The 139,941-nt window shown below is 49.2% G+C and overlaps 4 protein-coding genes, 1 non-coding gene and 1 pseudogene across 10 annotated transcripts in view; 3 read left to right on the top strand and 3 right to left on the bottom strand.

Moving 5' to 3' along the window:
- Positions 1–18,809, top strand: part of NEK3 (NIMA related kinase 3) — a 22,735-nt gene extending 3,926 nt beyond the window's left edge. The window contains exons 3-16 of one of the 2 annotated variants that reach the window (XM_037057593.1): positions 1–85; positions 173–270; positions 1,671–1,754; positions 2,323–2,390; positions 2,483–2,569; positions 4,808–4,862; positions 6,319–6,519; positions 6,930–7,002; positions 8,905–8,951; positions 12,340–12,442; positions 12,901–13,050; positions 13,284–13,418; positions 16,008–16,134; positions 16,906–18,809. The exon at positions 1–85 is cut by the window's left edge and continues 9 nt beyond it. In XM_037057593.1, the coding sequence (XP_036913488.1) occupies positions 1–85; positions 173–270; positions 1,671–1,754; positions 2,323–2,390; positions 2,483–2,569; positions 4,808–4,862; positions 6,319–6,519; positions 6,930–7,002; positions 8,905–8,951; positions 12,340–12,442; positions 12,901–13,050; positions 13,284–13,418; positions 16,008–16,134; positions 16,906–16,987 (1,395 nt within the window). In that variant the 3' untranslated portion in view covers positions 16,988–18,809. Of the gene's footprint in view, positions 86–172; positions 271–1,670; positions 1,755–2,322; positions 2,391–2,482; positions 2,570–4,807; positions 4,863–6,318; positions 6,520–6,929; positions 7,003–8,901; positions 8,952–12,339; positions 12,443–12,900; positions 13,051–13,283; positions 13,419–16,007; positions 16,135–16,905 lie in introns of both variants that reach the window. The other variant, XM_037057592.1, reaches the window with a different exon arrangement.
- Positions 17,474–18,657, bottom strand: LOC118994819 (protein YIPF5-like; annotated as a pseudogene).
- A 540-nt stretch (positions 18,810–19,349) lies between the features above and the next one.
- On the top strand, positions 19,350–67,541 carry NEK5 (NIMA related kinase 5). 4 transcript variants are annotated; one of them, XM_037057587.1, is made up of 23 exons: positions 19,350–19,432; positions 20,862–21,000; positions 27,747–27,843; positions 32,028–32,125; positions 33,946–34,029; positions 34,118–34,188; positions 35,335–35,421; positions 39,232–39,286; positions 41,333–41,533; positions 41,609–41,690; positions 43,107–43,240; positions 46,650–46,816; positions 48,691–48,757; positions 49,591–49,707; positions 50,684–50,770; positions 52,298–52,405; positions 53,587–53,667; positions 53,881–53,949; positions 55,895–56,009; positions 59,350–59,475; positions 60,543–60,680; positions 61,972–62,086; positions 65,283–67,541. In XM_037057587.1, the coding sequence occupies exons 2-23, from the start codon at positions 20,884–20,886 to the stop codon at positions 65,545–65,547; spliced, it is 2,481 nt and encodes an 826-aa protein (XP_036913482.1). In that variant the 5' UTR covers positions 19,350–19,432; positions 20,862–20,883; the 3' UTR covers positions 65,548–67,541. The 4 variants fall into 4 exon arrangements, with proteins under 4 accessions (XP_036913482.1, XP_036913483.1, XP_036913485.1 ...); XM_037057588.1 differs by having other exon boundaries at positions 20,829–21,000; XM_037057589.1 differs by lacking the exon at positions 19,350–19,432 and adding an exon at positions 20,692–20,742.
- Positions 67,542–70,830: 3,289 nt separating this feature from the next.
- On the bottom strand, positions 70,831–82,187 carry ALG11 (ALG11 alpha-1,2-mannosyltransferase). Its single transcript, XM_037057591.1, has 4 exons — positions 82,113–82,187; positions 78,880–79,098; positions 73,931–74,862; positions 70,831–71,467 (listed from the first exon to the last, which is right to left on the bottom strand). Exons 1-4 carry the CDS (start codon positions 82,148–82,150, stop codon positions 71,199–71,201), a joined length of 1,458 nt encoding a protein of 485 aa, XP_036913486.1. The 5' UTR covers positions 82,151–82,187; the 3' UTR covers positions 70,831–71,198.
- Positions 82,188–82,433: 246 nt separating this feature from the next.
- ATP7B (ATPase copper transporting beta) lies at positions 82,434–134,799 on the top strand. 2 transcript variants are annotated; one of them, XM_037057586.1, is made up of 22 exons: positions 82,434–82,783; positions 83,116–83,221; positions 100,215–101,442; positions 109,755–110,015; positions 111,683–111,846; positions 114,140–114,301; positions 116,088–116,164; positions 117,642–117,816; positions 119,216–119,449; positions 120,108–120,199; positions 120,889–121,016; positions 121,120–121,274; positions 121,460–121,594; positions 123,551–123,745; positions 125,375–125,557; positions 125,768–125,933; positions 127,079–127,222; positions 128,373–128,515; positions 129,880–130,083; positions 130,188–130,305; positions 131,362–131,464; positions 132,568–132,841. In XM_037057586.1, the coding sequence occupies exons 2-22, from the start codon at positions 83,171–83,173 to the stop codon at positions 132,839–132,841; spliced, it is 4,392 nt and encodes a 1,463-aa protein (XP_036913481.1). In that variant the 5' UTR covers positions 82,434–82,783; positions 83,116–83,170. The 2 variants fall into 2 exon arrangements, with proteins under 2 accessions (XP_036913481.1, XP_036913480.1); XM_037057585.1 differs by lacking the exons at positions 82,434–82,783; positions 83,116–83,221 and adding an exon at positions 93,442–93,924 and having other exon boundaries at positions 132,568–134,799.
- Positions 104,320–104,447, bottom strand: LOC118994893 (small nucleolar RNA SNORA29). Its single transcript, XR_005068157.1, has one exon. It is a non-coding gene; the product is annotated as a small nucleolar RNA SNORA29 (small nucleolar RNA).
- Positions 134,800–139,941: the final 5,142 nt, after the last annotated feature.

Raw genomic sequence — 139,941 nt, 5'->3', positions numbered from 1 at the left:
GGTACACAGAATTCCCGGAAGGAGGCCGTCCTGTTAGCCAAAATGAAGCACCCCAATGTCGTTGCCTTTAAAGAATCATTCGAAGGTAACGAGGGATTCCCCCCGACACGTGTGGGTGGGCACTTGATCCGGGGCCACTACAATTTCCTAAGGAGTCTTACATGTCTCCCAGCTGAAGGACACCTGTATATCGTGATGGAATATTGTGATGGAGGAGACCTAATGCAAAGGATTAAACGTCAGAAAGGAAGGCTGTTTCCTGAAGATACGGTAAGAGGGTGACCGACATGGTTTTCCTCCAGATTTGGAAGCGGCGTCTGTCTCCTGAGGCCTGTGTGAGTTACAATGAAAGCCTGGACATCTGAGGACTGGACATGCCAGGCAGGAAGGCCTCGTTTCTTTGGTTACTGCCGTCAGGATGGGGCTGCCTAACAGGTTTTCAGGAAGCGAAATAGATAAAAGTCTATCAAATATCAAGGAATAAAACGTCCATGTTTAGAAGATTTTTTAATTGTATTACTCATATTTTGTGCTAGATATTTAAATTTTTAATTTTTGTTGTATTTCAAGTTTATTTTTTAAAGACTTTATTTATTGATGTTTAGAAAGCGGGGAAGGGAGGGGGAAAGAGTGGGGCGGGGAGAGAGAAACATTGATCACTTGCCTCGTGCACACCCCCGGTCTGGGACCTGACCTCGGCGTGTGCCCTGACTGGGAATCAAACTGGCATCTTTTCAGTTTAGGGGACAACGCCCAGTCCACTGAGCCACACCAGTCCGGGCTCAGTTGTATTTAAAGTTTAGAGGCAGATGAATTTATTTTTTATTTCCAGATCACGGAGAAAATGAAGCCCACATTTCTGTTCCTTGAGAGTACATCTATTCTCTGTCTTTTTCTTTTCCAAGTTTAGTGTATTTCCTTAAGTCTACTGCCTTTTGAATGGAAATTGCACACTGGTATTATTTGAACGAATCACTTAAGGAAACTAAATAAACAGCTTTCATGGGGTTTAGTTTGTTTAGGGTGTAAAATTGCATTGGTATAAATGTTTTTTATTTAGACGTTGTTTTGTTTAAAATATGGGTTCCGTAGAAGGAGGTCAGTGTGGGCTTCAACTAGATGAGCCTCCAGAGCAAAAAGGAAAAAAAAAATCAGTTTGACATTGAATCGTCAGTGCCTGGAAATTCTGGGGACTTGTAAGCAGAGTACTGACCTCAAAGGATTGTGGACAGTTGTAATTAAATCGTTTAATGTTAATAGAAGAATATTCTGAAAAAAGGAAGTGAAAATCTGATGTAATGATTGCTCAATAAAAGGATAACAAATTCGTTTTTCTAAGTGGCATACTATCTTTGTGTATTTAAGAAATACTTTGATTTGGTTGAATACAAGAAATATATAGTGGGAGTTTTTTATTAAAATAAATTGCTGTGCGGATCATACATAAAATGATGAAAGGATGAAACGTGGAATTCACAGTTTGTCTGACTTTCTGCAGGTGACACCAACTCTTACTTGAAGTGTGTCATTTTTAGGAGTTCTGGGTTTACTGCGTGTAACACCCAAGTCAGCTACGGCCTACAGACGATTCTGTGGAATTTAGGGTTAACACGAACCAGTTTTTGCACTCTTGTAGATTGGCATCTTTCTCTTTTTTTTTTTGTAAACAGATACTTAATTGGTTCACACAGATGTGCCTTGGAGTAAACCACATTCACAAGAGGCGTGTGTTGCACAGAGATATCAAATCCAAGGTCGGTGGAATACATTTTGGGACTGAGAAAAAGAAACAACCCCAAAACTATTTCATTTAGTCTTTTTCCCCCCTGATATTCTGTCGCTATTTCCTTTCGGGGCACTTTTATTTCATTTAGAAATACTTCTCCACCTACTGCTCACACTAGCCACATAAGGTACTACTACCTGAGAAAAAGTCATTCAGTCTCCGCAGTGTTACCTTGTACGTTTCCAGCTCCATTAGCAACGGCCTAAGTCCCTGTGTTCTAGAAGGAAAGTGGCTGAGCTCCGGCCTGCCCCCTGGAGTCCGGATGCTGACACCGGCGCTGGTTGGTGGCTCAGGGTCCACTGGTCTGCAGCGTGGTGGTTGGATTTCTGACCAGTTATCTGGAATTCCCTAGTGGGGTGCGGGGGGGGGGGTGCGGCTGGCGAGAGGACACCTTGTCCGTTTGTGGCACTCCGGGACTCCGCCCTGAGCATTGCCAGCACTGTGCCCTTCGTCTGTCGTGGCAGACGGCCTCTCTGGAGACCTCTGCCTCCGGGACCAGGGAGGACGTCGTCTGAGCTCTCCTCTTTTTAACGCAGAATATCTTCCTCACCCAAAGTGGAAAAGTGAAACTGGGGGACTTCGGATCCGCCCGTCTCCTCTCCAGGTGTGTGCGTCTATTCTGTAACAGTGGCAGTAGTCCCAACACCCATTACTAGGCACGTTCTGTACTCATTCTTTGCCTTTCTGTGGTTTTAGTCCCATGGCGCTTGCTTGTACCTACGTGGGAACGCCTTATTACGTGCCCCCGGAAATTTGGGAAAACATGCCTTACAACAATAAGAGGTAGGTGCCGTACTGGTCTGGTGCGAGGGTGACTGTTGGGTGACAGGCATCACAGCCTCCACGTGAAGTTTGTTTGGTTTTTAAACAATACCTGAAAGCAGTGTCAGATCTGGATTCCCAGGCTCCTGGGTGCAATCCTGGTTTCCCACCTGCTGGAACCGGAGTGGAGAGGAGCTTACGTGAGAAGGGTGAACGGCAGGCTACTCACTTCTAGCAACAGTGGGAAGTACATCACTGGTTCTTACAGTTTGCCGTCGCCCCTTTTGAATATCCCAGAGTGTAGGCTGCAGTCACACGGTTGAATCGGAATGTCGGGGTGGGAAGCAGGCGTCAGTGATTCTCCAGGATCTAGTCCAACGTGCAGCAACATTGAGGAGCCCCTGGATTATGGCGTTACTAATTACAGGAGCAGATAATCAGCACTTGAGTGGTGGGTTAATTGATTGCAAGAAGATATAGTATGAAGACTTTAGAATTTAAAAATTTTCTGAGTATAAGTACTGTGTCCGTTGGGTGGGTGGGCAGAGGATATTGAAAATATGGAGACATACAAGAAAGAAAATGGCAATCACCTACTTTTTCACAACTATTAGTAATATTTTGGAATTTTTTTATTCATTCATTTTCCCCATCCCCAAACCTAGTTTGTGTTCACTGTACCCAATTTGGTTTCTTGCTTTTTTTCACCTTATTGTATCACATTCATTTCATCCCTTATTTAAGCTCTTCCTAAAAATTGTTAATGATTGCATAATATTTCATTGTACGGCTCTTCCAAAATTTACTTAACATTCCTCTTTCATTGCCAGTTTTTGATGTCATAAACAGTGTTGTGGTTACTATACCTTTTGTGTATAAAGCGCCATTGTTCTGGGTCACATTCTTGACCTGAATTTCTAGAAGTAAAAACACCTAAAGGCTCTCGTTACTGTCTGTCAACTTGCTTTCTGGAAAGAGTATGATAGTTCATACTAAGTAGGTTCCATAAGAGTAAAGTTGAAGTCCTCATTGGGGAGCTCCATTGGTTAGAGCACCGTCCCAATATGCCAAGGTCATGGGTTCGATCCCCAGTCAGGGCGCATGCCAGAAGCAACTACTGAATATGTAAGTAAATAAGTGGAGCAACAAACCAATGTTTCTCTTTCCTTCTCTTTATCTCTCCCTCTTGCTCTCTCTGCCCTCCCTCTCTTCTTTCTTCATTCTCTCTAAATTAAATAAGTAAATATTTTTTAAAAATGGAATTGGTGACAAAATTGGCTCTAAAGGGACCAGTGGACTGTTGAGGAAATTTCAGTTTGGCAGAAATACTAGATTATATTCTCGAATTCAGCTTAGGTTTCTTGGGTGTGACCATGGCATCATGTTTATGAGGGAGCGTGTCCTTGCCCTTGGCAGACACATGTGCACACAGGTGGGGGTGGCGTGTCCCATGTCTGCAACTTTTTCTCAAGGGCCTGAGATACAGGTGGAGGAGCAGAGCAGCAGGCAAACCCGAGGATGTTAGTGACAGGGAACTCAGAAGGGGCATGTGGGCACTTACAACTTTTCCATAGGTTCCACGCTTTAAATGATTAAATTTAGGGGCAACCATTGCTAAAACCATTAGTTAAAGTACAAAGAGTATCATCTGTGAAGAGTCTGGGAGATGACACCTGGGAGGTGAGGATGATGGAGAGGGTGAGGGTACCCGGCAAAGAACAGGAGTCGTACCTGTTTGGGGAGCTGGGCCATGGGTGAACGAGCCATCTTCTTCTGTAGTTCGGAATGTAGCCCTAACACAGGGCGGGGAGACCCCAGAAGGCATGTTTTTGGCTTATGGTGAGGGAGGGCACTGTCCCTTCGAGCCATCCAGTGGCCACAAAACTGTGCTCCCGGTGGGTTGCTGGCCATGGGGAGGTGCGATCGAAGGCCTGGGCGTAGGCTGCACTGGATGGCTTCTACAGCCTTTCTTTCAACTGTGGCAGTCGGGGTCCACAGAGTCCCTCCTGCCCCAAACATACTGAAATGGCACCTGAGCCCCCCTGATGAGGAGGAGGGGAGGCGGGGGGCAGGGAGTTTATTGTATCACTGTTAGTTCCTAAGCATTAGACAAAAATTACCATATGCTTTATTTCAGTAGCTGGGAATTCCTTTCAATATCTGTGCTTATGAAAGGTCATTTTCCACTTGCTATTATTGGACAGTACAAACATTTTCATATGGTAACTCGTAACCCACATTGCTCCTCTCCATTTCCAGTGACATCTGGTCCCTGGGCTGCACGCTGTACGAACTCTGCACCCTGAAGCACCCTGTGAGTGTGGGGGCAAAGTGGGAGGGGCCAGTCACATCCGGCCAATCACACGCCGACCCGTGGGCAGCGCAGCGGGGTGTTTGCTTCCCTAGGGCGAATGCATAGTTCTGATGAGTTTCCATGGCTTTCCTCTTTGCCTTGAGTCACTTTTGTACCGTAAACTCATAGGAAATTTCCAGGGTTCAGTTTTTCATAGTTCTATATTTAGCTGCCTTGCCCTGCCCTGCCCTTCCTTTTTTTTTTTTTGCTAGTCCTAATTTTTTTATTTTGGCATAATATCTATAACCTAACATTTACCATTTGAATCATTTCCATTGGGAGGCTTTAAAAATGCTAGTGCCTAGGCCACACCAGACTAATTAAATTAACTGACATCCCCAAGGGGGTGCTGGGCATTAACATCTTTCATATGGTGATTCCAGTGTGCAGCCCAAGTGGAGAACCCCTGTTGTGTACAAATACAGTTACTTTTTAAATTCCAGTATCTGATTTATGCTTATAGTCTTCATTTCCCTGATTTTTATTTTTGATAAACTTTCCTATACATGTTCTTATTTTCTTTCCAGCAAGAATAAGTACTAATAAAAGGAGCAGAGTGCCCTGAATATTTGGCACACAGTTTGTTCTGTCCTCTGCTTTAAGACAAAAGTAGTTCTTAAGCCTTTAGGAAATATGGGGAAACCCAGTAAAATCATTAAAAAGGCCCCAGGGAAAGCAGGTTCAATCTTATTTTTGATTACCTGAATTTTTCCTATGTCATTTGTTGATTTTTCCTTTTTTTACTTCTGCACTTGTATATTGTATTACTAGGGTACTGCACTTCACGCCATGCTGTTCTTACAGAGGTGTCATCCAGGCCGAATCTGATGTTAATTCTAATATATTTATTATCCATTGAAAACTTTGAAAATGTTATTCTGGTATATCATTTTATATTTGTTGTCAAGTTTCAAAAATTAGAGGGAGGACATGACAGGTGAAAAGGATGTCACAGAAGGTGTGTAAAAGTAGAAAAGCCTAGGGTACATTTTGCCCAGAAGCAGGCCTGGAGATTTCTGGGGAGGAGCGAAGCCAATTAACATAGCTCTGTGTAAGCTCTGAGTGTCATCTGACTTTTAAAAAATCATATATATATATATGTATAAGTTTGTTTTTTTAAAGTGTATTAGAAATGCACACCCACAAAAACCTTGATGATAAGTAACCAAGTTCCCACAGCCAGCACTGATGGTAAGACTTTCTCTAGATGGGGCAGTTTTTCACTAGTACTGTTTAAGTTTTTCACTTTCTTCTGAACCACTGTAAGATTTTGAATAGTATCTTAAGAAAAATGACCAGGCAGCAGATCACATTTATAAAATTAAAAGTAATTCCTGTGAACTCAGTTCAGCTGGTATTTTCTTATTTCCATCCTCCTTCCTTGCATCTGCTTGTACAGTTCAATTTTGCTTTTTAGTTTCAGGCAAATAGTTGGAAAAGCCTTATCCTCAAAATATGTCAGGGGTCCGTGAGCCCGCTGCCGTCTCATTATTCCTACGAGCTTCAGCATCTCATCAAGCAGATGTTTAAGAGGAGCCCCACCCACCGCCCCTCGGCCACCACGCTCCTCTCCCGCGGAGCGGTGGCCCAGCGCATCCCGACATGCCTCACCCCAGAGGTAGGCTTGCTCCGTGCTGGGTAGCCTGGGCATAGGTTCCAGGTGTGTGGGAAAGCCGTTCATTCTCTTTTAAACACGATTACATTGATACGTGTTTGTAAAAACGCAAATGCAGAAGTGCATAAAAAACCCATAAAGGGGTAAAAGGTCCTTTCCCTCCTGCCTTCCACAGTGCCCTTCCTCGCATGTGATCGCAGGTACAGTTTTGCATACCCTTGCGGAGTTTTTCCTACACATACACATCAGTGTCTGTTGGTGTGTGTGTCCAAATTCTACAGTGCATATTTTAAATGGCGTTTTTACTCTTCAGCGGTGAAGACTATTGTGGGGAAGAATGTTGATAATTAAGTGTGACGTGTCTCAAGAAAAGGGTATCACACATCTTTAAATTCTCTGCCTTACATTTTTAGATCATCACAGAGTATGGTGAGCAGGTGCTAGAAGAAACCAAAAAATCTGAGCACAGCACATCACGAAAAAAGGGTAAGGATTTCGGAAAGCTTTTCCTTTTTTTTTTTTGATAAAGTGTTCTTTTGAAATGTAGTGGAACATAAAAGAAACATGTAATTTACATGTGATTAGAGACATTTTTCAGAAATACTCCTCAGATCAAAAACATTTTTTGTTACTGAGGACATAATTCTGTACTGAATCTTCCATATCGTGTTTGCCAGGGATCAGAAAGCTTAGTTTGGAGACTTCAGTGATGTAGAGATTGTTTTCTGTTTTATTATTAGTGCTGTGTTTACTCTGGTTTGTTATAGGTAGTTAGAAGGCTTCTGCGGGCTAGCCTAGGAATCTGGCCATGCAAATACAATGCCAATCTTACTGGAAATTCTATCCCCGAGTTTCCAGAGAACCATCTTGTGAACAAAGTTTTTAAAACAAGCTTTTGCAACAGTTGGAACTGGTGATGTGATAGCTGCTGCGAAGTTTTTATGCATCTCCAGTCCGTCCTGAGCCCATTCCTGGTGTAACGCTTCGTCTCTTTGGAAGTTGTCATCTCTCAGTTTTTTCAAAGCTCTTTTTGTCCTTCCTCACTTGTCATCAGCGACTCAGACCTTAAAAGACCCAGCAAAGGTCGTGGCTATGACCCGAATAAGAGAGAAGAGTTAAGAGGTACAGAAGGTCATCCACGGAAGGGGCACGCTGTGGAACACCCACTGTTTGGTGCCCGTGACCTTCATGCCATGCACGACAAGAGAATCGCTTTCACAGCTGTACTGTCTTCTTCAAGTTAAAATTTTAATGCTGTTTTTTGGAAGAGTGTTAGCCCTTCTAGGGGTGTAAGCCCTCAGTCTTGTAACTCCGCCCTATCTTCTTACTTGCCAGGTAGCCAGTTACCTTGGTTTCAGCAGCTTGTTTCAGGGTTAGTTTCTCTTTGGATGCTGTTTGGTAGCTTTTGTTCATGTCCCGGGTAGTGGGAAATTAGTTTCAAATGCAGGGCAACAGCCACAGCAAAAGCAGTCCAAGAAAAGTTTCAAGGTCATTTGAGAAAATGTAGTTTTATAATTCCTGAAAGAGAGAAATAAACCAGCGGAGGTGCCACCGCCTCTCGCATCGGGGCCCTATGTGTGGTGGCATCTCCCATCGGTTCTGTGGACAGACCAGAAGAGCGAAAGCCAAGTGAGAACGAGGACCACATCTCATTTGCTCACTGTCGGTCCTCATTGCCTGTCATCACAGGTGCTCAGTGGAAGTTTGTTAAAGTGTTGAGTGAATGAGGAACACAGACTGTGGGCCTCTGCCAGAGGAAAATGAGGCGGCAGCTGTCCCTCCCAAAGGGAGGGAGTGTGCCAGAGTGCTCTCTCCCTGCTGCCTGTCCCTTGTGAGGGACACCTATTGCCCCTGCTGTCACAGCTGACTCAGCAGGCCGCCACACCTAGCTTGGGCTGAAGGTGATAACGATCTTTCGAGTGTGCAGATGTCTTATCTCCCAGTGCCTAAACGGGTTGGCATAAGCGAATAGAGATGTCAGCTTTCAGACATTAATTTTCAGAATAAAACAGCAGAAAACGGGAGATGTTAATATTACCAGGTGGCCAGAGCTTGGTCATCACCAGTCAGGCTAATGCTTTGGGTCTTTGACTTGTTTTTTTTTTTATTTAAGATTTTATTTATTTAATTTTAGAGACAGGGAAAGAGAGGTAGGGAGAGAAACATCAAAGTGTGGTGGCCTCTCACACGCCCCGCACTGGGGACCTGGCCTGCAACCTGGCAACTCCCTGGTTCTCAGGCCCGCACCCAATCCACTGAGCCACACCAGCCAGGGCTGGCTCTTTGATTTTAAAAACTTCGCATGTCTCTCAAGCTTTATGCAAATCAGTTAGGACCTGGGAGCGTGAGCATTTATGTGTGTCCTCTCTCTTTTTTCTCTTTAAGCAGACTCCAGCAGAATCAGGATCGCTTTGGGAAAAGACGCAAACACAGTGGTAAGTGCTTTAAAATTGAATGTACGAAACCACCTGGAAACCTGGTACCGTTAGGTGTTGTGGGACATTTGGAAGATGTCCCTCCATTTAGTAGCTTGTCACCTTTTGGCACGTGAAGTAATCGGCAGCTGTTGTCCTGTTCTGCCACCAGAGATCCCCACGTTAGATCCCCACTTATTTTGTTTGTTTTTTCATTTTTAATCATCAATGACAAGTGCTTTCAGAATAGAAGTCAGAGAACTTTGTCCAACTTTTAGTCGTGACAGTCTTGTTTTATCCTGGCTTTTGGTGTGTTTTTTATTGTGGTAAAATATAGATAACATAAAATGTGTCCTTTTAGACATTTGCACACATACAGTTCAGTGGCATTAATTCTGTCACAAAACCATGGAACCATCACCACCGTTTCCAACACGTTTTCATCACCCCAGACAGACACTCTGGGCCCGTCAGACGAGAACCCCCCCATTCCTCCCTCACCCGCATTCCCAGCCTCCGTCTCTGGCGGCCTCTCCTTTACTGTCTCTCCGATGGTCATAACTTGTTGTTCTAGATATTTCGTGTAAGTGGAATCCTGCAATACTTGTCCTTGTATGTCTGGCTTCCTTCGCTTCACGTAATATTTTCAAGGGTCATCCATGTTATAGCATGTATCGGCATTTCTTCCCTTTCTGTCGAGATCACTCTTTTGATAGCGACATTTTCCTGTTCAGAAACCCGTAGTTGCCTCCGCACTGTCCCATGAATCAAGTGGGCATGTTTCGGCCTGCCAGTCAAGGGCGTGGTGGTCTCGTTTGGCCCCAGGCAGCCCTCTCAGAAAATCGTGTCCTGCTGATGATTGTCTTTCTTCGGCATTTTAATCAGTCTTTAATTCAAAAAGCAAAAGGCGAGGCCCTGGCTGGTGTAGCTCAGTGGATTGAGCGCGGGTCTGCGAACCAGAGGATCGAGGTCCGATTCCCAGTCAGGGCACATGCCTGGGTTGTAGTCCAGTTCCCTGCAGGCCAACTCCCAGCAGGAGACGCACAAAAGGCAACCATACATTGATGTTTCACTCCCTCTCTCCTTCCCCTCTAAAGATAAATAAATAAATAAAATCTTTTTAAAAAAAAGCAAAAGGCGTACTAACCATAAATTACTCTCTTTATGGAATCTACTAATAATTAAACTTGTAACTTTTTTTTTAATGGACCTTGGTTGTAAATAATAACAATATCCTACCATTGTGTTACTACAAATGGGGTACATCCCGCCTCTGTACTCCCCCCGCACCCCGTGGTGGTTATCTGTTTTTTTCTAGCTTTATTCAGGCATAATTTACATGCAGTAAAATTTACTCATTTTTTTTGGCATACAGTTGGATGAGTTTTGGGCATTTTATACAGACACATAACGACCGCCACAATCAGGGGGAAGAAATCCCATGTTCCCAAAAAGTTCTTTCGCGGCCCTTTGTGGAGGATCCTGGCTGTCTTCCCAGGCAGCCACCGCTGCGGTTTCAGTGCCGCCTAGAGTGCATGTCAGTCAGTGTGTTTTCACAGAAAGGAAAGGGCACACCCTGTGAACAGAATGGAGAAAGAGCCATGGAGGATGTCAGGTAACAGGAGAACCGAGGGAGGAACAGAGTCCCGGGCAGGCCCACAAGGTGCAGAGGGCAGAGGGCGTGTGGGCAGAGCCGAGCGGCGCTGGGCTGGGGGTGGTGTCGGTGGCTGCTTTCTGTTGGGCATGGACTCTCAGTGGTGATGGAAGATGGGAACTCCCCCTCCACGCCACCCTGGCAGCTTTTAAAAACTGCTCATTACAACCACCTCTCCAAGACTTTGACGCCTTTGGCTATGGGAGGGACCTCTGAAGTTACCGCCCCCCCCGCCCCAGATGTGTGGGGAGAGGAGTGTGAGACTCACTGGGGAGAAATAAGAAAACAGTGTGACTGCGCCAGCCTCCTGCTCAAGCGACTGACTCCTTCAGCAAATCACGGAGGTTTCTCGTGGGGCGGCCGGCCAGGCCCTGGGTACACGCTCCTTCTGAAAACACTCGCAGATTTAGAGTCGTGGTGGGGTGTTGCTCTACCTCATGAAATCAAGAGCTTGGAAAAATATTGAATTAAGTGGGAACATAGCAACTTTGTAAAAATACCTCATTTTGATGTTTCCAGCACGGAAAAGCCCAGTATAGCAAACCATATTGAATTTTTTTATTATTCATTTCCTCTACAAAGACCTCTCGAATACTTGTCATTTTTATAGATCTTCTTCATATTTGCAATGATTGATTTTAACAGCTAGCAATGTCTGACTATTAATATACATATGAGGTCTGTCTGGAAAAAGTCCAGCCACTGATGAGGTAATGAGAACAGTTTTTGTGACATCAGTGCCACCTGGCAGCCAAGGAAAGTGGACTGGGATGTGCACGTGTGAACAATGACGACCTCACTGTACTAGTCAGCAGGGGCGGTAGATGCCGTTGAGTGAGTGTGTGTACTATGCAGCAACCACACTACAAATGACTGACCAAGTAGAGTAATGAACCTGCTTCACATTTCATGTTAAGCTGGAACATTCCTCTATGGAAACCATTCAGATGATTCAGAAGGCCTCAGCCATGGGCATCTGGTGATTAGCAACTTCATCACAACAATGCACCCACTCATGCATCACGTCTCATGCAGTTTTTTTGCGAAATACCAAATCACCCAGGTGACTCAGCCCCTCTACAGCGCAGATTTGGTGCCCTGTGACTTCTGGCTTTTCCCAAAACTAAATCACCTTTGAAAGAGAAGAAATTCGTACTGTCAGTGAGATTCAGAAAAATACAAAGGGGCAGCTGATGGCTATTGGGAGAACTGTGTGAGGTCCTAAGGTGCTTTGAAGGGGATTGACACATCACTGTCCTATGTACAGTGTTTCTTGTATCTTCTTCAATAAATGTCTCTCTTTTTCATATTACATGGCTGGATACCTTCTGGACAAGCCTTATATATGAATAAGTATGATTTTAATATACATGTGTATAATGTATATGGCTTTCATTTTTGTTTTAAGATTTTTTATTGTTTTTTAAAGAGAGGGGAAGCAAGGGGGAGAAACATCAGTGTGTGGTTTCCTCCGATGTGTCCCCCACTGGGGACCTGGCCCGCAACCCAGGCATGTGCTCTGACTGGAACTCGAACCAGCAACCCTTTGGTTCACAGTCCAGGGCTCAGTCCACTGAGCCACACCTCCGGGACTGTATATGGCTTTTAATATACACTCCTACATAGGGATCTATAGTTATTAATGTTTAAAATTCATGAATCTTCATTTAAAACTAAAACAGCCAACTTTGTATAGTTTACCTTTTTGTAGCAATTCAAGCATTGTTTAATCCATACTTTTAATCTCTCTGAAAGCAAGGGGAAGAACAAGGTAGAGCGTGCGGCCACACTGACTTGGGGAGCATCAATAAAAGTTCAGTTGCAAGCGCATTGAGGAGAGTGAACAGAGAAGAGAGAGGTAAGTCATTCAGATCCTGATGGTTGTGTAAGTGAGGGGTTGGGAGATGCAGAGGGAATGAGCAGGTATGTATGTGCAGATTTCTGTGTGCTTCTCCAGTATTTTAGTTCAGCAATGTCTTATTTACCCCCCCTCCCCAAATAGAGAAGAGTATCGGTTAATAAGAGCCTTTAGAAAAACCAGTATTTGTTATGCACGTCACCATAAGAAGCATGGTGTTCAGCGTGGGTCTGAGTCTTCTCAGGGCTCCGTTCTCCTCCACTGTGGAATATGTAGAGATATACACGTTATTCTTAAAAAACTCACCTTAATGATTTGTTTTGCCTTTTCATCTGGATTTGCTGTTCATTTCCTTGTTGTTGTCAGGTCCGAGTTTGAAAGAGAAAAGCACTATTTCGCACGCGGACGAAGGTGAGTGAATGAAAGACCGTGCTCAGCAATCCCCTTTTGCATTTCAGAGCCGGAGAGTGAGCCAGTCGGGCCCAGGAAAGCCGGCTCCGAGAGCCCTCTCCGGCGGCAGTGGGAGAAGCACGCACCCCCCGCCACACTCGCCGCTTTGGAAGCTGCCTCCGTTCTGGCCTCCAGTTTCCCCGCAGAGGACGACAGAGGTGAGGGGTCCGACTGGGCACCGTTAGGGTGTTCATTTTCTAGTCGTTGTTTAATGGGCCAGGGATTTTTTTTTTTGGTATCACTCTGTGAAGGATACTTGGTGTCACACAGGTGAGTGAAGTAGGTTGTAGTAGAGAGTACAGTGTAATTAATTGTGCTTGAAAGATGATCTGGAAGGTATGTGCTGAAAATCTTTTTGAACCGTCTCTAATTTTTATCTTTTCCCAACCAGGTGGCTCTGTCGTAAAGTACGGTGGAAATAATAGCCGTAAGCAGTGGCTCAAAGAGACCCCCGAAACGTTGCTGAAGCTCCTTCAGAATGCCGACCTCAGCTCAGCCTTTCAAACATACACCATATACAGAGCAGGTGCCCCGTGTCTGTTACATAACTGTGCAAGCCCTTTGGAATGTTTAAGAAATTGTAAGATCTGCATCCTGTAAAATGTGCCATTTGGACCACTTTTAAGCATATAGTTCAGGGGCACTGGGGACACTCATAGTGTTGTGTGGCCATCTCTGCCATCCTTCTCCAGAACTGTTCCGTCTCCCAAATGAAACTCTACCCATCAGACAGTAACTGCCCACCCACCTCACAGAAGCCCTTTCACTTTCAAGTTATAATGTAACTCAGAGGGTTGTATTTTTAGGTTTTCTTGAATCTTTGCTAGCTAGGCATGAGCTATATAATTAGAATTTCCCGTAGAGCTATATTACTTCTTTTTGCTCATGTAGTGCCGTATTTCAATAAGCACGTGACTGCTTTCTTTGCAGATTTAGCTTAGTTTTTGTGTGCAGACACCCTGGTGGCTTTACAGTTCAGACTTCATCCCAGTAAGACATTGTCATCCAATTATCCGAAGTTAACTTTTATTTTTTTTAAATATATTTTATTGATTATACCATTACAGTTGTTCTATTCCCCCCCTTCATTCCCCTCCACCCGCACCCTCCCTCCCCCACCATTCTCCCCCCCCTTAGTTTATAGCCACATGTCTCAAGTTCTTTAGATTCTATATTTCCCCCACTATTCTCGCCCTCCCCCCTATCTATTTTCTACCTACCATCTATGCTATTTTCTGTGCCTTCTCCCCCCTTCTCCCCCTCCCACCCCCCTGTTTCTAACCCTCCATGTGTTCTTCATTTCTATGGTTCCACTCCTGATCTAGCTGTCCTCTTGGTTTGCTTTTGTTTTAGGTGTGGTTGTTAATAACTGTGTGTTTGCTGTCCTTTCACTGTTCATATTTTTCATCTTCTTTTTCTTATATAAGTCCCTTTAGCATTTCATATAATAAGGGCTTGGTAATGATGAACTCCTTGAGCTTGACCTTATCTGAGAAGCACTTTATCTGTCTTTCCATTCTAAATGAAAGTTTTGCTGGATAAAGCAATCTTGGCTGTAGGTCTTTGGATTTCATGACTTGGAATACTTCTTTCCAGCCCCTTCTTGCCTGTAAGGTCTCTTTTGAGAAATCCGCTGACAGTCTGATGGGTACTCCTTTGTAGGTGACTGTCCCCTTATCCCTTGCTGCTTCTAGGATTCTCTCCTTCATTTTGGTCTTGGCTAATGTAATTATGATGTGCCTTGGTGTGTTCCTTCTTGGGTCCAACTTCTTTGGCACTCTCTGAGCTTCCTGGATTTCCTGGAATTCTATTTCCTTTGCCAGACTGGGGAAGTTCTCCTTTATTATTTGTTCAAATAAGTGTTCCACTCGTGGCTGTTTCTTTCCCCCTTCTGGTACCCCTATAATCCGGACGTTGGAACGTTTAAAGATGTCCTGGAGGTTCCTAAGCCTCTCCTCATTGTTTTGAATTCTCATTTCTTCATTCCTTTCTGGTGGGATGTTTTGTTTTTCCTTCTGGTCCATTCCATTGATTTGAATCCCAGTTTCCTTTCCATCGCTATTGGTTTCCTGGACATCTCCCTTCATTTCAATTAGTTTAGCCTTCATAAGTTCCTCTAATTTGTGACTTTGTTCCTATAATTTGTGACTATAATCTACCAGTTCTGTGAGCATCCTGATAAATAGTGTCTTGAATTGTGCTTCTGAGAGGCTGGCAATTTCCCGGTCGCTTAGGGTTATTGGCTCTGGGACTTTGAGTTCCTCTTGCGCCATCTTTTGGGCTGTTTGGGCCTGTTAAGTAGCAGGATCAGAGCCCTAGGTTTTCACCGGAGCAGGGCAACTCAGTTGCTGGGTTGTGACGTTGTATGTGGGGGCGGGGTCAAAGAGGGACAATGGCTTCCCTCCGCCGCCTGCTGCCGCGACCCCCACCGGCACCTCAGCCACCACTGTCACTGGGCCCACGCGTTTCGTTCCACTGCACTCGAGTGTGCCACCGCTGTCGGCCCTCCACCACTGGGTTCGTCCCCTGGGGCCTGCGTGGTCCGTCTCACTGTGCGCGAATGTGCGACCTTGGTCAGTCTGCCCCGCACCCCGACTGGCTTTGGGCTGCCTGCGTGCCTAGCGCCTAGGTCGAGGGATCTGTCCTGCCCGACCCAGCTCCGTTGCTGGTTCCGCCTTCTTACCGTCCCCGTTGAACGGTTCGTAGCTGTCGGACTTCTGTATAACTCCGTGTTCTGGTCTTTGGGTGTGTTCTAGTTCTCCAAAACTTTTGTTGTAGTCAAACTTGGTTGTGGGAGAAGGCACAGTGTTTCCACCTATGCCTCCATCTTGGCGGAAGTCTGAAGTTAACTTTTAATGCTTTGATACAAGTTCTGACTTTCAAGGATTTTGATTGTACGCTGAATTCTCCCTTCTGAAGGAAGTAGTGTGTTTAAATGTAAAGCACACACCGGTGCCTACTGGACTGTGCTGGGAGCCCTGCTGGGTGACTCAGGGGACCCTACAGGAGACAGAGAACGGGGCGCCATCCTCTGGCAGCCAGCAAGCCTCGCAAGAACAGGAAATAAGTGAATACTGTTTAACTGCCCATATTTTCTGTCACTGTTCCTCCAAAGGCTCGGAAGGGTTCTTGAAGGGGCCCCTGTCTGAAGAAACAGAAACATCAGATCATGTCGACGGAGGCCACGATGCTGTTGTTTTGGATCCAGAGAGACTGGAGCCCAGGCTGGATGAGGAGGACACGTACGTTGTGACACACCTAGAAAGCTTTAGTGTGTGTGTGTGTGTGTGTGTGTGTGATTTAAATTATACCTTAATAATGTCAGGTGTAAGAGGAGCTCATTATGTTATTTTACATCATAAATGAATATTCATGTCCTGATCCTTTGTCAGGGATGGGTAACGCGTAACAGTTATTCAACTAAATTCCTGCTCGAGACCTGTATGTGTACTTGTTCAGCGTGGATTTACTACTTTTTTATGTATTAGATTTTTATGTTGAAAATATTATGGAAACAGTGGCCCTGGCTGGTGTAGCTCAGTGGGTTGAGCGCAGGCTGCAAACCAAAGGGTCACTGGTTCTATTCCCAGTCAGGGCACATGCCTGGGTTGCAGGCCAGTTCCAGACCTGGGTTGCAGGTCCCCCTCTAGGGGACCCATGAGAGGCAACCACACATTGATATTTCTCTCCCTCTCTTCCTCCCTCCTTTCTCCTCTCCCTAAAGAGAAATATAATAAAATCTTTAAAAAAGATAAAAGACTGATTCCTTTCTTCTTAAAGTATTTCAAGCCTGCTCTTTATTCCAAAGAGAAAGAAAGAAAATATTATAGAAACAGTGAAAGAAGTGATCTTTCAGAAGAAGTAACTCTTTATTTTCTCTGTTCAATTGCTTTGTGGAACTCATTTTTCAGGAATGTAAATATTGGTGTGGTGGTGTTCTGCTTTGAACCCATCAACAAATGCTGACCGTACCCCTGAGTTGGAGGCCTACTCTCCATGTTGTTTCTTCACAGGGACTTTGAGGAGGAAGACGACTTGGATTGGGTGTCGGAACTGAAGCAGCGAGCTGGCCGGCCGGGGGCGTCCGATGCCTAACACCCAAGTGAGGAATTAACGTCTGGATAATATTCGCTCCTGGAAGGTAGATTCCCGTGGAAACAGAATAAAGGAGGAGTGGGGAGGACTGTGAATATTTCGAACTGTTCCTGATTAGTATTAATGAGGTTTAAAAAATCTTCAGTAAGAAAAACTGTGAACATCTGTGTCGCTGAATTTTAGCAAAAATTCCGTGAGATGATGGAAAGGAATGTCAGGCGTTTGAAATGCAAACTCAAACTCTGCGTTGGGATCACCGTTTTGCTCGCAGTGACTCTCATTTGGGAACACAGGGGATTTTTTGTTCCTAATTCCTTGAGAAAATATTTCTGCAGTAAGTCTTGGGTCTTTAAGAAAGGTTATCAGCTCTGTGGTCAGTTTCCCACCGTTGATAAAAACCCATCCAAAATATCGCAATATAATGTACAAGGAAAAAGGGTGTTTTTCAAAAGGCTACAGGAACAGGAAAGAAAGAGCACTTTTGAGGGGGATAAGCACAGCCACTTAAAGCTAGTCAGATGGCAGGTAAACTCAATGCAGGGTTCAGAAGCTCTATAAAAACGAGCAGAAGCACATCTTCACTTCCGCTGTTGCACACACCAAGTGGGAGACCTGCCTGGGGCTGCGCTGTCGCAGTTTGCTGGTCCGATGTCAGAGTTCGAAGTCCTTTTTGTGTATTTGACCCAGTGATATCCACCTTCCAGATCATGTCAGTTCAAAAACACGGAAATTAGGACAAAGACTCCATATGAAAACACAAGTATACGCTCCTGGAAGTTGCTGCCCTTGCATGGCTCATTCAGAAATTTAAACATTTTTGAAAACATATACAGGGTTTTTTTCTTAAGATTTTTATTTTTTGATTTGAGAGAGAATATTGATTCGTTGTTCCACTTATTGAAGCGTTCACTAGTTGGTTCTTGGATGTGCCGTGACCGGGGACCAAATCTGCAAACTTGGCCTCTCAGGGTTCTCTAACCAACCGAGCTACCTGGCCAGGGCCAGAAATGGAAATTTCGGAAGCAGGAAAACTACACCATCCAAAGATTCCATCAGAGAGAATGATTCCTACCATTCCTTGCAAAGAAAAATATCACCACAAAGCTGGAAGGAGACAATATGTAAGGACTCTTGCCACGAGAGCAGATGAAACACCGGCCACACCTGTGAAAGTTGATAAAAAAAAGGATGTCCCTCCTGGACATGCAGTTGCACTGACCCCATACACACAGGCGAGCTGGATTTTGCTTGCCAGTGACAATGTGACTCCAGAGGCCTGGGTCCTGCCACATCAGCCTCATTCCTCTTGCTGCCATCTGCTGCTTTTCATGCATGTAACCCTGTTAGTGTTTTGTGCCAGATGTGGTCAAAATTGATTCCTAATTCTAGCGAAGGAGGCTCACCCTCAGAGTTGTTTCCTCAGACTGGCTGAGGCGTAGTGGAGTATGAATGCCCGAGCTGGTGAGAAATCTGCCCCATGTGTGGCGTTTGTGGCCACGGCTTCATCACGTTGGCAGGGACGAAGGGACATGCCGCGCATGGTCATAGCCAGCATGCAGTCTGCTGTGGGGTCCTCCACTCCCTCCGTAATCACAGGACCGCTGTGATGGACCATCAGCGCTGTCACTTGTCTGGTAGAAATCCATGTTTAAGTTCTCAAAGCTTGACATTGCAAATGACAGATATGGACAAAGAACCCCTGGACTCAGCTTAAGACACAACTGGCTCTGTTTCTCCATGTCACAGGCCAAAGAACTGCTAATCTTTTTCTTCTTTAAAAGTAACTGATGGTGAGTTTGAAATTAAAATGGTATTTAGATTCCGTTGGCTATGTTTTCTGTAATTTCTGTGTTTCCATATTTGTTTTCTGTGTCTGCAATTGCTGGAGATGATACCCTTTTCAACTACTAAACATGCGCTGAAACGTTTTAGCAGCTCGTCGCACCCTCTGCACTGGGGAATGTGGGGGAGGGGAGGCGCTTGCAGGCCGCTGGGGACAGCCAGTTTTAGGAGCCCAGGAGAGGCCACCCTCTGAGGTCTGAAGAGTAAGACTCCGTTCCAAGTCTCCATCTCCGGACATCTTTGAGACCTTGCCCAAGAGACTTCCTGTCTCAGTTCAGCTCATTTGTAAAACTGGGTGTCTGCTCCCTTGCTCGGTTTTTGCAACAGTAGAGATGATCTGTGCAAAGTCTCTGGTGCAGTAGAGGTGTGCTTGCTGCGTGTTAGGAGAGGAGATCCGAGCTAAAGCAACGGGAAGTGACACAGCTGGGTCTTCAAACTTCCTCGCCTCCCACCCCTCTTCCGGGTGGACGGTGTGGACCGGTCCTCCCAGGCTCGAGTCCTCTGCCCCGCCCAGGTTCCCTGGCACAGCTCCGCCCGGCTGTCGAGACCAGGCGCCCCGGGAACCCTGGTCCACCGGAACGCGCCTGTTGCCCCGTGGAGCAGGTAAGCAGCCGGCGGGCCACACCTGTCCCTACCCGACCTGCTCCTCCCCCTCCCACCCCAGTGCCCTCGGAGCCCCAGGGACAGGGATGGAGCCCACACTCTACGGAGAGGAGCGGTCTTCTGTGCGTCGGTCTCCATGGCAACACACCGCGCTCAATTCCCGGGCTCCAGTGAGAGCTCTGACAGCTTTCGGAATGTTCCTAAAGGAGAAAGGTTTTCCCAAACCTGGGGCTTTCACTCCCTGTTGCCACCTGTGCGGGAGCGGGCCGTCCGCCAGTTCCCGAGCTGCAGTCCCTGAGTTTTGGTCCCCTACTTGCCTGACTCAACAGCAGCCTCATGGGGTGCCCAGCTGGTGCCCAGGCCCTCCCTCCACAGTCGTCCCCGCTTCCTGCCCCTACACAAAGTGCTCAAACGCGTCACCTGCCTGCTCGCTCCATTTATAAAAGTCAGCGTTATACCCGAACGCTGGTGTAAGGGGAAATTTAAGGAAACAGTAGTTTATAATGAAGTCGCATTTCCATCTGCGAATGTTTGGTGCTGTGATAAGTAAGTACCGCTGATGTAGCAGGTGATGGTCTCGGCGACCGGGGGCAGCGAGGCCAGTGGCCGTTTGGACTTTCCCCAAACGGTGCACAGTTCTCGGTAAAGTTCCCAACAAAATGCAAAGCCCTGTCCAGGTGGCTCAGCCTCCCAATACGCCAAGATTCCGGGTCCCATTCCTGGTCAGGGCACAGGCAGGAATCAACCAATGGATGCATAAATAGGTGGAACTAAGCCATGACTCTCCTTAAAGTCAATAAGTAAAAAAAAAATTAAAAATTTAAGTGTAATCAAGCCTTGATTTACATGTAGTTGCATCCCTCTAAAATTCTTAATTACAGCCATGTAAAAAAAATACCTTGTATTTAGATGTAAAATAGAGTTGGGCCCTGGCTGCAGATAAACGGACATGAATATGTGGGGGACTTTCTAATGCTGTGGGACCGCGGGATAACCCTTTATGATGTGGACCATCCCCCTGTCACCCCGGAATCTTAGTTTCCCACCCCTCCAAATGCTTCTAAATGCCGCAGTGTCTCTCCATCTCTGCGAAGAGGGGGAAAAAACCCTCCCAAATTACCAAACGTCCGCTAGGGGGCAGTACTTCACCGCCGAGAAAGACTGGACTGTAGAACCACACCGGCAGAAGGGCCTTCCTGCTGTATGGAGGGGCGGTGCCAAAGCGGAGCTGCCCCCCAAGTCTGACCTCCAGCCGGCCGAGAAGCTCCGTTACCTGCGGCCCCCAGGAGAGTCATTTGACCGTGTACTGGGTGAGGTTGGAAGGAAAGTTTTAGCAAAATGGGTTCTTTTACTTTCGAGTGATCGATTTTCTGACTTTGTTAATGTTTGTGAAAAGTGCGCAAAAGCATTTCATTTCTCTAAATTTCAGGACCCCGCGTGCACTGGAGACCATGGATAAATACGACGTGATTAAAGTTGTCGGCGAAGGTGCCTTTGGGAAAGTGTACTTGGCCAAAGGGAGACTGGACAGCAAGCACTGTGTCATAAAAGAGATCAATTGTGCAAAGGTAGGATTAAGAAGGGCAAATTCCTGCTCACACTCAGGGGCATATTCAGCTGGCTGTTAATCCAGCATGAAAAGGAAACACAGCTTTTGTTGTTTTGTTGTAATTTTTTCATTGTTGTTTAATTACAGTTGTCCCTGTTTCCCCCCCATTACTCTCCCCTGCCCTGCCCACCTGCCACCTGCCACAATTTTTGTTGTTTTGTTTTTAAAAGTATGAAGGAGTTGACTCTTGTCCACTCAACCTCCTAAATCCATTATCCAAATGGCAACTGATGATCTTACTTTAGGGGAAAAAAAGATTAAAGTATAAAAAGAAAAGAGTTTCTGTAGCTGACTTTTCTGTTTTGCCCTAGGGTGGTGTACTTTCTGTCTTATCTCTTTTATTATTGTTGTTGTTATTATTATTATTATTGCTTTACTTTTATTGTTTACACTACCACAGATGTCCCCACCCCCCCTTTGCCCATTTCAGTGTCCCCTTCCCTGACCTTGGGTTATCATATGTTCTTTGGCTTAATTCCTTTACCTTCTTTCATCCATTCCCCCCTTCCCACCTTCCCACCTTCCCACCTTCCCACTCACAGTTGTCAGTCTGTTCCATGGGTCCAGGCCTCTGTTCTGTTTCGTTCGTCAGACCGAAAAAACTGTTTCCGTTTATATTGTTCATTAGATTCCACATATAAGTGAGATCATATGGTAGTTGTCTTTCACCAACTGGCTTATTTCACTTAGCATAATATTTTCCAGATCTGTCCATGCTGTCACTAAAGGTAAGATTTCCTGCTCTTTCATGGCCAGGTAGTAGTAGTCCACTCTGTAAACGTACCCCGGCTTTTTTATCCACTCATCTAGTGATGGGCACTTACAATGTTTCTAGACCTGGGCTATTGTAAATAACACTGCAATGAACATAAGGGTGCCTATATTCTTTCAAATTGGTGTTTGGGAGTTCTTAGGATGTAGTCGCAGAAGTGAGATGGCTGGGTCATAAGGCAGTTCCATTTTTAATATTTTGAGGAATCTCCATACTGCTTTCCCAGTCTGCATTGCCACCAACAGTGCACAAGGGTTCCCCTTTCTCCACGGCCTTGCCAGCACTTGTTGTTTGCTAATTTATTGATGATGGCCATTCTGACAGATGCAATGTGACATCTCCTTGCGGTTTTAATTTGCATCTCTCTGATGATTAGTGACATTGAGCATTTTCATGTCTATGGACCATTCGTATGCCTTCTTTGGAGAAATGTCTATCAGGCCCTTTGTCCATTTTTAATTGGATTATTTGTCTTCCTGGTGTTGAGTTATATAACTTCTTTGTATATTTTGGAAATGAATCCCTTGCCAGATGTATTATTGGCAGAGACGTTCTCCCACACAGTGGCTTCCATTTTCATTTTGCCAATGCTTTCTTTAGCCTTGCAGAAGCTTCTTATTTAGCATGATGTGGTCCCATTTGTTTATTTTTCCTTTGGGTTTGTTGCCCTGGAAGATGTATTGGCAAAAACGTTGCTACGAGAGATGGCTGAGATTTTACTGCTTGTGTTTTCTTCTAGGATTTTTATGGTTTTACAGTTTACATTTAAGTCCCTTATCCATTTTGAGCATATTCTTGCATATGGTATAAGTTGGTGGTATAGTTTCTTTCTTTCTTTCTTTCTTTCTTTCTTTCTTTCTTTCTTTCTTTCTTTCTTTTTCCTTCCTTCCTTCCTTCCTTCCTTCCTTCCTTCCTTCCTTCCTTTTCCTTCCTTCCTGTCCATCCTTCCTTCCTTTCTCTCTTTCATTCTTGTGCATGTACCTGTCCAGTTTTCCCAGCACCATTTATTGAAGAGATTGCCTTTACTCCATTGTATGTTCTTGCCTCCTTCGTCTGGCTGTCTCACGGTATTCAGGTCACCTCCACAAGGAGGTTTCCCCAAGACCAGCCTCAGTGACTCCTCATCACACCACCTACTTTTCTTGCGTTTCTTTTCTCTCTCTCTTTTTTTGCCTCCTTCCTTCCTTCCTTCCTTCCTTCCTTCCTTCCTTCCTTCCTTCCTTCCTTCCTTTGGTTCAAGAGGGAGCCACTAGCCACATGTAGCTTTGGGCGTACTTGAAATATGGTTAATGTGACTGGGGAACTGAATGTTTGCTGGTTCACTTTTTAATAACATTTATAATTACTTGGAATTACTTTGCTCACTTATTTCTTCACTTGTTTTTGTCTGTCTCCCTCAGCATGCCTGTAACAGAGTGAAATGCTAGCTCTGTCTTAATTCTAGCCTGTGTATCTCCCATGGCCTTCAGGCTAACAGCTCCTTCTGTAGATGTTAACTGGGGGAACCCTGCTGGAGGCTTGAGTTTTTGCAAAAACAACCCCTTGTCAGAAGGTGCCAAGGGCCCTCACCCACCTCTCACCTTGCCCCTCCTCTCTTGCCTTGACATAAAAGAAGCCTGAATTCTAGGCTCTCTGAAGATGGATTTGTAGAAGCCACAGGCAACCCCGTCTTCTCAATCTGGGCCTTCTCAATCAACAAACTTTTTCTTACTCCAAACTATGATGTTTTTTATATTGGCCTTTTTTTTGGTAGCATCAGGCACAGGAAACCTGTACCTGTAACACTCAGAGCACCTGGCACATAATAGGTGCTCGAAAATACTTATTGAATGCATTGAATAAGTGAAGGAACATGTATTCTTATTAGTCTAATGATTTTATAGAATAATTAAATACATTTAATTTAAAAGGAATCCTTTTTGCTAAATTCCCCGTGGTCCATGTTTATGTCACCCTCTCTAGCGATGTGTTCATCTCAAAATATATGGAGACAGCAATCTCCACTGCACGCGAGAATTAATTTCAAGGCTAGTCTTGTTGGTGGCCTCCTAGAAGACTTGTAAGTGAGAGCATCGGGGAAAAAACTTACACGTAATGTGTGCAAAATGGAGTGCTCAAGTTGCCTAATGCAAACATTGCCACTGAACCGCACACCTAAAAATAGTTAAATGTAAATTTTGTTATATTTATTCTGTTGCAATTTTTAAACTTGCCAAGAAGAAGGAGGAGGAGGAGGAGTGAGGAGAAGAGGGAAGGACTACCCAAACTCACGTTAAAGCTCAAAGTATAGATGGTCAGTGCCCAAGAGAATGCTCTGTTTACCAGCGTAGATCCCTTTTCATGGATCTGTGGCTTCTTCTCCTGAGGTCCTCTGATCCTGGTGTCCTGTCGTGGTTCCTTCTGTGACATTACTCCGCTCACTGTGTCTGGCTTCTGTGACAGCGCTTCCTCAGACCTGTCTGTCTGTCTCCTCACCCTCTGTGTGTCCTTCACCAGCTCTCCTTTCTGTTTGTACTCTGAGTGACCACCACACTTCAGTTTACCACTAAGCTGATCGCTCTGAAACTCTCCCCCCAGCCCTGTTCCCTTCCCGAGCCCTAGCCCTGCATTTCATCTGCCAGCCAGCTGTCAAGGAATGTCTCTCAGGGATCTGTTTTAGCGTAACACACTGCCTCAGTCCTGGTGGCTTACACAATAAACACCCCTTGTCTCGCGGTTTCTGGGCATCAACAGTCATGGGTGAGGCTCGTCGAGGGCCATCTTGGCAGGGATCGTGGTCGTGCTGCAGACAAAGCAGAAATTCTTCACCTTTCGAAGCCGGCCCGTGTCACCTGCTGTCTGCTGCACTGTGTTGAGGACACCAGTGTCCTCGTGCTGTCCAGGCTCAGGACCTGGGGGTCGCCTGTGAAATTTCTTGCTAAATACCATTGACCCTGTCTCTTCCTCAACTCTGCTTCCTTCCTGTGGCTCACGCCCTGGGTTACGTGGATTGCTTCTCCGGGCTCCTGCTTTTCTGCAGCGCAGTTTTGACGCCGCCGCAGCTGTGCCCCCGTCACTGGGGCGGAAATTATAAAGGAAAAGAGGGCTCAGCTTGACTACATAAAGACGTGGAACTTCTGTGAGGCAAAAACAAACAAACAAACAAAAAACCTACCATGTATAAATTGAAAGAAAATTCACAAAATGTCAAAAATATTTGCAAGTATTGACCCAAGGGTAATAGCTTTTTATAAATAAAAGAAAACCCATAACTGAAGAAGTCATTATATAGGAATTTCAAACTCATTAGTAAACTAATTAATATAAGTAAATCAGTCAGTATCACTTTTTGTTTATATTATTGGAAGGACTAAAAAGAATATCCCAGTAGGGGAGAGCAGGTGGGAAGGTAAATTGGTACCATCTGGAGGGGGATTTATCCAGATGTATCCAAGCCTTGGAAGGAACCATTCCCCATCTGCATTACTGACAAGGAGTAGCGTCCATACTGTGCTGTAAATCTTTCAAAAGATCGGGCCACACCACATTGTATGTGCATGGGGGGCAGGTGTCCTGTGAATACACACACACACACAACATTAGCAGAAGTCATTGCTGTCATTCTGCACAGTCAGAAATTCAATATGGAGCATATATTATATATTATGTTTTTAAAATTATGAGTTGTATTATTTGTATAAGCATAAAAAGCAATCTTCATGTTGAAAAAGAAAATGGACCCCCCCGCCACTCACACACACACACACACACACACACACACACATCCTAGGATCCAGTGGTTCTACTTTTGAGAGTTTATTCCAAAGAAATATCCAGAAACGTATAGACAGTTAGGAAATGCCCATATGACAAAAAGATTAAAAAATGCACTGTTTTTGCCTAGGTGGAATCTGAGATTGTTAGTCACTTTTTGCCAGGGACTTTTGTATTGTTTCACTCTTCTGATCAGTTTTTTTTTTTTAATCATCCAGTCCCACTTTAGTTCATAAGCAGGAACTGTAACATAGGAGAGGCTAGGCAGCTTGCTAAGGGCCACGCGGCCAGTTAGGCACGCAGCCCAGACTCCAGCCGTGAATTTACTCCAGGTCCTTTCCATCGTGCCTGGGAGATTCGTGCTTGTCTTTGCTGCTTTTGCTCCACCTCCTTCTTTGCTTTTTAACTGCTGTTCTGTTACAGTTGTCCCAGTCCCCCCACCCTGCCTTTGCCCTCTTCTGCCCAGCACACCCCGATTCCCACAGGCCATCCCCGTACCATCAGCCACGTCCACGGGCCATTCACACATGCTCTTCGACTAGTCCCTTCCCCTCCTTTCCAGCCTGGCCCCCTCCCCATCCCCAGATTAGTTCTGACACCCACTCTGACTTGTTCCAAATTCTGTTTCTAGCCTCCTCTCCATGTCCCCCTCTGTTTAGTTCACGTACAAATCCTTCTGACCCCAGCTCCTGCGCTTCTCTGTGGGGCTCCTCCTTCAGAGAAGGTGGAAGTTGGCCCACCCATCTCCAGCCATCAAGGTCCCACTTGGTCGAGGCTGAGCTCGAAGCACTGACCCGTCTTCCTCTGCAAACACCAGAGCTTTTTACCGGCACCGCTGCAGTGGCACCGATTGCTTTCTGCTTCGGCGGGCTTCAGCTGTTCACCCTGTGTCCCCTCCCCCTTCTTAAACGGTGTGTCCCGTGCAGGCAGAATCCGGATCTGCAGGCAGAATCCGGGTCTGTGTGTCCTGCTCTTCCACACAGCACCTAACAATGCTTCGCATCAGCAGGTGTTCAAGTAACTCTTGCTGCGTAAATGATTCGATCCACAGCTGCTTTTGGCTCTGCTGTTCAGCCGCTGCATCCTTAAGAAGTACAAGGCTGTTTTCTCCTGGTGCTGAACATTTCGTAGGTCATCAAATGAGAGTCGTTAGAGTTATCTAAATGTCGCTTATGCAAAATCAATATCCCACATTAGGTGATTCGGTAAAACAAAATCGCACATTGACAATAACCCTTACAGCCCAAGAATACCGCCCATCAATAGCACGAATAGCACACTGAAACAAGAGGGACATCGCTCAGACGTTCAGACCCAAGTCACTTTGGCCGGACTAACTTACGTTCTCTCATCAAGTACAGTAAATTTAGCACAGCCACTGACAACACGGTTTTAGGAGCAGCCTCCCAGGCTTCCACCAGCCTTCCGGTGCAGCGCCCGCGGTGAAGTGGTCTGGAGCTCCCCACCCCCGTTCACACATCGCACATGAAACAATTTTAGTTCATGATTACACTTGTTCACATATTTTTATTGGCCAAATGGGACGCCACTGGTGACAAAGGTTAACAATTCAAGCAAGTTTTTGAAGTGTATCCTCATTTGTTTAGTTGCATTTTTACTCACCCCCTTCCCATTTAAATTTTCTCATTGTTTTTGCCTCATGTGTGTGTGTTTGTGTGTATCTCTTAATTTACTCTTATAATTATACCTGCTCTTCCTACTTTTGTCTTTTAACCCTTATAGTGGTGTTAGTGTTGGTGAATCCACTGCTTTTATTGTGTGTTTGCCTTTGTCACTGGGGATTTTTTCCTTTGTGAATTTTTTTAAATCACAATTTCTTGTTCTTAAAAAAGATCCTTTAGCATTTATTGTAATACTGGCTTGGTGTTGAAGAACCCCGTCAGCTTTTTCTTGTCCAACTGAGCTTTCGATATAGCAAAACTTCACCAGAAATATTTATTTACTTATTTTTGTTTATGAGTTTCTGTGACACACCACTGATTAGATCCAGGGCCCTTTGCTAATTCTAGAAACTTCATTTCTGGAGGTTGAGAGATCCATTTCAGAAGTGCCGCCTGGAGCCAGTGAAACCCTGGAGAACTTTGGTAGGAGGGAGCAGGAGGTGTGTTGCGGAAAGCAAGTCATCTTCACGGACTATTTTGTCTCTTAATACAATTTAGATGCCCGTCCAAGAAAAAGAAGCTTCCAGGAAAGAAGTCATCCTTCTGGCGAGGATGAAACATCCTAACATTGTAACCTTCTTCAGTTCGTTTCAAGGTTTGACTTTCTAGCATTCTTAAAGTATTTTAATAAACTGTTGTCATACAGAATTCTATAAGATACGTTCCTGAGAACGGTGCATAGTCTTTGTGAATGGGCTCATTTTTCCATGTATTTAAATTGTCATCTGAGACATAATCGCTATTTCTGTTCCAGTGAACTTTCGTAGGCAGCTTTCCTAAGCATTTCTTTCCGTCTCCCCTTAATTCTTACTCCCTCCACTAGTTGATGGTGTATTAGCTTTGCCGCAGTGATGGCACCCACATTTCTACGGCTACAACAATGTGCATCTGTTTCTCATTCGTTCCATGCCAGCTGTGGGTGGTCTGGGGTCTTAAGTCTGGGGTCCAGGCTGGAGGGGCAGCCCAGACATGGGGCACACTGTTCTTTTGGGCAAGGGAAAAGGGCAAGACACCAGTGCCCACCACACTGCCAGCCTCTGTCTTGCCGGGGTGCGGCATGGCCCTCCTTTTCCCTCTGGGCTGACCTTCCTGTCACAAAGCAGCTGTGCAGGTAACCTTGATAATGGAGTTGTGGGGGAGTGGGTGCTGCCATGGGACTCCCCCAAGCCTGCAGCAACAGGTGGGGCTGTCCAGTCCTCTTACAGAGAGGCAGCTCACAGCCACGCACCGTGGTCAAGCAAGTGGTCAAAACAGAAGGGAAAACTGTAAGGAGGCAATCCCTTCAGCTGAGCACCTAGACACAAGGTCTACTCTGTCTCCACCCATCACCCTGCTCCAAAGGTAGGCACAAAACGAAGCAAGTGATCTGATGGACATGAGAAGAGCATCGCTCAGAGATCGTTCAGTCAGTCAACAAACGTTTATCCAGTGCTTACTGCATGCCAGGCATTGCTCTAGGTGTCAAGTGTAGAGCAGTGAGCAAACCAGGTGAACATGCCTGTCCTCGTAAAGCTTGTGTCCTAGTGGGAAGAGACAGATGAGAAACACACACAGTGCGTCAGGTGTTTATAGGCTGTGGATGCCCAAGTTCACTGGGGACGGGAGGGCGGTGCAGTCCCAACTCAGCCCTCAGCACAGAGGGAGCTCAAAGGCACAGGCTGTGAGAATTCCAGAGCAAGAGCGTCACCCAGATATCTTCAAGCGTCATCAGGGGCCGAGGATCAGTAAACCAATGAGCATACACTGTATTTTGCGCTGTTGCACTGTGCTGGGCACTGTGTTTCTTATCAGAGAAAACCACTGCGTTCAAAATGGCTCTCTGTGTGCATTCAACGGCTGGGCATTCGGAGGGTTTCTGAGAACCTTCTGGGGTCTCCCTGGGAGCCGAGTGGACACAGACTGTGAGGGGATTCACAGAGAGGAGAAAGTGTAGAGAGTCAAGTTTTTATTCGTCCTCCGAGAAAGGAGAGGAGCGTGGTGTGGGGGGTTACACCCGCATCCAAAGGGTGGGGGCTTTGAGTTTTTGTTGGATTAGGGTGGGATTGCAGAAGGGTGGAGGTTACCGGGGTGCGGCCCCTGGACAGTTGGGGCGTCGTTAACACAATGGTTTGTCCCGATGTTATCTTCCTGCTTTCCAGTCATTTCCAGTCCTGGGGACACAAGCTCAGAAAAGTCAAATGGCCGTCAAGTTTACCGAGGTCACCGGCCTGCTGGGCAAATGGTACCACGACAGGAAAGGGGGCTGGCTGTGTGCTTTCACCCAGGAGCAGGGGATCCCCTTGGGTCAGGAACTTTTAGGGGGCAGCCCCTAACTTGCGTGCCCGCATTCCCCCTCACCCCTAACACAGCCACCCTAAGACCATCTTTATTTTCCTCATTATTTCAACTGTTCCTGGGACTCCTCCACCTGGCCATGTGCCCCTCGTCCCAGGCATTCTCTGAGATCACAGTTCATGTGACAGCCCCTTTTCCTGATCCTGCCCAGCGCTTTGTGCTTGTATTGACTTGTCTGCATATAGCTGTTTGTGTAAGCACCTACGAGCTGGTGTAATAGTTGTCTCCCTTTTAGAGGACACTTAGTGGATTCTTTTGCTCACCACTTGGTCCTCAGCATCTAGCACATAGTAGGTGCTCACTACGTGTTTGCGGAATGACTCCATGGATGGGACCCCCCCCCTTAATAGACTGGAATATGTCTTTTTACCATGGAAAATGGATATTTGAGGACAGAAGTTCCCTGGATACTCTTATCAAGTTAGAGGTCATTATTACAGTGTCAGTAACCTCTGCTGAGTGTGCTTGTGTTATAAGCTGAAATTGTCTTACAACAGCTCTTTAATTTTTTAAGTTAGAGAACCTCTGTATTTGGAAAAACAAGAGCTATTGTGATGCCTTTGAGTTTCCTGGAAGCTTGTTGGGACTTGAAACACCAGTTGACCTGAAAGCCCGCAGCGTTCTCAGAGCACCTGTTACGGAGCTGAAGCCTCCGCTGCCCTCAGAGAGCATGGCTGGGACAGAACCCTGGCTCTGGTTCATTAAGTGTTTGTCTGCGGAGAGTATGGAAGGGTTACAGCTTTGAAGCAATGTACACAAAATAGGGAGGATGTGGGGAGATATTCCCAAGGCTGAACCAATTCCCCTTAAATTCCTCCAGTAAATATTTATCCAGCCTGTATCACAGACCAGACATGTTCTAGGTCTTGGGGATGCATCTCCGTGAACAAAGGAGGCAACAGTCCCTGCGGGTTGTTTTCGGCTGCTGTGCAACAATGACCTCCCATTTAGCGGCTCCCACCAGCTCCCACGAGTCGCGGCCCCACTTGCCTCCAGGTGAGAAGTCTGGGCTTGACGCAGCTGGAGTCCCTGCTTGGGGCCTCTCTCACAGAGTTGAAATCTGAGGCCCGGGGTTCTCTCCCAGGCTTGTTCAGGTTGTTGGCACAGTTCGTTTACTTGCCGTTGAGAGCTGAGGGGTCTGCGTTTTTGCTGGCTGTTGACTAGGGTGTGGCTCCGTGTCTAGAGGCCCAGTTCTCTCTCCTTCCCAGTGGCCCTGTAGGAGGCCCTCTCCTACTTGGACTCACACTTTCTGTGTCCCTGGCCTCTACACCCAGATAGAAATGGCTCCTGCGATTCAGTCAGCCCACCTGGATAATCTCCTTTCCTATTGACTCAAAATCAGCTCACTGGTAACTTGCATTAAATGAGCAAAACCCCCTTTGCTAGGCCTGGGAAGGCTCACGGAGTCGCTGTGAAAGCACGAGGCAAGGGCACACTGCGAGCCCTCTGATTGGAACACCGAGTATTCTTTCTCCCACGGCTACCCTCCTTCATTACTTCCAGCTTCCAGGAGTCGAGGGAGAATTTACGGAGAGTCTGCACGATCCTCTGAGAGCCTGCCCAGTGGTTCTCCCTCCCAACAGGGGAGTCAGTGACTTCCTGGCTCTTCACTTTTACCCACTCCTTTAAGGCCTTTGGTGTAGCTTTGGTGGAAATAATCACATCTTTCTTTTTCCATTCCTGTTTCATCGGTTGTGTGATAATTACGATAACAAGCATAATTGGCGTACACGGACTTGGGGACGGGCACAGTGATGTCGGTGAGAATCGGTGGGCGCTGAGGGACCCGGCTCACTGTGTCTGGCTCGCAGCCCCCAGTGGCCGGCTGCCGCGGGCCGGCTGCAGTGGGCCCCCGCGTTGGGGCGTGCCCCTTCCTCTAGTGAGTAGGCCGGGCAGAGGGTGGTTGGAACAGCGGTTATTCTCAACAACGAGGTTGAATGTGTCGTGTTAATAAAAGTTAATACCCAAGTTCAGAATGGGTCTGTTTGTCCTTCCGGGGGTGCTGGGAAAGACTCACAGCTGCTGTTCTGCTGCGGGCTTCTCATCTCTTGCTGGAATGTAGCCAAGGTTAACGGAACTGTCATAAGCTGTGAGCGCTGCTCTAAGCATCCAACGTGGCTTCACTCAGTTAAATCATTACAACAATCTTAAGAGGAGTTTCTATATCACTATATTCATTTCACAGATGAGGCACGAGGCACAGACACATTAAAATACGTTGCTTACAGTCACAGAGTTAAGAAATGTAGGTGGTGAAGCGAGATTAGAACCCATCTATCCTGAGTCTCTAGCCAGAGAATTTAAATATGGGTATGTATGAAATATATATGTATAGGCATATAGATGCTATATTTTCCTGTAATACTCTCCACCTTCTCGAAACACGAACGTTGAGTAAGCACGGGCAGTGCTTCTGGAACCCAACGGCAGTGCCTTCTCTTACAGAGAGCGACAGGCTGTTCATCGTGATGGAGTTCTGTGCCGGAGGGGACCTCATGGGGAGGATCCGCAGGCAGCGAGGGGTGTTGTTCAGTGAAGACCAGGTAAACAAACACTCCTAGTCGGCCTTTCCATTGCGTTCATCATGCCGGGCGTCATGGACTGTGTTTAGGTGAAGCATGGTGTCTGGTAAAGACTCCAAACCCACAAAACAGTGATCAGTGCTCTCGACAGATTTCGTCCACAACGTGTTTGCAATTACATGTCCGTTGAATCTTCTTTTGAGAGTAAAGTTTGCTTCCGAAAAGAGAATGTCTTGTTTTTAGACAGTCTCATGTAGGATGCCCCTGAGATCAGTTTTCATGGCTTAAAAAAAAAATCTGAGCATGGATGTTCCTTGGCAGTTTAAAATAGCTATAGGTGGGCTCTTCTTCCTCTGGGTGTTTGGTGACCTGCGTTGAGACAGCCGTCCTGCTTTGCTGGGCAGGATAGAAGCTCTTCTTAGCGGTGGCTCTTTAGTTTCATTGGTTATAAAGAGACCGGAGCCGAAAGGTGAGGAATAGGGGCCTCCATTCCCATTTTCTCTTTGCACAAATACTTTTTTTCCCCTGTACTCTGAGCTTCCTTCGGACACCCCTTGGAAGGAGACAGGTACATGTGTATGGAGAGGAATCGGAACCAGGCCTCATGTGGTTGGTGGGAAACACCACCTGCCTTGAGCAGTGCCCGGGAACGGCCCGGCGTCCTCTTCGGGCCGCTGGTTTCTTTGCTGTACCCTAGCCTTTGAGAGCAGCGTGCCCATGTGACTTCTTCCTAGAGTTAAAATGTCACATGTAGAATGTAGAAATGATTAAAGAATCAATATCTCTACCCTCTGCTAACTCAATCTAGCATTTTTCCTATGCTCATTCACATTGTATATTAAATGCCCTGTTTGTGGGAACCCTGCTTCCCATCTAGGTATTATTTTGCCATATTTTATTTTAAAATACTGTTCTCTATAAAATTTTGAATTACATTTCCCTTTGTTGGGTAAGAATGAAAATTACAGCTGAATCTTAGTATCTGGGATATAGCTTTTTTCCAATTGTTTTCCTCTTTCTGTATACTTTGGCAGACAGAACAAATGAAATTTTAGAGTAGTTTAAATAAATCTCTATAGGCATAGAATACATTTTACTAAAGTGGGTCATCTAAGTAGTACCATGACTAACAAAATTAAGCTTTAGCCCTGGCTGGTGTGGCTCGGTGGGCTGAGCACCAGCCTGGGAACCAAAGGGTTGCCAGTTTGATTCCCAGTCAGGGCACATGCCTGGGTTGCAGGCCAGGTCCCTGGTAAGGGGTGCACGAGAGGCAACCATATATTGATGTTTCTCTCCCTTTCTTTCTCTCTCCCTTCCTCTCTGTCTAAAAATAAATAAATAAAATAGTTTTTAAACGTTTTTTTAAAAGAAAAGAAAATTAAGCTTTAAAAAAATTACAAGTAACTTTTTGTGGTTATGTTATATACACCTATAGGTATTTCACTAAAAATTTAATAACCTCCCATACTGTCCTTTCCTTCTTTTTTCTTTCTCTGCCCTGGCATCCTTCCACTGAAAGAAAATCGGCGGCACCAGGGTTATCAGGAATCAGGGCTGCTTGTCCCCCGTCCTGCTGCCTGGTATCAGGAGAAAAGGAAATGGCGAGCTGCCCCCCTCTCTCTTCTGCTTTCATTTGTCTCTCATGTTTGTGGAGTTCCCTCTGATACCAACACGTGCGGCTTGCTTTTCATGCCTGCATTTTGCTGGGTGATACTTCGATTGGCTTCGTTCAGATAAATGCACAAACTTAAATACGGTGCTCCCTGCGTTTTGCACATTATCATGAAGATACTTCAGTGACACCAGATACTCACAGGTTTTGTCTTATGTTCCCTCGGCAGATTCTGAGCTGGTTCGTGCAGATTTCTCTGGGGCTAAAACACATTCATGACAGGAAGGTCTTACACCGGGACATAAAGACACAGGTAACAGCTCGGAGAGAGGACAGGGACAGGACTGACCTTTCGTTTTCTTGAAATCTCACAAACAACATGGCATTTTCTCCACTTATAGAACATCTTTCTTAGCAAGAATGGAATGGTCGCAAAGCTTGGGGACTTTGGTATAGCGAGAGTCCTGAACAAGTAAGTACTTTAAAAAATGATTTTTTCTTTTTTTAACAGCCATATATATATGGCTTTTAAAAGATATTAAAAGCTTGCTTTCCAAATATTTTTATGACTGTTTATATAAACCCATTAAATAATTCAGATGAAAAATAAATAAATCATTCAGATGGTACTTTATCTGAGATTAAAATTCCCAAGATAAATCTTGGCATAATGGAATGGTCATGGCAGTGTTTTATAGTGTGATCTAAACTTATCAAATGAGGGTGGGCGTGGCAGGGGAGAGCAACAGGGGGGAATTGGGACAATTGTATTGAACAACACTAAAAATTTTTTTTAAAGTATACTGATCAAATGAGCTGTGACTTTAATGTGAGAATTTAGTGAGAATTTAATGAGACAACCAAGTTTACGTGTGCTGCAGGCAATATATAGTTCTGACTGCTTTGAAAGACAATTTGGTGGTGATATGAACAGATTTTTAAATGTTGCATTTCTAGTATTTTGTCCTAAGGGGATAATGTAAAATTTGTAATAATTTAAATGCCTAATCATTGGGAAATTGTTAAATGTGATAAAGCTTGCTCTAGCCAGTACCCAAATGTTATATGGCCATTAACATTCATGATGTTGAAGACTTCTTAATGAAGTGAGGAAATATTTGTTACATCAGGTAAAAAAGAATGTAATTCTGAGTTTTAAATACACTATGATCACAGTATTGTGAAAAATATGCATGGAAAAAGGTAGGGAGGCAATATATCAGAATTTAAACAAAGGGACTCTGGATAATTATTTTTCTTCCATATTCTCTTTCGTATTTTCCAAATTTGAGTCACGAGAGTGCATTTCTCTGATCATTGGAAAGAGGGGACTCTCCCGGTGTCTGGGGAATTGTTGTGATATGACAAGTGTGCCTCTGTATGGGGGCTGTAGGCCCTAAAATTTTTTAATGTGTAGATTTTGAGGAGCTGAGTTGTAAGTTTAAAAGCCAGCTATTTTTATTACTCTATTATAAATGCACAATCTGTTTTCATTTATTTTAATATGTGCGTCAAATTTTGTTACCCGTTTTTACACTTTTTCTTGTGTGTTCATATCTTAAGCCGTTTTTCACTCGTAATAAACCACGTTATTTTACTATTTACTATAATTTACCAGTTCCATGGAACTTGCCCAGACTTGTGTTGGAACCCCTTACTACCTGTCTCCAGAGATCTGCCAGAATAAACCCTACAACAATAAAACGTGAGTGGCTGACTCTTGGTTTGAAAGTCTCAGAAAAATCTGATGGACTCTCTCTTATGGTACTTCTGTGATTTCATTTTCTTCACGTGTGAAATGAATGTCCCAGTGACTGTCTGCCACTTTGGTGTTCCCGGAAGCTTTTGAACTTACTTAGAAAAAGACAAACTCTCTTTATTTAAAGGAACCAGGGAGAGCCAGGACCGTGTTAAAAACTGCAGGCATTGTGACGTCCGTCTTTGTGTCTGACGTCCAGACTGTTGTGGAAGAACAGACTTCCCTCCACCCTCACAATCCTCTGGCTGGTCTAATAACCAAACAGACATTGAGACCGATTAGCAAGAGAAAATATCCAAATTTATTGCGTACATGTGTATGGGAACCCCACACACAAGAGTGTCAGGGACCCCACAGGCAGGAGAGGCTCAGGGACCGAAAGAGAACACCAAATGGTACACAAGCCATTCTGAGCTAGGGATGAGGTGAGGTGTCTGAGGGATAAGACAAGGGTGGGCCTTTAGTGAATAGGAGTTTGCATGGCCCTACAGATGGGCCAAAAGAAGTTATCTTTGGTAACAGGTTGTTATGAGCTGGGCCCCTAATTTAAGTTCTCCTAGGTACTTGGAGGGAGGGGCAGAAGTCTCTCTTGAGCCTGTAGCCAAAGTTGCCTTTAGCTCAAAGTAATCTGCATACCACTGAGTCGCATCTTGGGGTGGCTCATTTGGAACCCCCACAATACCTTCTAAGCACTGTTGACTTCATTGCAGAAAAGTGTCACAGGTGGGCACCATAGAGGGCCGTGTGGTCTGGTGACAGAGTACTGGATTAGGAGTGCAGAATCCTAGTTTTATGTAGGAGTTCAGAATGAGTCCCCCCAAGTGGCACTTCTGTGGTGTGTGCATTGGTTTTGAGCTAAAGGCAGCCAAGCCCCTGTGGGCTCAATAGAAACTTTTCTCCGCACAATTATGAGGAAGAATTTAAATTAGGGGCCTTGCCCATAACAAGTCACCAGAGATAACCTTTTTTGACCTGTCTATAGGGCAAGGCAAACTTCTTGATTTTGATTACTCGAAATCTGTTCTTATCATCCTGCAGTTGGCGCAGTGGCACACTCCGTGCCCCCTGGGCAAGATGGCAGCAGGAGGGAGCACTACGCTGAGTGTGGGCAAGGCCAGCAAAAGTAATTGGTTAAGGGAAAAGCCCTCCTGCCTGGCTTCCAGTCCCTGATTGGGGGTGGGGCCAGGGGAAGGCAGGCACAAGTGCCATAGAGGTCAAAACAGTGGCAGGGGGCGGTCCTGTGTCAGAGACCCATGCCAGTCTAGCCTGGGGGAAAGAAGGGATTGGTTGAGAGGCCAGACCCTCCTGGTTCACGCGGAGTTTGGGCTGAGAAAAAGCACCTGGCTCCGCCCACACGGGTAACATATAAACCCAGGGGAAGGACCAGACGCTCTCTTGGCCCACCTTGCAAAGTACTGGCTGATGCATTCGCAGGAACTTGCAGCCCTGCCAGCTGTGTGGCCAGTGGGGGCACCACCAACAAAGGCAGACTCCAGGAGGGAGCCTGGGGCTGGACAGCTGCCTGCTTAGCCGCCTTGGGCTCCAAAGGACAGAATTCTGGGAGTGGGAATTCTGGGAGTGGGAACTCTGGGCACTGCCTTGGGTTTTGGTCTTGCCGGAAATGGCGGGGATTTGCCTGTATTTTGTGGAAGAGATGAGCCTGCCATGCTCCTGAACTGTGCAGCGTTTGATAAAGACCTCTCCTTTCTCATCAACCGCTGCCTCTGGAATTCACCTGTGGGCGGTGACAGGCAGAGGAGTCCCCACTTTGGTTCAGTAACACAGTGGCTTTCCTTCCCTCTGAAACCCCAAGGTACCTTACCTCATGCATAGCTCAGAATGTCGTACACACCTCATTTTCTCTTTCTCTCTCTGAGCCCCCATATACTGGGGTTCCCATATGTACAGTTAAATTTGGTGATTTTCTCCTGTTCATCTGCCTCATGCAGATTTGATCATGAGACCAGCTGAAAGAACCTGGAGGGTACAGGAGAGTTCCTTCCCTCCCCACCCTTGGCTGTGTCACCCACTCGACCAAGTCAGTTGACCTGTGACAACGAGAGCTTTGGCTAGGTAATCACTGAAGTGTTCCCCACCTTTAAAACCCAACTAGTTTTCAGGGCCTAGTTCCCAGGAGTGATATTAATGCACACAGCGATGAAAGATGAAGATGAGGTTGTTTTTTTTTTTTAAGGGGAAGGAAAAAAAAATGTCCCTTCTCAAAGTGCGGCTGCCATTTAAGCCGGTTGGACCAGCACAAAACTGAATTCCTTTTGCGAGTTAATTGTCCATTCGTTGAGGGAAATACCCAAGGGCTATGTGGCTGTTTGACTTTGACAGATAGGTAGACAGCAAAGCCCAGCTGGTAGGGACTTACAAAAAGAATAGCAAACATTGCTCTGCCTAATAAGGGCGGAGGCCCTTTGGGGCGCAGTGCCCTGGTCGCACCAGGGGTCTGTGCCTGCAGCTCAACAGGGACGCTGCAAGCGGAGGGCTGGGTGGATGGTCGGACTGTCCAGAGCAGGTTAGTGCTGCTGCTGGTGGAGAGCCCTGGGTTAGCAGCACTGATTTGTTTCCTTGGGCTATTTTTTAAGAATTTAGGTCAACGTTCAGATATGTTGATCTGGTGCTTCTGAGAATTAGAAGATTTTAGCAGCTGTCGACTGCCCCCTGTGGACCAGGAAAACTGTTCCCAGGCTCACCACAGCTGCCACCACGCACAGGGAGGCACACGGCACGAAAAAGCTTCCCTCGAAGGCCCACGTGGCTTCTTCCTTCCCCATGGAGCCTCTGCAGGCTCGGGATTTACCACCCGGGCTACTGAGGGCACTCGGGGCACAGGAGGAGCTTGGGCCTGGGGAAGACGACGACGAAATTCTGGATGGCGGTGGAAAGTTGTTGTGAGTTTCTAGAAACTCTAGGAAAGGTCTAGAAACCAGTTAGAAGTGGTTTCTTATTTCCTATGCAAACCTTTGGCCTCTCTACCCCTGTGACACACGCTCAAAGGAAGTGTCGCCAAATAGCAGAGGCGTTTATCTCACTTGCCGGAATCCTTCCTGTTCTGACTTTAACTTCTCACTTTCTTGACTTCTCATCATATATTTTTTTGGTCTCTTAGATGAATACCTTTTGTTCTAGAAGGTACCTCCTTATTAAACCAATCACATAGAAATACATGGGCATGAGGAAATGCGGACAACTGTAATTGAACAACAATGAAAAAATGTTTTTAATAAAAAAATAAAAGATAAAGAAATACTAAGAGCGACTCTCGGATCGTATATTGTAAGCACATTTCCCAAGTTCATTGAGTGCCAGATGCCATGTCCATCACCTCATATGCTTTCGATCCTGTCAGTAGCCTTGAGTAGAGTGTGCCTTGCTCAATCAACCAAACTCTACCTCTCGAATCAGAACAAATTCATGTTTGAGCCCTGCCCCCCTCTGCCACAGGCTCAACATTTCATAAACGTTTTCTTTTGAGCATATGATGTCAAAGTAAGTGTTGGGCCTTCGGATGGTAGCAAGTTTGCATACTGTTTCTCTGCTAGGATTCTGACAAACTACAGATTGTTTTTATTTCACCTCTTATGTTAGTGAGAATAAGCATTGATAATGTACCTGAAAACATTTCTAAAAATTAGTCAGCCTGTGCAAAACGGTAAAAATACACTAATATAAAGCACTGCAAGGATACTAAAGGTTTTGTTAAAAACTGTGGATAATTTCTACAATGTAAACTCCTGTCTTCTCTAGGGATATTTGGTCTCTTGGCTGTGTTTTATATGAGCTCTGCACACTCAAGCATCCTGTAAGTATGTTAATCATTCGATTAGTGTTTAATTATTGAAACTATATAAAATAAACTCACTTCTGAAAGAAAAAGATTAATGTTTGGTTTTACTTGAGTGTTAAAAATTAGGTGGGCATGCCCTGGCTGGGTGGCTCAGTTAACTGGAGCATTGCCCTGTACCACAAAAGGCCGTGGGCTGGTCGGAGCATATACCTAGGTTTTGGGTTCCATCGTGGTAGGGGTGCGTGCAGGAGGCAACCAATGGATGTTTCTCTCTCTCTCTCTCTCACTGCCTTCTTCTCTCTCTCAAATTGATATGAGTAAACATCCTCTAATTTTTTTTTTAATTATGTGGACTGGCTATTAAGAAGAATGATAGGTCTATATAGGCTGACATGGAAAGATGTCCAAGTTGTATTATAAAGTTAAAATTCCAAGCAGGAGAATAGTATATGTAGCACATTTCCATCGAGAATAAACCATGGGGATATATATAATCAGCAAAGGAGAAGCATGGGGTGCGTGGGGTGAAGGCTGTGGGAAGGTGAGAACAAGCTTCTAAGAGCCTTGCCCCCCAGAGCCACACAGGATGCACCGATTCTTCCAGCAGCAAGTTGCGACAGCAGGTACGACATGTCAGGTACCAGGGAAGCCCATTGGAGACCCAGTGCCCAGGCGTTGGTTGCAGACTGGTCACGTAGGTGCCCTTTGCCTGGCCTGCACCACCCTTCCAGACGCCCGGGGAGAAAGCAGGGGTTCAACCTAAATAGCGTTTCCACGAACAGTGCAGGTGGAGAGAGCCACGCTGAGCGGGGACTGGTGGGGGCTCTCCGGAAACCTGAGTTCCCAGATGTCGGCCAAGAGCCAATATTGTAAATAGGCCGTTGTAAGGAGAGCGGTCTCAGGCCTGCTGTGTTAACTGTTTTCTACTCTGCCGTCACCAATGTCTTCATCGTTATTATCGGCCAAGGTCACATGGCTGGTAAGGGCCTTACCAAAACCTGCATCTTTAATGCCACTCCTTGCTGCTGAGCATTATAACTGACGTCGGCGATCCAGTCTGGGAAATGTGTCGGCAGGGGATTTTGTCGTTGTGTGAACATTACGGAGGGCGCTTACACAAGCCGAGGTGGCGCAGCCCCCTCCACACCTTGGCTCCATGGTGCAGCCTGTAGCTCCTACTGCAGGGAATGCTGTAGGCTGTTGTAACACGACGGTATTCGTGCACCTAAACAGCTAAACATAAAAAAGGTACAATGAAAGTAAGATGTAGAAGATGAAGTGTGTGTTGGCATGCGTGTGGGTGGGCGGGGGTGGGTTCCCGGGCTCCCCTCCTGTTCAGCCCGCACCCCTTGCTCATCACCAGCTCCAGGCCCCAGCCGTGGGTGGGCATGGGCAGGTGCACAGCACGCTGAGCCCCCTCATCTATTTAAACCACCCAGAGCTGGTGGTAAGTTCAGCACCGAAGTTGGGTCCAGCCTTTTCCCTCAACACTGCAAACAGACTGTTTGCTTGTCATCCGTTACATCCTGGTTGGGCCCCTGCTCTGTGTGTAGCCCGTGGTTGGGCGAGACACTCTCATGTGACACAAATAACCGACATTCCACACGATGGAAAGCATTCTGGTTTATGAAGAATTTTCATGGAAATGTTGATGTTATGTTAATTTAAAAAGCAAGCTGTAAAATTTTATATGATGGTGTCCTCAATTCTGTAAAATAAAGATTTTTAAAAGACCTAGGAGGAAATATACCTCTGGATGGTGAAATTATACACATTTTCTCTGCTTATTGTAATTCCTCGGACCTTCCAGTTTTCTGGGATCTGTAAATATTATTTTGATAAGAAAAATTAAAGCAAAAATATTATTTTAAATAACATGGCATCTCATCGACTAACTGCAGACAGTCTCTACTCGTGAAATGTCAGTTGGTAGAAACAACTTGCTTGCAACCGCGGTGCTTGCGACTGAACATTGAGACACCGGTTGGTGTCCCGACATTGACGGTGAGCACTCATTTTGAATTTTTCCCTGACGTAGTCTTACTGTGCCTGTCCTTCCAGTTCCAGGCTCACAACCTACACCAGCTGGTGCTGAGGATCTGTCAGGCGCACGTGGCCCCAATCTCGCCAGGGTTCTCCCCTGACCTCCAGGCCCTGATATCCCAGCTCTTCGAAGTGTCTCCCCGAGACCGGCCATCTATTAATTCCATTTTGAAAAGGCCCTTTTTAGAGAATGTCATTGCCAGATCCGCGACTCCCGAGGTGAGTTCTGAGGTGGCTCTGTTCGTTGGCCAAGGTCTCGGCGAGCTGACCTTTGACGGCTGCATTTGGTCCTAGGTCCTTCGGGGAGAGTTCGGTCACCCCCTCACACACCCAGCAAGACCATCAGCGTCTCACTCTGCCTGGGAGATGGGGCAAGGTGAGCAAGATTGGATGATGCAATCTAGCACATTCGTGACGTGTGTCTCAGGTACTGTTATAATACAGGGCTGACTGCGTTAGCAGGGAAACTTCACCAAATATATCGGATGTGGACATTTGAAAAAGTATGAGCAGTATACGCAGGAGAAATAGCAGCTTGTCCAGTGGAGACCGCGGGTGTGCCGGCACATCCAGCCCACGGACCACCTGGGGGAGTCATCTCCTCTCTTTCCATTCGTCAGGGACACTTCACGAAGCAGCGCATTTGCCAAGGAAGAGATGTTTGAAGCGGTGGGATCCAAACGTAACTTTGTGTAGGGAGGGTAGAGAGTAAGAGAGGGTTCACAGACGGACATGGGCGATGAGATGACGCTTATTGTTTTTTGAAGTAGGGAGGATGGACTGGCAATGAAGAATTCTCTTGGACATTCCCTTCGGAGCTGGAGTTAGAATCTCGGACCTCGCTAGCCACAGTGGCGGAACCATAACTATGTGACTCCCAAATAAAACAGGGGATACTTTATGGTAGTGATAAGTAGAGAAAAAATTAGTGCAGGAATCAGCTGATGATGTGATGAAGCTCTGTGTGTGTGTGTGTGTGTGAGAGAGAGAGAGAGAGAGAAAGGGGGAGAGAGAGAGAGAGAAAGGGGGAGAGAGAGAGAGAGAAAGGGGGAGAGAGAGAGAGAAGGGAAAAGCCGATGTTGTGAAAGAAAGAGCCAGGACTGAGCGACAACCACATGTCTGAACTTAAGAGACGAGCAGCCATAGAAAGTTTCTCTAAGGAGTCAGTGATAGGGCCACACTGTCCACTGTGGGAGAAAAATAAAACCAAGGACAGTTATAAAGGGCAAGTGAATGACTTAACCCCTTTGCCACGCGTCCTTTGGTTTGGCACGGTTCTGTGTCGGTTTGGGCTGAGAATGGTAGAAAGGAGGCAAGGAGGGGGTAAGAGAGAAAGTGCAGTGGCTGCATCTTTAGCGCAGAAAAGACAGGAAAACGAGAACCCATGTGAGGGTGACTCAGAAAACGTATCAGAAGACCTACGCGTCCCTTCCGAACGATAGTGTCATGTGAACGGCACGGCCCGATGACCCAGGCTCTGCTGTCTGTGTCCAGTTCCTTGTGCTGTTATCTGATGCACGGTGTTTCTGTAAATGTTAACATTAACGTCTCATGTTTGAAAACATGACATGTTACCAGAAATATGCACAGGGTCCCTCGAAAAAAATGGTTTTCTCCAGTCAAAGAAAATGCATCATACTTTTGTATCGGCGCTTTACTCACTAGGAATAAATATCTCCAGGTGACGTGAACTTACTACAGAACGTCCCGTACGTTGACTCTCTCACAAGCATCAGTATTAAAGATGTGAAAGTTTAGAAAAATTGAAGTTGTTTTCTTTTGCTTACATAAGATTCTAAAATCCAGCAAGTGAGATTCCAGGGGAAGTGCCCCCGGAGAGCAAGAATATCAGTGCCAAAGAGAAGGAAGGAGGCCGTCTGTGGACAGGAGTGGAGACCACCAGCCGGAGCCCCCAAGCCCCTATTTGTAAGTCATACCAAAGCCTTTCTCTGGGTTTTCAGGAGATGGCATATTCTACAGACCTCCTTACGCATGTTCATGTGCTACAAGCTCATGACTGTGGCATTCACTAGTTTTTTACTTAATAAAAAAACCTTTCTGTTTCGAGCATTTAGAGTGGTACTGAGTTGGACAATTTCTAGTTGTTAGGGTTTTTTTAAGATGCTGTATTTTCTTACAAGTGTTCTATACATCAGTTTTAGTTTTCATAAGTCAAATTCTTTTCATTTCTTTACATAAATAAGGTATTCTGTATAAGATAAATGAGTGTCATAGCATAGTGGAAGGAAATAGTATGCATTTCACATACTTAAATCTGACATGTTATGTAGCATTAAGAATTTTTTATTATGTAATCAATAATTTTTTCCTACAGATTGTTTATACATAGTTATTTGAATATCCCTCAGCAGAGTGTCGAACCTTTTAGTTCATGCTAGTGAAATGGCTCTGGTACATAAATAATGGACACTGTCATTTCATTGAAGAATTATATTTGTAAAGAAGGCTTACGTATAATTAGAGGGTCATTTAAAAGTACATTTACTAAGTGTTTACTTGATATATAGACACTTAGAAAATGTGTTGGTGTATAAATAGATTTTTGAAACTGTTAGTTAAGTTATTGCTCTTCATTGTGGTGGACTGTGGCCTAACTTTACTAAAGAAGCTGTAAAAGGTTGTAAGATACATTGTGTTGTGTGTTCGGCACCCCAAGTCAGGTCTCCTTTGGTCACCAATTAACCGCTTCACCTTCCCCCCCTCCTCCTACACCCCTTTCCCTCTCATAATCACCATGCTGCTGTCTGTGGATGGGTTTGCTCCTTTTTTTTTTTTGCTTAATTCTGTCAACTCTTTCACCCAGCCCCCCAAACCTCCTCCCCTCTGAGATCTGTCAGTCTGTTCTCTGTACCTGAGTCTGTTTCTATTTGTTACTTTATGTTATTAACTAGATTTGCTGTACAAAACATTTTTAGTTTGATGTAGTCCCTTTTTTATTTTTCCTTTTGTTTCCCTTTCCTGGGGAGATATTTCAAAAAAAAATATTGCTACAAGAAATGGGCTAGACTTTACTGCCTATGTTTTCTTCTAGGATTTTTGTGGTTTCAAGTCTAACATTTCAGTCTCTAATCCATTTTGAGTGTACTCTTGTGCACAGTGTACGAAAGTGGCCTAGTTTCATTTTTTTGGCATGTATCTCTGCAACTTTCCAACACCATTTATTGAATAAACTATTTTTATCCCCTTGTATGTTTTTGCTTTCTTTGTCAAATATTAATTGACCATAAAGGGGTAGATTTATTTCTGGGCTCTTCTCTTTTGTTCCATTGATCTGCATGTCTCTTTTTATGCCAGTACCATGCTCTTTTGATAACTATGGCCTTGAAATATAGTTTGATATCAGGTAGTATGATTCCTCCAACTCCATTCTTTTTTCTCAAGGTTGCTATGGCTATTCAGGGTCTTTTGTAGTTCCATATACATTTTTGGATATTTGTTCCAGTTCTGTGAAGTACTCCATTGGAATCTTGATAGGAATTGTGTTGACTCTATAGATTGCTTTGGGTAGTATGGATATTTCAGTGGTTTTCTTTGTATCTGAGAACATGGTAACATGGTATGTGCTTCCACTTGTTTGTATCTTCTTCAATTGTTTCTTCAGTGTCTTACAATTTTTCAGGTATAGGTCTTTTACTTCCTTGGTTAAATTTATTCCTAGGAACTTTTTTTTTTTTGCTGCAATACTAAATAGGATTGTTTTCCTACTTTACTTGCTAATAGTTCCGTATTGGTTTGTAGGAATGCAACTGATTTCTGGATATTTATTTTAATCCTGCTACTTTACTGAAATCATTTCAGTTTGAGTAGTTTTGGGTGAAATCTTTAGGCTTCTCTATATACAGTATCATGTCATCTGCAAATAATGACAGTTTTACTTCTTCCTTTCCTGTTTGGATGACTTTTATTTCTTCTTCTTGTCTGATTGCTATGGCTAGGACTTCCAGTACTATGTGGAGTAAGAGTGGTGAAAGCAGACATCCCTGTCTTCTTCCTGCTCTTAGGGGAAGCACTTGTAGTTTTTGCCCATCGAGTATGATGTTGGGGGTGGGTTTATTACATATGGCGTTTATTACATTGAGGTATGCTTCCTCTATTCTCACTTTTTTTAATAATAAAAAAGGTGCTAGATTTTATCAAATGCTTTTTCTGCATCTATGAATATGATCATATGGAAGTGATTTTTATCCTTTGTTTATGTGGTACATCACACTTATTGATTTCCCTATATTTTACCAACCTTGCATCCCCAGAATAAATCTCATTTGATCGTACCGTATGATCTTTTTAATGTATTGCTGGATTCAGTGTGCTAATATTTCATTGCGGATTTTAGCATCTATGTTCATCAGGGATACTGGCCTATAATTTGTTTGTAGTGTCTTATCTGGTTTTGGAATTAGGATAATGCTGGCCTTGTAAAATGAGCTTGGAAATTATCCCTCCTCTTAAATTTTTTGGAATAGTTGGAGGAGAGGTGTTGGTTCTTTTTAGAATGTTTGGTAAAATTCACCTATGAAGGCTTCCAGCCCAGGGCTTCTGTTTGTTGGGAGTTTTTTTTTTATCACTGCCTCAGTATCACTAGCTGTAACTGGTCTATTCAGATCCTCCGATTCTTCCTGATTTAGTTGTAGAGATTGTATGTTTCTAGGAATGTATCCATTTCTCCCAGATTGTCCAGTTTGTTGGCAGATAGTTTTTCATAGTATTTTCTTTGTGTCAATCGGTACTTCTCCTCTTTCGTTTCTTATTTATGTATTTAGGCCCTTTCTCTCTCTCTTTTTCTTGATGAGTCTGGTTAGTGGCTCGTCGATCTTGTTTATCTCTTCAAAGAACTGGCTCTTGGTTTTATTGATCTTTTGTACTTTTTAAAATTCTATTTCAGTTATTTCCACTCTGACTTTATTATTTTTTCCTTCGACTCACTTCCGGCTTTGTTTGTTGTTGTTTTTTAAGTCCTTAATGGTGCCACCAAGCGATCCTCAGTTTGAGGCTGCCTCTTTGGGGCCTGGGTGTGTGCAGCAGTGACCGAGCTGTGCACCAAGCCCGGCTTTTACCAGCTTCGGGTCTGGGGGCAGGTCAGCAAAAGCCCCAAGGAACCTCAAGATCTGCCTCCTGCCTCTACCTTGTGGCTAAATTCTCTTTTTAATTCTAGAATTGGGAGATTCTGAAAGTATTTTAATCTGAAAACAATTCTAGAGCCCAAACAACAAAAATATATTTTCAAAGCCTTGGCTTCGCTATGGTCACTATCAAACTGTCAATTATTATAGATTTGTATTTTTTTAAAAAGCTTTTCTTCTTATGAACCCTTTAGATAAAAATGGTAGACAGGCCCCAGCCTGCTGAAGTGTGCGGCCATTATGGTTATTACTATGCTCGACTTGACTTGCTGAGAAAGAGAGACCATGAGCCTCAGAAAGAGACTGGCATTAAGGGGAATTGTCACCGGGAAGAAAGCCACCAACCACCCCCAGGTCAATGGTACTGTCATTGTCTAATTTAAACTTGTCCTCTGAAAACATCGTGAAATAGCAACATTCCTGACTCTGCCATCTTTCTGAATTCTCCTCTTAAAAGGAATAATCTGAGAACTTCCAAACTATTTATTTCAAATACTTAATTCACAGTTCCCTTGACTTGTTTTATTTTTTCATTTTTACTAAACTTTTGTTGCAGTTGCCATACAATATTATATCAGTTTCAGGTGTACAGCACAGTGATTAGACATTTGTGACTACCTCAGTCATTTCTTGACCCTTATGTTTGATGTAGCTTCTTATTCATGCAGCCATTTAACTGTCAGCACAGATTCATGCTCTTGAACTTGTAATATTTTTCTTCTTTCTAGTGAACCCCATTGTCTAGGACTTATGAAGATAGTTGTATATGTTTCATGTTACTAAAGGCTATTAATATTCACCATTAACAATTGAATTATAATTAGATTATCATTTGAGACATATTGGAAAGTGAAATGTATTTCATTCAGCATTTACATTCATAGGTTTTCCAGAAGATGGCTGTATTAAAAAGAAAATAGCATAATTAAATGGCTCATAATTAGTCTTTCACAAAATTTACTCCATAACAAATTTTTGTCTATCTAGACTCTTTTCCATTTTTTTATCTCACACCAATATCAGTGTTCTTGTGTTCAGAGTAATTGCTACCTATCCACAGTCCTGAAGACCCACTCTGAGAGTCATTTTTGAAAAAGATTTTATTTATTTATTTTAGAGAGAGGGGAATGGAGGGAAAAAGAGAGGGAGAGAAACATTAATATGTGGTTGCCTCTCTCACACTCCTCACTGGGGACCTGGCCCACAACCCAGGCATGTGCCCTGACCAGGAATAAAACCTTTGGTTCGCAGGGCGGCACTGAGTCCACTGAGCCACACCAGCCAGGGCTCATTTTTTTTAAATGTTTTTACCATCCTGAACCGACCTATTTTACCCTCATCCCCATGTCAACCCCTGAGAGATAGTGGTGCTCCCGTTTTATCCACGGGGAACGAAGGCCCAGAGCCTGTCACTAGCCTGTCGTTTTGTCATCTTCCTAAATCACTGTGTTATCATCTTGATGTAAACGGGTCAACTCACCAAACGCTCCTGGAGGCATTATTTCTGGAGCGACACTCCTGTCTCTGGAGCCCTGGACTCCACTGGTATTCCAGAGAGCTTCATCGGACAGCTCAGACTATAATCTGAAATGTGGGTGTTTTTATTTGACAAGCAGGGGTTCCAGAAATTCTTAGCAAAAACTTTTACCATAAATTATAAATATATATATATATATGTATATGTACATGTACATGTATATGTATATAAATGTATATAGAACACAGACATAAAGCTGAAAATAGTTTGGCTGGAACTGTGCTGCCCAAATCCCTTAAGCATAGTGGGAGAGGCCATTTTCACTCACTAAGCGTCTGTATGAGTGGCAGAGGCAAGGTGACAGGACACTGCCCAGCCTCCCAGAGCTCCTGGTGTCCTGCAGGACACAGTTCAGTGGCCACCAGTCAGACCAGGGCTGACAGGCTCTGGGTTAGAGCCCTGGCCAGGGTATGAGGGGTCCTGACGTTATGGGCCGTGCATCTTCCCTGGGTCAGAATGTTTTTGTTTCATTCTCCAATATCCCCAGTTGTCACTATTCCCTCTACCTCCCTGTCTCCTGCATTCCAAAGCCCTTCTTTGCCAATGTATACATTCTGAAACCTTGAGCCCCTTCTTGAACTCAGACTGTCGACTCACAGGTGAATAGTGAATCTCATTATTAAGCAAAAAAACCAACTGTCAAATCAGTGATGAAGTTGAAACTGCTGTACTCAAGCTGACCATTTTTATCCCCGAAGGCCTGCTGAATTCCTTCAGAGGAAACGTGAAGCTCAGCAATATAAGTTGAAAGTAGAAAAGCAACTGGTGAGTAAAATACCGACTGTGAGAGACAGGTGGGGATGTCCTCATAGTGTCCCCGTTCACAAATATTTACGGGCCTCAAGTCAAAGTTCATTCCGTAGTTCCGTAGAGAAGATCAAAACTACCTTCCACCTTCCTCAGGTTTTAATGACAAAGAGAATCATGGGAATAGGCTTGACTCAGGGCCTGGGAATCCTGGCTTCTTTCCTGGCTCCACCTCTTGCTGTCTGACCTTAGGAGGTCATGCAACCTCAATTTCCTGTTCTGTAAATGGTAGTTTTGGAGTGGTAGATAGCCTTCAAGTTCCCCTTGCATGCTGTACGTCTTTGATTCTATTTTAGTTAGAATTTTACACATTTTTTAAATGACTATTGTGTTTTTTTATTTGAAATGGGAAGTTGACCTTTTACTGTTAAGTATAGCATCAAAATTTGGGGGCTGAGGAAGGCCTGCTGTGCATCCTATTGTATCGCTCTTATTCTGAACTGCTGAAAAGCTCCGGTCCTGGGCCCCAGCCCATGCTTCAGGGGCTGCTAAACTTTCGCTGAACTTTAACTGAACAATTATAATTTGCCAGTTCAAAACACGAGTCTAGGTGTCTTCTATGGCAGCATGAAATATGGATTGCTTTCGGTAAACACCACAAATGGTTTTATTAATTTTTAAAAATGTTTTAATGTTTTGCACTTCAGAAAATTCTAAAAAAAAAAAAACAACTCCCAAGCACTGAATGTAACTGGTAATATCATTCTTGCTGAAAGGATAAGATGAAGGTCAGATCAGAAGATGTTTCCGAATGCAAGTATGTTTTGCAAATTATTTCATCCAAATAATAGGGTTTGCGTCCATCGTCTGCCGAGCAAAATCACAACAGGAGACGAGAGCTGAGAAGCCCTGGAGAAGAGCCTGGACTCCGGCAGCCGCCATCCAGGAGAAACCAAGTGAAGGAGCAGGTGACAGCCAGGCTGGTTCCAGGGCCACCCTTTACTCTCTCATTGCCTTCGGACTGTAGTCGGGAGTTACTTTTAGTGTCTGCCGTACATGCCTGGGAGAGCCTGTTGCACAAATACGTGCCGGACACGCTTATGTGAGGCACCGTGCTGGGGGGTCTAGGGGACGCAGGGGCATACCTTCCCTCGGAAAGCAACATAGCTAAGTCCATAGGCTTCTTGCGTTGGTGCAGTAAGTGCCGTCATGAACGGTTCTGAAACCCGCATCAGTGACCCAGGTCCGCCTGAAAGTGCCGCCAGCAGGGTGGTCTCAAACAACGGGAATTTACTGTCTCACTGCGCCAGGAGCTGGAAGTCCAACACCAAGGTGTCTGTGGGCCCTGCTCCCTCAGGAACCCACAGGGGACCCCCCACTTTGCCTCGTCCTAGCTTCCGGTGGTCTGCCAGCCAACTTTGGCAATCTTTGGCTTATAGCTGTGTACCTCTTTCCTCCGCCATCGTCCCATGGCACTGTCCCCATGTGTCACTGTGTTCACATGGCCATCTTCTTGAAAGGACACTGGTCACACTGCATTAGGGGCCCACTCTACTCTAGCGTGACCACGTCTTTTCTTAGCTAGTTACGTCTGCAATGATGCTCCTCAAATAAGGTCACCGTCTGAGGCTCCGGGCATTAGGGCTCCGACATGTCTTTTCTCCCCATCACAGGACCGCACCTGAAAGTAGGATACAAAGGGTAATCTGGCAGGGACACTTTTGCGAGTACATGTAGGAGTGGCCGCACGCCCAAGCCACTGTGGGATGGGGAGTGACGTGCCGCAGCCACAGCACAAGGCGCAGCAGCAGTATCTTTGGAAGCAACAGGTTTTCCACGTCTGACCACACAGCACCCGCTTGACAGTGGCAGCTGTGTGGATGTTACTGTGTCGAGTTGTTCACAGACAGCTGTTGAACCTGTCGGGTTGGGACTGCTTTCCAGGAATACTGGATGCAGTTCGAGGACATACGCCGGCGGTACCACAACGACATGAAGGCAATCCGAAAGAAGATGGGGAGTGAGCTGGAGGTAGGTACAGAAGCTCCTTCTCCCATGGGCACCGCCTACTGCTGACTGAGAGCTAAGTGCAGGGAGCCGGTATTAGAAGCAGTGACGATCTCATAGGAAAGACCGTTCTTTATCACGCACACCCTGTTTTTAGTAGGAAAGCTGTTGGGTCTCTTGCTCTGTGGGGCGCACGGGAGGCCACACACATGGGGTGCGGGGCTGACGTTCTCAGTGAGGAGGGGAATTATGAAAAGAGCCTGTGGATGGTCTTCCTCTTGAATCCGTCAATGGCCATTGACTGAGCAGCCACCTGCCCCGGAACTGGATTAGATGCATTAACTAAGTTCATGCCCATACGGTGGGGGGAAAGATCAGCATTTGCTGAATTCCACCACTGGAATGGTGTCATATGCAAGGGTAAGGCTCTCAAATCCATCAGAGGCAACATTTGAATGCAGCTGAGATGGTTCTTGAAAATCCCTTCAAGGTATCACATAAAAAACGGGTTCTTCCATCTTTGACATCACAGCTTTCTCAGTAGAACTCCCAGCAAAGCGCTGGCCTGGGTTTGGAGACATGTGATTCAACTCCCTCTGTGCCCCAGAACGCTCCTTCTACAAGGGGCCCATGGGCACTGGGACTGGACAGGACCCAGCCGGGCCCCCATCAACCTGCACGTGAGCTGCCTGCTCACGGAGTAAACCATCCACACTGCTGAAGTTGGCCTTGCCCTCTCTCCCCATCTCCCCGACCCCTGCACACCTGTGGGTGAATTAATGCAGGTGAAATGGACACAGGGCCCAATGCAGTTGTAGGTCCCGGAGGGTCACATGCTTCAGCTCATTCACTCCCTGTACAGACAGGTGACCCATCCACACAGGGCAGACTAAATAAACACCTGATCCTAAAACCTCTGCTGTGGCCGGCACATGCTCTTCCCGCATAAATGGTTGGGGAGAGGAGACGTACGAGTATAAGGCAGTTTGCTTTGTATAAGACAGAATGTAGGTGGGCTCAGTAAGTGCCTGGGCCTACGGAGGAGCAGGTGGGGCGTTTTTTGTGAGGAAGAAAGGAGGGGCCTAAATTGGGTTCCCAGAAGGAGCAAAGTTCCCAGAGGCAGAGCCAAGGAGGAGGGCGTTCCGGAAGACCCACGCGGAGGGCCAGATGGAAGGCCGCATGGGCTGGGAGGGGCAGGCTGGAGGCAGTCTGCCTCAGAGCAGAGGTTTGGTTAATGGGGGAGCGTGGTACCATCAGCATCCTTATTTTTAAAGTAGGCCTGTGATGGGAAACCCAAGTCCATGGAAGATGGGGAGCCCGCGTGTGTACAGAGACCAGGAAATAAGCACCTGGGGAACGGGGGAGTGGCAAGGCGGACACAGGGAGAAGGAGCCGGGAAGGGGGCCCCATACGGCCACTGCCCGGCCGGCCGGTCCTGGGACAGCAGGTGGAATGCACTGCCTCTGTAGATCCCAGCCAAACCTGGCCGAGGTGCACATTCCAAAGGCCCTCAGAACCCCTCTAGCTGACTGTGTGTCCTTTGTGTTAAAGGGAGACTCGAAGATAAGTCATAAAACCTATGTGGTGGAGAGGAGTGGCCTGCCCATCCACCTTGGTGCACCTGAGGAAGACGCACCTGAGGAAGACACACCTGTGCAGGTGATGGGTGGTGTTAGACGCATTTATGCTCCCCAGTGAGTGTTCCCCGCCTGGTAGTGCTGGCCCCTCAGAGAGAGTGCAGTGTGACCCTGAGGGAAATGCTTGGAAACTCCAGCACTTGGTCTGGGGCAGGCCCACCTCCTGTTTGCAGAAGCTGGCTGGGCGACTGGGCAGCTGAGTTCGGGGACTGCCCTCGGGATCGTAAGGCCGTTCAGCTTCCCGGACAGTGTTTGGGGTGGTCAGGAAATCTGGTGGGTAATTTCTCTTCTGTTATGTTACATTTTTGGTCAGAGAGGGGAACTGCTCTGAGCTGAATTATCCAATGGCTCTTGAGAGGGCTTTTCCTGCCCTCTTGGGAGGTGTTTTGTCTCTACCATCAGGGTGTCTCAGGGCTTGAGGAAGGGCAGGTGAAGGGAACCAGCGCTGAGAGAAGGCTGAAAGGCCTCCTTGACTGTTTCCTCTGTGAGAGACCCTGGGACCCCCACGGGGTGCCAGCGTGACCCGAAGTGGCCTGAGGCTGCATCAGCACCCAGGAAGGTGCACGGGGCTGAGGGGTCTCAGATAGCTGTGTTTTAGGGGAAATAAAGCAACATCCTCCTTCCTGTACAATTGAGACTACCAGACCACATAATCAAATCAGACGACCAGCTTCAAAATCTAGGTAAGATACACAGTCCCAGGCCCGTTTCAAGTTCACGACATTTTCAAGGCAGAAAAGCGACCTCCCCAGGTTGCAGGGCAAACAACTAACAATGATCAGATGGACACATGTTTTGTGGGAAGTGTCTACAAAGGTGGTCTCTCTCCATTCTTTAATGAACAGTGCATTTTTTCTTTTTTTGCCTGATTAAGTTCACCAACCTCTTAAGGGAAGGATGCTGTGGTCGAAACTACATCTTTGAGTTGCATCAGGTTGTATTGGACTGGCCTGGAGAGAGGGGCGTTGTCACGTTACAGGACTGCGCCCTTTGCAGTGCCCGTGTCCGCTGAGTTCATGGACGCTGTCCCCAAGTTTTAGTGAATTATTATTAGGGGCGTGTTTTCATTGGAAAGCCAACCATCGAATTCAATCCAGAAATCGAATACTGTAACCAAACCATGCTGTGATTTCAGGGGGTGTGAGAATACAGTGATTTGGCCAATAGTAAATGCTATATTGTAATTTTTCTCTAAACTCTCAGGGTGCTGAGAGAGACTTGAAACAAATTAGACTTCAGAACATGAAGCAGAATGAACTTCCGGCACAAAACTATGAAGCGAAGGTAATGAACACTTGTCTTTGGGTTTCGTTCGTATTGAGAAGCTGGAGGGGTGGGTTACCTGCAGGACTTTCTCTCCTACTGTTTTGTGGAATCGCTTTGGTTTGAAACGTGAGACTCTTGGCTTTCGGTATCTACAATGTCAGACAGGGAGTTAGAATGTTAAGGTTTTTGTTGGATTGCCGAACTAAGTTTTTTTTTCTTGCTTTCTTCTAGAGAGGAGTAAAGTTTGAAATTAATTTAGACAAATGTATTTCAGATGCAAATACTCTCAAAGAGGAAGAGGTATGTTATTGAATATATATTCCCAGTAGTAGGCATGAGAAAGTGGGTGTCTTAGTAGAACATTTCATGAAATTTTTCCATAGGGGGTAAGGGGAATTTTCTTCAGTCTTTCTAGAAAGATCTCTGATGTTCAAATAAGTCTTCCAAAAAACTTTTTATTCTCCCATTCTTTTTAAAACTATGGTTATTCCCTTATATGGATTATTCCAGTTTAATTTATTTTTCATAAAGTATCTATTTTCCTATAATATTGACTTTTAATCATAGCCAAATTAAAATAGAAGACATAATACTTGGTCAACAGCTAATATCCTTACCTAAGAAGGCTGAGCAGGTACCCTGACACCATACACGTTTATCTGAGGTCTCCGTCCTTGTCTTTGGATAAGACTCAGTTACGAGTTTGGGTTCTCTTCAACAGAGCAATAAAGGCACAATTAAAGTCAAACCTCATTCTATTGCTTGAGTTCTATATCTTTTTTAATCCTACTTTTTACTAGGCCTACTAACAAATATCAAAATTAACTGATTTGTGTTTTCATTTCACCTTCTCTAAATTTGCCCCCCACCCCACTTTAAGGTTTTATTTATTTATTTTTAGAGGGAAGGGCGGGAGAAAGAGAGGGAGAAAAACATTAGTGTGTGGTTGCCTTTCAAGTGCCCCCTACTGGGGACCTGGCCTATAACCCAGACATGTGCCCTGACTGGGAATCAAGCCAGAGACCTTTTGGTCTGTAGGCTGGTGCTGAATGCACTGAGCCATACCAGCCAGGGAAAAATTTGCCTTTTAAATGATTAAAGGTTAAATATATGTATATGTGTTCTATCTCATACCTGACAGCCAGTTTCATTCTTTTATGTTCTTCATTAGCTTAAACCTTTGGAATGTTACTGTTTCTTTCAGATTCGTGTGGATGATGAAGGACCCATTTGTTTGTTTGTTTGTTTGTTTCATAGACTTTCCTGTTTTAGCGCAGTCAAGGCCACATGGAGTGGATGTTCAGAGATTTCCCGTGCACCCCTGACCCCACACATGCACAGCCTCCGCCACTGTCAGAGTCCCCCACCAGGGGGAGCAGTTGTGACAGTTCAGGAACCTACACAGACACGTCACAATCAGTACCATGCCGAGTGTTTTCACTGCCCTAACAGCCCTTCGGGCTCCACCCGTCTTTCAGGTCTTTGCTAGCGTTTTGCTACCCAAGACTTCCTTAGGCTGCTGAGGAAGACGTTCCTCAGCCCTCTGCTCCACCATGTGGCCTCTCAGTGTCCAGAGCTGGCAGGACCAGAGGGGGCAGAGACGGGGACTGGTTCCAGGCTGCAACCCGAGGGGGGACCCACCTCGGTGCGCCCATAAAGTGAGGCGCCAACACTGGCCTGCGAGCGTCAAAGAATAGGGTCCGAAAGGTCTTGTCCCCCAGTGAGTTCGTCCTTGATTACGCAGTGCTTCGACGGGCTTGAAACACAGGGGTCACTTGGGTGTGGACTGTGGAGTGTCAGGGGCAGTTCTAGGGACACAGTCTGTAAAACGGGGCACAGAGACAACAGCCACGAGGATTCTGTCCGAGGAACTGCAGCGGCATCTCACTGGCGGCATCTTACTCACTTGATATACAGGGTCTGGCAGAAGTAACGCCCACGAGAGTGTGGTTGGTAGGGCAGTAATAAAGGTGTCATAATTTATCGTTTGAATTGGAACATTTCACCTACAGTGTCCTATGGTGTGTTGAGTGTGATGGTGTTATGTTACAGAATCACCTGCTTATGATTTTATAATACAAGATTTTGTAGTAAAAAGGAGGGGTGTTATTTGCGCTAGGCCTGTAGCTCTGCTGAATATTTGCCCTGTACCTTGGTACATGTTATTACTGGAAACACAACGTTTTGTTTTGCTTTGTTTTCAAAACATGGCTTATTTCTCTCGAAACACTGCGGAATTGTTTAGGCCGTGGATGCACTGAGTGGAACTCTGACCTGCGAGGATGGCGTGAATTGGGGGGAAAACAAACGCACGTCGGAGCGAGAGGCGGCCTCTGAAACACCCTGCTGCCCAGACACAGGTGCGTGCCCCTTCGAAGCTGTGGGTGAGAAAGGGCTGTTTCACGAGCTGTCCACCCCCAGCTCTCCCCGGAAGCTCTACCGGCCCGTGTCGCCCTCACTCTTCCCAGCTGGCGGTGCTCCTTGCCTCTGCCCACCCCCGTGAGCCCCATGCTCACCGGGGGCCGCTCAGCCCTCCTCCCTTGCTCAGTCCGCACTCTCTGTGGGCAGTTTCACCTGCCCCTCAGCTTCGGGTCTCCCAGCCAGCTGCACCACGTGCATCCATTTTGCTCATTTTCTGCTGGAAATGCCTCCAGGCGAGTCCCGCTGGCATCTCCAACTCAGCACAGGTGCAACCGAACTTCAGAGCCCTTCCTTCTCAGTCATCCTTTACTTTGGGTGACACTGTCCCCAGGCGGACAGGATAGTGCCCGCTGCTCAGGGGGGTTTCCACGCCGTGACGCCTCTGGAGTCTCCTTCCTTGCCCCATTCTCTCTGCCGCTGGTTCGGGCCCGTCATCTCTGAGCCGGGTGGGGGTAGAAAATGCAGGGGCTTTGCACCCCTGTGGGAGCTGGAATCCCAGCTGGCACTGCCACTTTCTGCTCCTGTGGCCCCTCACGAGTCCCATAAACCCTCTGCATCTGGTGTCCTCCTAAGACCCGGGGGCGATGGATGGTACCTGCCACAGGCTTGGTGCGAGAACTGAAATGGAACCTGGTGTACAAAGGACCTGGCACGTCCTATGTGCTGGATACACACTAGTCTTTTGTTGTCCCTTTCTCTTCCCCTCATTGACTGGCCCCTGTGGCCTCCTCGTCTCTAGTATTTCCCTTTCATTCTCTAAGTGATTGCTAGCTATCTTATCCTGTTATTCCCCTGCTCAAAAAAAGTTCTCAGTTTTGATAATGCCTGGAGATCCAGTCCGTTCCATGCAGTGTCACGTTTGACGCTCAGTGGCCCGATCCTGTGGCGACCCACTCTTCCCACCGCAGCTCGCCCTGTCCCTTCGCACATGATGGGATCCATGCATAGCGGTGTGCGCATGTGCGCACCTGGCTTGGTTCACCTTCCGCTCCCTCTGGAAAAATCTTTATTCGATTCAGCAGGCCTCGTACTGATGCTCTCCCTTGGGCCACAGGCTGTGCTAGGTGGTAGGGACTCTCAAAGAGGAACGGGACCTCAGAGTCCCAGAGGTGTCATAAGCCAGAGGAAGGAGGCACAACGCCTGTGTCCTGAGTCCAAAATGTGAAAAAACCTCGCTGGAGGGTGAGCTGGCTGGAGACTCGGGAGGTGCCATTTTCATATAGCCTGGCGTGCCGAGGAACTTGGGCTTTGTCTTTTGTGATGACTTTCCGTTCAAGGGCATTAACCCCTGTTTGTGGGGGAGAAAGACCATGCTGGCCGCAGTGTACAGGATGAAGTGGAGGGGCGGGGCTGGGGGCCGGGGTCCAGGTGGGCAGGCCAGAGCAGGGCGGGAGAACAGACGGGGGTGTGAACTGCTGAGTGGGGACTTGAGGATGGGGGGAGGGCCCAGCATCTTCCCAGTTTCCTAGGTCAGATCAGTGAAGCCGTCACCAACCAAACAGGCGCACACAGAGACGTTGCTGGTTTGGTTCCTTACCGCCACCATCAACATTTCAGCAAAGCGACTCACAAGAACTTTTTGGTTTCTCGGTGAAGATAAAACTTATGTTTACACTCTAAGTGTAAACTTAAAATGGGATTTTTAAGTGTGCAATAGCATTATTCCTAAAAAAACAACAATGTACATACCTTAATTTCAAAATACTTTATGGCTGAAGGATGCTAACCACCGTCCGAGCCTTCAGCCAGTCGTGATCTTTTTGCTGGTAGAGGGTCTTGCATGAAGTTGTCGCTGCTGACGGATCACAGAGGTGGCTACTGACGGTTGGGGTAGCCGTGGCGATTTCTTAAAAATAAGAACAAGGAAATTGGCCACATCGGTTGACTCTTCTTTCACAAACCGTTTCTCTGTAACATGGGATGCTGTTTGGTAGCATTTTACCTGCAGTAGAACTTAGTTCAAAACTGGAGTCAGGCCCTCAGTCTCTGCCGCTGCTTCATCAGCTACGTAGAAAAACTGGAGGTAAGCCTTTTTTTCACCCCCCAGGACAGAGAAGAACTTGCTCTTCAAATATATATATATATGAAAATCACAGAATAAATTAGTAATAGATTCACCTGTAACAATGAACAGTTTGGGTAGAGCAAATAGTGCTAGTTACTACAACTGTCACTTTCGATGGTCTATCAGGGATAAATAATCATAAATGTCCACAAAAAAGTAGCTGCCAATGAGTTCATTATAGTGTTATTTATAATAGTGAAAAAGCTTTAGCAACCTAAAAATCCAGCAAAAAAATTAGTTAAGTCATTACATGTGAGAGAAAACTGTTTGCTTTCCAATGGTTGTATAGAAGAATATTTAAATAATCTGGATAAGATGTGTTGCTAATGGAAAAAGCAAGCTGTGAAAAGGTGTGGGGTAGGTGGCCCATTTTTTGTTTCAACACAGCAAGAACTACAGGCAGGGGGAAATTTTGAACTTCTAATAGTCTCCAAACAGTGGGATTATGGGTGATTTTAATTTTCTTCTAGGTATTTGACTTTTAAATTTCCCATAATCTAATATTTGGATAACAAGAAGATGGTTGACTCAAGATACCTTAGAAATGGAGATAATGGAACAGATGCATTTGCATGGAAACTGACTAAAGTAAAAGTTCTCAGAATTGCTTCAAGGAATTTGCCCCTTTGTTCACTAACATTTCTTTCACATTCAGACACATCGGCCAGTCAATCAACTGTTATTAATAAAAGCAAAGCCATTTTAAACCTGTTTATATAAGTTTTGTCTTAGAAGTAGGATCGGTGACTTCGTCCAAGCTGCTACAGCCAAACCCTATTACCTGGATGGCTGCTGGGCAACGTTTATTTCACGGTCCTGGAGGCGGAAGCCTAAGAGCGTGAGGCTGGTAGACTTGAGGATTGGTGAGGGCCCATTCTGTCTTTTTGCTGTGTCTACACACGGCATCATGGCTGAGGGAGCTCTCTGGGGTCTCTTTCACAAGGGCCCTGATTCTGTGCTTGAGGGCTCCACCCTCAAGACCCAATCGCCTCCCAAAGGCCCCACCTCCTGACTCCTGAGCATCAAGTTTCAACGTACAGATCTGGGGGGAGAGGTGGAAATACAAGTTTAGTTCCCGAGAGAGAGGCAGGGGTGGCTTCTCTGTTTCTGAAGGGCCAGCTGATGGACTGCCTCTGGGTTTCCTAAGAGCTCTCTGTTGCTATTAATCACACTGTGGCTGCTTCTCAATTAACGCGCTGGTTTCTTCCACCCAGAGGTGTTTGTGCCGGATACTGCTGCTGCAGGAAACAGGAGACGGTGGGAGGCTGGAGCCCCCCAGACTCTGCTGCAGAGGATGGCCCTGGCCGACCTCACCTCCCTCGGCTGCACCAGGCCTGAGGGTGAATGAATTTACATCAGTCCCCACACATCCTGGCAAGAGGAGACCCAGGCCCCACATGCAGCCAATGCTCACTCAGTACATCCCTATAGATTGGGCATCAACTACCTCCCAGAGGTGTTGTTTTGGCCCCTCCCCTACCCCTGGAGAAACCTGCCCACGGAGTACCCTAGACCACTGACCACCTGAGCTATGAGAACGCAAAGGAGGAAAGGTGCAGACTCCCTCCCTCCTCACAGTGAGAAAGAACGCACCGGGAAGAGCGGTCAACTGCATCTGCCTCCAAACGCAGCCCAGTAACTTTACCATTTCGTGGAGGGCTGGTTTTCTGAATCACTAAAATCGGAATTAAAATAATAGCTATCCCACAAAAGGTAGAGAGGTAACTGGGCCAAGACATTTAAAATTGCTCTGCAAGCCAGTGTGCTATTTAAAGGTTAGGAGTGTTCAGTGCGTGACGAAAGTTTCAGTCTGAATTCCTTTGTTCGCCCGTGAGCTCTGGCATCGTCTTTCCAGAGGAGAGGGTAGGAGCCGCACCCAGGTGTTCCCTTCACAGCTGGTGCAGATTTTCATTACTTATTTCCACGTTCCTCTTGATAGCACAGGCCCAGGGGAGACCTAAAATGTGTAACTGTGTTACAAGTTGAAGCATGTAGGTGTATCACTGAAATTAGTAAGTACAAATGTATGAACTGACATACTTACACCGCTACAAAATACTGGACTCACCAAACTGGTGAGAACCTTGCAAGTGTATCATAGTGCCACTTAATCCATTCTGAGTCCATGAGTCGGTAACAGAGGAAACCTAAGTCGGAGTCAGCAAATCGAATGGAAACGTTGACACACCCAAACGGCCAGTTAACAGCAGTTAACAGCCGGCGGAGGTTCTCCTGACCCACCCACTGTGTGACAACAGGTCACTAAGCTTTCTTCCCTGTCTGTTTGTCACTAATAAAAGGAGCGGTGGGACGAGGCAGTGTCCTCCGAGGTTCTAACATTCTGCAATTTTATAAAAACTCAAACGAAGAAGTGTTGTTATTTGCAATAACACCATCTCCTCCTCAGATGGCCAAGCGCGGGTGATCGAGGGCAGTCCAGAAAGTCGGAAGCAGTGGCGGCGAGAAGCTCCGGGGACTTTAATGAGTGTTTGGGCTGCAGCCCAGCTAACGAGTAGCTCGTTTTCTGCCAGTGAAGGAGAATCTGGTATGTAGTTCGTTTAAGGACGTAACGGGTCCCGGGGGAAGTCTGACGCACTGGAGGCAGCAAGGGGGCAGAGATACCAGCCAGACAGGGTGGCGACCGAGGGGTGCTTCCAGGTGAAAGGGCAGCCCGGAGCTGCAGACGACAGGTGCACGAAGCGTCATGCAGGGGTCACCTGACTGTTAAGGGAGAGTGGGTCTGCCAGCTCATGAAGCCCGAATCTCTGTGACAATCTCTGGGACACCCACGGGAAGGCCGAGTCCTAAACAGTGCTCGTGGTTTGGCTGAGACAAGAAGGACATTGCGGGTGGGCGATGCCTTGTGGGGATACACAGGCCAGTGCCAGAGACGGAGAAAACATTGTATAATACCATAACGTTAATTTAGAAATTAAAGGGGTAAATTTTGGTTTTTTACCATAATAAAAAAACACACAGGCATCAATGACAAGAAATAATTCAAAATTCTTTGTGTCATTGCGTTACTACAGTCTCTTTGAATCGGGATCTATCAAGGTTTAACTAGTATGTAAAAAATTAGTAATTCAGAGGAGCAAGACTCTGAAAATGAGGAATTTTAGTTCTCCCTTATCCAATTTGTTTCGCTTATATTTTCCTTTTTATGAGTGTACAAAAGTGATCTGAGATGAAAAAAATATAGGCCCAGGAAGGACTAAAAGAGTGGCTATAATTTACATTTGTAAAATGTAAGTTGTGAGGGGAAGGAAACACTGTGTCATTCTATTGGGAGCGTTTTCTTTGCTATCGGTGTATGAGATAAAAGTACATCTTACAACGAGTGGAGGCTTGGAGTTGTTGAGGGGAGGCTGCAGTGTCGTAAAGAAACAAAATATTTAAATAACAGCAATAAATCTACCCCCCCGCCACCAAAAAAAAAGAGAATTTTGTGTGTGTGTGTGCTTTGAGTTTTCCTCGCAGACATGAATAATTAAGATGAACAATGAACTGGATACTCATTTTATAGAAACGGTGTAGGATAGGGTGGTCCAATAATGTCAATTCTTCAGTTTTTACGACACAAGATTAAAATATATATAGTTTTTGTCTCTTTGTCACCGATTCTGATTCTGCTCACTCTTTCTTGTCTCGCGTTGCCTGCTAGGTTCAGTACGAAGCTTCAGATAGTTGGGGTGTCGGCTGTCATCTGTCTTACTTGTTTTCAGACCTTTCAGAGGTTCTGCCAGTTCGGATGACGTTCACAATAGGGCTTCTGGTACACAGCCCTCACCAGGGGTCTAGGTTGGGATGCTTTAGTCTCTCTCTCTGTCCTTTAGCCGTGGGAACATTGGAACAGCAGCTTCTTAAGGAAAACGCACAGAAGGTGGAAATGGCAACTGGCCTTGACATAGACGGGGACCAACTGGAGCCGAGATCTGATGATGATGATACGTGAGTAGGTCATGTCTAGACGCCTAAGTGACGGGAGAAAGTTCAAATGCTGTCTGAATGATAACCACGAAGACCTAAGGAGCTCAGGTATTACTATTACCATGTGTGTGGCCCTGTCCCTGGGCCGTCCATTGATTTCCGATGGTGTTGACCTCTATCTCCACAGCAAGGTTCTGTCTTCATTACTGTGGCCGTATCGGACCTTCCCATATCTGGCAGGGCCAGTCCCCCACCATCTTCTAGTCGCCAATCTTTCTCTTTAAACTTATCTCAGCTGTTGTTGCCTTTTACTCAACATACACATCTTGGCGTTCTCCTGCCAAGTGTCATGAAACACCGTGTTGGATTTTGATGACAGTGTCATTACATTTGATAATTTATGGGAATTGATATCTTTGTGATTATAAATCTTAACAGCCGTGAATACAGTATCGCTTGCTATCTGTTCTGTCTTTTTAAATATTCTTCAGTATTTTGGTAGTTTTTTCTTCATGGTGTAGGCGCTGCCTGATTGTTGCTGTTGCCGTGGCCGTCAGGAATCGGTCATTCTCCCCCTGCTGTGCTTCCAGTTTGGCTCCTGCCAGTGCGTGGGGCACTACTGGGGTTGTGTCCGGTGACCCCACTGAATTCTCTCGGAATTCAAAAATTTGGAGTCCTTTGAGTTTTTGCTGCTGGGTTATACTTTTAAAGTAGGTGAAATAGGCATGTAGCTGCAAATGCAGAAGCCATGCTCTTCCCGTCGCTTCATGCTGTCGCGACCTTGGCCGCACCCCTGCTCACCCCAGAGCCCCCACTCGAGTCTCCTGTGCACACGTCTCCTGAGGAAACCTGTTAAGGTGCAGGCAGCTCGTCCTACCTTGCACAGGTGTGCCTTCTTTTTCTTCTTCATTGAAGCAGTTTCATAGGGTACGTAATATTGTGAAACTTCCTTCTTTTCCCCAAGGAGTGAGTCTTGAATGCATATTTTCATATACAAATACTTATGTCCTTATAGATAGTTGAAATTCCCTGAACAGCAAAGTATCGGGTCAAGAGTATGTACTTTTGAGATTAGATGTTGTCCAACTGCCATTCACAGAGGCCACACAGACCAACTTCCTCTGACGGTGTATGGAAGTGCCTGTTCCTGTTCCCCACCCATGTTCTTGTTCTGTTACCAGACTTACAGCTCACAAGTAATAGGCCAAAGAAATGGCATTTCAGGTTAGTTTTAATCAGCTTTCCTTTTAGGAATGAGGTTATCTTCCCATATGCTTAATCTCCATCCCGAGTTCCTCCTGAGGGTGCCATTTATTACATGGCCTTGGCCACTTAAAAATTGTAGGCTATGAACATTGTATCGATTTTGGGAACATTTTTATTTTAGAGAAACTAGTCTTTTTTCTGTAATATGATTCAAAAATATTTCTCCAATTTTTTGTTTGCTTTTTGATTTTATTTACAGTGGCTTATGAAAGCAGGAGTCTATTTTTATTCTCGGACACCCCCAGGATGCAAGATGTGTACACCACGTTGTGTCCCCACCACTCAGAGTCAAGTCGTCCTCCATTACGCCCCCCCCCTCTAAAAACCACCACGCTGCTGTCTGTGTCCACGAGTTTCAGTTTTACAATGAACAGAGGAGTAAAATCATATGGTTCTCAGCCTCTGACTCATCTCACTTAGCATAATATTCTCAAGGTCCATCCATGTTGTCGCAAACAGCCACGTTGTGTCGTTTCTCATGGCTGAGTAGCATTCCACTGTGCACGTGCACCTCATCTTCTTTGCCCAGGCCTCTGTCAAAGGGCACTTGGGTTGTCTTGCCAACGTGAATAATGCCGCGGTGAAAACAGGGGTGCGTCATTGTTCAACTTGCAAAGGAACACGCAAAACGGGAAGATCTTGTGTAACCACACACCTCGGTAAAGACAGTTAGCAAATGGAGGCTGTCATGTGTGGCCCATCCCATATTTATGATCTCCAGTGTTAGTGGGGGCCTCTGAGCCCTGCGCATGCACCCCCACCCCCTCGCTGTTATCATGGGGCTGTGCCTCTGGTTTAACAGAGATCGTATGGGGGCTGCAAGTAGAATCTTCTCTAGTGCCTTGTTGCATTACTTCTCTGTGTCCACATGAGTCCTCATCTCCTTCTCTCTCCCTGTCTCCCTTCTTAGGAGAAAAACTGCCCCCCTTTCTGTCGGAAGCCCACCCTTGCACAGATGCTCAAAGCCTATTCTCTCTCTGTGAACGTCCCCCAAATGTTCAATGTTCTGTGGCCTATTTCTCTCAGCATATAAATATGCCCAAATCTCTCTCGTCTTGACAAACACCAAAGAACAATCACCCAACAACAACAGACCACTGCCCCCACCTCCTGGAGATGGCACTGTCCTTCAGAGCTAGCGCCCCTCCCCCGCGGGAGCCAAAGCTCACGGGGCCGCTGCCTTGCCTTTCTCCGGGGCTCCTGCTGCACAGCACTCCGTACTCTCACAAAAGGCCACTTACGGTCCTGGAATCGCCAGGTCTGACCACCGTGCAGTCCTCATCCCATTGGCGGCTCTCTCTTTGGCTCTTTCTGCACCATCCTGCTCCCTGGGCTTCCGCGATGAACCTTCTTGACTCTTACTGGCTCTTCCTCAGCCTCGTTCACTTGCCTCTTCAACATGAGTGGTCTTGGAGATGGTTTTCTCCGGCTCTTGCCTTCTTCCCTTCTAAAAGCATCGTGTTGCCGTGGTACCCACAATTCCAGTCCTACCCCGGCTCATCAGTAGCTGCGAGACCCTGGGCAGATGTTTTCCTCTCTCCGAGCCCAGACTCTGTATCAGTTGATGATGATAACGTCCGCCTCCTTTGGTTGTGAGAGAAACAGTTTGTAAGAAGCGCTCTAGGTCAGTGACAGGCAGGTAGTGAGGGCTCACCCGGTGGCATGCTTTCTTCTTGCTTCTCTTCTCACTTCTTTTTACACATAAGAATAATGGGTATTAACAAATATATTGTAATGAAGGTGGTTGAACGCAAGACCAGCTATTCTCCGAACGTTGGTTGTCTTTCCTCCAAAAACCACACTGGTACGATCAGTAATTCGTTACCTGGGTGAGATTGTAACTTTCGTATTGCGCAGGTGCGGGTGGGGCATGAGAAGGGAAACTGATCCTCCTGTGTACTCGTCAGTGTTTTGGTGTGATGAAACTGGTTTTTACCGTCTACTGTTTCAGAAACTTTGAAGAATCTGAAGACGAGTTGAGAAACGAAATAGTGGAATCCCTGCAGAGACTCACTGCTTCTGAAGAGGAGCGACAGGAGGCGGCGTCCGGATTCTCTGCGGACGCCGACAACTCAGGGTGGAGGGGCAGCGCGTGCAGAAATGCGCAAGGACTACAGGAAGGTGTGGAGGCGGTTTCTGCTTTATCTAATGGGAAAATTCTTATGGTTGAGGAAGACCAAGGAACATCAACCACCAGTCAAAATACGCACGTGTGATTATTGGGTGTTTTGTTCCTGAAGCCACACATTAGTATCTTGCCAACGTACGAAACATTCAAACCTGTAGAGAATTTTTGTGAGTTTATTTGAACCAAACTGACAACAGTTGCCGGGAAGCAGTATCTCAACAAACTGAGAAATGCCCCGGGGGGAAATGGCAGCTTAGCACCTTATCTTATACTTTACAATCAAAACAAGAAGTGTAAAGGGGTTACAAGAAATCCATTGGTGGTAGATTAGGGGGGTGGGGAAAAAGCCAAGGCTTGGGTGTGGGGGTACCTCTGGGATTGGATAAAAAGTTAAATGATAGACAATTCTACCCAGGTGGGCACAGGAGAGTTAACAGTCAATAATTAACACGGTAACAGTATCAATGGGCAGATTTGTGGTCTCCCCCTGGTGCAGCGCCTGTGCTCAGAAGGGTCTGGAGAAAGGAAATCTGACATCCCAAAGGTATGTCATCATTGATGCAACAAGACAATAGATGGGCTCAGTTAATGTGAAGCCTGACCTTTGTCAGGGGAAACATACCAGCCGAGGAGGTGATTGCCTGCCACGGACTGCTTTTAGTTAGAAACTCTGAATTCAGACCATTCTGGGTGGTTACTTTAGGTCTCTGAGTTTGTAAGGACGCCACGCAGGCCTCCCCTGACTCGGCAGGTTTCGCATGCAGCTCCTTTTTGTCCACATACTATTTTTTGTCCATGTAGCGTCTGTTTGGGTACAAGTCATAAATACTTGTTTATTGTAAGGCTTTTCCAGTAATCCAAAGGACTTCCTAGTTTTCCTCTTTAAATGTAGACAATAGAACTAATGTTAGGCATTGAAAGTATTGCTTTCACCTTGAAATTTAAGAAACTTTTCGGATAATGTGTGTTAGGTAATGTGCCTCCCCTCTCCAAATGTGAACATGTGATGTTACATGCACAGGGGAACTCGTGTTGCAGATGGAATTCAGCTGACCTTCCAACAGGGCTTAGCCTGGATGATCCAGGTGGGCCCTGTGGAAGGGGGAGGAAGGCGGGAGAGAGAATCAGAGGGGGCAGCGTGGGAGGGAGTCGGCCTGATGCTGCTGGCTCTGGAGGCAGAGGAGAGGCCCCAAGTTCGCCAGAGAGAGCAGGCAGCGCCCAGAAGCTGGGAAAGGCAGGGAAAAGGGTTCCTCTCCCCGTCAAGCCCTGCTGACCCCTTGATCTTATCCTAGTGAGGCCCACTTTAGGCTTCAGACCTGCAGGTCTCTAAGATAATACATGTGTGTTGTTTTCACTTAGTTTGTGGAATTCCTTAAGACAGTGATAGAAAACTAATACAAACTCGTTGATTGAAAATAGTGGATCTGCCGTTTTATAAAACCACGATTTTGAAATTTCTGAAGTTATATCAAATACATTTTTTTTGAAGCTGAAGTTGACATGGGAGTAAGGCTTGAAGGAGAGGAATAAGGCATGTCGTTAATTATACACCAAGAAATCACTTTATTATGTTTTACTGGGTTATTTTGATAGTTTCAAATGTTAGCCCATACACTCTTATAATGGTCTTTTTATATATAGTGCCTAGCACAACGCCAGAAACGTTTCTTGAATGAGTAGATGCTGCTACAGTTTCCTCAGTGAGACTGTAAGCTCTCTGTCAGGAAACTAGACTGTTTTTGATGTCGATTGTACAGTAGCAACCGCAGCGCTGAACACTGTGCCTGCAGCTTAGTAAGTGTTGTTGATTTTTCTGCGGCCACGGAGGACAGGGCTGTTCTATTCCTAAGTGGTAGAATTCTGCCCCAAATATCCGCTAATAAAAACAAAACCAAAATTGCACATTGATACCTTGAGGAACTAAAACAAAGGTGAGGAGGGGTTGGTCTGATTATTTGTAGGGTCTACTTAGCATTTCCATGTGGTATAACTTTATTAACTGTGGGGAGTGCATGTATCAGGGGTGTGTCTAAGTCTTGGATATGTGCAGGGAAAATAAAAGGAATGAATGTTTACCCATAAGTGTATTAGGTTTCCTCCAATGACAAGATACTCAGCTTGAGTCTCCTGTAGGTCACAGCCCCACGCCTGGTTATCACACACTCCAAGATTTGAGTTCTGTGCTGTAAATTAGATAGTATTCGCTGTGATGTGTATACATACCTGCAAGGTCTTTCAACCCGCTTCAGCCCCTAACTCACCTTACCCACCTTGCACAATCATGTTCTCGAGACAGTTCTGATTAGTGTTCTCTACTTCTAGGTGTGACCGCATCTGCTAACTTGAAACTATTGAGCAGACCTGCATGGGCTTTTAGAATATATCTGATTAGAAAAATCAGGCATCTTTATGTATGTTAGCTATCGAATGGATCCTTCTTTAAACGGTACTAGGTGTGTCAAGCCTGAACCCCCCTTCTAAGTGTCTTGTAACATTTACACACAGTGCAAGTGAGCACAGACCGCTAGAGCATTAGAGGTGATGCTTCTCCACATGTAGGCGGGGAAAGAGGAAACGTGGGGAGCAGGGGGACAGTGGGTGAGGCGGGGCAAACTGCAGGGCTCTAACTGCTTCTAGTGTTCGCGTAACTTCTTGTGGCGTGACACACGTGTGGGGAGAAAGCAGCTTTCCTCTACCCTTCCAGGGTCTTCCAGATGGTCTAATAGTTAAATCTACATGAGACAGAGTACCAAGAAAACCAGGCGAATTTCATTCCAAACGTGTGCACGGGAAGCCCACACACTGGGGAGGCTCAAAGACGAAAGGGAGGATGGGGGGACGTGGCATTCGAGCCAAGGACGCCGTAAGGCACCCTGGGCTTCGGCGGGCAGGAGAGCCACTCGCTGGACATAAGGGCGCATGGTCAGCAACTGGAAGTCGGCCCTGCCTGCCCTATGGGAGACGCTGGAAAGCTATTTCTGGCAGTAACTCATACTGTGGGCAAGGCTCCACATTCAAATTCTTGAAGGGAGAGGTGAAAGTTTCTTGTGAGCCCCACAGAGTCTCAACTGCTTTCAGCTCAACTGACTCACACGCCGCCAGTGGCACGTTTGGGGGAGTCTGGCTCTCCGCTGCTTCAGGAGGAGTTTCTGTGCCCACTGACCGCTCCGGCACGGACAGGCTCTCGTTTACCCATTGGCATCGCAGCTCTGGGCTCGAGGGGACACGCACATATAATCAAACAATATTCTGAGAGCACTGGTGATCATACCGGCCCGTTTCATAAGTCTGCCTACAATTTTGTAAAGTACCTGGAAATTATTAAAATAAACCTCTGCTTCACAAAAATGTTTTGCATGTCTGAAATATTTATTTAAAAAAGATATTTAAGAAACCTGCCAACTTATTTGTCTTGGGTACAAGGGGCAAGATGGCTTTGTTGCCTTAAGGGTTTTTTTGCCCTTTCTTAAAAACAAATTTTCTTGGCATGTGAAGCCTGCTAATAAATAACTCAGCATTGGGAGATGACTCGAGGGGTAGAAACATACCACACTGGGAAAAGTGCCCAAGATAATGAAAATCACTTCGTTAGATCATAGCCAGATACAGACAGTGGTTCTGTACCTATTACAGCTGAGTGGCATCTAGATACAGATCCCTACACAAAGGTGCACAGAACTGGAGACAAGGACGTGAGTCACCACAGCTGCCGGGTCACAGCAATGCCTTCCGGAACAGACGCTCAGAATTTCTCCAGGTGGTAGCTGACGTGGCTTTGACACTTTTCATGGTTTCATCATTCAGGAAAAATACATATATATAATAATAGCTACCACATGAGGAACATCAAAGTAAACATACACAAATCATGTTTTTCAATTTGGTGATAAATAAAATTATTTTGGAGAAACAACTCTAAGAAATATTTCATGGGATCTCAGATCCCTTTCTTCTTTACGACATCCTCTGCTCCAGTTCGGTTTCAGTTTCTCTCTGCCCCCCGATTTCCTGTGGGTAGAGGGTTGGGCAGAATCCTGCCTCAAAGTCTGGGTGGGAGATGACAAGGTTCACTCAGCCCGATTGTTATTAAACAGCTTTGTGATGCCGAAGGAGCCGCGATTCTTTTGACTGTTATCTGTAAAGTTAAAGGTAAAACTGGACTTTGTAGCGTTTGTAGCATTCCCTCCAGCTCCAATCTGCATCAGTCTGTCTTTTCTAAACCAAGTAATCTCCAACACAAAGCTATGCTGCTGTGTCAGAATGCCCTGGGACTTGGTTTTCCTGCTTTTTAATCTGATGACAATAGACAGCCCGCAGACAAACTAACGGTGCGATTGGGTACAGAGAATAAATGTCTGGCCCAGGGAATGGAGAGAAGACCGAAAGGAAAACACACCTCTTTAACCTGCCCCTCACTCGAACAGGCTGCAGACAGAGAAGGAGGTCAGTTCACCAAACGAGAAGGAGGTGGACAGGGGTGCAGAAAATGCCAAGGGGTAGGCCCCCAGAGCCACACTGCACATGCATACATTCGTTTTTGTCACGCTCGTCCTCCAGGACAGAAGTCCTGCTAGTTATTCTGGTTCCCAGCTACTGGGGCAGTAACCTAGACTCTCCATGGGGTCCCAGTGCAGTGAAGACAGGATTACAGAAGACATGTACTATACGGCACCATTTATTAAACTAACTTTTACCATTTTCGAAGTACCTCTACCTCCTTTCCATGTGGCATCAGAACTTGAGAAGGCAGTGAGGACGGGCACTACCCTGTCCGGGCTACAGATGGGGCTCGGAAGACGAGGGGACAGCTTTAACGTCAGAGGACGGGAGGTTTGTGAAGATGAAGCTGGGGTCAGGCCGCGGTAGCCTAACTGCTGGTCCAGTGCCCTCTCCAAAATGCCACCTGGTCGTCCTGGGATGCGTGAGGCTGCACACAGGGGCCGTGCACTTGGATCTGTGCGTCATGTCGTCACCATCAGCAAAGCAGCTGCTTGTGATGCTCTTGCTCAGACTCCGGAGAGACACAAAGCTGACTCCCGGCCTCTGTGAGGCGGAAATGCTCAGGAATGACGAGGCCCAGACCGATGTGCCGACGCACCGACCCACACCCAGATACGGAAACGCTGGCCGGCAGCACCTCGGGCTCCAGACCCACCTGCACACCCACGGATCGGCCACAGTCGGCTCGCCTTTTCACCGAAATGTGACTGGGCCTGCTTAGAGTTTCCTCTTTCCTTTAAGAAACTCATTAGCTGTGTTGAAAGAGGTCATCTACAATACTGTTTAAAATTTAGATGTACCAGGATCTGTTTCAAAATGTCAGAACTCTAAAGTACTTAGCAGTGATCAGTCTTCCATTTTTCTTTCACCATTTCCTTTTTTCTAAAAGGAAATTCTCTTTCCTGGTTACTAGAGTACAGTGGTTTGACGTGTGAGATTTGAAAAATACGGATTCTACCAAAATTAAGAGTATTCATTTTTATCCCTTTAAGATCCGTATTTTTCAGATTTTGCGACCAAGAATGAATCTAAAACTTTTACACTTAAGCACATAAGGTTACCTTTTCCATTTAGGTAATTTTACCTTTTTTCCCTGAAATAAACACCTTGCCTATATACCTAAAGCGCATTATGCTCAGGCTGACTTTATCACAAGATGGAATGAATTTAGAAAAGTGTTAGCACGTGACAGTGTCTACTCACTGCACGCCGTATCTCACTTGCACAGACACGGTGTCATTAGAACAGCTTCTCCACAGACGACAGGAACGCCACTTCGAACTCCTGGTCGGAGAACCTGTTCACAGAGGCGCGGGCATTGCTCCTGATCCTGAGCCGCTTTTCCTCGGACATGGAGAGGATGTGAGCCATGGCCTCGGCATAGTCTTCCTCGCTGTCCGCCAGAAACCCAGTGACTTCCCCTCCGTGAGGAACGACAATGTCAAGCTTCGGGCCCCCCGAGTTGTGCGCAAGGATAATGGTGCCCGCTGCCATACACTCCACAATGCCTGAGGAGAGACAGAACCGCGCGGTCTTATAAGTTTTGGATGTGTTCAAAGGAAGAAAAATGAGCAGAAATCTCTAAAAATGTCAAGAAACTTACGAGAAATTTAATTAGCATTGTCTCTTCAACACTGGGGGAACCTCTGGGGAATGGACTTTTCTGCTGGTGTTGCACTGAGTTCTTATTTGGAAACTAGGGATTACACCATAAGAATCTGTTCAAGGCTGGACTCCATTCCTCCATTCCTCAATCCATCAGTCTCCTTGCCTCCCTCCAGGATTTTCCACCTCTCCCCCTAGTGGCCTCTTACAAGGTGATGATAACAAAATAAAAGTGTGTGTGCACTAACACCCTCACTCTCTCTCCAGGTTCTAAGTCCTCCCCTGCTACTGTCTCTTCTTTCATCTCCCTTGCACTTGAACTTACAAAAAGCATGGTCTGCACAAACCCCACCAGCTCACCTGCACCCAACGCCCAACCCACCACAGTCCAACCCTTGCTCCTATGCCCCCCACCAAACCGCCCTCGCCCAGGGCACCGGTGCCTTCTTCCTCTGGCCCAGCACCTCGGAAGCATGGGGACTCGCTGCCCTTCCCTGTCCTCCGCAGACTGTCTCTTCCCTTGGTGCCCAGGACACTGCACCATGCTGTGTTCCTCCTCCGTTTCCTCTTCTCCTCTGCGGCCCCCCTCCTCCGCCCACCTCTCAGCTGCTACCATTCTCAGCGGTTTGTGCTGTGGGCTGTAGGCAATCTTACCCACATCCATGGGGGCTGCAGTAACTACCTGGACGACAGCTACTCCTCAGTGTGCATTCCCAGATCAGGTCCCTCTCCCGTACTTCAGACTCAGAAATGAATGCCCACTGGACGCACACACGCACAGGCCCCTCAGCCAACGCACACCCTACGTGCTCAAACCCTGGTGCATCACCTGCCTCTCTCCGGGGCTCCCTCTCTAGGTGGATGCACCATTCACACAACTGTCCGAAGTAAGACCCGAGGCGGTTGTTTCCGACTGCTCTTTGTCCGTCATTTAAAACAGCCCATCAGGCACCAATCCTGTTCAATCCTTCTTCACCACTTCGCTGGCATGCTTGGAGGGCCGGTACCCGCCATCCAGGCTGCCTCAGCGGCCCCCCATTTTCCTGCCTTTCTCGCCTTGCTCTTCCCGCTCCTCACCAATCCATTCTCTGTATTGCAGCTGAAGTGCAGTTTAAGAAATGGAAAGCTTTCAAATCCAGCACTTAAAATCTCTGCATCCTGTCCCACTGGATTAACATGGCCAGGTAGGCTGCCTGCAGGTCACTTCTCCACCTTCTTACTGTTCCTCCGTCACGCTCCAGCCACACAGTGCTCTGGTCCTTGAACGTGCCTGCCCGTGCTCCTTTTCTGACGCCTGTCACTGTGGTGTGCCTGCCCTTTGCTGGCTGCCCTCCCCTCTTCTGCAAGGCTAACTTCTAACTGCTGCTGAAGTCCCAGGTTGGGTGTCATGTCATTTCCCGGACCACTGTTCCCCGACCCCACGAGTCTGTGTCAGGTGTTCCTGTGTGTGCTTCCATGTCGCCCTGCACAGCACTTGGCCACGGCACAGCCAGGGGCTGCCTCTGACTCGTGTGCACTGCTCACAGCTGTGAGCCCCTGACGCCAAGGGCACTTCCTACTCGTCAGGCATTCCCGGCACCCAGCCCAGGGCCTGGCACGGTACGTGCTCCACACACTCGGGAAGTCAGCCTCCGTGCAGACAGTCTGCGTCAAGTTCTCACAGTACGTCTGAGCATAGGGCTGTGCTACTGACTAGGGACGGAAAACAGTACAAGAGAAATGGGAGCCTCAGCGTAGGAGGCTTCACTTTTGTTCTTGTATTTCCCCCAACACCTCGCAGTATGAGGCACAAGTAGGCACTTGTGAGAAGCTGAACCAAATTAGACACAAAACAGTACTTGATTTTACACCAAAATGTGTGCACAACGGGAGGTCAGAGGAGAGAGCAATTAGTGCTGGGACAAACAAGGCCACATTAAAGGGCAGGGAGACTGAAGCTGAACACTCACAATGGGATCTGGCAGGAAGAAAAGGGGAGGGCATTCCCAAACTGAGAATGGAATTAATGAACACAACAAAGAAGTTCGGGGAGAAGGCCAGCTGAAGACAGTAGTTCTCAGCTTCTGATGCAAAGAGAATCACGGAAGCTGTACCAAGACACCCAGACCTGGGCCTCACTCCGAGTCCCTCAGTGGGTCCCACGGGCAGGGCCCAGGAGCCGTCCCGGCCGTAGGTGGGGGGAGGCGGGGGGAGGAGTGTGACGGCGAAGAGCAGGGGCCGCCTGCGTTGGAAGGTGGGCCTCTACCTCTCTACTGTGTGACTGAACTTGGGCACGCTCTAAACCTCTCTGTCTGAGTTTATTTGTGAAGTAGAAAAACCGCCAGAGTGTGGTCGTTTTATCCAAGCATGTTGAAGGACAGACTCACCAATCCCAAAATGCTCGTTCCACATGGTATGCAGACCGATCGTTGCTTCAGACAGGTAATTCTTCAGCTCATCAAACGGAATGTTTATTTTAAATTCCACATCTTCTTGAACGCCCAGCTGCTCACAAAGCCTTCTCAGCTGGTTTACCCTAAGTTCATCATCCTGGTTACGGCAACCTCCGATGAGCATGAGTTTGAGTGAAGGGAGGGACTCGGCCTTCTTCCTACTCAACAACTTAGCAAAGGCTCTGATCTGCAAAGGATGGTTCTTTTCCGGCCTGAACTGGCCAACGGACACCAGTAGATGCCCCGGGGTCGTCTTTTTCTCCTGCAAGGGAATGTCCAGAAATGCCTGCACGTCACAAGGTGGGTAAACAGTGTTGGTGCAATGCCCGGCCTTCCACAGCAGGAGGATGTGGTTTAGCGTCCAAGAAGAATTGACCATGACTGTGTCACTGCAAGAACCCACGAGTCCGTAAAGAAAAGCAAAGAAATAGTAGTACAGGAGCTTCCCGGTGCTGAGCACGGGGTTCCTGGTGATAAAGGCCGCGTTATTAAACCCAACGTTGCGACTCTTCACCACAGACAGCATATCAGTGCTGATCGTGGGGTAATGCACATAGCTTCCAACTCGGCAACCGCCTAGATACTTAAACAGAGGCAGCGTGAAAGCGTAGCCCATTGAATCGATGTAAACGTCGGGAACACAGCGCGTCAGCGCTTCCCAGCCGAGCACAATGGACCCCAGACTTTGGAGCAGCAGTGTGAAGTGGGGGTAGAGTGAGTCTTCCACCAGGTGGCGTTTCCTCAAGAAAACAAACGTCACCGGGTGAGTTAATCGGATGTTAAATCTTCTGAAAGCACCTTCTAGTATCTGCTCACCGCTGACGTTAACGTCACCGGTATAAACGACATAAACCGCTGTAGGGTACCTGAAACAGAAGGTTAAGAAGTTCACTAGTTTAGGTTAAAATCAAGCCCGAAATTGTAGACAGTTTTTTTCTCACAATCTTAGAAGCTTATTTTCAGACTAAAAAAAAATGCTTTCCACTGTTTCTCGTTCATTGCATTTGGACTACTGAGCACCGTCGTTCCAGCCTACACGTAGAATGTCAGTCTTTCAAGTGAGGTTTCTAGTTTTTTGCTGCCTCCTCCACTAAGTGTTTCCCAGAGAGCAGACACAAACAAAAACGGCTGATTTATAAATGAGACGTTTACATTTTCAAGAATTAAAAAAATACTTTGAGAACTTTCTCAGTATAAAATGGTAACAAAATATTAATAAAATACTCTAAACAAGAATCAAAATTCACTAAAGATAACTTTGCATGGGACTGCAGACGCTAAAGCACTTCCCAGGGTTATCTGAGAAATGCAAGGAGGTTTTCAAAGCTAGACCTTGTGCCTGCATTGCAGAAAGATATATAATTATAATAGGAATATGTAAAGCCTACTCTGGTGACTTTTTAATGCTTTGGCCTCCCTCTTATTGTGTTTATAATTATTTTTTAAGTCATAAAACATTAAATGTCTGGTGTGAGCTACTAGATTCTGGGGGTTCAAGGATGAGAGTCTTTATCCTCAAGGAGCTCAATCCAGTTGAGAAAAGATACATACACTGCACAACGGCGTGATCTGTGTTGATAAAGAGCCACACAATTCTGGGGAAGCCTAAAGGACGGGCATCTAACTGCTCCTCCCAGCCCCCTCCCAGAGTCCAGAACGACCCTTTTAAAATGTGAAAAGGAATGTCACTTCTGGTAGCTTAACGATGGCCACAAAGTGTTTGACACTATTCCCACTAGGAGGTGGGTTCTAGGTCCCCTCCTTTGGAGTGACAGTGGGCTCTGTGACTGCTTTTTACCAACAAAATATGGCCAAACCGCTCCGGTTTCTGGACCCAGGCTATGCAGCTTCTACTTCACTCCAGGGCAGTCAGCTGGCATACAAGAAGCCCAACTATCCTGAGACCACCACGGTGTGTGCGAGCCCAAGGTGGTCGCCCGGAGAGGCTGCCAGGCGACAGGGACGCCCGACTGCCCCCAGCCATTCCAGTCCTCTTGGCCCAGCTGCCATTTGTTGTGACGGTAACACAGGAGTACGAGGGATTCCAAATAGGGCCCATCAGCCCCCATCACTACGAGAAATACCAAAAAATTCTGAAGGCATTAAATGTTGGGGTGGTTTGTTACGCAGCAAGAGACAATCAGAATATCTCTTTGCTTAAAACCCTGGGGATGAAAAAGGTGATCTGATCCGATCATAAACTCCCAACTGAGCAGGTCATGGTGGGTTTTCAGTCCTGCCCCAGGCCTGCATCTTATTTACTAAAAGGCTTATCTTTGCCTAAGACAACTCCTGTCCACTGTGTCTGTATATCTAGGTCAATGCCTCTTTGAAACGCCTCTTTTCAGACATCACCTTCTAAAGGATGACTGTCCTCAAGAGAGCATATGACCTTTTATTTTTATTTTTTTTAATATATTTTGATTATACCATTACAGTTGTTCTATTCCCCCCTTTATTCCCCTCCACCCGCACACTCCCTCCCCGACCATTCTCCCCCACTTAGTTTATAACCACGTGTCTCAAGTTCTTTAGATTCTATATTTCCCCCACTATTCTCGCCCTCCCCCCATCTATTTTCTACCTACCATCTATGCTATTTTCTGTGCCTTCTCCCCCCTTCTCCTCCTCCCACCCCCCTGTTGCTGCCCTCCATGTGTTCTTCATTTCTATGGTTCCACTCCTGATCTAGCTGTCCTCTTGGTTTGCTTTTGTTTTAGGTGTGGTTGTTAATAACTGTGTGTTTGCTGTCCTTTCACTGTTCATATTTTTCATCTTCTTTTTCTTATATAAGTCCCTTTAGCATTTCATATAATAAGGGCTTGGTGATGATGAACTCCTTGAACTTGACCTTATCTGAGAAGCACTTTCTCTGTCCTTCCATTCTAAATGAAAGTTTTGCTGGATAAAGCAATCTTGGCTGTAGGTCTTTGGATTTCATGACTTGGAATACTTCTTTCCAGCCCCTTGTTGCCTGGAAGGTCTCTTTTGAGAAATCCGCTGACAGTCTGATGGGTACTCCTTTGTAGGTGACTGTCCCCTTATCCCTTGCTGCTTCTAGGATTCTCTCCTTCATTTTAGTCTTGGCTAATGTAATTATGGTGTGCCTTGGTGTGTTCCTTCTTGGGTCCAACTTCTTTGGCACTCTCTGAGCTTCCTGGATTTCCTGGAAGTCTATTTCCTTTGCCAGACTGGGGAAGTTCTCCTTTATTATTTGTTCAAATAAGTGTTCCACTCGTGGCTGTTTCTTTCCCCCTTCTGGTACCCCTATAATCCGGATGTTGGAACGTTTAAAGATGTCCTAGAGGTTCCTAAGCCTCTCCTCATTGTTTTGAATTCTCATTTCTTCATTCCTTTCTGGTGGGATGTTTCATTCTTCCTTCTGGTCCATTCCATTGATTTGAGTCCCAGTTTCCTTTCCATTACTATTGGTTTCCTGTGCAACTCCCTTCATTTTAATTAGTTTAACCTTCATATGTTCCTCTAATTTGTGACTATGTTCCTCTAATTTGTGACTGTAGTCTACCAATTCTGTGAGCATCCTGATAAATAGTGTCTTGAATTGTGCTTCTGAGAGGCTGGCAATTTCTCGGTCGCTTAGAGTTATTGGCTAGCATATGACCTTTTAAATATCCTTTAAAATATCCTCACCTGAGGATATTTTACTATTGTATTATCCTATTTCAATTTCTTACACAGCTCCCCTCACCATTTGATACTTTTCTCCTTTGCTTATTATCTTGTCTCTCTCAAATAAAACCCAAGGTCTGCGAGAGGGACTTGGTCTGTCTTGTCCCCATTTACTTTCAACTCCTTTTACGGTACCTGAAACTGAGGGGGCCCCCGAAATACTGCCAGGTCAAGTGAAAAGCATACTGTAGCTTATGGCGAGTCAGAAAAGACTTGTAGAAATTAACTGAAGAGAAAAAATTATTTGAAAAAAAAGGGGGAACACTTTATGAAAAGGCAAGGAATCTGGAGAACACGTGGTACTCTCAGTTCGCTTTGCTGGAGCAGAGTGCACGTGAAGGAGCGGAGAGGGCGAGAAACAAAATGTTGCACAAGCAAGATGAAAAAGCATCTTCTGGGTCATTCTCATTGTTTGGATTTCTTTTTCTTGTAGGTGAGTTAGGAATGACAGGGGTTGCTGGGGGAGAGCACGTGCAGATCTAAAGCGCTGCCACTGCCCTCAAGAGTCAGACAATCTCGTCAGTACTCCACAGAGTTACGAGAATAGTGCAGATTCAGGCAGGGAGGGCTTCAAGGAGGTGGAAATGAAGCTGGGATTTAAGAAAACTCTTTGGATTTAGGCACTTACAGAAGACGGAAGACAGGAGAGGAAGTACAGGGGTGGTGGCTGTAAGCCAAGATGACCCAACGACACAGAATTGTAGAGGTACCGGAATTACCAGTGGAGGTTTGGAACTAAACGAAGGGCACGTGCCTGGAAGCAGAATAGCCATGGATGGATGGACAGTAGTTTTTCTCATATGATAAAGCAATAATGGAACTTTCATTTTACTATGCCTTTTCTTTTCTAAAAGGGAATCTAAATTCTAAAAGGGAGAAGTATTTTCAGGATGGGTGTGAGGGAAAAAAGCCTAAAACATGAAATGATATGTATATAACACCCTATTCTAAGATGGCAATGTTCTGAAAACGATCCAATCAATAGTGCTGTCAGAACTAGAATCAAATAGACGCTTCATAAAGATTATTTCGGGTGTGCCACCACTGACCAAAGTCCTCCCCAGTACATTCTGTTTAGTTAAAAAGTGAATTCCTGGCCATGAATGTGGTATTAGAGGAAGATGATTCTGGGTAACGGTTTTTTAAAAGATGGTAACAATATGACAAATCAGCTAAGACAGATGCATACCTACTTTTTCTGCAGGGCCCTCAGCGCGCACCACAGGACTCTCTCTCCCCCTCCGCCAGCATTGCAGTACGGATGGAAGAAGGCGATCACCGCTTTTTGGCCAGTTGGTGCTGAGGTTTTCTTTCTCTGTAGCATGACTCTGACTCTCCAGAGTGCAAAGATCAAACACAAGCATAAAGTTCCACATACAATTAGCCCAGGGAAGAATAACGAATAAAAAAACCTGAAACAAGAGGGAAAAGATGAAACTTGATATAATGCCCATTAAACAAAAACAGGACTGCAAAGTACACATCCACTTTATGTATTATATATTAGTAACGGAGAAAATTTCTATAGCTTGCAAGTGTGCTAGCGAAACACTCAATTATTAAAATTCTAATGTGACAAAATATCCAGTGATAAAGTGCAAGTCCCCTTGAATTCCAATCTCCACAGTAGTCTTAGCAATTTGATGTATTTTCCTTCCTAATCAGCAGTGAAAATCAAGGCTGAGCTACCTTCCCCCTAATTCAGCATATGTGTTAAGGATTAAAACAAATTTTATTATTCATCTCAACAAGACACTAGTAATAGCACCTGAGCATCAAAGTGACAATAGGTAACCACCCAAAATGTCTTCTTGAATGATTAATAGTCCATTAGTTAAAAGTTTGGGGAAATAGTACATCAGTTTTATTCTCTCACTTCACAACAAGGGGAACAATTTCTGAGGTGAGGGGAATGGAATTTAAGTTTCTCCATTTCTGTTCTGAGGTCTGCATTTCATCTGTTTACACGACCCTAAAATCACTGCCTTCCCTCATCTGCCTCTGAATGAGTTGCCAAAAGCCCACTGCTGTCCCCCCATGCACGTCAGTAAACTCACTCCCACACTCCTACTGGAAGGGCCTCTATTACTGCCAGGCTGGCCGAGGCTCTGCAAAGCCAAGGACCCGGCTTGCGCAGCGCCACATCCCATAATCTGGGCACAAATATGTGTCGACTGAAGGCAAAATTTTATTACCTCTTCAGATTATGTCTCTTAAATTATGCTGAAATAATTTCTCATAATCTCTTTCTCGTAGGGTTGGTACCCAACTTAGTGTTTGTAATACCATGCCTACCCTTTACGAAGGATTTGAGGGGCTGAGTCACAAAAACAGTAAAATACTAAAACCTAAACAGTGAAAAGTCAGGGACCAGGGAAAGTACAGGGTCAGAGTGTGTTTCGGGGGAGAAGAGGCAGGCTGGTGGGGACCAGACGCGCAGGCTCTAAGTCTGTACGCAGTACCGGACGGGAGATCGGGCGCGGGCTGCTTAAGGACCCAAGCAAATGCGCGCATGTGTCGTGCAGTTCTGGAGTTTTCATTGTCGTATGTAGAGAACACACAACTTTTTTGGAAAAGAAGTATCTTACTGATATTCAGTTTTGAAATACATGGCTCATGTGGGATTTCCTTACTGTGATCAAGCCCTCTACTTGAAGAGGTATTTCATTGGTTAAAAGGATCTGGACTCAGGATACCTCTATACTCTTAAAAATTACCGAGGGCCCCATATAGCTCTTGTTTAACATCAGGTTTTCCCAGCTCTGATGCTGTCGAAACTCTGGACCAGATAATTCTTTGTTGTGGAGGCTGTCCTAAGCAGTAGGGGATGTTTAGCCGTATCCCAGGTCTTGATCCCCTGGAGGTGGGTGACACCCTGCCCATCAAAATCACCTTCCGACACTGGTAAATGACCCTCAGGGGCAAAAGCACCCCTACTGAAACCACAGTGATTATATCTAGCAATATTCAGCATATTAGGAATGAAAGCTGATAAATTACAAATACATATGAATTCATTTAAAAATGACAAATCCATTACTTGTTAACATTTTTACTTTAAAGAACCTTGTATTTTCCAAACCAAAAAAGAAAACTTAGTAAGGATGTCGCTGTTTAAGGTTCGCAAATCTCTTTGATGTCTAGCTTAACAGAAGACAGTGGCTTCTTGGATCTGCTTCTGCATTCAACCTTACACGTTGTTTTGTTAAAGTGTAGAAAGGAAACACAGTTTCAGGTATATAGGAAAGGGAGAATATTTCAACAGCCTTTTCAGAGAGTTGGGGGTATTTTTCTGTGATACTACACCAAATCAGAAAAGCGAGTCATTCCCTCAGCAAACATTTATTTAGCCATCACTGTGGCAAAGTATCAAGTTAGGGATATTGCAAATGACGGGGAAGAATATGAAGGCTCTGAAAACAGACTTTCCCGTCCAAAATGTTTTCAAAAATCATTACAGAATTTGAAGTTCAAGGGACGAAAATGAACAATACCTGAATTTTGGAAAGGACACGTAAATACTGCTATTTAGGATGCTATTCTGTGAATGATAAAATTTCATCTGGAACTAAAAGGGCGGGGCAAAAGTAGGTTTATAGGTGTGAGCAACGTAAAACAATTTCTTCTTCTGCTGTTAGGTAGTAATTACTGCATTATCTTTCATTTGCACAACCATAAACTTCCTTTTGCCCATCCCATATGGCAGGTGTTAAAAGGACTGGTTAGATAGAACAGACTAGGTCTTCCCGTTTTATTGGTGTACCGCAAGACAAGTAAAATACCGCACTAGTTCAACAACAAACGTGGGGAAAAAGTCTAGGAGTTTTCCAAATGTTAATAGTCATTATCTCCGAGGGCAGCATTCCTGGCAAATTTTCATTTCTGCTCATTTCCTAATTTTCCTGTAAGAAACCATGTATTACTTATGTAATAAAGATAAATGCAGTAATATTGTATATACCTACTCTTACATTAACCAGAAATAAAGATCAATGGGCGACCAAGAGGCAGGGGATTCAACAAAAACTTTGTATTTAAGTATTTAAGTGACTTACGTTAACGAGAAAGAGAAATTAAGTCGTGAGAAGATCGCTTTTCTTTACCAAAAAGACAGACACGACTGATTGGAAAATGAGGAACAAATAGGAATAATTTAACAGATAAATGGAGTGCAAACAAGAGAAGGAAAAAGTTGAAAAAGGGAGGGCAACTCAATCCCTCGGCCAGCAATGGGGCAGGCGAAGAAAAGGCAGTAAACTGAGTCTTTACCCAGCCGGCTCCAGTCTGCCACGAAGCGCTCACTGGCCTTAAGAAAATAAGGTACATTCATGACAAGGAAAGCGCTTCTCCGCAAACTTCAGTTGCGCAGACGGACAAGTACCCCCGCAAGACAGAAACCTGCGAGCCCACACCACCGACTGCTCACCTGAGTAAATCGCACCAACCCCTCTCGGCGGCCGCCATCTTTAGTCGACCCCAGGATTCAGGAAGCGTTTTGCTATTTCTCTTTCCTATTGGCTCCTGAGGAAGCGTGCGCTGTTTCCCCGCCTTCAAGGGGCTGATTCTACGTTTTAATTGGTTTACGATTGTAGCTTCCCACGGCCTTTCAGCCAGTAGAATCTCTAGGGGTGTGGCCAACTTTTTGGCGTGTCACACTTGGGTTGCTGGGACCGCAGGCGGGGCTGTAGTGGGAGGTGGGATGGAGGGGGCGTGGCCCGTGATGGAAGGCTGGTTCTCCCGCCCTCGGTCCTCCTCCCCCACTGGAACCCCTCGCTCCGGGGACCCGGCCCCTGGCTCGGAGCCTGCCACCAGTTGGAGACCAATGGGAGGTCCTTGCATGTCTCGCATCGATTTTCCAGGCGCTGAGTTCACACCCGAGGTGGCTGCAGCGTGTGAGGACCGCGGTTCCCCGGAGTCAGGCGCGGAGTGGGAGAGCGGACCCCGCGCAGGCGCCGGCTACACCGCCCTTCCTCGTGCCGTGGTGGGCGAGCCTTGGGATCGACAGCTCTGGCCCCGGTCCGCGAGGCTCGCCCGCCCCCCTTCCCTCCCCGGCACACGCCGGAGCTGAAGACTGAGTCCGACGCGCACCGGCTCGAGGTAGCGGAGACGCGGGAGGGAGGATGGGCTCCTGTAGGGGTCCCAGCTCGCCCGAGGCATCAGCGGGCCGGCCTCCCGGTGTGGGTGTGGGTGAGGGTCTGAGGCCCTCCCTCCGGTCTCGCTCTTTTACCTGCGTGCCCAACGGCCGGGGATGCGATGACACGCAACTTTGAATTAATCGGTAGCGAGAGGGCAGCCGATCCCCTTGTCCGAAATGCAAGGGCGGGTTCCCAGGCCCCACCTCGGGTTAGAGCCGAACCGAAAAGATGCCGTCCACACCCCGCACCTCTTCTCTCTGGGTTTTAACACCGCGCTGTCTTTTCACTAACCAGGTGACCTTTGGGCTGCTGACCGGATCACATAAGAAACTGGTTTCTCCAGGAGAAGATGCCTGAGCAGGAGCGACAGATGACATCTAGAGAAGGAGCCAGTAAAAAAGTAAGTTTCCTACCCCCGCGCGCTGTGGGCACACCACCCGAAGGGCTTCCCGCGTCCATCTGCTTACATGCGTCCTTACTCCGCTCCTGAGGGTTCTCTAGGAAGGCGGTGCACCACAGCCCTGCCCCCTGAAGAGTCAGGTCTGGAAGAAGAGCACCCTTTAGAAAGGGCATGGCTTGCCCTGAACTGGTTTTCAGGAACAATTTAAAACCGGGAACTTTCTCATTGGTCTTTAAACTGGGGAGGTTAAGTGAGCCTTGAGTTGCAGGGTCAGAGCCCTAACTGCTCAAGACGTTGAAATCAGTCACCTTCAGAAGATATTCAGAGTTAGTGTGTAGGCCCCTTTTTGGTCTCTCTAGGTCCTGCAGCTTTTTTTTTTAAAGAGCTATTTCCAATTCATTTTCCTTAGACAAGTAACATTATTATTAGTACAGTCTCTTAAAGTGCGAACAGTACAGGAATATTTAGCATGAGAAGCAGATCAGTTTTCTAATCCTTTTGTATTTATGTCCTTATGTCTTCATTCATTCAGCAAATACTGAATGCTTACCAAGTTTCAGGCGGTGTTGAGCTGAGAATGCATACATATCATATGTATTATATACATATCCAGAGAAATCTTTAGGTTTTGTGCAATTTTGAGCATTCATAATTTTTGCTTTATACGTATGAGATCACATATACTGTGTGATCTATGAGATCACATAGTGTGTGTTTTCCAACCTTTCCCCCCCCGTATAACAATTTATTTTGGAGATTGTCTCATGTTAGTACATAAGTGTCTGTCATGTTCATTTTAACCTCTGCATAGTATAGAGGCATCTTAATTGTGTTTACTGTTGACCAGTGGGTGGACATCCTGTTTGCTTCTTCCTCTCCCCACCTCCCCATAACAAGCCAGGATGTAGTAGACATCCTTGTGCACAAGTTATAATGCTGACACTTAAGCATTTCTTTACAACAGACACATAAGCCTGGTCTGAAGAGTAGACTGCCTTTTCTGTGGATTCCTGAAATTAATTCAACGTTATTGCATGTGCTGTTGTAGTAAGATTCGTCTAAGCTTTGGTGGTGTAGAAATGAAGTCTCGTGGATTGATGGGTGGGTGGTCTGGTCAACTGATGATTCTTAGTGTGATGACTCGGCATCTAGTGGAACTATGAGGAGCACACGGGTCGGGGAGGGCTGGCCTGCCCAGAAGGGGAGAGCCTTTCAATGCCTGTACTGACCCCACCTCTCCAACCATTAGAAAAATCTTCAGCCTTCCAGATCAAGCTTAAGACCTGCCTCTTCCCCGAAACTTTTAACGGCCTCTGCCCACGGTGGCCTCATCCTCTTCTGGATTCCTTTGATAACAGTAGTAGCCAACGTTACTGAGCTTACTCTGCACGGGGCTCCACTGTGCCTCCTTCCCAGCGGAGCTGTCTTCTCCGTAGAGCAAGTCGGCTCTCCGGCCTCCTCAGTGTCCAGTGTCAGAAGCCAGCGACAGTCCTAAGAGCAGCATGAGGCATAGTTGGTACACGAGTAACTGTCTGGGGCGGGGGTGTGGTGGGCAGCTAGATTTCAGACGCTTCTTTACCTGACATCCACTTTCTCCTCCATTGCAAAGACGGAGGCGGCCCTGCCACGTGTTCTGCGCTGATTCCATAGCATAGGAATCAAGGAAGTGTCCACATGCAGATGTGGGCAACATTAGTCCCATCTCTGGGATTGGCGGGATTGGCATTATTGCCGAGTGAAAACCTGCAATGTCTGTGGGTTTTTCTTTTTTCTTTTTTTTTTAACTAAGTTAAAGGAAAACGTCTGAACCGATCAAAGGTTGATGAGATAAAATAGAGGGCAAAGCAGAGAGTGACGTAACTAACACAGCAAATAAGACTTTAACAACAGCGGCCATTGTGCAATCTGCTTTTGGAATGTAAAAGGTTTTTCTGTTTGTTTTTTAAAAAACTCAGTTCCTCCAGAGACTAAAAACTACAATGCTTTGGGTATTAGAAATGTTTCCACTTGTTTTTAAAAATTGTTATTATAAAAGCAAGTTAACTCCATAACAAAAATTTGGAAATGAAGACCAAAGGGGGAAAATTTACTTTTCTTCCAACCAATCTCAGGATGGCTGTTGTCAGCATGCCTGTCAATGTCCGTCATTGTTTGCTTTTGATGCATCTAGTTATTAAGTCTCAGAAATAAAAAAGATATTCTTTCCATGCAAAGATAACCAAAATTAGCATCTTTGGTCCAGTCTCTCCTTTCCATGCAAGGGGATCCCTGAGTCCCCTGCCCCGTCCCGCTGGCCAGCAGCCTTCTCCACTCCTCCAGCAGGGGGAGACACTTGCTAGGGGAATTCAGGCGATCGAGTGGCTGGCTCTGCTAGCAGTTTCTGGTTGTCCCTGCAAATGCGTTTTACTTGTTCCTTGTTAACTTCCTGTGCTTCTTACAAACTGTCACTGCTTGCAGCCAGCCTTGGGCTCAATCCCTGCCTCCTCTTATTCTCAACAAATGAAACAACCCGAGTCTTACTACGAGAAAATTGACACCCTGTGTATGAGTTTCTTCAACATTCTGCCTATCTCTGCCCACCTGGTCCCCAGATTTTATTTGGAGGTGCAAACCCTGGTCCCAGGACAGGCCTGCCTTCTTTTAAAGAGCCTCCTCATGAGCCCTGACATGCAGCTGCTTCTCATGTTTCACTGGCCAGAACTTTGCAGAAGTTTTCAGCATTTTAAGCTTAGACGACTGTATATTGTATAAAACTCTAGCTTCATATGTTCTCTTAGAAGTGTCGATGTGAGAAATGTCCAAACCTGTAGGCAGTTTTTATGGGTTTATTTGAGCCAACCTGACAGCAAAACCTCAACGGATTGAGAAAATGCTCCAGAGAATGGCAGTTTGCTGTTCCCGTTATTCCTTACGGTCAGAGGAGGAGACGTCAAGAGAGTTACATGAAATTCTTTGGTGGCGGATTAGGGAGGTGGGAGAAGGCAAAGCAGGGAAGTCTCTGGGGTTAAATACAAAGTAAAATGAAGGAACAAGTACTTCTTTCGCACTGGTGGGTGCCGGGGAATTAACGATGAACACTGACAGCACGTGAGGGCCACAAGGTAACAGTGAGGGGCTCCTTGTGAAACCGAAAAGTCGGCCTTTGCGCTGCTGGGAGCAATAAACAGAGAGGGGGGTCGAGTCTTCGTGGGCGCTTTATTCAGAAGGCCCGCCATCTGAGAGGACGGCAGGTTTGTACCTGAACAGACCGTCTTAAATTCTATTTTAAACCGACCCTTTTAATAAGGAGAAGAAGAGTGTAGGTAAGGGGTTTGGAATTCAGGGGAAAAGTTAAACAGATGGAAAGCCGCGGCATTCACCTGTGCCCTGGGCGGTGGGCATCTCACCCTGGAGCACAACAGCTCGAATGCCGTCTTAAGGGCGTGCAGTCCTCCAGAGGCACAAAGGTGGAACCGCCTCCGGTCTCCTGGAGTCGGGGGTCGGTCCTACCTTCAGTTCCTGAAACAATAGCTTTTAACCTACATTGATTGCTAAGCTTATTAGCTATTAAGCTATTACCTGAAACTAAAATTTTCCCAACCTCTGAGTCCCCTGTCAGATTCAGATAATGATTTGCAAACCAGGAATTACCCCTGGCATGAACCGAGAACACGCTCCAAAATGGAGGAGATGGGCAAGGTTTTTAGAGACACAGGTTGTAAGGAAGGCGCTGATGATGTAAGAGGTGTACTCTGGGGGACAAGACCGCACGCATAAAGTGGGGTTTTGAGGCGAGAACAATGGGTAATATGTGACCCAGCATTTAGTAAAGTCCTGGTTTTAGCGCAGGCCTTTAGAACAAAAAGGGGTTGTTGGGGGTTTTTTTTCCCTCCATCACACGATGATAGTACGGGGATTGGTATTTCTCAGGGGTCGTGCAAGGAATACGATTTACCAGACAGGACAGTGAGCCCAGGCGAGCTGTGTGCTCTGCATATGGTTTCAGAGCCAAAAGGGCAAAGTCGTGTCTTGCAAGCAATTTCAGAGCTGAAGCTGCCAAAATCCAAACGTTGGGCCACAGGTTACTATGTTAAAGTTGTTGCGAAGTGCTCACCCGCTCCTTTAGGTCATCATGCCTGCTCTTGGCAGTATTTGAGTTTAGACTCCTGCCTCGGAGGGCAAGAGAAGGGTGAGTGAAGAAGGGGAGCCAGCGCTGCGTGGGGCATCTTCAGAATGGAATGTTGAGAATTCGTCTGAAAGTTTAGTGTCTTACAGTACTGATCACATTCTGATCTGTCTGTGTTTATAGCAGACAAATATGTTTTTGTTGGGCATTCTCTGCCATTGATTCATTCAATAAATATTTATTGAGAAACTTAAGTATAAGCACCATTTTAGTGCTGGGAATGCAGCTCTGAGGGAAGAAAATAGAGAATTGTTACACTTGTGAAACTTACCTCCTGATGGGGAGACAATAAACAAATAAGCGAAATATGTAGCTTGTATCAGATGGTAGTTGAGTGTTCTGGGGAAACTAATCAGGAAAGGACACAATAGTGAGCGGGGAATGTTTGAGATGTAAACAGGGTAATGAGGGGAAGCCACTGAGATCTGAGCAGACCTGGAGGAGCGGAGGAAGGGGGTGGTCTGGGTGTGGGGTGTTGGGGAAGGAACGTTTCTGAACCAGGAAGCAGACGGTATGGTAGGAAGGCCCTGAGGCAGGCGTGGGCCTTGCTTTGTTCCCGGAACCAAAAGATCAGAGTAGTTTTAGCAGACAGTGAGGATGAGGGGTGTGAGGATAGGTGTAAACCTAATGATGGGGCAGATTCTAGAAGGTTCTCTAGGTCCTTTGAAGGAATTTAGGTTTCACTCCAAGTATAAGGAACTGCCCCAGGGGGTTTAGAGAGTTGTCCTTATCTGACTTCCTTTTAAGGGCATTGCTCTGGTTTCGAGTTGGGAAGAGTGGAAGCCGGGGCTCCCTTTGGAGGTTATTTTAACAATGCAGGTGAGCTCTCCAGGTAGCTTGGACCGCTGTTGTAGTGGTGGAGGTTCGGTGGCCGAGGTGGTTAAGAAGGACAGGGAGCCAGAAAGTCCGATGAAGGGCTTTTACGGGAGGCGGGGCTCTGCGATCTGGGGGGCTGAGTCCCAGTAGACTGCAGGAGCAAGGGAAAGAGTAGGAGGGTTTTTACAGGTGTGTAGCAGACCCCCCTGCCTGCCCAGGGGGGGGTCACCCTGCTGATCTTCCCCAGTGGCCAGGGTATAGGTGTTTGCAAGACAATGTCCTCTGTCTGGGAGATGTGTGGACCTTATTTTGGGGAAAAGCTCAGGGAGAGGGGAGGGGCAGTGAGGGGTCCGTGGGTTTCCAGCAGGATGCTGGCAGCCCTGCATCAGCTGCTCCTGATAATAGGGAACCTGGTGGTCAGGTATTCAGCCAGTGACCATACCTTCCTTGTTCCAGTGTAGGTGGTGGCTCAGGTCCTCCGTGCGCCAGCACGTTCTAGCAGTGGGGACACAGAAAAGGGGTTAGGTGCTGGGTGCATTTTGAAGCTAGAACGGATGGGATTTGCTGTACATCTGCCTGTGGTTTGAAAGGAAATGATTCTTACGAACAGTGGATCCAAGGCTTTCCCTTGACACGTGAGAGGAGGAGTTGCCTTTACCGAAGAAACGGGGAGGGGGTAGAATATTGGGAGCCCAGCTGTTGCAGCCAAGTTAGTGTTGGAGATGTGTGATGCATACCCAACAGGAGGTGCTGTGTCAGCGTTTGGTCAGTAAGTGTGGAGTTGGGCAGTTGTTGGCTCTAGGTGGTAATTGTGCTAGTTAGATCCGAGGGCCGAATCAGAGCCACTCCTGAGGTTGGAGGACTAGGGGGGACACTGGCAGGGGTGGGCACCTGGAGGCCGGCTGGGGAGCAGGGACAGCTGCCTGGGCAGGGAGAGCCACTGGCCCAGGCGGTGGGGGAGGCGTCTGCAGGTCCTTTTCTTGCTGCTCCTGTTGTTTCGGTGCAGCAGGAGCAGGCTTATCAGAGCAGCGCAAAGGGCCGGGTGGGGAGGGTTGTGTCTGAGGATGCGGAGGTGTTGGGTCACCGTCCAGGAGAGCGGAGAGGGCTGGTCAGAGGTGGCTGCATTGCCGGCGGCACCAGAACCCCCTCCCGGTTCATCCTCACGACCCAGCGCGGCCGGCCGGACAGCCTTCGTGCGGTCTGCCGCATCCTTGCCGACAGCCGGGAGGCAGACTCGGGGTCTGTTGGCATGTGGGGGCACCAGGCGAAGACGGTGGCCAAGGAGGTCGAAGGTGCAGATGGTCACCGTGGAATCGAGCCCTGGCTTTTACACTTTGATGATCTCGGCCTCCGTGTCTCTAGGTGGCCCTGTCCAAATCTTGTTAACTCAGAACCACTGTATTCCTGCCACCACCACCCCCACCCCGCCCCTAGGGTGTTCAGCCAAGTGCAGTTTGGTTTACGAGCATTTGGGCTAGTGAGCTGCCTGGGTGTCTTTGTGTGTTTGTCTCTGGTCAGCATGCTGGTGTGGACATCACACGGGGCTAACCAGTTTAGTTCTGAAGCCACCAGGTCCTGGGGGAGCGGGGAGTGGCCACGCAGACCTCCTGGCCTACCAGTCCTGCCAGCCACTAGTCCTGGTGGGGGGGGGNGTCCTGCCAGCCACCAGTCCTGGGGGGGGGGGGCGCGGGGGCCTGCAGCAGCCCCTCCCGGACCCAGCACCTGACGGGTGGACCACTGTTCGGCACTGTAATATTGTCCTCTACAGTGCTTCTCTCCTAACTTGCTAATCAAGTCCTGAGGGCAGCAAGTGTCTTCTTTTGCGCTTAAATATTTGGCTCTCAGGCTCTAAATTGTATGTATTTGTTAATATTCTGCCCCTGTGGTGAAGCACAGGCTCTTCATTCTCCTCTTCCTCTCTGTAAGGGAGCGCTCTGGGCCCGGCAGGGGGCTTAGTGGCAGGCTCTCGGTCCGTCCTGTCCCAGGATCCGGGACTCCTGCTGTCTCAGGGCACTGGCCCGGGGTTCTTCTGAGCTCCGCCCCATGCTAGCCTCTGCCGGGTTGAGCAGGGCCGGTTTTTGTGAGTGTTGAAACACTTGAATCAGATGTCCTCCCTCCAAATAGGGCCCTCTGTCTGCCCATCTGCCTCAGGCCCAGGCTCGTCAGGTTGCAAAGGGACTTTCATTTTTACATAGAAAAGAGTCGCAGAAACTGGGAAGGTGGGTTGGAGATACACAAGGCAAATTTCACTTTGGGAAATAAGATCTGCACGTGTGCGAGGCAGAATTAACTCAGTGGAAGGAGGTGTGTGAAGATCTGCAGTTCCAGGAGGGATGTGTCAGGGGTGAGGGGGGTTGCCCTTGTATTGTGATAAGGGGCCTCCACGCGCCTGGAGGTTCCAGGCAGAAGACGCGTCTCATCTGCCCGCCGCAGTCCAGCTCAGCCAGCGTCTGTTTAGCAGCCGGTACTCGTTTGTCACGGCGTTCGGTCTGGGGGCAGAGAAGGCCGAGGAACCTCGGGGAGCTTGCAGGGTTTCTGGGTGCTGAGCACTCGCTCCACATCCAGGATGAGGATGACCCGACCAGAGCGGAGGAGGAGGCTTGTCCTCCAGGGTGCGGAGCTGAAGGCTGCCAGCCTGTGGCCTCGGCAGGACTGGCGCAGCAGGCCAGATTGGGAGGGAGCCCTAAGGGGAGGGGGGGCTTTGAGGAGAGGCGGGGCTTAAAGGATAAGGAGGATTAGGTGGGGCCCCCGGCCACCCAGGGGTCAGGTGTGAGGAAAGGGGAAGGAGCCAGAAAGAGGAGTCTGGACCTGATTCTCCGGTCTGGGAAAGTGGCTGCTTCTGTGGGAACAAAGGAGGATCCACCATCTCCCCCCAGACATGCTTCCTCTCCCTGCCCCCCCCCCATTTCTCCTCATCTCTGCCAAACTGGAAATGGCGTTCGCCACCCTCCGGACCCCCCTTTGAGTCACCGGCTGTCATCAGTGGGTGCCGAGCTTGGAGGCCCTCTCACGTGCTCATCCCCCTCCCCCATTAACTTCTTCGCTCCTTGTAACCCTCCCCCGAGTCTCCAGGCTCCTGCCCAAACTGTATTTCCGAGTCACAGGTGCAGTCACGTACGGAAGTTCTCTGCTTAAAAACCGACCATATTCCCCGGCCCACAGGACAGAGTCTTCATGAGTCTGAACTTCATGCTCTTTGTGACCGGGGCCCTGCCTCATTTTTCTGGCTGTGTTCTGGGTCCGAGTGCCCACTGAGGAGAAGGAAGTCTTGTACGGTACAGCATTTACATTGTTCCACAGCTCACAGTGCTGAGAGGACGGACTTTTCAAAAGCACTTGGGACGTGTGGTACCAACGAACTTTCCTTACACACGGTTCATTGCTACGGCACAGAAGAGGTTTCATGTATGATCTCACCTCACCAAGGAAAAGTTGAAAGAAGGGTAGTGACTCATATTTTAAGACAGTAGAGCTTTGGCCGGTGGCTCCACTGGTCAGAGTGTCGTCCTGCACACCAAAAGGTTGTGGGTTCGATCCCTGTTGGGGCACATATGTAGGTTGTGGGTCTAAACCCTGGGCAGGGTGTGTACCAGAAGCAAACAATCCATGTTTCTCTGCCTCTCCCCTGCCCCTCACCTTAGATCAATAAATGTATCCTTAGGCGAGGATTAAAGAAAAGGGCAGTAGAAAGATAAATGACACTTTGGGGAGGTTTCCACTCAAAACGACAAAAAGGTTTCTAGAAATCTGGTGCTGAAGGAGATCAGCCTCAGGTATCTGTCTGGAAGGCCTACTTACCGAACGCAGCAAGGGAGCCAGGAGGGTCAGCAGGCGTCCGCACCTGCCAACACAGCCCGTCGGGAAAGGGGAAGGCAGAGGTAAGCAAGCAGGAGTTGGGTGGTCCGGGGACGGAAACGGGCCAGCTCCAGGCCGGTCTCTGCTGGCCTCTTCGTGGGGCAGGGGCCTGAGGCCCTTGGCATCAAGCCTCCCTCTAGGTCACGGATTTGAGTGGCATTTCTTGGAGGCGGAGGCAGGTGGATTTTTGGCTGAGCACAAGGAAGATGGGACGCCGACCATCTGGAGTGGCTTGTTTCAGGAGTGGGGCCAGCGAGGGGCCACGTCCCCACAGAGAGCCTGGGGGCAGGAGAATCGGGAAGAGCCCATCTCTTGGTCAGGGGTCCTCGCGGAGGNTCTGCTGGCCTCTTCGTGGGGCAGGGGCCTGAGGCCCTTGGCATCAAGCCTCCCTCTAGGTCACGGATTTGAGTGGCATTTCTTGGAGGCGGAGGCAGGTGGATTTTTGGCTGAGCACAAGGAAGATGGGACGCCGACCATCTGGAGTGGCTTGTTTCAGGAGTGGGGCCAGCGAGGGGCCACGTCCCCACAGAGAGCCTGGGGGCAGGGGAATCGGGAAGAGCCCATCTCTTGGTCAGGGGTCCTCGAGGAGGAAGGGTCTCGTGGGCAGGCTCCCCAGTAGCCTTGAGCAGAAGGGATGTGTTCCAAATGTCCTCCATCACGACCCACCCCCAGCAGCACCTTGTTCCAGGGGGCAGGGGGCAAGTAATGCAGAAGGACACAGAGTGGCTGTCTCACCAACCAGCTCGATTCGGTCCTCAGTGAGGCGCTCCATGCGACTTTGCTCCCGGAGGTGTTGCCAGGATTAGTGGCTGGGGGAGCTGTGCCCCGTGCGGGGGAGGAGGCCGTCCCTTCCCCTTGTCTGTGAGGGGGTGGGTGTGGGAAAGGAGCCAGTGCTGCCCCTGGAGGAGGCGGCGGCCAGCCCTTTACCACGCGGTCCAGTGTCTCTCTTAATCCTCCTGTGGAACAAGGGGCACCTGAGAAGCCTGAATGGCGTGCCCGCGCCTGGCTGTTCTGCCGCATACAAGCCACGGAAAAGCCTTGCCACCCCGTGAGTTTCTGCACTCAGTTCTTACCGAGGTCAAGCCACTGGTCCGAGAGCAAACAGAGCTGCGGGAGACACAGAGCTTTCTTATGCCTTGAAAATTCAAGTCACGTTGCCTGGGAAATACTTCTCTCCCCTAGTGCTCTGCACACAGGCAGGCCTGGAGCTTCGGAGGAGGCGGCTGAAGGTATTCCAAGAAGGTGCTGGAAGTTTGGTAATCCAAAGCGGCCTTTCTCCCCTGCCTCTGGGCTGGGTTTTGGATGGGCACGTGGCCAGAAGGAAGCCTAACGTTGGTCTCCTGGCCCTGCCTCCAGGTGTCCCAGAAGCCCTGGGCGTGGGCACATGTGGGCCGTGTGCAGAGTCCCGGTGCCGAAAGCAGTGTGATGAGCGAGCAAGCAGGTACACACACAGGTGTGCGGCCTGCCCAACTCCGTGGCTCGCTGCCCGCCAGACTGCAGACATCGGCAGCCTTTCTGGGGCTGGCTCGGGAGCCCAGCAGGGTCCCGCAGGGCGGAGAAGGTGCCTTCCCCTTTGCTAGGGGACACTTTCGAAGCATTGCCTTGGAAGGTGACCAAGTAGTCTGGTGAAGGTGTGACCCCGGACACAGCGATGGAGAAGGCTGGGCCTGAGCTACCCCGGAGCCCTAAATGGTCCTTCCTGGCGACTCTGCGTGACTCCCAGGCGGTGCTGCTCTCTGTCCGCCAGCGGTGGTCCTTCAGGAGGAGCTCCTCAGCCAGGGGTGCCCCCAGACCTGGGTCCTTGGAGGAAGGCTCTTCTCCAGCAGAGGAGGGAGAATTTTCCCAGCAGGTTTTGAACGGGACTCAGGTCAGTGCCATTGCAGAAGGGCTGAAAGCTGGGGGCGGGTGGGGGTGGGGGGGGGTGTTGTGTGTGGTTCACAGATGGAGGTTTCTTCCACTGGAGGGTGGGGTCCGGGTCAGCCAGGGGAGGGGGCGTGCGCGTAAGAGGATGAATGCACCACTGAGGCCCGCAGTCAGGGTGAAGTCTCCAGAGGTGAAGTCCATGGTGGATGAATCTTGGGTTTTTATTGCTTCGTAGTTTCAGGATATTTCTATAAGCCTTTGGAGAGCCAATGTTTTCCAAAATGCAAATCAGACATAAATGTATCTCCTCTACCTTTATTGAAAAAAAGGGTACCTGCTTTTACTAACCTCCATATTTTGACTCAATAAACATATTGAAAATGTTGCTGCAAGATGAAGCTGCTCTTAAGCAAATTAAAGTTTGGTGGGGTTCAAAAGTAAGGCAGTGTAACATCTTGTGAAAATGGTGTGTTTTAGCGAGAGTTCCTGGTGGGGCTGGTGGCCTGGGGGGGCTCTTCCGTCACCTTGTGCCAGTGGGAGAAAGGGTGGTTAGATACCTAGGGAAGCTTTCATAAGTGCTGTGCCCCCTTAGGGGTTACTTTTGTTTTTTTTTTGTAGTGTTAGTTGTTTAAAAAGTCCCCAGAACTAAAGGACTAAAGGGGATTTTGTGAAAAGAGATTTTGAATTTGTGCTATGCAATGGATTTATGTAGAAAGAGGTGTATAAATGTGCATTTGTGCCGCTCACGGTCAGCTTTCATATTTTTGTCTCAGTGTCTAAGATAGCAAAATAGCAGATTTTCTTTGGAAAATGCTTGAGAGCACTTCTTTAAAACATCCAGACTTCTATGTCAGTTATTTGAATGGGAAACTCTGATGATTCTCGACGGTCAGTACTCAGCTTGCAGGACTGGGGGCCACTGTGGTCTCCCACTGGCCACGGCCCCGCTCAGGGCCCGGCCGCTGACCCTGGGACTCCTCACGCTTCATGTTCCTTGTTGTCAAGTGGAAGGATAGGATTGTGAAAACACTTTGTTGTGTACTGTATAAACAAGATATTGTTTTCTGCCAGAATTAGGATTTTCACTAGAATTCCCACCGCGGAGCCATGTTTGAATCTGTGTGTCTGGTCAAACCGTGTCAGCCAGTTAATGTCTGAGCTCAGCTGTGGCTGTCTTTTTAAAGCTCTGATTATAAAAGTAATGCATGTTTATTATGCAAAATAAATTTAAGGTGAGACATGAGAGATACAGAAAAGTATAAAGAAATAAAAGCAACCCAGTGCCCCAGCTATTTTCCCTTTATACTTATGAATATGTGCGTTTATATGTGAATTTGTGTGTGTGTACATACATGTATTTTTAGTCATACGTAGTATTTTTAACTTACTAGTTTGTGGACAGTTATGCACATACACATCTCTATCATCAGTTTTATTTATAACTCCACTTTCAAATTTAGGATTATTTTTAGAAAGCATTTAGATTACCCTGGGAGTGGGGGCTTTGTGGTGGCTGGTTTACAATGACGAACATAAAACTGGTCGCCAGTGACAGTTGAGTATGTTCACGGTTAACAATGGGTCGACTCAAAGTCTGTTAGGATCCAACTGCGGGTCTATTTGAGAGCCAGCTTACTTAGCACTTGGTATGTGGAAGGGACCTTGCTCATGTCACTTCATTTCATCATCACCCTCTTTAAATCACCGTTCCCTTTTCTCAGACCGTAAACTGAGATGGAGAGGTTAGGTAATTTGCCAGACATCGGATTTAATCCTGGACCTCCCTGAGGACACGCCCCTTGCTGGGCTATTGGGGTGTTGGAAGTAGTGTGTAATATCCCAGCTGAGACAGAGTTTTGAAAATATCTGTGAATGGGAGAGTGGCTGGCTTATTGTGAACAGGGCTTTCAGGAGCGCGGCTCACAGAGGTGCAGGTAGCCCCTATGAGTAATAAAACACTTCACAGCCCTGGCTGTGGTTAGTGGTTTTCTGTGCTTCTATTTTACATTTCTTACATGTACAGTTTAGATCGAGATCATGGTGTTGAGCAAGCTGCAAGTTTCTTCTATGTTTTGGACTGCCAGGAGGGGCATAGCTGGTGAAAACATGAAGCCTGGGGAAGGCACCTCCCCGCCCCACCATGCATTAGCAGGCTCAGCAGGGTGGTAGAATAATAAATATTGCTGTGAGCGGGTGTGGGAATAGGTACACTAATTTTTTGTAAATATTTTATTTATTTACTTTTAGAGAGAGGGGAAGGGAGGGAGAAGCAGGAAGAGAAACATTGATGTGTGAGACATATATCAGTTGGTTGCCTCTTGCATCCCCCAACTAGGGACCTGGCCCACAGCCAGGCATGTGCCCTGACTGGGAATCGATCCAGCAACCCCTTGGTTCAGAGGCGAGTGCTCAATCCACTGAGCCACACTAGCCAGGGCATTTTTTTTTTAATTTAAATTTTAATAATTGGAAAATGCAGGTGGGTAGGGCAAAGGTAGGTTTACAGTTGTGAGTACGTGAAAACACAACTTATTTCTTATTCGTATATTATTATTATCATTATTTTCCATACAAACAATTATAAACCTACTTTTGCCCCACCCTGTATAGAAAGAGAGTAAAAAATCAGAATGTCCTCACTCACCCATAAACAGCCTCAAACTTACGGACTATTACTTGCATGTATGTACCCCTGTGAGTCTGCACACATGCAGGGGTGACATGTGTCCTGCCTGCTCTGCTCACGGGGCTGCCGTGAGTGTGTTGGAGTCAGAGTACTGAAGAGGGCAGAGGGAGCGCGGGTTTCTGCTCTGCGTGTTCTGAAGTTCCAGAGATGGCCAGAGGCAGCAGACCCCAAGGGAGGCAGGCCAGGCTTGGTCAGGTCACAGGCGGCCGGGCTGCTGCACTCACTCTGGACGGGGCTGCTGTGGGGCTGCTTTTCTGGGCTTTTCTCTTGCTTTACCGCATGGTAGCCTCTTCCTGTAATTAGCATGACTAAAAAGATAAAATAACCTCCAAAGTTGTTGTTGTTCTTAAAGAGCATGCTAGACTTTGAGCAGGTGTAATTTAAATTCCAGCTATTGCTTAAATGGATGCATGGCCTTGGATAAGTCTGTGAGTCTGTTTCAGCAATAAAATGGTGATAAGAACACCTGCTGATGGAATCACGGTAACCGTTGGGGACGTGGGATATCTTCCTCATAAAATAGCAGGCACAACGTGTTTGGCTTGTAAGTGGTTGAGGGTGTCACCCTTCAGAGTGAAAGAAGTCTCACTGGGGAGGTGGCGTCCTATTTAAGGGGAGCCAGGTGGGACTGAGAGGTGGCAGAAGTGGCCGGGTCTCCACTGTGTGCGTGGTGGCATTGCTGTCTGACTTGTGGCCCCAGTTCTTTTCTGCAACACCTGCCATTTCTGGGCCTTAGAATTTCAGCCTGGCTTTGAAAACTTTCATCCAGACCTGCCACGCCACCCCCAGTTTCTTCATACCAGGTGGCCTGCCTGGATGTGAGTCTCCTTTCCCTGCCCTCTGTTGGTGAAGCAACAGCTTCTGTTCCTTTACCTGTCTTGTTTGTTAAACCCTGGCACTCTCAGCAAATTCCATGTGATCTGGGCGTCTGGAGTACAGCAAAGAATAGAAATTCATCTGGGGTTTTCCTCTAGAATCCCTCCCTCCTCTTGTGTTTCCAGTCCCTTCTAATCCTAGCGCCTATTATAATAATAGTTGGTTAAAAATTCTAAAGTGGGCAAAAGCTCTTCCACACCCTCGTATTGGGCCTGCAGAAGTCCCAGAGGTTTGTCCTCAAGGAGTATATATGACTTAGTGGGAATCGAGGACCACCAGGGCTTCCCCGAGGTTTTCCCTGGGCATAGAGTCTGTGTCCTGGGCCCACTCTCCTATACCTGTGACTGGGTGGCGAACCCTTAAATCCATGTGTGTTTGTTTGAACTCATTCTGTGAGAGCTTTTACCACCGACGGTTGTCTGAAGAGTGGAATGGAAGGCACACACACCGCCCCCACGTGTGTGCACACGAACTATCCAACAGCCAGCCACTGTCAGCAGATGGCCCACAACCTGCAGGCGTTCTTGCGGAACTTTGTCCTCCATAACTGCGTGTCGTCAGAAACCTGCCTGTCGGGAAGGGGGCCTCTGGGTATTGTTTGCTACAAACAAATAGCTCCCAGCACGTCTGCACACCCNTTGGGCCTGCAGAAGTCCCAGAGGTTTGTCCTCAAGGAGTATATATGACTTAGTGGGAATCGAGGACCACCAGGGCTTCCCTGAGGTTTTCCCTGGGCATAGAGTCTGTGTCCTGGGCCCACTCTCCTATACCTGTGACTGGGTGGCGAACCCTTAAATCCATGTGTGTTTGTTTGAACTCATTCTGTGAGAGCTTTTACCACCGACAGTTGTCTGAAGAGTGGAATGGAAGGCACACACACCCCCCCCCCCCACGTGTGTGCACACGAACTATCCAACAGCCAGCCACTGTCAGCAGATGGCCCACAACCTGCAGGCGTTCTTGCGGAACTTTGTCCTCCGTAACTGCGTGTCGTCAGAAACCTGCCTGTCGGGAAGGGGGCCTCTGGGTATTGTTTGCTACAAACAAATAGCTCCCAGCACGTCTGTACACCCTTTTGGCAGGAACATCGAATCAGTAATCCAGGGATTAAGAGCCAGTGTTGTGATTGGGGTTTGGTGAGTTGTAGCTAGACCCAAGACCAAGAGAAGTAAGTTGGGCAGAAATTTATTTTTCCAGCAGACTGGGTGAGAGAGGATTAGGTCTCATTATAAGGAGGCAATTTTTGCTTATTAAGGCACCATGTTAAAGAGAATGTCTTTGGATATTTTCTTGGTTTCTCCCTCATCTTTTCCAGTTAAACATGTATTTAGTTAATACCTATTACAATCAGGTCACTGATCTGTACCTCCTTTATGCTCATGTTATTTATTTTAAATTTTAAAGTAATGATTAGAACTTGGTAGCACATGCGTAACACACAGGAAGTTGCACAGCGAAAAGTAACTCTTCCTTCTCGCCCGTGACCCCAGGCACCTGCTCCCTCCAGCCCCCAACTCCCACCGCCCTGCTCCCCCGCCCTTACCCATTCCGCCAGAGGTCATCCAGGCATCTATGCCTTTTTCTTCCACACATAATGTCAGCCTTCTGCGGCAGACTTACTTTGGTGGTCTTCCCAATGAACTACACCTCCCTGTATTTAAGTCCTTGTGTAATCCCCCCCCCCCCCCATACTGACTGAGCTCGGGCCATGTGACTTGGCTTTGACCCACTGCGAACTAGGAAGTGTCATGCAGGGTCCGTCTCCCTGAGTGCTTGCCCTTTGGGGCCTGTCCTCTGGGCGTGCACTCTGGGACATGCCTTGTTAGAACCCACAGGCCACCAGCCGCGAGGTCCCCAACCCGCCGTTGGAAAGGCCCCATGCAAGAGGGCTGAGGTCTTTGCCAGCAGCTTCCAGACTGAAGCCAGCCTCGCCTGCCAGGCCTGGGACAGGAGAGCTGGCACAGAAGGGGAGCCTCTCACCCTGAGCCATCCGTGCCAGAACATGCCGCGTGGCACAGAGTGGGCTTTCCATACGGAGCCCTGTCCCAACCGAACAACTGTGCCCACTCGTTACGAGCCACTAAATTTGGTTTGTCGTGCACCCGCAGATAACTGAAATACTATACATCCTGTGCCTGGCGTTTTGTCACCGAGCGCTGTATTGGGTATCAGCCCATTTCAGTGTTTAGAGTCGCCGCCTTCTTTTTAAGAGCAGGGCAGTATCCCACCGTGTGGCTGTGCGGTAATTTAATCACCCTTACTCACAGACACGTAGGTTGTTTTTCGTCCTTCGTTGTGTGCTTCCTTTCGCACATGAACACATGTATGTTTACCCGCCAAAGTTTTCAATGCAGAGCCGCTGGGCCAAAGCGTCTGTGAATCTGCAGTTTTGACAGGCATTGCCGAGGTGCCTTCCAGGGAGCTGACCCTCCCACCAGCTCTGAGAATCGGGTCAGGGGCGCCGAGGTGCGTGGCAAACACGGCACCGCAGTGAGGTGGGAATGCCCCCTAACCCCCGTGACAGTGTTTTCGTGTGGTGAGAGGCCCTCTGCCTTTCGCTTTTAATGAACCGCGCTCCCTTTTCTTTCTCTGTGTTTTACGCTCTTGTGCTCTTCATGGGGCGTTTTGACACCGGTGGCATGGTTGTCCATTTCCTCAGGGTCAGACAAGCTGGGATATTTTAGAAAAACGTTAGCATTGAGGATAAAGTAAGTCATTTCTTCTTCTTTCAGATTCTGGCGAAACTGTCTGGGCCCTCGCGCGCCTGCGAACCGGTCATGAAGCAGAGCTTCGCCTTTGACAACGTTGGCTACGAAGGCAGCCTGGACGGTGCCAGCCCTTTGCAGACAGCCGCCGGCACCATCAGCCTTTCGGGCCTGACCGGCCCGTCATGTGTGGCATCTGTTGAGAGCAGGCTTGCCAGTTTGAAAGGCGTCGTGGGCATTCAGGTTTCCCTGGAACACAGCAGTGCGACTGTGCAATACGTGCCGTCAGTTGTAAGCCTGCCGCAGGTTTGCCATTGCATTGGGGACATGGGCTTCGGGGCCAGCATCGTGGAAGGGAGGGCCGACTCCTGGCCTCTCAGGTCCTCGCCAGCCCTGGAGGCCGTGGTCAAGCTCCGGGTGGAGGGCATGACCTGCCAGTCCTGTGTCAACTCCATAGAAGGCAAGATCGGGAAGCTGCAAGGGGTGGTGCGTGTCAGGGTGTCTCTCAGCAGCCAGGAGGCCGTCATCACCTACCAGCCTTACCTTATTGGGCCCCAAGACCTCAGGGACCATGTAAATGACCTTGGATTTGAGGCTGTCATCAAGAACAAAGTGGCACCTGTCAGCCTGGGGCGAATCGATATTGGGCGGTTGCAGGGCACCAGCCCGAAGGCACCCCCCCTTTCTAACCAGAACACCAGAAACTCCCATGCCCCGGAGCCCCCAGGGAGCCCGGTGGCCACCCTGCAGCTGCGGGTCCTCGGCATGCGCTGTAGGGCCTGTGTCCGCAACATCGAAGAGAACATCGGCCAGCTCCCAGGGGTTCAGCGCATTGGAGTGTCCCTGGAGGGCAGCACTGCCCAGGTCCAGTTCCACCCTTCCCGTGTCACCCCAGAGGCCCTGCAGAAGGCCATCGAGGCGCTTCCTCCCGGGAACTTTAAAGTTTCCCTCGCTGACGGAGCAGAAGGAAGTGGGGCGGATGACGGGTCCTCTGCAGATGGCTCCCCCGCCCCTGCCCAGAGAAGCCAGGCACCAGGCGCAGGCCAGACCCTGGGGCTCACCATCGCGGGCATGCGCTGTGCATCCTGTGTCCAGTCCATCGAGGGCCTGCTCTCCCAGAGGGAAGGGGTGCAGCGCGTATCCGTGTCTCTGGCAGAAGGGACCGCCACGATTCTCTATGACCCCTCCGTAACGAGCCCCGAGGAACTCCGTGCCGCCGTGGAAGACCTGGGCTTCGAGGCCTCGGTCGTTTCTGGTGCGTAGCTGACGCGTGGGCCTGCACTCACTTTCCCCCATGGAGACGGAGTTCTCAGCTGGCCCCCGTGTGCTGGCCTCCAGCACAGAGGAAGCAGCCTTCCCCTGTGCTTACATTTTGCCTCTCGTAGCTGGGACGCACACGCGGAGGCCCTTGGGTCCTTGTCTCCTGTTCTGAGCAGAACTCTGATTCGGGGGTGGGTTGTTCTTTTTACGGCAGGGACACCAGGCCCCTCTCTGACCGCGGGACTCACCATCCCTTTCTCTGAAGATTTCTCTGGTAAACTAGAAACTATAAAAATAATGTGGCCTTACTCTCCGCCCGCAGCCCATTCCTTTGAAAGTGGGAATTTAGGGGAGGGTTCAGTGATGATTTCCTTTGTCGTCCCCCCACCCCACCCCCTGTTGTTGGCTGTGAGAAGGCAGGTGTGGTGACCATCTCCACAAAGCCAGGTGTCTGCATATCTTGACCCACCTCACTCAACAGGGTTTCCGGGGTCATGGCCATCCCTGCTCCCCACTCCTCTCACTGACCCCTCACCCACCAATTTTCTTGCATTTTCCTCCCATGGGGGCCCAGCATGGGATGCAGCATCCTTTCTACCAAACGGCAGGACTGCAGGCCCCGCGGTGCCTCCCAGGAGCTTGGGATGCGGTAGAGGGTTCCCAGGGCAGGGCCTGGAGGGGCAGGTCCTGTGCAGGCCTGGGCGTGGGGCACATGAGCCAAGCTGCGGGGATCAAGAAGGGCTCCCCTAGAGGGCAGAGGCGGGTGGGTGGGGAAGGTGCCAGGCAGGCGTCTGAAGGCCCGAGAGGCTGTGTAGAGGCAGTGTGGCTGGGGAAGCCTCGGAGGGGACAGAGGGGCTGGGTGACGGTGGGGAACTCTGACCCACCCCACTGTCCTTCTGACGTTGTTTCTGTGAGTGCTGATGGACTGATACATAGTTTGTAGATAAGCAGCGTGTTCGTGTGGGAATCCTAGGAACCGACTTCAAAAGATGCAGACTCCAGCCTTCAGGCATCCCAGCTCCGGGACACGTGCTGACCTTCAGCCAAGGAGCCAGGGTGACGTAAATGTAGGGTAATGTGAAGCTTAATGTGAACCGGCCTGACCCACAACCAGATCGTCATCGACTTACCAGGATGGACTGTGCTCGTCCCCACGCAGAGCACTTCTCATCCCCTCCCGGTCTCTGTGTGCCGTTCCCCTCTCCCTCCTTAGAGAAGCCGCTGCCTCCTCTGAGAGGGGGAGACGGGCTTTGGGACTCGAGTCTCCCCTCCTCCCGGGAGATGGGCTCTGACACCCGAGCCCCCATCTTCCAGGTGGCCAGCACCTGCAAATGCAGCTTTCAGAGCTGCAGGCAGCCGGACTTCTTTTGGTTACAGCTTGAGTGAGGACTCAGTGGTGGGACAGTGCCTGGGCCACCTTACGGGGGGCCTGTGCATCACACTGCATGGGGGCTTTCCCGCAGAGGCCAGGGGAGTCAGCGGTGGGTGTCGAGCAGGGGAGCACAGCTCCGAGGGTGCTGCAGCGGACCCGTCGGGAGCAGTGTGGACGAGGCAGCGCGGCTGCATGCGGGGTGGGGTGAGGCACGCTATGTGGGGAGTGCAGAGCAAGGACGGATCTGGAGGACACTTGGGTCACAGCCACCAAGCTTGGGGTCAGATTAAGCATGGGGGTGTAGGCTAGGGAGGAGAGGGAGAGCCTGGGTGAGCCCCGGCTGAGGTAGATGCTGGAACGTGGCCGGGCTTACAAGTTCTGAGCTTTGGGGTGAGTGGGGCTGCAGTGCAGCTTTGAGTGGTGGGAGCCAACGGAGGTGACCGAAGACCCAGGAAGAGTGTGAAAAGGGAAGGGGCGGGGGAGGAACATGATGGCACTGTACGGGGAGGGCCACCTGTAGGAAGAAGATCTTGCAGACAAGTGGCCAAGAAGAGGGTCACTTGTCTGGAGATAAAGCCAGAGGGTCGGCGAGGCTAGGGGTTAGCTGGGAGGGGCTCAACACCTGCCTGTGGGGTGGTGAGGAGGTGCTGGCTTGCAGGGGCTGAGGCCCGGAGGGATGGAGGGGTGGACGAGAGGAAGGGGTGGCTGAGAGTGGCTGAAAATAAGGAAGGAGCATGGGACATTTTGTGAGGGACGGCAGGGCGGGTGGTAATGTTTTTACTGTTTTGATCCCAAGATACAGGCCCCGCGTGTCAGTGCAAATGCAGGCTGGACTAGGTCAGTGTCTCCAGCCTCTGGCTGGAGCTTCGAGCTGGAGGGGAGAGGCCGGCTTGGCACTGGGGAGAGCTGGTGGGCAGAGCCCGCGGGCCGCGGTCAGGGTGACTGCACCGCCCAATGTCCCACGTTGCTTTCCAAACACCAGGAGATGAAATGTTTCTCCTGGGGCAGTTTGCCTACTCCAGGCACTTTCCTGTCCCGTCCCCCCCCACCACATCCCCTTTTAAAGGGAGTGGGTAGGTCAGGTGGCCTTACACGGCTCTTCTTCGTCTTTGTGCCAGGTTTCCGGAGGGAGGTGTTTCTTCTTTCTTTCTGTTTTTTAAACAAAAATCAATGAGAAAAACAATGGGGCAGGAGATCTTGCACTCAAAGGAGAGTCATCATCTGCTGTATTTGCCTGAGGTTTGACACCTTTCAACAGTGGACTCAGGCTATTAGCAGTAAAAAGAAATTTGCATTGAACTACACAGTCCAGACTAATTAGATTTGATTAAACCTAAAAGAAAAAACTGATTTTTCTTGGCCAGAGTTATGAGAGTTAATGTTCATCCTAAGAGGTATTTAGGGTATCAGATTTACCAAATAAAAGTGTAGGACTCCTAGCTATCTTTGAATTTCATATAATAACAAATAATTTTTTTCTTTTTTCTTTTTAAATTTTCTTCCACTCTGTTCAGCCATTTCAAACGGGGAGGACAAGCCAACCCTCCTCAGATCATGGCTGCTTTAGTCTGTCCCTTAAGCATAGCCACGAAACCCATGCTGAGAAGATGTGGCAGTCAAACGGGAAATAATAACAAATAATTTTTTATGATAAGTATGTTCCAGATACTTATATTTAAAACACTGTTCATTGTTTATCAAAAATTCAACTTTAGCTGGACATTCTGTATTTTACCTGTCTGTCTTAGTTTCAGATAAACTGCAAGTGTGCTGGTGACTGCCCTTTATGGCCATTTAATGTTAAAAAGGCATCATTTGTATTCGATTGTTCCTTCTGGATTGAATAGGAAGTCCTGTGAGACAGTCTTCAAACCACGTGATTTGTTGTTTCTCCTTTGACGTAGCCCCCACTGCACGCGTAGGAATCTGGGAAGGAGATGCGAAAGGAAGTGAGGGGTCGGTACCAGTGGGACACAGGGTCGCCCAGCGGAGGGCTTTAACCCAGGGAACTGCCGTATTTTGCTGTGTATAATGCGCTCCCATATGTAATACGCACCCAAGTTTTTGGCCTAAACTTTCAGGGAAAAAATCTTCGTTTTAATTTTGTAACTCGGTTTTTTATTTGTATTATAGAACAAAACCGATGATCATATTCCAGGGTATTATTTTGCGTACAGATATTGTCATTGCCTTCTAGAGTTACACTTTAATGCATAAGCATTAAGAATTAAAAACACTTAGGTAGATACAGGATTAGTACTACCCACGTATAATGCACATCCTTACTTTTCCCTCAAAAATTTGGGCAAAAAAGTGTGCGTTGTACACAGCAAGATACGGTATTTACAGAGATTTGAAGAGCTGAAAACCAAACAATGGGAAGGAAACCCAACCCAAGAGATTAATAGGAGCAGAAGCCACCCCCCACCAGGGAGAGTCTGAGGAAGGGGCGTTCCAAGAGCCCAGGACAAAGTCTCCTGATGACAGCTGGTGACACTGCCACTACGAAGGGAAAGGCTGTGACCTGGGGGTGGAGTCCCAATGGCCAGATGGGTAACACTCATTTTTCCTGCCTTCTCTACTATCATTTCCCACCATTTTTAAAATGTTTTTACTTTTGTTGATTCCAGAGATAGGGGAAGGGAGGGAGAAAGAGAGGGAGAGCAACATCGATCGGTTGCCTCTTATACGTGCCCCAACTGGGGACTGAACTGACAACCCAGGCATGTGCCATGGCCAGGAATCGAACCCATGACCTCTGGGTTTGTGGATGATGCCCAACCCATTGAGTCACACTGGCCAGGGCTTTATTTCCCACTTTTTATCTCCTGCATGCCAAATTTAATCATAAACCAGTTGACCAGGGCGCCTGGCAAAAGTGGTTTGTGCAGACAGAACCCTTGGCGATGGAGCAGAGAGAGGGAAGGGAAGCGTCTGAGAGTGATAGGCAAGTACCAGACTTTGAATCTCAGTCAGCTCGTTTTGTTACCAGACCGAAGGGGTCTGTTTGCCCGTGCACACCAGAGCCCAATAAGACGTGAGCAGGAGTTCGCAGCCAAGAAAGTAAGGATGTATTAAGGAGATGGCGCCCTGCCCAGAGTCACAGGTAGCTCATGCTTGAAGACCTGGCTCTCTGATGGCTTCCAGGGGATGGATCGTATGGAGAAAAATTGTCAATCATGATGACAAAGGAAGCCAGGGTTGTCTCTGCTGATTGCTGGGTGCTAGGGTCGAGTAGTTAGTTGATCATTACACTTGGTCTTGACATCAGCCGTGGAGGTGATCTGTCCAACTTCGCGAGGATTCATTCTGCGGATTCTTCTGCTTTCCTGGGTTGGAAGCTGAAACACAACTGAGGCCACCATTCTGTCTTTCATTGGACTGGAAACTGTCTCTATAGTCAGTAGAGCAGGACCTGTCCTAAGACGCCAATGGGCAGACCGGAACCTTATCGTCACCAAGGCTCAGTGATTAAGCAAGGGAGAGGGAGGTGGGTGAGTCAGGGTGTTAGGTGAGGACAATTCCAGTCAAAGGGAAAAAAATCAAAATAAGAGGCCAGATGAAAGAAAAGAAGGTTTCTGCATGGTTACAGTTTGACAGCTAAAAATACAGTTAGCCCCCGGTTTCTGTGTAGAAAGCAGCCCTGCACCTGTTCACTGATTTTCATGGGAACCATTTTTTTTGAATGAACGACTAAGTGGATGGACAGGTGGATGGATGTATTACTGAGGTGCGAGGAAAAGCCATCTGTCCTGTGTCACGCGGTGCTCTCACTGCTCTACATGTGTGATGCCACCCTCGGCACTGCACATGTGAGGGTCTTCCCGGCCCAGCTCAGTGCTGGCTGCCAGGACGTGTTCAGAGGCAGCCCAACACCTCCCATCTGTGTTCTCATGGGGGTCTCAGGTCGCAGAGATGAGTAGCGGGTACTGTAGGTAAAGTGCTCTCGCGGTTTGGGAGGAAACCCAGCGTCCGATTGTGGGGCTCCCACAGACTTGCTGGTGGAGGTGGTGTGTGAGCATGGCCTGGCTGGGGTCTCAGAATGTCTGCAGTTTCATCGAGCACTATGGGCAGAGGGGACACAGCACAGGCCCACGGGCAGGCGTGCTGCGGGTGTGGCCGGAGAACAGTCAGGCATGGACGGTGCTTGGGTAGAAGTGGCGGGAGATAAGGTGCCACCGTCCGCTGTCTCCAGGGTCCCAGAAGAGGCTCTGCTTCCTGATTTTCAGCCTTGCAGTGTGTTCCCCGCCCGGCCTACAGCATTCACAGAGACATATGGTTCTGCTGATGCTCCAAAACCCCCCCATCTGGTCTGGTAACGTCTCACCTTGCGGTGGCCGCAAGCTCCCTCTCTCCCTTTCTGACCCTTTCGGATTCCTCAGATCAGGCATGTCCTCACCCAGGGGTCTTACTCGCTGCCCCCCCTGTCTGGAGCTCTCCTTTCCCAAAGTCCACGTGGTTTGCTTCAGCTCACAGCACCTATAATTTATATGTAGAAATATGTAGGTTTGTAGCATACGTGGCTTTGTGATCTCTTTTTCTCTGCAATTTATCATAATCATCCTTTTAAATTCCGTTCTTATGTCCACAGCACCACACGTTCTGTGGCCAAATAGCACTCACACGTGGAGGTGCCCTCACTTAGCTCCCTCTAACCCTGCTCCCATCCACTTTGTGTGCTGGTGATTGTAAATGATACTGACGGGCATCGCTGAGGCAAAATCTTCGTGCAGGTACTTCATTATTAAATACCTGAAAGTGTAAACGATGGGTCACAGGATATAAACGTTACTTAATTCCGCCACAAATATTTATTTTGCTTCTACTAAGTACCAGGTAGTTAGGGGCATTGTTTTTGATAAGACATGTTGCCAAGGAGACTTCCAGAAAGCCTAATCCATTTACATTGCCCACCATAATGTTAGCACAGATTAATAAAGGTCCCAGTAGCATAAGCTTGTTTGGGTCTTTGTTAATGTATTTTAACTTCCTTTCACAATCTTCCAAAGCCCAAGACTTAGTTGAGTCCTACCTTAATGTTGGAGAATAGCGGTTTGTAAATTACAGGTTTGTAAAGGTATCAGATTCTCTAATTAGCACCAATATTATTGGAGTTGTTGACCATACTATTCGGGTAGAAAGGCAGGTGAATCCAGGAAACAGGTGATGGACTGGGAAAATGGTGGGGGCGGGGGGGTGGACAGATGCGGGAGGGGGGATGGGTACGGGCGGTGGCGTGTTAAGAGGTGGCCATTAGAACAGATTTTGTGAGTTTGAGATTCCAGGCGTGGAGTCATTCTGAACAATGATAAAGTCCAGAAGGGTGACCCGTGTCCATGGGTGAGGTGCCGGTCTCTGTATCCACACGGTCAAGACCCTGGAAGGCCAGACTGGGGGGTCTTCCACAAACGGGCTGGAAGTATCGATCAGCTGGACTCTTAAAGTGAGCAGAAGTAGCTTTAGCGCATTTCAGAAAATGAGCAAAACACCCTGAGATGTGAGAGTTCTTCGGAAGGGAGACTTGAACATCGCAGTCTGTTGTCAATATAGGTTAATTGCGACTTGTATCTGCTGCTGCGGGTTTGCCAGTGGCGTTTCATCATTAAAGGGCGTGATCGTCTTTTCTACATCCTCTTATAGGTATTTTGTGTCGCCAAAATACTGTGACCTCCTGGAGTGCTGTAAACATTCTGTATCTTCATCTGTTTGGGAAAACTACTTACGCCCTGTACACATAGGGGAAAGGCAGAATAGAGGCCCCCAAACGCCTGCACCCCCATCCTCGGACTCAGTGGGGGGAGGATGCTCCTCTCTGTGTGTGCAGCCCGATCAGTAGGGTACCCAGTGGGAAGGGACTGCCCATGCCTGCCACCTCACACGCAGGAGTTCATTCGAAGTGGATCATAGGCCTGAATGGGGAAGTTTATTAAAATGACAAAGCCTTTAGCTCTGGCCGGGTGCTCAGCTGGTTGGAGCATCATCTCATACACCAAAAAGTTGTGCGTTCAATTCCCGGTCAGGGCACGTGCCTGGGTTGTGTGTGTGATCCCCGGTCAGGGCGCATACGGGAGGCAACCAATCAATATTTCTCTCTCTTTCCCCCTCCTTTTCTAAGATCGGTAAACGTATCCTTAGTTGAGGATTAAAAAATAATCATTAAAAATAATAAAGCTTTGAGAAGAAAACATCATGAATATTTTCACAGTGTTGGTATAGACAGATATATTGAAATAGCACAATGTGCTGACCACGGATGTTGTTTAGGTGATTGCCGAGTTGGGCTTCGTTAAATTAATGACTTCTTTCATCAAAAGAGACTTCGTTAGGTGAGAGTGAGAACCCAACCGCAGACCGGGAGCAGGTAATGTGCCGTTCACTCCACTGACAGAGGAGTCAAGTCCAGAATGTGTACAAGACTTCCGCAAAAAATGAGAAAAAGACACGCAACTCAGTAAAGTTGTTTGGGGACATTCTGGTTGTCATGGGGAGAGAGCGAACCTCTGCTGACTAGAAGGTGACTGCGGTTAAAGGGACAGATTCTGGAGCTAGACAGACCGGGCTCAAAGCTAGCTTCACTGCTTATGACCTGAGGAGTTTGGGTGAAATTATTTAAAATGGGGATGATCGCAGTTTTTACCACATAGCCACTTTAGGACTCAAGGAAGTCACGCTTGTGCTTTGCAGAGTGGCAGGTGAGTTCTCAGTGTTATCCTCATGTAATTAGAGCATTCATCTGGCCAGAACTGGCTGCGCTTGAAGTGTCCGCACATGCCACGTGTCTGTGAGCATACGTCTCTGTCGCTGGTGGTGGGGAGAGAGAGACAGGGATTGGAAACGCCTTCAGCCGCGTACTGTCGGGCTTGCACCTCCTGCGGTGAAGAAACCCCCGACTGTCTGTTGTTCTGCTCTGAACGGTTTCTGACCCTCTATTCCAGGCGTCTGCTCCGGCAGCCACGTTGGAGAGCTCAGGGTGGCAGACACCCCAGCGCAGACTGCGGCTGGCACGCCCGTGTCCGAGCAGGAGGTCGCTCTCCACGCCGGGATGGCCCCCACAGCGCACAGCCCTGGCCTCTCGGGGGAGTCCCCCCCACAAGCCTCTGCCTCGGTGGCTCCACAGAAATGCTTCTTACAGATCACGGGCATGACCTGTGCGTCCTGCGTGTCCACCATAGAGAGGAACCTGCAGAAGGAACCTGGTGAGAGGCCCGCACCGCGTTCCCCGGGGGGTGCGGCACTGCGCGCTGTCCCTTCCTGTCTCCACGGACTGCGTTTATCAGGGGCCCCCGGGGCCCGGCAGCACACGCCTCACGTCACAGGATCACTGTTGGTCTGATGTCCAGGGCCATTGGCATCTGTTCTTTGAGGGGTGTGTAGTTTGCCTGAGATAAAATGTGTCTCCCAGCGAGCGAGCCGCGGGAAAGCCAGGGTAGAGCTCACAGCATGTCCCGTGGGGAGGCAGTCTCCCTGGTTAGTGTCTGTACCTCCTCGTAGTGTCTGTATCTTTCTCCCCCGACCCTGTCGGCCTCTCACTATCAAGTGCACGAATAGCCTGCGTTTTGTGAAGTTCCGGTTTCTTCTTGTCTCTGTCAACTGCAGGGTGCGTGGAATTGGCAAAGCCTTGTGTTTCAAACCGCATTTTCAATATTCTCTTAAACCTGACAGGGCCACAAAAATCCTGTCTTGATGTTTTGTTCAGAAAATATTCTAACCATGCCCCTCGTCTGCCACCAGAGTTAGAGAACTTTTTTCTCACTCCAGTGAGTGGGATGACACTTTTTCCAGCCTCTCTTCTGCTTCCTGGAGCTTCAGGATGGTCATGCTCACGTAGAGGTGTCCCGGGACTCCCCTTCGTCACCCACGGAGTGGCCGCCCGGGAAATCGACCAACCAGTCTCCCAGTGCCCGTGCTCTGTCCCTGACTTGAAGCCTTCGTTTTCATCTCGTATGGCATTTTCCCAAAGCACATCATTGCTTTCATCCATTTGAATGAACTGTGCCCACCGCCCCCCGTCCCCCGCCCACAACCTAACAAAATGGTGTTGGCCAGATCGTCAGTGGCATTTCTTTTTTACTTCTGAAAGTGATCAAAGATGGAAAACAGGACAGAAAAACATGCTGAAAGTTATTTTTCTTTATCTGAAAGCGACTAAAGAAAAAGTATTGTACAGGGTCCGGCACAGATAATGACCCTTTTTGGTTACGAACTCTTTTATTACAAAATCATAAGCATGCAATTCTGTAACATAACAATATCACACTCAAGCACACCACATGGCATTTTAGGGGACATGTTCAAATTAAACCTATAAATCCTTACACACATATTACCCTACCGACCACACTCAAGCAGGCGTTAACTTCTGCTGGGCCCTGTGTATCTGTTACATAGTAGTGGTTGCTGGCTGCAGACTGGGTCCCTTGCTTTGAGGCCCATGCTCCCACCCGTGTCTTCTAGAGTCTGACCCAAAGCGGGTCCCCGGGCCAGCAGTGCCTGGGAGCTGGGCTGACCAGCAGAACCTCAGGCACCGCCCCAGACCCCTGGACCAGTCTGCTGTTCAGTAAGGTCCTCAGGGGGTTCGTGTGCCCACTAAAGCATGAGATGCGTTGTTCTAGAACAGTGGTTTACACACTTGGCTGTACATTAGACTCACCTGCAGAGCTTCAGAGAGAGACACCTGGTACTCACTGGACCTTCTGACTCGGGTCTGGGTCAGGGGCTAGCGCCTCAAGCCACCCTCATATGTAGCCAAGTTTGAGAGCCACTGTTTGGAAGACCTGTGGGGCACATGTGGGGTTGTTGCTGGGTTATGTTGACCACCTGGGGACCTTACGAGAGGGCCACAGCTGTAGCTTGGTGGTTTCAGGTATTCTCTCCGTGCTGGTTGCCTTGATGGCTGGAAAGGCAGAGGTCAAATACAACCCAGAGGTCATCCAGCCACTGGAGATAGCTGGGCTCATTGAGGACTTGGGCTTCGAAGCGGCCGTGCTGGAGGATTACAGAGGCTCCGACGGCGACGTTGAGCTCCTCGTGAGTGTGCCGATGGCCTGGGGCTGTGGCCAGGGCCGGTGGGGTGGGGGGCGGGCAGGGGCCAGGGGCTGGGTTGGGGCTGTGCCCTGTCAGCGGCCCTGCTCTGTCTGTCCTTCAAGCTGTCACTTTTGGGTGTTCTTGTTGGTGGTGAAGCCCACAAGGGCTGGTTCGTTTTGCAAAGGAATGTCCATTATGTCAGAGGATCACAGGGGTGGACCCCACTGGGCACGTTCAGGTTCAAGGAGGCGGAGATGGCAGGAGCATGGGAGGAAGATGAGCCTCGTTGAAGTGGTGACTGTCCTGAGTTGGCGGTTCGAGGGAGTGGGGTATGAACACACCCTACAAAGTCTTTGTGGAGGGAAGCTGAAATGTCCATAGTGTCTCAGGGTGGGGGGGGGGGGAGGTGGTGAGTCAATACGTTGGCCAGCACAGATGGAGAGGGCTTGTACAGAGGCAGGGGATGTCTGGAAGGTGACAGGATTGCCTCGCGGTCTGCGGTGAGCACCAAGGGTAGTCGCTGCTCCCAGTGTGGGCAGGGTGGCCTGTCTGTCCCTTGTCACCAGCTGCATGTGAATGAATCGCTGAAAACGGACAGCAGGCATGTCCAGTATTTAGAATATGCTATGTTTACAAGCACTTACGTACACAAAGCTCGTTTTGTGTAAATGCAGCAGATGTAGGAGAAACACACAGAAGTCAGAGGAATGTTGTTTTACTTAGGTGAAGGGTCTTTTACTTCCTTTCTGTGTCTAGTCCCTGCCACCGCGCTCAGTCCACTGAGCCGCACCAGCCAGGGCTGTGTTCTCTTTTTTAATTAAGCAGTATCAATAAGTTGCAGTATCAATGAGTTGTATTATCATGTTTTCAGACACTTAATGTCTGCATTTAACTGTATTCTGGGGAGCATTGACTGTGGACACTTGGAAGAGTGGGTTGTCTGGTTTGCCGCCCCATTTTACAGGGATGGAATGTCCCACTCCTGTTTCTTGAGTAGGGACACACAGCATGGTGTGACAGAGTGGCACAGGTCCCACTGGGCTTGACATCGGGCTCCCATGCTGCAGGGACACGCCCTCCCCTGCTCTGTGACGGTCCCCTCAGGATGCTCTCTGCAGCAGTTTGGGAGAGCAGACCCAGAGCCCAGCTCTGCCGCTCCCTGGCGTGTGCCCGTGGACAAGTTCCCAAACCTCTCAGGGCTGGGGGTACCGAGGCCTGCTTTGCAGGGTTGGTGTGAGCAGGATGGTGCCCGGCATGTTGCAAGTGTGTAAAGAGTGGTACCTGTCATCACCGTAGAAGTAAAAGGAGAGCTTACAGGCACCGTTGAAATAGTTGGAGGAGACCTTGTAAAGTTCTGCCGCGTGCCCCTGCCCAGCCTGTTCTTGGGCCCCCTGCCAGGGCGCATGCACTCCGATCGCAGGTGAGCTCGCCTCTCCTTTCCCCTAGTTCCACACTGGACTCTCTCCTCTCTTCTAGTACTTGATGCTGGGGTCACTGGTGCAGACTTCCAAGGGCAGCTCTAGTCTTGTTCTGGTGCTCATGACCCTCCTGACTGCCCATCAGGTGCTGGCTTAGCCACCCTCTCCATTCGGGTGCCCAGGGACCTTCGTGGGCACCCAGCCAGTGGGACGCACTTCCTGTGCCCTGCCACGGTTGGCTGTTGCTGGTTGCCTGGACACGCCCTGCCCCTTGTCTTTTCCTGTTTTTCTCCTTACTTTCACCTGGAAGTACCCTGTCCACGCTTTGAGACTGCCTCAAATCCCATCAGCTCGATCACTCAATTCCTAAATTCTTCCCTCCGGTCCATAAGGAGCTGTTGACACTCTTGCCCTTGGAGTATGCAGAGCCCTGTAGTGGTGGGGCCTGGGCAGCAGCCGCAGAGAGGAGGCCAGCAGCCCTGGGGACCACAGAGAGTGTTTCGAGACCCTAGGGGGGCTGGAGAGCTGTGCATCCTGACCCTTTTGAGGCAGGAAAGGTGCATGCATTGTTAATTTTGGAGCTACTGGTGAGGCGACTGAGATGGAGTGTGGGTGGCTGTGAGAACTCATCACTATGAGAGCTGAAGTCAGGCCTCTGTCCCTGCCGTCTGCTTAGTCGAGTGGCTGTGTCTTGTGTACCAGAGTTGGCAGGGACTCATTGCTTATCTGCTTGAAGCCCCTGGGGGAAGGTTCAGGGTTTGGAGGTGGAATGAGGGGTCTCAGGGGGTGCTGTGGAAGGCGGGCAGGGTCAGAGGCTATGGCAGCCTATGTGCTCCTGGGTCCCGGGCCAGTGGAGTTTCTCTCCTCTTGTGCTGCAGGTCACCGGCATGACCTGTGCTTCCTGCGTTCACAACATAGAGTCCAAACTCACCAGGACCAACGGCATCACCCACGCCTCCGTGGCCCTCGCCACCAGCAAGGCCCAAGTGAAGTTCAATCCTGAAATTATTGGTCCGCGGGATATCGTCAGAATTATTGAGGTCAGTCAGTCATTTGACAAATTGTACCCACCTTTAAAACAAAGTCACCTAAAATCCTTTGACTTTTCCAGTGGAAGGAAGGGGAGTCGTTTTAAAATAACCTAAAGTTAAGCGAATAACAGATATTCCAAGGGGCAAATTCAGTGGATGGGTGAGAAAACGTTAGGGAAAAGAGACGTTATTGTCTTAGCTTCAGGTATTCCTGGGAGACATAAGTATCACCCAAACTCCTGGTGCAGTACAGGGGTCAAATTGCCTGACTATACTTTTTAGGTATGATTCGTGTCTGTACCAGGTGTCTACAGAGCAAAGAAATGTTGTTGAATTATACTGCATGTTGCTGCTTTGCTAGGTCTGCTTTATAACGGGACAGTTGGGTCATTTCTTCCTTGGAGAATCAGTTGGAGAAGCTTGCACATGCTCCTTCCACTCTGTTCCCCCTTGGCTTGCCCACAGACGTGCTGTTTCCTTGTTAAGGTCTGTGTGATACCACATCTTGAGTGGGAGAGCATGAGTGGGTGTTCTGGATGGGCTAGGACAGTCAAAACCAAAAAAGATTAACTCGCCTTGACTAACAGTAAGAGTAAGTGAAGCTGAGTGGACTTATGAAGTGGAGCATCTTGTAGCAGGTTTAATCTTCAGTGTTCTCTTCATGGTGTGTGGGTGCAAGCGCACACTGCATGTGTGACAGAGACATCTGTTGCATGGCCTAGCAGAGCTTTTTGGCGTGCAAATAACACCACCACTGTGCACTGCTAGCCAGTGCCTCACACTCAGAGGCAGATAGCCAGCTTCTTTATCAGGCGAGGAGAGATCCCAAGTGGGGTTGAGTATTTTGCTCACTGATGCCCAGCTAAATGCTGCCGGGTTGGCTTTCAAACCCAGCTCTTCCCTTGCCACACTCGATGGCCTTTCTGCCCCACCCCGAAGGTCTGTGCTGTGGCTTTGGTGGGGTTCAGCCGCCAGACCACTGCTCAGAGTAGTGGGCGGAGTCAGGGGTGCTCTGCGTGTGGCCCGGTGCCCTTCCCATGCCCAATGTCCGTGCTGGCCCCCGCCGAGTGACTGTAATTTTTGCATAAAATCCCAACACCAGAGTTCTGAGGCCCCTCTTCATATTGTGCTTGCTGACAGGACATTTGCTGGCAGCTTTTTCTGTGTATACTGGTAAAGGAGGTGAATATGCACAGGGATCAGATCAAGTAAGGCAGAGAGGGCGACGGAGAGAGGCAGTGAAGGAAAAGCTTGAGTGAGTCCCTGAAAACAGCACCACCTCCAGACCAACTAGAGGCGAGGTCTCTGTCTGGTCCCAGTGGAAGCCGGGGCGGGCTGGAGGGGGGCCCACTGGTTCTAGGTCTCCTGATAAGGCTGTGCCTCGGGGCAGGGTGCTCAGCCTCTCTGATGAGGCTGTGCCTCTGCATGCCCAGTGAAAGCAGCGGACCATGCTATTTCTGGGAGTCCTTGACTCTAATGTTCTGAGCTTGCAACTTAGCCCTGATCAGCTTTGGGGCACACTGCCGCTGCTTCCCGGAACGGCCACCTGTGTTGACGGGAGGAGCAGGAATTGCGGTTGGAAGCCACCTCCTCGCAGACTGTGCAGCCTCTCGGCGTAGACGGTGCTGAGCCTCCTCGAGGGGTTTGAATGGAGTTGTGGGGGAAACCAGTGCACTCCTCCGAGGCAGTTTTAGGTCAACGTTCTAATTTCAAAGGAGGTACCACCCTTTCTACCAATGCACACTTTAACCGAGCCCCTCCCCCTTGTTTCCCACCCTCTCTCTTCCACAACCAGGGACTCGGCTACGGTGCTTCGCTGGCCCAGAGGAGCCCCAGCGCCCATCACCTGGACCACAAGGTGGAAATAAAGCAGTAGGTAGAACAGAAGAGGTCCGCTGACGCTCCTGTCTCCCTCTCCCTGGGTCTGACTCTGCCTCATTCCGTGCTTTTGGGGCCCCTGCTGCCCTGGCTCCCCACGGTGCCATCCACTCAGATTGGCTGCCTTTACCCTTGTGACGTTAATCCTCCAGTGCCGCCCGCAAGGGCTGCTGTGAGGGAAATGCTCTGTGTCCACGCCACCCAGTGGGGTGGCCACTAGCTGATTGATGAGTGCTTGAAATGCAGCCCGTGTGACTGAGGAACTCAGTTTTTAATTGCATTTCATTTTATTTGATTTTAATTTAAACAGCCACCTATGGCTGGTGGCTACCAGATGGGGCAGCCCTTAAGCTGGAAGGAAGGAGTGTGGATTTTTTTTCTTGTACAGTATTTTACGAATCTAATTGACTGGGCTCTCGAACTAGGACCCAAGGGCAAGAATCATGGCCAAGTGGAAGGAAAATGGCCTGGGAAGTAGGAGGCCCGAGTGCATTTGTTATTTCAGATGTTCACATGGTTGTTCAGTAAATGTGCGGGCACCGCGCCAGGGGTAGGGGACGGAGAGAGAGGGTCCCTGTTTCTGCAGTGCCCCTGCCCCTGCCGGACAGAAGGGGGGGCACTGGCTCAGGTGAGGGCTGGGGGGCCAGTCCGGGAGGCCAACCTGCAGAGGACACTTGATCTGGTCCTCAGAGAATGAGTGGAAGTGTGTCCCGGGCTGAGGGAGTGGGGGCGTGGGGAGGAAGCAAGGGTCTTCCAGGGGCACAGGGGCAGGACAGCTCTGGGGACTCCTCGGTGGTGTGCTGTGGTCGGTGTGCCGGCCGCGTAGGAGGGACAGGCAGGGGAAGCAGATGAAAACTAGTGAGGGGCTCGTTCTTCGGACCTGGGTGGGAGGGCGTCGGACCCTAATCCCACAGGCAGTGGTTTTCAGACCACGGCCAGGGTGTGTGTCTTTCCTCAGCTACTTGGTTGGCGTTTCATGGCTGCTGAAGCCAGTGTGGGGCCACAGCTGTCACCTGATGGCCACCCCCTGCCCCCTCCTGTCCACCTCTGGTATTCAACGAGACAGCTTCCCTATTCTTTCTGACTCCATTAGAAGTGCAGTCTAAAGAGCAAGCACACAACTAAGTTAATACTAACAAAAGGTTGTTTTTATCTCTTTTTTGGGGGGAGCTTGTATAAGATTGAGTCTTGAAAACAGATCACCACACCTGTAGGTTGAAGGTAACACATGAGCCGTAGGCAGGCATGGGCTGGTTCTGGACATCTCAGGAATGTCCTTGCCGAGAAGTGTAGACCTTTAGAGGCTCCCGCAGGTGGCCCGTGTCAGGGAGAGAGCCTGCCTTGCGTTATGGCCCTCGGCGGTCTGTCCCACCCTCGTGACAAAGGCAAGTCTTAGGCCAAGTCCTCAGGAGGGGCCCGACCGTAACCCCAGCAGTGGGCGGCACGTAACCATGTTGCCCGTGGCTTCCAGGTGGAGGAATTCTTTCCTGTGCAGCCTGCTGTTTGGCGTCCCCGTGATGGGCTTGATGGTCTACATGATGGTGACCAGCAGGGAGCCCCACCCGTCGACAGCCCTGCACCACAACATTGTTCCGGGACTGTCCGTCCTCAATCTCGTCTTCTTTATCCTGTGCACCTTTGTCCAGGTGCGTATCGGGCTAGGAAAGGGGTCCCGCCTCCACCCCACGTGCCCGAGTGTGGCCAGCGCTTTGTTGCCTCTTTCCTCACCCACCCCGGCCAGCTGCGGCCTTTTTCCATCCTGTGACCTGCAGCCGGTGACCTCCAACTCAGAGGATGTGAAAGACCTGTTGGTCACAGGTGGCTGACGTCTGCCTGGCACAGCAGCCACCGTGCTGTAGGGGCTGCTGCCCGGTCCCTCCGGCCTGCTTGTTGTCTACCCGAACTTGCCTTTGTTGTTAGCAGTGGCCGTTGTAGCCCGTGGAGCCCATGCTTCTCTTTAACTTCTGCAGTGGCCAAGGTGTGGCCCTGAGGAAATCATAATGTAAGAGAGACAGGCCTCGTGGGACTTCTGGTCCGGGGGCAGCATTAAGGAAGTAGCATTAAGGAACTAGCTGTTGGGAAGTGTGGCCTCCGTATATTTTGGAATATAAAACAAAACTCCTGATTTAATAATGAAAAGTTTAAGCTATCTAGAGGCAAGTCTTTGTAGGCCAGATTTGTGTTTTGTTCTCTATTTTCTTTTTTTTTTTTTAAAGATCTTATTTACTTATTTTTAGAGAGGGGAAGGAGATAGAGAGGGAGAGAAACATCAGTGTGTAGTTGCCTCTCGTGCACCCCGAGCTCTCTGTGCCCCTGGCACGTGCCCTGACTGGGAATCGAACCAGCAACCCTGCGGTTCACAGGCCGGCACTCAATCCACTGAGCCACACCAACCAGGGCTGTATTTTCTCTTTACTTTGAAATGTAATGTACATTGATTGTAAACAATCTGAGCCTTGCTGAAGTGGAAATAGAAAAGAGGGAAGTACTCTTTGACTGCTCGCACCCCGCCTCCAGCCCGATGCCATTCCCCAGGGTCACCTTGTCATCACTCGTTGGGTGTGTGCCTTTCGTCTGCATCGGTGGTGCTTACATGGGAATGTACGTGTGTCTACAGGTTCACATAAAGCGGCCACGGCGCCTTAGATGCACTGATTTGTAACTGGCTTTCCCACTTAGTCGAGTGACACAGGCGTCTCTCACTCCAGGGCTTTGTAGATCCCGCACATTCTCGTTAGGGCCACCGTATGAATGAGGTGTGATGTGGGTCACCGTTGTCACCATCCTCCTATTGAGGGATGTGTAGCTGGTGTACTCAGAGTTTTCAAGGTCTCTCGTGCCCTCGATTATCTGTTCCTGTGGCCACCAGTAGCCTGAGTCAGGAAATACAGCTCAAAAACGTTGATCACAGAGGAAAAAAATAACGTCAAAAGTGGGGGTGAGCCCGGGGTATTCGCCAGCTCCCGGGGTATTCGCCAGCTCCGTTTGCTCCCTGGACAGCAGGCCCTGCTTGTCCCTGCTCACTGCCCGCCCTCTGCCTTTCAGTGCCTCGGCGGGTGGTACTTCTACGTTCAGGCCTACAAGTCCCTGAGACACAGGACAGCCAACATGGACGTGCTCGTCGTGCTGGGCACCAGCGTCGCCTATGTCTACTCGCTGGTCATCCTGGTGGTGGCCCTGGCCGAGGAGGCCGAGCAGAGCCCCGTGACGTTCTTTGACACGCCGCCCATGCTCTTCGTGTTCATTGCCCTGGGGCGGTGGCTAGAACACTTGGCCAAGGTAACTGCAGCCTCGGGCGGAAAGCGCCGCTGGGGCAGCACCGCAGATCTTAGTTCATCCGAACACCGTTTAGATTTACTAATTACACACAATCTGGAGAGAGACTTAAGGAAATGTGAGACCTGCCTGTAATTAGGTGCCTCGATCTCTAAGCTGCAAGTCGGTCGCTACTTCTGAAATCCCAGCTAATCTGGTAAATTATTCAACTTTTGTTCAAGTGCATTGGTCTTGGCAAGCGCCCTGGATTTCGGGTCAGAGGTCACGCCGTCTCTTAGTACCTACGTCGTGTATGGCCTCTCTGCCCAGACATGCACACTGCCACTGTCGGGCCATGCCACTTGGAGCAGCCCGCACGGCACTCAGCTCTTTACCTTGTCTGTGAACGGGGGGGCTCTGGCCTGGAAGAAATGGGATTGGACCTGAAATAATCTCTCGGTGGGTAGATTGGTATTGTTTTTTTCTCCTTTCGGTCTGAAGTGTAGTTCACTGAACCACGTGGCATTGGCGCACGCAGCGTGGCGAGAACCTGACTGCGTGCAGACACGGGCAGAGTGGCACAGCTTAGGGACGTGCCCTGCGGTGTGCTATGTTGGGGGCGGCGTTTCCTGCAGGCGTCAATTTACAGTAGCTCTTATTTTATGTTCTGGTTGTTTCTTAGAGCAAAACCTCAGAAGCCCTGGCCAAACTCATGTCTCTCCAAGCCACAGAAGCCACCGTGGTGACCCTCGGTGAGGACAACCTAATCCTCAGGTGGGTTGCCTTCGCCCGGAGTCCTCGGTCAGTGTCTGTTGATCTGGGTGACACGCATCGAACACCCGGCATATACGTGACACTGCACGAGGCCTTGTGAAGGCAGGTGAAGGCACACATGGCGAGGTCCCTCCTTCAGTCCAGTGATGCGCACCAGGCATTTAAGTACCAAGAGACAAGGCCAAGTTCACAGTGGTGTGTGTGTGCCGGGTGTGGGTGAGGGGCACTGGGCTTCAGGAGAGGAGGCCTGTGCTGGCAGGGACAGTTTCGCAGGGGGCGCGGGGTGAGAGCCCAGCGGGATGGAGGGCGCAGACAGGCTGAGAGAGACAGGTTTCAACTCTCCCAAAAAAGGGCGAAAAAGGAAGTGCCAGTATTCTTCTTCGTCACAAAGTTGGCCGATATTAAAAATAATGGTTATTTTTATTATTGCTGGGACTTATTTACTGTTTGCCATCTCTTTGTACTTGATCCCCTCCCCCCCCCCCCCCAATAACTTGTGAGGAAGGGACTACTGTTAGTGCCCTTATTTTAAAGGTGAGGAAAACGAAGTTTCCGTGCTGCCGCTCCTGGACGAGGGGTGTGAGGTCAGGGCCACATCTGCCTTGCTCACGCTGCATCCCACACCTGGTGGTCGCCAGGTCGAGCCCCGGTGAGCGGCTGTGCGTGTGACTGGGGGCCGTTTGTTGCAGAGAGGAGCAGGTGCCCGTGGAGCTGGTGCAGCGGGGCGATGTCGTCAAGGTCGTCCCTGGGGGGAAGTTCCCAGTGGACGGGAAGGTCCTGGAAGGCAGCACCATGGCTGACGAGTCCCTCATCACAGGTCAGCAGCCTGTTTTGCGCTCCCTTCGGTCCGGTGCTGGTGCTGTTGCTGGGTCTCCCGAACGGGGCTCAGTGCCGACAGCGGCCTCGCTCTCCTCCTGCAGGCGAGGCTATGCCTGTCACGAAGAAGCCGGGGAGCACGGTGATCGCGGGGTCCATAAATGCGCACGGCTCTGTGCTCGTCAGCGCCACGCACGTGGGCAGCAACACCACCTTGGCTCAGATTGTGAAGCTGGTGGAAGAGGCTCAGATGTCGAAGGTACAGGAAAAATATAAGAAATAGAACCACTTCTGCTTCCTCACTGTGGAAACCACCCCAGGAGCTCCGCCGAAGCAGGCAGACACCGGGCGGAGAGTTGATGAGGGAGCGGAGGGCCCCAGGCCTGGTCCGTTCCCTCGGTGCAGGCTGTCCTTGACCGTGGTCTCGGTGTTTTATGTTCACAGGCGCCCATTCAGCAGCTGGCTGACCGGTTCAGTGGCTATTTTGTCCCATTCATCATCATCATTTCAACATTGACGTTGGTGGTATGGATTATAATCGGTTTTGTCGATTTTGGTGTCATTCAGAAATACTTTCCCGTAAGTGGAGCGCTGTGGGCTGTGTGGTTATTGGGTGTCAGATGGTCTATTGCCATTAACTCTGTCCTTTCATGCCTTCGACTCATTGGGCTTTAATTACACATTACGTTTCCTGAGCTTGCTTGACGTACTGGCGGCAAATTCCTTAGCCGGGGCAGGACTGTCATTTCACTTCTGGAGGCTTTCGTTGAAGATGGCCTCTGTGTCCTTGTTAGATAATTTCACAGACTTGGCTCTCAGTTGCAATGATTAAAGTGTCTGCCTCGGGCAGTACCGTCCGTTGGGGACTTCCGAAGCACACACCCAATGTGACTTGCCATCACATTGGGTTTTGATGGCATGATAGTATCGTTTAACCCGTTTTAGGACAACTATTATATCTTTGCTGCCTATGTTTATAAGTATCATTTTTAACCTTGCAGCTTCCCAAGCAAATGCTGATAGCTTTTTAGTGAATATTTATTTATTACACATTATACATGAGGCCAATGGAAGATGCATTGTTGAGTTTCAAAAGTGGATGAAGACTACTATCTTAAGGAATGTCATTTTATCCAAATTATAAAAAGGTGGAAAATACAAAAAAAAACCCACTTTTCTGCTTCAGAATGTGGAATCACATCCATAAACATCAGTGACCACCACAGGGTGGGTTTGTCGCCCCAGGGGCACTTGGCCACATTTGGAGACACGACCGTTGTTGTGACTGAGGAGGTGGGGGGCCCTGGCACCCAGTGGGTGCAGGGGACGCTGCTCATACCCTGCCGTGCACCATGCAGACCCCACAGCAAAGAACGACCGGCCCCAAGTATCAGTAGTGCCGAGGTGGGAAACCTTGGTACATGGAAAAGCCGATGGCCCACTTAGGGTAGATTTGCCTAGTGAGTAGAACAGTGTTTACCTTATTTTTGAAAATACCTCACATTTAGCTCAGTGTAATGTGTATATTACCCTAGAGCCCTAGAATAAGAAACTGTAACTATAGAATGGATAATGTTTTTAAAAATTATTTTTACCTGTAATTAAAGACATCATATTCTTGGGGTACATGCCATTCACAGAGATGTCATTTTCTCCCTCAAATTTCCTATCTTGAAATGAGAAGTGCCCAAGCTGGACACGTTCTGACATTTGAGGAGAAGTCAGTGCCGTTAGGGGTAACCTCTGACTGTATTCCTAGAATTTGCCCTTGGCTGCCCAAAGCTTCTCTCTTGTGGGAGCGCCGCGCGTCGGCCTGTGGCGGTGGGGAGACCCAGTCCTGACCAGGCTGGGACTTGTGGCTTCCTGCTGTTGCCTGCCTTTCCGTCTTACTCTGGCTTCTTTTGTTTTATCTGCATTGTCAGGGAGGACGCTGGCAAACGAGGTACTGCATGTTCCTGTAAGATAACTGTCATTGCCTTGCTCCCTGAAAGTCCTTGTAGGGACAAGACTCGGGTCACTTCTGGAAGTCCACCCAGGCCCCTCAGAATGACAGCTGTCGTTCTGATAAGAATTACCATTTGAAAACACACACACATCGTTTTTCCCTCTAAGAATTGCATTATGTCTTAAGACAGCTTGTTCATCTACCTCAATCCAACTGTTCCTGTGAAAATTAAATGGCCCTTTAGTAATATGTCTTATTTCAGAATCCTGCCTTTCACAGTCAACGAGCAAAGGGTAGATGGAAGCTAAGGAAGTTGTGTTCTGTGTCCTTCATTTAGAAAACATGCTTTTTATTGTAATTAAGTAAATACAGTGTCTCCTGATTATATTCCAGAGACACTAGCCATTTAAAAAAATACACCAGGATGACTCAAAGTGTCAGAATGCAAATAATAATACTAGTATGTGCCACGGTGCTTGGAAAGGAGATGCTTATTTTGTTTGGGGGGATTTGCAAAGAAAACAGCAACGATTTAGGCCTCTGCATGGTTTTGCATTTTACTCTCCTTTGCCTCTCCCTCCTCTCCGAAGACGCCCAGCAGGCACACCTCCCGGGCCGAGATGGCCATCCGCTTTGCCTTCCAGACGTCCATCACCGTGCTGTGCATCGCCTGCCCCTGCTCTCTGGGCTTGGCCACGCCCACGGCGGTCATGGTGGGCACTGGCGTGGCCGCCCAGAACGGCATCCTCATTAAGGGCGGCCAGCCTCTGGAGACAGCCCACAAGGTGGGTCCCCCGCACCAGGGCTCCTGGCCAGCCTTGGGGGCTGTGGCTGGCTGATCCTGTATCTGTTTCCTACATGATTTAATTTTTTTAATTTAGAGGACTGGTGACAATAGTATCTGTGTGAATTTCACGGGAAGAGAGACACCAGAGAGAGGCCCAGAGGCTAGCACTGTTCGTGGAGTTGAACAGGAAGCCAGGGCTGATGGACTATAGCCCCGCTGCAGCTGCTAACCAGGGCAGAAGTGATACTTTGTAATCGGCAGTTGATTTAATCTGACCGACAGCTCTGAGGGGGTGTGCTCATTGTGCCCATTTTCCAGATGAGGAAAGTGCAGCGGGAGGGCCAGGCACCCTGCCCAGAGGCCCGCACTGTAAGCTGCAGAGCTGGGATCCACACCCGCAGGGCGGTGCTGGCTCGGCATCTCTGTGGTCGGCAAGGGGACCCTGTGACTATGGGGAGTGGAGTGATGGGCAGTGGTCTATAGCAACCTTTGGCCACGGGGACCAGTTCTTAGCCTTCTGTTGATGTGTTCAGTATTAGCTGAGCATTTACTGTGTGCGGGTCATGTGCTTGGCCCCGATCACAGTTTTTAACCATCAGGGGTGCAGAAAACTAGGTGCTCAGTGAGCCGAAGGCAGGGTGCGAGGCTGGCAGGTCACTTGGACAGGGGCTACAGTTATTTGCTGAATAGTAAACAAGGGACCGAGGGAAAATCACTGGGAGACCCTGGTAGGGGATCAGGCTGCCGAGGGGAGAAGGGAGGCAGAGGGGGCCGCGGAGGGCCTGGGGGTTTATTAAAGGACTGGGAACTTAACGGGAAGAACGGCAGGGAGCCGTGGAGGGGTGCGTGTCACGTGGCTGGAGTACCTGGTGGGAAGATCTGGCTGCAGACGAAGTGTGGGCCCTTGGGAGGCGTGACCTGTCGGAGGAAGACCAGGCGGTAGTGTTGCAGGGGCCAGCACTCCACAGCAGAACCAAGTGGGGCCGCTGTTTACTGAATGAGGAGAACCATGCTGGGGGGTCGCAGTCTGAACGCAGCCAGCAGACGGCCTTCCCTGGGGTCACCTGAGTCCAGGGGTCGTTGCCGTTGACCGAGCTGCCGTTGACCGAGTGGGACAGGCCTGAAGACTGGCTCCAGCCTTACTGGTTTCCAAGGCCCGGGGAACGCTCCCCTCCTTGAACTTGGAGTGCAGGAGCTTTATTCTCTGCAGGCTGGTGCACTGACTTGGGCCAGAGAGAGCCCGGCTGTCCCTGCAGAGGAGGCAGGGAGATAGGCCTACACCCAGAGCCCTGGCTCCCGACCTGACCCAAGGACAAAGCGGCCCGTGTTTCCATTTCTGTCCGGGAGACGGTGACATGCTGTCTTCTGTGGGCGCATCCGCGGGCGCTTCTGGCTCAGCGTGGTTATAGTCGAGCCACGATGTGGGCTTTTTGACCAGACAGAGAGGGGGCCTACTTCCGCAGGGGGTGGTCGAACCTTGGGGCCGACCGCAGACTGCCATGTGAGGGAGAAGGAAGGAGTGCTGCCTGTGTACGGGCATTTGAGCGAAGTTGTGTCTCCAGGTCGCACGCACCCCGAGTCCCTTCCACCTGTACTTGTGGCAACCGGCCTGTGCTTGTCCCGGCAGATAAAGATGGTGATGTTCGACAAAACCGGCACCATCACCCACGGGGCCCCCAGGGTCATGCGGGTCCTGCTGCTGGTGGACCCGGCCACACTGCCACTCAGGAAGCTCCTCGCCGTGGTGGGGACCGCAGAGGCCTGCAGCGAGCACCCCTTGGGCGTGGCCGTCACCAAGTACTGCAAAGAGGTGCGTAGACCTGGCGTAGTTCCTCCCGCGCTCCTCCCCCAGCGTCTCTCCCCACAGCTCCTCCCTCCTCACAGGCTTTTGTCCCAGCTGCCTGCGGGGAGGCCTTGGCTCTGGGCTCTGGGACACCTGGTCTTGGGTCCCCGGCCTGTCTCCCTCTCACCTCCCCTCTCCCTGTTTTCTGGCCCCTCGCCCTGCCCCCTCCCTTCACAGGAACTCAAAACAGAGGCCTTGGGATACTGCACAGACTTCCAGGCTGTGCCAGGCTGTGGCATTGGCTGCAAAGTCAGCAATGTGGAAGGCATCCTGGCCCACAGCAAGCACCTGAACGAACGGGCCCCTCACCCGAATGGGGTTGGCGGTGTCCCCATGGAAACAGGTATCCCTGGCTTTTGTCTCTGCCGCCCAGCCTGGCAGCTAGGCGAGGTGGCAGCGTGCCAAACCACAGAGAGCACCATGCCAGGCACGCCACCTGCTTCCCCTCCGCACCTGCGTGCCTCCCTCCCCGGGAAAGCACACAGCTCCTCCTGTGTTCTCTGTCTCGTCTGACTCTGGGGGCCAACACGTGGCAGACGAAGGTAGCCCACTGGGTAAATCTACAGGGTACCGCGCATAACTCGAGTCTCTTCTCCTTCATCCTGAGTCAGCCTTGCTGCTCGAGAGCTACCAAGCAGACGTGGGGATTCTAGTCTGCTCTTCCCAGGCAGGAAACTGGCCCTAGGGTAGAACTCGGGTGGGAGGTTGCATTTCCAGAGCTGCCGAAGTCAGGGGAAGCCAGTGGGAACGGTCTGTCCGTGCGAAGAAGGGGGACTGTTTGGAGTGACGGCTGCTTTTGAATAGTGGCCTGTCCCATTCTAAGGGCAGCTGGGTAGCCCTGGGCATAGGGTGTGGGAACACCCCACCCCCAAACCAAAACCTGTGTCTAGGGTTTTTTCTTAAGGATGTCAGTAGTTGAATCTTGCTATAGACTTCACTGTTGGAAGCCATGTGCAACTTCAATAAAGCCCCAGGTGGACGTTTCTGCTTTGTCTCTAAGGACAGGTCCGCGCAGTGATGCCCAAGTTACTGGTACACGGGAGGTGGCAGGTGGAGGACTCTCCCAACCTGGGAGGAGGCGTAGCTCTGAAAGATCTCGTAGGAGTGGGCAGCCCGGGGGCTGGTTCAGCTGGGTCACCCCTGCCGAGCAGTGAGGGACCCAGGCGGCACTTGTCTTTGGTGCTTGAGAAACAGAAACGGCCTGGAAAGGAAGCAGCAGGTCCCCTAGAGGCAAACGAGGACACCACATGATGTTTGATGTGTTCCTGCCATTTTCACACGTGGGGCGTGTGCCCTTTAATGCCCGTTTTAATCACGCCCACGTGTCCTGTACGCGGTCCCTTCAGGGTGGTGTTGAGCGGTGCTCACTAGGCTCAGGGGTCTCAGAACAGGAAGCGCACTCGCGCTGTGAGCAGCGTTCTGTAGTTTCTGGTGCTCTCTCACAACAGACGTGTGCTCTCTGGGGTGACCACCAGCTCTTTCCACCAGATGCCGCCCCCCAGACCTTCTCCGTACTGATTGGGAACCGAGAATGGATGAGGCGCAACGGCTTAGCCATTTCCCGCGACGTCTGTGACTCGATGACGGACCACGAGAACAAGGGCCACACGGCCATCCTGGTGGCCATCGACGGTATCGCCGCTCCCGCCTTCCTCCTGCGCGGAAATGAAGTGGCCTGAGGATGACAGGCAAAGATGGATTCTGGCCTTTTTAAAAAAAAAAATAGCCCTTCCTCTCTGTCGATTCTAGTCCTGCTTTGGCAAAGGCCTAGAATCCTTTGGAGGGCCTTGCTGCCCTCCTCCCGACACCCTCACCCGAGGCCTTTCCTGTGCCCTTTCCCCGTCCTCACCCCGGAGCCACTCCACCTGGGCAGCGGCTCCTTGCTCCTGGAAGTCGGTGTTCCCCATCAGTGTGGCTCCCGGCCAGGCCGGCCTGGCTGTGGGTGGGCCAGATCGGTCAGGGTGCAGGAGGTCTGCCTGCCTCAAATCACCAGGTCCGGCACCTGGCCCCCGAGCCACTTGAAATCACGTGTAGACTCAGTACCCAGTCGTGTCTTGGGCTGTAGGTCGCAGAGAGATTTTGGCCTGCTTTCCTTGGTGTTAGTTTCTGTTCATGGAAGTAAAACTGTTGCAAATAGGAAATAACTTATGTTGCCATCTTTTGACTGCTCCAGCCAAATTTGTCCTCTTCCCATTCTCCTTTTTTCCCCTCCTCCCACTCCCAGCCCGCCTCCTAGGCCCTCGTGAACCCACAGTGCCCTCGGTTCACCAGAGCAGAGCTGGCCCCGCTCAAGGGGCCAGCCCCCCACAGTATCCCAGTCGCCCTTACTCAGCTCCCACCACACCTGCTCAGCATCTAAAAGATTCACTCAGGAAAAAAAAATTCTATGCAAGTGTTTTTTGTCATAAGAGAAAAAAAGAAAGTATTATTCGTTTTCTCGCTGCTCAGATATTTCATTGCTTTCTAAGTAGCATTTGTTGTATTTTAATAGGTAACGTATATTGAGTTATGAGCCGCATACTCCGCAAAGTAATAGATGTACCTTGCAGAATACCTGGGAAATTCTGAGCGCTATAGAGAAAGAATTGGGGTCACCCGTTACCTTGCCCCTTAGAGAGTCCAGTTGACATTCTCACAGTCTTTCCAGGCTCCTGGATGCATTTGTCAATGTGTGTAGGTTTTACAGAACAGAATCAAACCACACTGCGTTCTGTAATGGCCTGTTTTGGTTTTTGTGTGTGACGTGGTATGCCACAGTGCCCTCACCGCGCTGTCCCCACAGGGCTGCTCTGTGGGATGATCGCCATCGCAGACACCGTCAAGCCAGAGGCCGCCCTGGCTGTGCACACCCTGAAGAGCATGGGTGTGGACGTGGCCCTGATCACGGGGGACAACCGCAAGACTGCCCGGGCCATTGCCGCCCAGGTACGGGCTGGGCCCTCTTCCCTCCCCGTCACTGAAGTGGTTCTAGGCTCATAGAAGCAGTTTGAGAGGAAAAGAAACATTCGTGAGCTGGTGCTCAGCTCTGTGTCTGTGCTCCCCTGGCCGGCTGCATCTCCCCCCAACCCCACCCTGGGGGTCACCGAGCTGCCACAGCCTGGGACTCCCCACTGTGGGCCTGGGAGCTGTCATTCATGAAGGAGCAAGTGCAGCCCTGGAGAAGCAGTTCCATCTTCCATTTCCCAGTCTTCCCCATGAACAAAAAGGAACCATGGCGTCAGGGGTGGCGTGAACAGACAACTCTGGAGTCCTTTTGTTGAAGGCATGTTTTGCCAGTTCCCACTTCCCAGCCGTGGGTGTCAGATACACAGTGGTTCCCCCGCAGCCCTGGGCTCTTGAGTGTGGGCCGTGAGGACAGTGCTGCCGTGTGCTGGCACAGCCTAGCGCATGGGGCTGGGGGGGGACTCCAGTGCAAGTTCCCGAGAAGCATCCACACCCCTCCTCCCAAAGCGTGCGTCGGCTAGTACGGAACAAGTTACTCCTTATGTGGGAGGCAGCAGCGCCCCTCTTCTCAGGGCACTCGTTGCTGACGAAGGATGTGCTGAGTTACTCCCCTTCCCGGTGAAAGCTCATTCACCCACCCAGCAAGCACTTAACTAAGTGCTCCCATGTGACGGCAGACTCCAGAGGGCCAGGAGGAGGGTGCCTGCCCTGAAGGAGCTCCTGTGGGGAGGGTGGTCGGTGACCAACTGCGCACTGAGCGTTTGGTGCTTCTGCAGAAGAGCCCATAGGGCACGTGGGAGCTGCCAGCTCACCGTCAGCATGAGGCCCGGTGGGGGGCCCTTCCCAGGGGAGGGCCTGCTTGATCAGGAGTGGTCTGAGGAGGAGGAAGGGGCAGGCTCGGGGGGAGGAAGCTGACCTTTCCAGGCAGTATGAGTCACGGTGTGTTGGAGAACACAGGGAGCCAAGAGGTGTGGAGCTCAGTGTGTGCCTGCCGGGGCCACGAGGCCGGGCACTGGAGATGGGCAGAGGTCTAAGGGGCCTTGGGAATAGGCCAAGGAGTGGAGATGTACCAAGGACACGGGTCCCCTGGAAGACTCGACGCAGGAGAGTAAATGACCAAAGGGTCATGGTTTGGGAGACGGGAGTTGGGAGGCCAGGGTGAGGGCCCCAAAGCACTGGTCTTGGGATGGGGTCTCGGCTAAACTTGCCACATGGCCTGGACCTTGAGGCTGGGGTTGGGGGCGAGCAGGATGGCTCTTGGGTTTCTCGATTGTCCCCGTCCTCTGCCAACACCAGCTGTGTTGTCACATACTGATTTTTGGACTGCTGATCTCCTTTCCTTTAAGGTCGGCATCAACAAAGTCTTTGCGGAGGTGCTCCCTTCTCACAAGGTGGCCAAGGTCCAGGAGCTCCAGAAGGAAGGGAAGAAAGTAGCCATGGTGGGGGACGGGATCAACGACTCCCCGGCCTTGGCCCAGGCGGACGTCGGCATCGCCATCGGGACAGGCACGGACGTCGCCATCGAGGCGGCCGACATCGTTCTCATCCGAGTGAGCTTACTCGCTGACCCCCCTCCTCCCCCGTGCGCAGGCCGAGGGTACACTCAGGGCCGTGGGGCACAGCCCGGGACTCAGCAGCAGTTTCCCTCCTGCAGAGCGACCTGCTGGACGTGGTGGCTGGCATTCGCCTGTCCAAGAGGACGGTCTGGAGGATACGGCTCAACCTGGTGCTGGCGCTGATCTACAACCTGGTGGGGGTCCCCATCGCGGCAGGTAAGGGGTCTCTGCCAGCCCGAGGCCTGCCACACTTGGTGGGCAGCTCACCTCACTGGCTGGCCGGCCAGCCAGAGGTTGCTGAGTCTCTGAAGGTCAATGAGGAGCTGCAGAGGCCGCCCAGACCTGCATTCACTCTGGTCCCCTCTGCAGAGCCGCCCAGGGGGCTGACTCTGTGCTCACTGTGGGCCTATTTTCCGAGCCATGGGTTACACAAACGGTCTGGAAAACAATCATCACTAACAGTGTGGGCACCCTGCTACACACTGGGCTCCCTGACTGGTGTTTTAGAGCCTTGCCCTGAAAATTCATCCCACCTTAGACTGAAACCTCTCTGAGACCTCTCTCAGAAACGATCATGGGAAAACCTGGGCTGCTTCTGCCTTACAGCTCCTCCCTTCCCCGTGGAATACCGAGTTACCAGATAGGAAGGAGTTCCAGACACTTCCGCAAGGAAAGGCGCCCGCCTGGGCTGAGCCTGAAGTGTTTAAACAGGACGCTGCCACCTCAGGTGCCCTGGTGCACCAGAGTGGTGGAAGCAGCCTCACCTGACCGGGCAGCATGTCCACCTGAGCCCCCTGCCCGGGGCTCAAGGCCCGGCCAATGTTGCTGCTGCCCCCAGGGCGGGCCCAGGCACCAGTTCCCACCCAAAAGGCTTTAGCCCTGTCCTGGGGCTTTTTGCTCCATGGAGCGGAGACCAGCTGTGCAGACCCATGTACAGCTCCGGAAGTGCAGGCTGAGTGCTCCCACAGTCCCTGCATGTCCCAGGGCAGCTGGGGGTTACCCCTGTGGTCCCCAAGAGCCCCTGCCCCCTGGAGCTTCCCTTGGAACTGGGGATGGCTCCCGCGGACGGGCCCAGGAAGTCTGGGCGGGTAGGAGACCCAAGGCCCCTCAACCGCGCCCCCCACTGCCCAGCTCTGAGACAGCCTGCCCCGTGGACATGTGGGTGCAGGGCATGGCAGCAGGGCCCCGGAGCCTTGCTGAGACCTTCCTGGTGGGCCCTCTTCCTGCGCTCCCCTGGGGGCCACAGAGTGAGGGTCTCGTCCCCCTCTGCAGGTGTCTTCATGCCCCTCGGCATCGTGCTGCAGCCGTGGATGGGCTCAGCGGCCATGGCGGCGTCCTCTGTGTCCGTGCTTCTGTCTTCACTGCAGCTGAAGTGGTGAGTCCTCACCGGCCAGCACCCCCGGCACAGGCGAGGCAGGGCCCTTCCGCCCCTGGCACAAAGCAGGCTTGGGCTGGCGTAGGTGTGTCAGACTCCTGCTTCGTGTACCTAAGACAGGGACTGGAGGGACCTAGTGGAGCCCAGTACTGTTGGTACAATGATTTATTCGCACCGAGAGCAAATAATCTGTCACTTAACAGCCATCACGTGCTGGGCTGGTGCAGTTGCCGCTGGAGGGTTGCTTATGTAAGGTCAGTGCCGATGGCTGCAGGGCTGCGCACTGAGAAACGTCCATGGGCGACCTCGTCCTTTGCGAGCACCACAGAGGCACTTCCACCAAGTGGGGGGTCAGCCCTGTGGTGTCACCTACCGCTCCCAGGTCACACGCCGGTGCAGCACGTCACTGCACAGCACAACACGGGACTGATCCGGGCACAAGGAGGGTGATGCGGCCAGAAGACGCAGTCACCGTGAGGTTACTCCTGCCGGCGTGACGCCACGTGGCGCTTCACGCAGGCTTGTCTCACAGACAGAAAGAATACGCTCCGAAAGAGCAACGGAAAGTGTAGTGACTCCGTAAACCCCCCACGTGACCGGTCATCATTGTCACCCAGGGTCAGGCTGCGTTTGTGTCCACCAGGCAGTGCAGGAGGCGGGTCCACACCAGCCTGGCCACACACCTGGGAGTCCCGGGTTGTGTTGTGTTGTCACAATGGCCATGACGTCACAATGGCCGTGACGTCTCAAGGTGACAGGAATCTTTCAGCTCCATTATACTCTTGTGAGACCTCCGTCATGTACGTGGGTCTGTTGTGGCTGTGATGGAATGTGTGTACACATGGGACCGCTGTGTATTAACAGGCTCCCTGTTTTGAAGTGGGTGTTTACTTTTCCTTAGAAAGGCTTTCATTTGACAAAAGGCAGCAACAGCCTGCTGGGCACCAGGCATTTGGATAGGTGGTGCTTGAGCAGGTGACGTCCACCTGGCCCCTGGGGCTTGACATTGTATGTCATTGGACAACCCGGGTGAGAGGCCTTTATTGGGCTTCGGGTGCCTGTGTCCAGAATGGTTCAGACACTCTTGGGTTCTCACTCTGCAGGTATAAGAAGCCAGAGCTGGAGAGGTACGAGGCCCAGGCCCAGGGCCGCCTGAAGCCCCTGACTGCGTCCCAGGTCAGCGTGCACATCGGCATGGACGACCGGTGGCGGGACTCCCCCAGGGCCACGCCCTGGGACCAGGTCAGCTACATCAGCCAGGTGTCTCTGTCCTCCCTGAAGTCCGACAAGCCGACTCAGCATAGTGCCACGGCCAAGGACAGTGGGGACAAGTGGTCTCTGCTCCTGAATGACCAGGACGAGGAGCAGTGCATCTGAATGTGCCCATGTGGCACACACCCAGGGGCTGCTGTCCTCGCTACCAGCAGCTCTAGCCCCGCAGGGCAGCTCTGCGGCCAGCTGCAGGGCGAGCGAAGCCTCGGGCACCTCGCCCCCGGGTCACGCCGGATCTTTCCTCCCTGTGGCAGGCGGCACTGCCCAGATGGGGCTCCTGGGTAGGACCCCCTGCCTGGATCCCGCAGGCCCCAGGTGAGGCTTCGCCCGTGCCATGGGGTGGGTCTGTTGAGGACCTGGCTGGGTTGCAGTCGGGGGACAGGGGGGCGATGCAGCCAGCCCTCCCCACAGGCCTCTGCTTCAGCCTCGGGGATGATTACCTGGGAAATGAGGGAACCCTCACCTTGACCAGACTCGGCTGAGCCGGGCTGCAGAGCTCATGGAAGACCTCGGTGCCGTGCTCTTTGTCCCGACACCCATGAACATCACTGCTCTAAGACCAGTTTACCTCACATGCGTCCTTTAGTTTCTGCTGCTTCCGTCTCTCTTTTCGGGCCTTGACGCTGGGTGGAGGGCACCCTCACCGGTTTCCAGGGCAGGGCTGACATCCTCCCATCCCAGCTGCTGTGCTCAGCACGTTGGCAGCGCAGGCATTGTTGTGCCCGCTAGAGGGCCGGTCAGCCTCTCTCTGGGCCTGGAACAGGTCATTCTTGCCTGGGGGCCACTTCTCCATAGGGGCTGGTCTTCCTGCCCCTCAGACAGGTGCTGCCCAACGGGAGGGAGGGGCTTAAAGCCTGAGACTGGAAACCCCGCCTCCTGCGGTGTCCCTGCTTGGGCCCCGGGAGCCTGTCTGGGAGGCTTGTGCAGGCAGGAACCTCCTTCATGACACCAGCAGCCTCCGTGCCATGGTCTGCCGTGTGACTGTCATTCAGTCCAAAAGAGAAGTGACATCCGGGGTGCGCCGGGGGTGTGGGGCTCCGAGGAACGACGCCACATCAGAGGGGGTCAGGTCCCCTCATGCTCCTGCTGCTTCTGCTCGTCCAGACGGTGGTGCCTTAGAACAGGGGTGGCCCAGGCCTCCCAAAGGCAGAGTCCTTTTGTCGTTTTAGTTTGTGACTACATGACATTGGAAGGACAGGAATGTGGCTGGTTTCAGACTTTGCAGTTGCTGGCATTGCAATAGACTAGTGGAATCAGAATCTTAGAATTCCGTCTGCTCTGCCTAGTCTGAGTTAAAGGTGAATCCCTTGTTGCACGCACAAAATCATTTCATTTATTGTCAGTTATTTTCCAAGGCCATGTTGAGTCCTCTTTATACGTTCCCTCTGATCCTGCCAAACAAACTAGCAAAGCGGATACTGCAGTCCACCCTCCACAGGCAGGGAAGCGGGCTCCGAGGTGAGCGTCCTGCCCAGGACACATGCCGGAGCAGGGCCCGAATGCAGGTCTGCGGGCTCTGACGTCTTTCTCTACCGCTGCCGCACCTGGAATATTTTCCTTGATAAGAATAAACCAGGAAGGGCCCTTCCTCCTGGAGGGACAGCCCTGCCAGGCAGTGTGTTCACTGGGTGGACGTGGAGTGAAATTTGATCACTAGGCCATGTCCCCTTCCCTTGGACGAGCTGTTTCTGTTTTTGCATCTTATTTCGTTTCTGCCGGGTCCTACCCTCTGAAGTCCAAGTGCAGGGGTGCACTGTGTTTTTATTCTTTCAGTCTTTTCTTCCCCAGGCCCTTCCTGTCGCAGGTCCCCAGTCGTCGTCGTCCTTGGCTGTACTGGGGGAGCGTTTCTTGTCACCTGACTAGGCTAATCATTTTCTGAAGACTAATTGCAATGATTTTTTTAAAAAGCCTTTAGGACCATAAACATGTTTATATAGACATGAAGATATTTATGTATTGTATAGAAAATAAATGTTTAGATGTTCAAATCGGGTGGGAGTTGGAACAATTCCTGCTTTAGAAACTTTTCATGCTGTATTAGAATAAAGCTTCTTTTTACTCATGTAACCTCCCTGCTTTTGACTGGCCCTGAGTGAGCAGGGCCACTTTAGGGGAGAACCTTGAGGGGCTGGCTGTGCTCTAGTGCCCTTGTTGGGGGGGTCTTGGCCATGGCCAACTGGGTGAGCCCCTCTCCCCAATGCCTGCCCCACTGGTGTGTGGGGAGCCCTCTGAAGGGTCGCCCTTGTTGGGGCATATGTCCCCCTGGGCACACGGCCCCAGTTACCCTGGCGATGCACCCTCTGGTCGAGGGGGTTGTTCACAAAAGGCCATTCTCAGATGCATGCGTGTTAATCCAGGTGGTTGTGTGCTGGCCTCCTTGGCCCTGAAGGATAGGGTGGGGAAACAGTAGAAAAGTCTGGACCCACGGGCTCCTCTGGGAAGGAAGGCTCTGGGCATCTTGGGGGGCCAGGGAGGGGTGGGGGCAGGGTCTTTATTATCCAAACCAGGGGGCTTGAGAACAGAAGGAGGTGCCATCGATAATGGGCCTACATGGGGACCATTACCGCCAACTGGGACCTGGGGCCTGGTCCCGGAAGGACGGATGGACATGATGAGGGCTTCCCTGGCACAGACTGTGTCACTTTAGAACCTGGTCTAATGGCAAGTTCCACGGGCACATTGGTGACATCGTCCTTTACCAGAGTGCGAGGTGGGCCCCTCTCTCGCATGCTGACACCGGCGCTGCCTGGTAGAATCCCTGAGGCGGCTGACCATCTGGGGATGAGGCGGCTGACCGTCTGGGGGCTCCAGTGCACCGCGTGCTGGAGTCGATCACCGGTTTGCACCACGCGCCGCACGCACACCATGGGGCCCTCAGCACGCCCCGTCCGTCCTCACGGATGCCTGCACACACACCAGGCACCCACCATGCCTTGCTGCTGGGTGCCAGGTGTGGGGATTTCAGGCTGTAGGCGTGTCTTGTGGTGGAAAGGAGGGGTTGATACCACCCTAGAAGGGTACTGGATTACCTTGGAAGATAAATACTTGCTAAAACTTGAGCACATTTCTTTGATTCTTCATGCAGCAGAATAAATCATAACATCTGTCTATTCCCGACAAGTTTCCAGACTTTAAGACCTTCATACAGAAATAAGGGGATGTAATAATTCTAGTATTTTTCAAGTGACCATTGGAAATTGACATGTCAGAAAAAATGTTAAATCCCTAAATTTTTCTGCTGGTTTACTAAGCCAAGATCAATAAAAGTGACCTTTATTTTAATAAACTACAGCATCGCAAAATCAGAGGTTAATTAGAGAAAGCTTATTTGAATTGCAGAAGGCTGGTTTTTGCTTGGAAAAATTCATGTCAGTATTTCAATAAATTCCCTAATGCATATAAAACTTTCCTTATTGTTTGCGTACAACTTTTTCTTAACCGTTTGCTGAAAACAGAGTAAGGAGTGGTTGTGCAAAGACACGCCCAGAGCAACCATCCGTGCAGACTCGGGCTTTCAGGTTGCTCCCTGACGGAGCCCTGTGGAAGACGGCGGAGCTGTGGAAGCTAAGTCACGACTTTCTGCAATTTGCAGACTGTGGGGGCGCCGTTGTTTGGGTTTGTCCCAGAGGCGGACGTCTACTTGTCTGCTCCTGCGCCTCGTGTGAAGGGGACGGCGGCTGCAGCGGGAGGCAAGGCTGTGAGCACGTGAAATAACGCCACCCAGCCCCAGAGTCTCCTTTATTCTGCTCCACAGGGTGAACACAGATGCAAAACCATCCCGGGGCTAAGAGGGAAACTAGAATTGAAGGAAGTGTAACCTTTTTTCCTCAGAAAAGGAAATAGTTATTTTTTTTCTTAATAGAAAAAATTGCTTATAGCAAACACTAAGCATGCAGAAATAGAGAAAGGGGACCTAAGGCCTGGCCCCCAAGAGGAAACGGCATGAACATGATTTGGAGGGTGGGGGTGGGGGTGTCCTTTGCAGGTGGATCCTATCAGGACGCAGGGAGCAAAGCCAGCCCACCCACAGGGACCCAGCTCCCCAACCAAATTGCAGCCGCTTGTGAGGGTCTGCAGTGGGTGCCGGGTGGGCATGGTGGGCACCCAGTTCTGAGTCGGGCAGGCAGCAGCCAAAGTTCAAGCACCGCGGGCCGGTCCTCAGTGGCGCTAAGAGTTACATACATCACTGTCCCCTCCCCACAGAGGGGAGAACCAACCTGAGGGGAGCAAAGGGACCTGCCCAGGACCAGAGCCGGACCAGTGTTAAAGCCCGCCGGATTCTGGCCACAAAGCCCACTCCATAGTGCCCCCACCAGGGCCACCCTCCTCTCTACAAAGGAGACACTGGGTGCTTGCATGAGCCGAAGCAGCTGGGCTCCCTGGGCACCCTTGGTGCTGAGCCCGGGGCTCGTCTGGTGTCCTGTGGCAGGACAGTGTGGTTTGTCTCCAGGGCCACCAGGGGTCTCTCTGAACAAACAACCTCCTAGTCTGCAGCCAGAGCCCAAATTCTCTTGATGGTTTTGACGCATCTGGAAACCCACATAGACGTCATCGAGGTGGAAACGTGGATGGACCGGTCAGAACAGAACCCAGGGCGGGCGTGGCCTGGGTGCCTCGTGCTGCCACACGTCTACGCGGGTGCTGGCGGCCCAGGGCTCGGAACTGCCAGTTCCCGTTCAGCTGAGCAGACACACCGTTGGGACGGCTCCACTGTGAGTTTCCTTTATTATCACCTGTGCCTGAGCTTCACCGTGCCTTCTGGCAGGTTTAGATTTTTTTTTAAAGCTTAAACATTAAACAAAAAAGATGTTTAAGGGCTCCCAGTGCTAAGTTTGTAGTTCTAAGACTCTTGTGTTTGCTTGGGCTCAAGGCCCCCAGCCCACTCCCTGGGCAGACCGCTGTCCCCCAGTGTCCAGCACAGTGCTGGCCCCTGGCCAGTGTTCACCAGCTCTGACCGCTCATTGTCTCATCCATTTGCTGAGGAGTGTTGCCCTCTGTACTGTCCTGAGATCCGAGGAAGGAGGGGGCAGTCCGCAGGAAACCCCCACACAAGGTCAAGGTGGCCGATGGTTTCAGGCCACCCCTAAGGGGCATGAACANCCCAGGGCGGGCGTGGCCTGGGTGCCTCGTGCTGCCACACGTCTACGCGGGTGCTGGCGGCCCAGGGCTCGGAACTGCCAGTTCCCGTTCAGCTGAGCAGACACACCGTTGGGACGGCTCCACTGTGAGTTTCCTTTATTATCACCTGTGCCTGAGCTTCACCGTGCCTTCTGGCAGGTTTAGATTTTTTTTTAAAGCTTAAACATTAAACAAAAAAGATGTTTAAGGGCTCCCAGTGCTAAGTTTGTAGTTCTAAGACTCCTGTGTTTGCTTGGGCTCAAGGCCCCCAGCCCACTCCCTGGGCAGACCGCTGTCCCCCAGTGTCCAGCACAGTGCTGGCCCCTGGCCAGTGTTCACCAGCTCCGACCGCTCATTGTCTCATCCATTTGCTGAGGAGTGTTGCCCTCTGTACTGTCCTGAGATCCGAGGAAGGAGGAGGCAGTCCACAGGAAACCCCCACACAAGGTCAAGGTGGCCGATGGTTTCAGGCCACCCCGAAGGGGCATGAACATGCTGTTCCATCTCCTTTAGGTCTGGTCACAATGTCAAAAAAATAGCAAAGCGTGATCCCAGGCCTCAGCTTTGCTATGTGGACGAGATGGGGATGATCACAGTTTCCACGTCGCAGGGTGGTGGTGAGAATAGAAAAGGTCCCCGGGGAAGCACATCCTGAGCATTCAGCGGGTGTTAGCTGCTGCTGCTGGCAGCTGCATTCTAGGCAGGTGGCCGGGGGGCAAACAAACCCACGGCCTTTCTGTCCCGACGGGTAAAAACCGTCTTTGTCCATCCCTTGGCTGGGCTGCAGGAAGCACCTACTCTATGGGTCGGCTTCTAAGACCTAATGGACTGCGTGTATTGCTTTCCAAGGAGCAGTGTTTGTCCGGTTGCTGTGCACCGGGCTGGACTCCGGTTCTGGACTTTCCCCATTGTCCTAGAGCCTGATGCCCCGCCGCAGCCCACCCCGAGTTCCCGGGAGGCCGCCCCAGCCAAGCCCGCACGGTGGTGGAGAGGCTAACCGCGGCCAGCCCCAGAGATGGGCAGGCCTCCTTCAGAGCCAGGCTGTACCCCCGGAGGAGTGGCACACTGCCTCCCTGGGCTTCCAAGTCAGTGCAGGAGGCAGGAGCTCCCCCTCCACTGGCCACGAGGAGCTATGGGCATGCATGCCTAGCACGGTGCCCGGTGCACGCTGGCCACTTCCAGAAGCAAGTTATCGTTAATGACCCCGACGTGATGTTCCTCCCGTGGGGAGCATGTACTGAAGACTCCCGGGCAGTTCCGGGATTGTCAGGCAATGGAGTGCTTTCAACTAGAAAATACTGTTTGAAAGACGCTGGGGAACAGTGGGAGTTGAACAAGCGTAAAGAGTGCTGGAAACCAGAGCCCACCTGGTGATAACACACTGTTGTGATTTTACTTGTTGTCTTTGTTTACTTTTTAAGATCTTATTTATTTTTAGAGAGAAAGGAACGGAGGGAGAAAAAGAGGGAAAGAAACATCCATGTGTGGTTGCCTCTTGAGCACCCCCTACTGGGGACTTGGCCAGCAACCCAGGCAGGTGCCCTGACTGGGAATTGAACCTGCGACTCTTCGGTTCTCAGGCCAGCACTCCATCCACTGAGTCTCCCCAGCCAGGGCTGCTTGTTGTCTTGAGCACATGCCGCACTATTCTTTCCCCGAGACTTCAGATGTTTGTCCCATGCATTTTCCAGGAGAAAATGCCAGCCGCTGGGGCCAGGCTGTGTTTCCTGGATGTCCAGGGCCCTGCACGGAATGGCTGCAGACACGGGGTGGGCCTGCCTCGCATCTGCCACCAGGACTGTAGGCTTCCATGCCTGGGCACAGCCTGGCCTGGGTCTGGGTTATTTTCAGCTGCCCTGCAATGTAGCTGTAAACCCAGGGAGAGAGGGAGATGCAGGCCCTGCCCACCACAGAACAGCTCCCTAAGCACACACCATCGCTGGCAAGGAGAGCGGGCAGACGATATCATTATAATTGTTCTAGGAGATCCATTCTGTTGAATTGCCCCTTTAGGAGGCCCCCCTTCCAATTCTTGGCTATCGTGAACAACACCCGTGAGCACAGGATTGCAGTGTATCTTGGGTGCC

This window comes from Sturnira hondurensis, unplaced genomic scaffold (assembly GCF_014824575.4).
Source record: "Sturnira hondurensis isolate 20B ecotype Veracruz unplaced genomic scaffold, ASM1482457v3 Scaffold0009719, whole genome shotgun sequence".
NCBI classification, from domain to species: Eukaryota; Metazoa; Chordata; class Mammalia; order Chiroptera; family Phyllostomidae; genus Sturnira; species Sturnira hondurensis.
This window is presented reverse-complemented; position numbering and strand designations above follow the sequence as displayed.

Bases quoted from the DNA above. Each gene is read 5' to 3' on its own strand.
- NEK5 (XM_037057587.1), top strand. From the start codon at position 20,884: ATGGATAAATACGACGTGATTAAAGTTGTCGGCGAAGGTGCCTTTGGG. The intron at 27,844-32,027 runs GTTTGACTTTCT...CTTCTCTTACAG, and splicing joins CTTCTTCAGTTCGTTTCAAG to AGAGCGACAGGCTGTTCATC. The intron at 50,771-52,297 runs GTAGGTACAGAA...TTTGTGTTAAAG, and splicing joins AGATGGGGAGTGAGCTGGAG to GGAGACTCGAAGATAAGTCA.
- ALG11 (XM_037057591.1), bottom strand. From the start codon at position 82,150: ATGGCGGCCGCCGAGAGGGGTTGGTGCGATTTACTCAG. The intron at 79,099-82,112 runs GTGAGCAGTCGG...CTCTTGTTTCAG, and splicing joins GGTTGGTGCGATTTACTCAG to GTTTTTTTATTCGTTATTCT. The intron at 71,468-73,930 runs GTGAGTCTGTCC...GTCTCTCCTCAG, and splicing joins GAACGAGCATTTTGGGATTG to GCATTGTGGAGTGTATGGCA.
- ATP7B (XM_037057585.1), top strand. From the start codon at position 93,709: ATGGAGAAGGCTGGGCCTGAGCTACCCCGGAGCCCTAAATGGTCCTTC. The intron at 121,017-121,119 runs GTCAGCAGCCTG...CTCCTCCTGCAG, and splicing joins TGACGAGTCCCTCATCACAG to GCGAGGCTATGCCTGTCACG. The intron at 125,558-125,767 runs GTGCGTAGACCT...CTCCCTTCACAG, and splicing joins TCACCAAGTACTGCAAAGAG to GAACTCAAAACAGAGGCCTT.